General features: G+C 38.3%; 3 protein-coding genes across 4 annotated transcripts; 1 reads left to right on the top strand and 2 right to left on the bottom strand.

Moving 5' to 3' along the window:
- The first annotated feature begins 7,154 nt into the window (after positions 1-7,154).
- LOC117405735 (cyclin-dependent kinase-like 5) lies at positions 7,155-101,703 on the top strand. Of its 2 annotated transcripts, XM_034009078.3 has the most exons (19): positions 7,155-7,289; positions 28,570-28,799; positions 32,800-32,834; positions 74,485-74,530; positions 75,456-75,592; positions 76,311-76,431; positions 77,197-77,256; positions 79,190-79,280; positions 80,505-80,694; positions 83,158-83,238; positions 85,033-85,199; positions 85,389-86,451; positions 88,477-88,578; positions 89,661-89,766; positions 90,453-90,576; positions 91,707-91,812; positions 93,169-93,291; positions 95,546-95,734; positions 95,972-101,703. In XM_034009078.3, the coding sequence occupies exons 2-19, from the start codon at positions 28,736-28,738 to the stop codon at positions 96,326-96,328; spliced, it is 3,162 nt and encodes a 1,053-aa protein (XP_033864969.1). In that variant the 5' UTR covers positions 7,155-7,289; positions 28,570-28,735; the 3' UTR covers positions 96,329-101,703. The 2 variants fall into 2 exon arrangements, with proteins under 2 accessions (XP_033864969.1, XP_033864970.1); XM_034009079.3 differs by lacking the exon at positions 93,169-93,291.
- Positions 43,551-49,322, bottom strand: LOC131737930 (zinc finger and SCAN domain-containing protein 29-like). Its single transcript, XM_059030100.1, has 2 exons — positions 47,638-49,322; positions 43,551-43,873 (listed from the first exon to the last, which is right to left on the bottom strand). The coding sequence occupies exons 1-2, from the start codon at positions 48,623-48,625 to the stop codon at positions 43,863-43,865; spliced, it is 999 nt and encodes a 332-aa protein (XP_058886083.1). The 5' UTR covers positions 48,626-49,322; the 3' UTR covers positions 43,551-43,862.
- Positions 101,704-103,907: 2,204 nt separating the features above from the next.
- On the bottom strand, positions 103,908-112,212 carry LOC117405131 (retinoschisin-like). The gene is made up of 6 exons (XM_034007945.3): positions 112,094-112,212; positions 111,638-111,663; positions 111,236-111,344; positions 109,038-109,179; positions 105,207-105,402; positions 103,908-104,702 (listed from the first exon to the last, which is right to left on the bottom strand). Exons 1-6 carry the CDS (start codon positions 112,143-112,145, stop codon positions 104,550-104,552), a joined length of 678 nt encoding a protein of 225 aa, XP_033863836.3. The 5' UTR covers positions 112,146-112,212; the 3' UTR covers positions 103,908-104,549.
- Positions 112,213-112,963: the final 751 nt, after the last annotated feature.

The following is a 112,963-nucleotide window of genomic DNA, read 5'->3' as shown; positions in this document are numbered from 1 at the left end:
AAGTGCTTGATGCAACCCAGGTGGATTCCCTGGTGTTTTAAAATGATCATATCAAATCCATAAAACTGGCCTGTTTACCTCCTGTACCTGTCACACAGTGCAAGAAGAGCTGCGTGGCACAGGACGTGTTATTTGGAGCTCAAACTGGAAGTGAAATGTTTCTGGAAAGCAATACAGCTTCAATGAGCGGTGTACTCAATGAGCGCTGTACTCAGTGAGTGGTGTACTCAGTGAGCGGTGTACTCAGTGAGCGGTGTACTCAGTCCTGCACCTTTACAATTAAAGAATGTCTATATGAAATGAAGTTTGAGAACGGGTTTTGATGAGATCTGTAGCAAAGTCTGCCCAATTACATTTTAAAAGGAAATAAAAAATTAGCATTCAATATGCTTTCTATATTGAATAATAAGCCACACTTATTATAAGTGGCCTAAATTACACTGTCCGTAAAAATACTACACAACTCTGTGTGTTACCAGCTTTAAAATTGTATATTTTGTAATCGCACACAACACAACTACAGTATACATGTCTAATTACAGGTTGACCAACGACACTTGAGTTGGTTGGTAATCCACAAGAAAGGGGGAGCTTGACAAGTATTTCGTTTTGGCTAAGACGAGACCTCACTGGTGGTCCAAATTGTGCACTCTGTTCGTTGTGGTGTGTTGTCAGGAATTATTTCTGGCTTCCCCTGTTCATCAGCAAAAACATTTTTTTGTGTTTTGTTTTGGAAATTTGAACAGATGAAGTAGTGAAGACTGCAATAATATTAAAGACAGCATGGGTCTGGTGTTAATTAGTGTAATAGCCTTAATAATGTATCTAAAGTACCTGTGCTTGAATGTTTCCATCATGATGTTGGTTTCATGCGTGGGTAGGGGTTTGTGGGAAAATCCCGAAATGCAAGGTTGTTTTTGTTAATAAATAAATAAATAAACAACCATTGTTTTTTTTTAAACAATGTCATATTCTCTGGACACCTTTGTCAGCGTGATGTTCAGTCCCAACACGTTTCTTCCTGATTAGATATTTTAATAAATGAAAACCCTATTCAAAAGGTGAAACCACAAAAGAGAAGGAGACACATAATAGGACATTAAACAAGGTAAAAAATGTAATTCAGTATTTATCTACGATCATCCATTACTATCAAACACTCTATAGAGTTACTTCTAAATTTAGAAATACTAAAATAAACTTAAGAAGTAATGTCATTACTTATGAAGTTTATTTTAGTATTTGTAAAAGAAAATATAGGTGGTATAATGTATCCCTTTAATATTTTTTAGCATGGAGCAGTTCATGTCCCACAGACTACAAAGGCAAAAATGATTAACTAGGTTCCATTTATAAGGAGATCATCTTTTTACATGGGTCATTGTAAATTCTAAATAAAATCATTAAAAAGTGGAATATTCTCCAAGAAAAGCTGAATATATACATAGTGTCCTAAATATATAACAATTAACAATGCAGTTAGAATACAGTTCATGTAAATGAACCCTCACCATATCTAATCCTGCCACAGCCATCACTAGATGGCGTCTGTACACTGTCACCCTATAATGTCTAGCAAAAACATGCATCAGCTTGACTGAGCTATTGATGGCTAGGATTATTTTGAGGGGGTACAAAAGCACCCAGTCTGTGCTTTACTCATAGTCTTAAAGGAGTGGTGATATTAGCTACAATGTCCACAATGTCCACATCCTGTAGCAACCAAATGTAGTAGTGTGAACTCCAGTGTGTCAGTGTGTCATTGTGCCATGTGGCAGCTCGAACAGGCAGTACTCAAAGAAGGCTTCTATCAGCTGTTTGCCATTATGCAGACAACTGGCATGTCTAAGGAGCTTCTTTGTTAATGAAACTTCCACAGGTCAAGGGTTAATTGCAAGTGTTGTTTCATGTTAGCTAAGTAATTCATTTGACATTAATATTACATTAATTTTTGTAATGTAACATGCAAATTAATTATAATTAAGCAACATCTACAATTAAAAGCACACTAATGGTGAATGTAAAATAAACAGTAAGTAGCTTCAAAGAACAGTTTTACTGTCCTCAAACCCTGCATGGTGTTTGAAATCATTCTGACTGGTTCTTATTGAAATGACTAAAATATTGTGTTTTTTATTTTTATTTAAGTCCCTGTTAAGATTCGTTAACCTTAAAGTCCAGGAGCTGCTTGTCAGGTCTAGATGCCTACCACAGATGTGTAGGCTAGATCAACAGATGATCCAAATTTTATCCAAAGTGGCGGAATATTTTATTTGAAGTTACTTACTCTTAAAACAGCCACTATCAGGCCCATATAAGTTATTACAATACCTGTAAGATGTATCGTACCTTGTTGTGCTGTTTCCTGTCTTCCTGGATCACTTGAAAAAACTTTCAGTACTTTTTTAGTATTATGAACTGCTTCTGGCAACTCCGATCTATCCCGAAGCTTGGTGGCATGTTTAAATTTTTGGTTGCAGTCCTGAAATTAGTATCTTCATTCTTTCCATTGAGGTATGAGCAGGTGCACCACAATACAGCACATGCAACTTTTATTCTCATTCAAGGGTTCCCCCAAGCTAACAACATTTCGTTTTTATTTTTTACAAATGTGTAGTTGTTGTTATTATTATTATTATTATTATTATTATTATTATTATTATTATTATTATTATTATTAGGGCTACAACATTATAATAACTGTCAATTTGAATAGTGTGTAGACTAGACGTTATCTTTTATAGTTTATTTTGATTATATTTATCCTTTTATTTTCGATAATTTGAAGATGTTTATAACAAACATGATTCAATGAACTTATATCGTTACTAGTCATTTTAGAAAAAAAAGCTCTACCGATTGTTCTCCTCCAATGACGTGGCAGTATTTGAATGACAGGTGACTGCTGATGCTTTAAGCAGATACATCTTGATTCCTGCAGTCTTTTAAAAATACGTTGGTGTTCATTTTCAGTAGCACTTAAAGAAACATTACACTCATCAGTGCTGGTTTGGTTCCTAACTGTTTCTGAACCACAGACATCAGTAGGAACAACATGGCTTGTCAATCCATTTCACACACCTACCACTATGAGTGTGAAGAAGTTCCTCCTACTCCCAGTCTTCACTCTACATTTAAAAAGTTTCCCCTTAACCTTTCTATTTCTAAGCTAAGTAACAGCTAAATAATTCTCTGAACGCTATCCAAAGGGTCAATGTTCTTATTTTCGCATGGAGACCAACACTGCTCACAACATTGGAAGTGTGGTCTCACTAAGGCATTATGGATCCTCATCACAACCATCCTTGATTTATACTCTCCACTGTTTTTACTATATAACCAAGCATTATGCTAAGCCTTTCTATTGCTTCCCCACATTGCTTTGAAGCTGACATCCACTGAAATGTCAAGGTCTTCCTGATGGGGCAGGCATATGTTTATGATCTGATTCTGCGTACCAGTGCAAAGCACAAAACCCTCTTCCCACATGTCAAAGCTTATCACATTACATTAACTCTCAGTTATTGTTTGCTTTAGAAGAGAAGAGAGGCTGAAAAAAATAATGTGCGCACCTTAATAATGCAGACATAAATGTGTTTGTTGATTTTGAATTACTTACAGTTATAAAATATAACACAGATTCCTCAATTAAATGTTGTATTATGTGTTCTTTCTTATACTATAATGTGTATCTTGGAAGGTTCTACATCTTAAAGGGGGTTGAATTAAAACCAGGATTAAGTTGTCCAGTTTTACTGGCTAGTCATTTATGCCTTTATAGTCCTAGGAAAAGGCACTGTTTTAGACAGTATATGTAATACTGCAACAGTACAGCAATGAAATAATATGTTTTCTTAAAATGGAGTCGCTAGTTCAGAGACTGCTGTCAGAGCAGTTGTGGTAATCCCATTATGACACATCCACCCACCAATGGAAATGATGCTCAGCTGTCTCTAACAATGTGTGTCTTTCTCGTTCTATTTTTTGTTGAATTCCTGTCAGAAAAACAGGCCTTCATTTTACAGCAGTCTGAATCATTTGCTTTCAGCACACTTCTGTAACAAAGACATGCAGTACAGCATATTTGCTCATTTGATAAAATTAATTGTGGGTCAGAGGAGTATATAACAGGCTCATATACAGCAGAATTCATATGGCATTGCAATTTTAAACCTCTACGATTGTCTCAGCCAATCAGGTGCCAAATGCAATGGTCATAATTCCACAGGTACTGCAGAATATTCCTGCTGTTACCATGCATGTGTTTTAACACTCTGGTGTAATTTCAACATGCTGTGTTGTGCGATGCACTGCCGTTAGGGATTCCGGGATTCATTTAGAAGCTAAGAAAGTGAAACACCATCCTCACTGTTCTGCTCACAGTGTCCTTCATTTCCTGGGTTGTTACCCCCCCCCCCAAAACGAGAGAAGTAATCTATATAAATTGACTTGTTACTTACCTCTCTTCTTGTTCAATCCTCCACCGCCACTGATCACCATCTTTATTTAATTACCACATAGGGTCTAACATCTCGTTCAACCCACCAGGCGATGGACCATCAAATCAGGTAGGTGTGAGGCTAAATGTATATTCTTGTACTATACTCCATTATGATAATGGAAATCCATTATGCTTGGAAATTCTGGCCTGTCATTGGTTAAAACCTCATCACAGGAGCAAAAATAAATTGAACTATTGCCCTAAAATCCTTACACCACCAGACAATAGTCTCCCTCTGACATGTGATTGGTTCACATCACTGTCAGTGCCGCCTCTTTTCAGAGGAACGCCCTTTACCTCGACTCCTCACAACAAGAGAAAGTGGCTGAATGTGAAAAAACTGCTGAACAGCGATTCTGTGACTTAACAGAAAATGAATTACAAAACATACTTCAACAGAAAGATGCTCCAAACACTAAAATGGTGATTAAAACATCACTGTGATTGTAAACAAATATGACGGTGGGGATTATGCAGTAGTCAGCAAGCCAGTTAACTACACAGTCAGTGTGGACATTTCCTTCAATGTAAAGTCTGTATGACTGTGGTGTGTTGACTAACCTGACATCTAACAACGTAGATGAGGTAATCTCCAGCGACAAAGTAATTCAGTGTCCATTGTGGCACATAGGAAGTAGTGGTACAATGTGGCAGCTGACACAACGTTTTATTGCAAAACTGGTAGGATTATTTGGAGAGTTTAGATAGCATAATTGTGTAACATATAAAGATGTGTTATGTACCCCTTTTTTATGTATTTCTTTAAAAATGAGTATTACAGTTTTTAATAAAAAATACATACATAAAACAATTGTTTTTTGTTATACTGTTGAATTTTTTTTAGACTCCATTTTAACTTTGACTCAGATGAATACCATGACAAGTTCACTGTATGGGTTACAGTATTTTGCCTTGACCCACAAGTAATAATGGTCTTGTAAGGGTAAATACTTAGACTTTTATATTTAATTAGCATATGTTGTATTGGTTTTATTTCGAAATACCTAATTCAATGTCATTATAAAATAGAATTATGTCTTTAAAAGAATGTGTTTGGTTAATACCAGGATATACCATAAACAACAACCAGGGGGCAGCAAAGCTACAAAGACAGAATGTCTGATTAATTGGTATTATATTGTCACCATTTTATCAGCACACGACATAATACAATATATGAGTCTACTATGTGTGGCTAATTGTAAAGCTATTGTCTAAACCACATGAAATATTTATTTTAAAGTTGTACAACTCCCGGAAAACATAAAATAAAGTTGTAAATAATGATTATTATTGTTATATTTATTATTACTGCCTCTTTATTCCCCATGTTAACTGGATCAATTCCTTATACTCAGTGTTCCAGACTGAAACTGTTACTGTTCTAGAATGCTCTCTTCAATGCAGTATCTACATTTCCTTGGTGAATTCGTAACGGATACTCACAGTCTAGCCAACCAACAGGGTTTGAACTGGAACTGGGAATCTCTTTCCTTTCCACTCTGTAGACAATCTGGATAATTAAATATCTGCCTTTTTTTCTTTTCTTATTTTGTATAGTTATAGCCTTCTTAAATATTAAATCAATAATTTGCGATGAGAAAGAACTAGTGGAAGAAACGTCACTTTGATTTAAAAAGGCTTCAGACCAATCCATAGTCTCCGCAGCTGTCTACATGTGTATTCACACCCGCATTTGCATTAATCATGCATCCTCTGAAAATGTAAGGTAATGTAGTGATTTTAAAACACATATATCTGTCCTGTCACCACCGGACCAGCAGGGGTCTTTTTAGTTAGTCAGTTTAGCTGGGGTTAAATGAATGGCTGTGTATTTATTTGGCTGCGTATCTAAAATTCGAAACATCATTCAAGGCAAATAATTAGCTTAGTATAATTAGTCATTTACACTTTTACTGTATTTTACAATCATGATTCAACGAAGATAACTAGAGCAAGCCATAGAACAGGAATGAGGAAAAGAAGGTGATCATCATCCAAGTCCAAACCAATTCAAATGTCAAAGCGTAGGGCCAATTGCTTTATTATCATGGCCATCTGCTTGCTTCTGCTCTAGTGGATGCATCACACAGATCAACTACCTATTCTTGTTCAAATCCTTTCAAATTAATTGCAAATGAGTGTGACAAAATGAACTAATCAAAGCTAAATTGATTTGTAAGGTAGTACTTTGACTGTTGCAGAAGCCATTTGGTATTTTAAATATTAATATGCAGGCCTGCGTGATATCAAAATGATGGCACCATCATAACTACAGAAAATAGCTATTCAAAATCTGTTGGAATTCGTGCAAGCTTCAACTAATTGTGAGTAATACATGTAACCAAACTGTAATATAAAACAGCAACAACAGACCACAATAAAAATCTTTGCCGCCCCCACCACCACTGCTCCCTTTTCATAGCAGGGCTTGGTGACACCAGCCAGCTCGTGCTTGCTTTCAGCGAGCAGTCTGCTGTCACTGTCAGTCTGTTGCTGAATTCCAATCCTCAACCGAACCCCTGCACGGGAACCACTCCTCTCTGACACGCCGACCTGTACAACTTACCTCTGATTGGGTTACATATCCCGGGGCGTGGTGTGACGTTACAAGATTTGGTTTCTGATTGGTTCATAGACTGACACTCTCTGGAGGGTATTGCAGTTGCTAGTAGCAGCTGTAGGTTGTCTTGTGAAGTGGGTTGGTTGCTGTGTTGGTGCTGTTGCAATGAAAACACCAGCAGTTGATGGAGAGACGGGAGCCAGTTCATTAATTACTAAGATTTCAGTGAGTATAATAAGTTGTCATCTTTTTAGATGTGCTAAGATCGTGTTATATCGCACAGTTGTGTTATTGGTATCATAAATACACGAACGACCATACGCAGATTTTTTAGGAGCCAGATCTACCATCAACATTTTTCTCCAGCGATTTCGTTTTCAGCTATGCTAATATATGCAGTTCACTGCCTGTTTGCGGTTTGGAATGACGGCACATACATGATTGTGTATATAGAGCTGCAAACATGTGTACTTTCAGTGATAAATGGGGTCTTACTAAGAAATAATACCAGTAACACCAGCACAGCATGATTCACCCCATACTGGTCTGTATGTAAATTATATTTTGATAAGAGAGTTGCACATTGACATTCCGATTCAGACTGAGTTTTCAGTGGTTTGCTTCTGGCGTTGATTTTAAATCTCTCTCTCTCTCTCTCTCTCTCTCTCTCTCTCTCTCTCTCTCTCTCTCTCTATATAGATAGATAGATAGATAGATAGATAGATAGATAGATAGATAGATAGATAGATAGATAGATAGATAGATAGATAGATAGATAGATAGATATATATAGATAGATAGATAGATAGATAGATAGATAGATAGATAGATAGATAGATATATAATGGTACTCAAAAAAGAGAGCATTTTATGCCATTTATGTCAGAATTAGAAATATGACTGATTAATTCATCTTTGGTAACCATTGTTTTTTTTAGCGTTAGCTACTTTAGATAATGAGATGCTGCATATGTTCGTGCCAGCCACCCACCATTTAGCAGATCTATCTTGTTTCAGTAGACAAACTATTATGAAAGTATGTAACGTTTTCATTTCAAGTTTAAAGGTTAGCTTTCTGTCTGCGTTGATTGCTAATTATATATATATAACAGTATCCTTATGACAATGGGAATGTTAATCGAACACCAAACCTTGAGTCAGCGTATCATATGTTAATCACCTAATTTACAACGGTTTTCTTTTGTAAAAAAGGTTTTAACAGTAAAACAAGTATTACTGTTAGTTAAAAAAAATGATAAAATAAATAAATACAAAAACCCCAAACTACATTAAAAACTTCACTGGCACTATTTAAGTATTGTTTATTGTTTGATAAGTACTATGCACCTTTTATTTCCAAACAGGTTTCTGTGCATTAATTATCATAATGATATTGAAACTGCAGTTCTAGCAAGTACAGTAGTACAATAACTAGTGAAAAGGCTTGTTTGCATAGCAGTATTTCAAAGTTATTTATTCCAGCCCACTGGACTGGACAGTACTTTTTCCCCCCTGTCACAATATGGCAAATTTGTATTTCTTGTGGTGTACCCATATGACTTTAAAAGTAGTTTTGAAATAAGCCTCATATGCAAAATGGAATGTAAATTGCACAGTAATTAAATAAGAAAAAATGTACAAAATGTATTCATAGTTTTGCGCAGTCACACCAACATACAAAACATTCTATATAATACAACTATTTGTTTAATTTTTGTAAGTGATATGTCTGAGTTATTTTTTGTTAATTAATATTTGAGTATACATTACTGGCAATCAAAGCAGAATCATGTAATAAGCTGGCTTAATTTTTTATAGTTATAAATACTTGACTGGAAAGAGCCATCCATCACAATATTTTATCATATGGGACCGTTGCAGAGACATCAGAAGTTGCTTCCAAGAAGTTTAGGGTCAAACCTCCAACAATCTTACAGATACAGGTGTCATTATTATGCTTGTTACTGTCATTGCTTGATAAGCTCAATCATTTTAACACAGATTTATTCTAGTATTACTACAACACAAATATTTTCTAACGGGGAGTACACAGTGGTCTCTTGATAATCTACAATGATTTTATTTTATTTTTTGCTTGTTTGCGCTGTAATAAGTGAATTATGTCTTTGGGCCAAGGATGGCTCCAGAGAAGTTATTTTGTAATGCAAAGCAGGGTCTCCTCTATTTCAAAGTAGATTCTGTGTCTAGACAGAGGCTTCACAAAGGAACTGGGAACCAGTACCTCATTTAGAATAATACAACCACTGAGGGGGATTTATATCTCTGGGTGTACTTGTAAAGCTCCGATTATGATGCCTGTGGTAGTCTAGCTGACAGACTGCGATTGGCTGATTCGGCAGTTGTGTGTACTGCTCTGGTTGCTTTTGTCAGTGCAAAGTATTGATTGGCTGGTTTTGGTGGATAATGAAATACATTTAGACCAATTGTGCCTTCGTTTAGTTTGCTGTCCAATAGACTGCACTTTCATTAAGGCAAGTTAAAATGACAAAACAAAAATGGTAGTCCTGCACAGATTGATTTTAAGTTTGATTCACAGTTGATGCTGTGACGTTCCAGCAGGCATCTACTGTCTGATGGAAGCATGCTAGAGCTGGAAGCTGATTTGCTGATGATGCTGAATAATTTTCTAAAAGGGAGTAGTTTTGTGGTATTAAGATCATCCAAGATCAGTTGAATAGATCCCATGGTCTGTGATTGGTTAGGCTAATAAAAGGCTTTCAGAACGAGTTGACCTTGTTCGATGAAACCTTGCATGCTTCATATTGTAAGTGTACAGTGGCTGGTTACTGTGGCCTATTTTTTCATGTTACTACTATAACACCTGATTGGATGAGATGTTATTGAGGGTTATGTCTTACTGGTCTGGTTTTGATTAAACAATTGTCGATATTGATTCTAGGGATGTAAGTTGTGGACAGCTAGCTACTTTTTTGTGAACTGTAATGCATTATTTGGGGATGCATTGCTCTAGTACTATTTATTAAGAGTCAGGGCTTGAATTTCAGCGTGGGATTGCGGGAATCGCGCGTTTTCCAAGTTGCTCTCGCATTTCTGCAACTTTCAGTGCGGGAAAATCCTGCAGAGATATTTTAAGACGCCAAGCTACTGTATTTTTCACCCAATTTAGAACGCCTGAAACGCTACAGCAATCTATAAGGAAGTGGGTGTCAGTGACGAAAGCACTATGAGCCACATTCTGAGTAGTTCTGGTTAAAATAAATAAATAAATAAAAGTAGTGCTGGATATTTTAAGTACCGCAAGACTTTATTCTCTCGTACGTGATTCTCGGCCGATATCTTTAAGAATTATAGAAACTCAGTACACTGCAGTACGTAAACAGTTTTGAAAAGAAAAAAGACGACATTAAGTCTATCTAGGTGTTGTTCTGCAAGCGGTGACTTTTGCTTTGACTCTCAAAACTCAGCCCCATTCATTTTGGGGCGCCAGGGCACCGAAGGTTACGCACATATTACTCAGGCACCGTAGAAGCCACCTACCAGACTCTGGGCTTTCCAAAGACATATTCAGCGTGTGTGTGCGGTACTCCTAGCCGGAACTACGATCGCCTGAAGTTAAGCCTCATCATGTGACAGAGTTCACAGCTTAGGTTTTGTTTTGAGCCTATTGCTTCGTAGTAGCTAGACAGAAAGGGGCGGTATCATTGGAAAGCTTAGAAGCTCAGCTTCCCCCCCATGTTAATTTCATATTGAGGTTCAATGGTGTTATTTTTTTTTTTTTTTTTTTGAGCCATCTATGATTACAATATATATAGTAGTGACCAAACATGATTATTTTGGAATTTTTTTTTTTTTTTTTTAATATCGATATATTCTCATCTCTACCACATTATAGCATGCCTGATGCATGCAGTACAAACTATCCAGTAGTTAAACCAACATAACATAGGCCTCTGCCCTAACTGCCTGTATCTCTGATATAAAAAAATTGGATGTCGCAAAGAAATTTTCACCTTAATTGTGACAAGACTGAGGTAATGCTGTTAGGTACTCTCCGCCAGCTAGGTAAAACCAATGCTTTAAATCTGTCTGTTGATGGAACCATGCTTGAGTTCAGGTCTAAGATAAAAAATTTGTGTGTGATTTTTTTTTTTATACATTCTCATCTCTACCACATATATAGTATGCCTGATCCTGTTGCAGCTTACATAATATGAAAGAACATTTTGCAGCCTTTCATTTGATATGTTACATGCATGCAGTACAAACTATCCAGTAGTTAAACATACATAAATGAAAACAGTGAAAAACAGGCGGAAATCGGGCTGAGTGTAAAGAGTTAAAAAAAATAATAATAAGTGGAGCGCTGGTTAAAAAGAAAAGCACCTTTTTTTCTGCTGCATGCAAAAACTTCACGTCAGGCAATGGCAAAAGCAATGGAGAGTGCTCTGTCTCCGTGATGAACAGCTGCAGCTTATTTTAAAGCAACACCAGAGTGAATGATGATGCTGTAAAATACATATCGTTTTTTTATATAAAAAAGTGCCTTTTCTTTTGCCATTCCCCCCCTAAAATTTTTGAATCCCCCCCCCCCATTGGCTGCAACATAGGGGGGGGAAATCCCCCCAGCACACAAAAATGAAATTCAAGCCCTGAGTGATAGTCTGTGTCAGAGGGAACAGTGTTGGAGGAACGTTAATGGAGCAGAGAAGAATCTTTGCTTTTTTTAGTGCTGAAGGTAACCTCAGCAAATAATCTAATTATAAAAACAACAACAAAACTGCAGCTAATCCAACAAGAATACATTAAAATGTTTACTCTTGTGTTTTTTTCTTTTTCTTTTATGTGTGTAGGCGTTATTCTAACAGCAAAAAGATGATGGATTTTTTTTTTTTTTTTACGGCAGCAGTCCCCTTTAAAAAAATAAAATAAAATAAATCTACTAAGGGCAAAATATGGTTAGCTGAAATGAGATCCTCACATACTGTACAGGTCATCACTCTTCTGAGCCTAACCATGTGTTGCTGGTCATTCTCCATTCATTTCAGAATCATTATTGCATTAATGCTATGTCAAAAACTTGAGGTACTGTAGTTGCACAAATCTATACTTTCCTGAATTCTATATTTATAACATTTTATGAATAAATATATGTATACAAATATAACAACTTTGTTTATGATATATTTTGCCAAAAATATAACACAATAAACTATGCAGGAGGAGACAGATACAGCATTATATAAAAACATACAGAATCACCTATCAAAAATAAGAAATAAAAAAAGTAAATGAACCAATACCAATAGTTCAACACTTTACAAAACTAAACATAAAATGAATGACCTAAAATGTCTAGTTTTAGAAGAAACAAAATGTGATATAATATAAAAGAATAAAGGTGGATAAATAGCATGGTGCCTGAAGGTTTAAATAGAAAGGAATAGTAGATTGTTACATCATTAACTATGTAGTAAATAAGACTGGGACGGTGCCTGATTTTTCACTTTCGATATGTCGTTCTCCAAAAATGCTGATGCATCGATTCATCAATGTTATGAATAAAACTGAGCTGTAGATTTCTGTGTAACATTGCTAATAACGCTTTAAAAACTATTATGCATATTGATTACATCAGTTTATGCATATACAGTAGTAATTAAATATATTAAATTATTATTTTTTTACCTTATTCGTGTTGATTTGTACCAGTTGGGGGGACAAAGCAAAATCCCACCAAATGGAGTCGTTTAAATCCATAGCCAGTCAGAGTAACAAACAATCAAGAGAAAAAAATAATAATTAAAAAAAAGTTATCACTGTCCACTCTGCAGCTCAATGCAAAAAAATGATTGCAGATTCCAAATTTAATAAAAAAAATAAAAGCTTTCCTTTGCTTAAACCCTTTACACAAAAACGATGCACAGGCTTGACTATCAATACTTGTCAAACGATACTCATCCTTCGTAGTAAATGACATCAGAAACACATTAATATGGGGCGCACTAAGTAAGTGAGCATCTCGGAGCAGCTCAGTGAAAGAACCCACTTAACGGCATGCTCAGTTCCTCTCCCTCTGAGCAGCTCAGAGCGCTGCAGAGCAGATTTCATCTGTGATCGGAGTGAGTGGAACAATTCTCGCTCTGAACTGCTCAGCTGCTTAACGCACCCATTGTAGATTTAAATAGAAATAAACAAGTATAGTTACCATGGCATCAAAAGTACGTCCACTGTTTGTTTTCAAACATACTTTCCCTTGACAAAGGTTTGTTAAACATGGGTCAGTCCAAGTCAGGTCAGTCACCCTCGAAACCGAAGGTTCATGGATTTGATGTTGTTTGGCAGGGATATTGATGCCATAGAGATATAAGATTTCCCCAAACTTCACGTCTCTAGGTAAAACGGTTTTTATGTGAGAGGTCACCGATTTATGTGACACGAAATGGCTCCCAGATCAGACCAAAGACATAAAAGTACCAATAACTTTTTTTATTGTTAATGCTACAGTAAAAAGTAAACAGTTGCTTTCTTTGTGCTCTATCCAAATATGGCATATTTTTAATATTTAATGTCAAACAGAATTTTGCCCTTTGACCTTGAATTGCGGAGCTTTGACCTCAATTTGCCTGTCAGCCCCAACATGGATGACCAAAATCAAGTTTGGACACCATCCACTACATTGTGTCATTGTAGTTTAATTTGTTTAGTTTTGGTAGGGTGTAAATTCTTTGGGTCACAACACTTTTTTGGAGACTGACGTAATAACTGGTGAGAAACTTTTTCTGGTGGCCAACTTCGGTTCCAGCAAACCCCTTACTCGTAGTTCAATCAGCTGCTGTTCACTTGGTAGAAGTTCATACAGCTGTCCACTGCTACTTGACTCACAAGTATCTTCAGTGAAACTCCCTATGGAGCAAGTCATCTGGAAAGAAGAGAAGACAATCGGCAGTGCATAGCTATGAATTCTTGAATTCTTGAGTCTGCATCACATTATATGCTCCATTACATGTGAGTATAATTATATTTTATACAGGTTTTCCATCCCAATAGTCAACACATGATACAGTATCAGCACACTGCACTGTTGGTAGGCATCAGAGGTGTCCTATATATGTTTCTACAGACTGACTGAACCCTCTCCCTCTCTAAGTTGTTTTTCCTTTCCAGTCATTCCTAAATTTATCACCCATGAAACTACAATGACACAATATAATGAGTGATCCCATCAAGATCCCAGGCTGATTTTTGGTACAAACAGTACAAAAATAAATACTGGTACTTTTATACGAAACAAAATGCATACCGTCGGTCTGAATTAATTCAGCTGCAAACTTCTACCTTCTGACATGTCTTCAATTAGCCTAGTCTTTGCTTTGCACAGTATGATTCGGCAGCTGGACAATTTTTGTGTGTGTCCTCCTCTCCTAGCATTATCTTCAACGATGTCCACACATCAGCTTCTCGACAGTTGTGTGGGCTGCTTTGTTTTTGCAATATGGAGAGAGTCTTAAGAACATTTGTTTATTTTTTTATAGGGAAATTGAGCAACCTTACCACCACAGCGATTCTAACCAAATGGCACGCAGTCAAAGTAGCAAGATTTTTTGATGATGTTTCTGATAGGCTTCCTAATAATGTGACACCTCGTATTTGTAGTTGAATCCATTGCATAAAGAGTGGGGCATTGTTAAACACATTCTTTATAAAAAAGTGAAATTTAACTTTAAACACTTCAAATAAAACAAACGTGGAAATTGCGTTGTAAAGTGAAGGGGGAAAAAAACTCACTGTTTTGGTTCTCGTTTATTACATTCCACAGAAAGTCGCAACACAAAATTTACAATCTATATAAAAATCACTACACAACATTTTCAGGAATTTGGGTACTTTTAAGCGAGGCATTTCAGAATGCCATGCTTGCCTTTTTTCTGTCCCATGAGATTCTGTCTCGCTCTAAAGCAGCACAACGTGTTTTTGTCCCAGATGGCTTTCCATAGAGATCACTATGAGTGCACGCACATTATTTGGTTTGTTTACTTTTTGCTGCCTAAAACTTTTTTAAATAGAGGCTTAACCACTTCAACTCCAGATGTAAAAATGAAACCCCTTCCCAGGTACCACATTTTGAAAATAATAATAATAATGTTTTCAAACCTGTAATTGTTATAACATGTTAACATATCATGAATAAAACACAAATACATTTCCTAAATTGTGTTTTTCATTAACCCTTTATGCTCCTGTGTACTACATACCCATGTTCAATATAGAGAAATACAGTTTTTTTTTTTTTTTTTTTTTAACAATGAAAACAAAAACTCTACTAACAACAATAATAATCAGTAAACAGTAATTATCAAATAAAAATCAAACAACATCAAAACGTGTGCCATTATCGACTTGCTCTGTGCCACTTATTGAAATGTTCAATACAACAGAACCCGGGGTTGCCTTCGCAAACACTGCACATTTTTCTTCTCATTTTCGTAGCAGACCCTGCACCTTTTTTGCGGTCTCTGCTTCCCTTGTGTTGGAGGGATAGTCACAAATGTGTGTACAGGGCTACTTTCCGCAGGCAGCCACAGACACTTGCTTTATTGCCTTGTACCCAGTACTGTGTTTTCACTGTATTTTGTCACAGCACTGCTATTTCAAACCAAACAGCTTCCCGTTTGCAGCTGGCTTACCTGTAAAGTAGCTGCATGCTCTTTTGTTTGTACAGTTTGTACTGTTCTTGGCTCCACATCCTCTTCATCATCACTATCGCTGGTATCGAAATCCTCCGAAACCAACTTTACTCCCGTTATCGCTCTCCATGTACGTTGCCATGTTTAGCTTTCGCTAAAAACTATATAAACTACAACTAAACAAGTAAAACTAATAATAAAACAAAAAAATAATATCTGTCTTCTAAATGCCCACAGGTAGATTGGAATCGCTACATGACACGCAATTGGATACAAATGTCACCTGACCCTCCCCCAACTTTCATTGCACATTCCACAGTACTAGCACTGCCTTAGAGAATGAAACCTAAAATGCTAGACTGAGAAACCGGTCATAGAATAGAATGGGAAACTTGATGTATGCACGTACGGCATGGTACTGTAAGTGGGTTTTCATTTGACGTACGTGCATACTCATGGTGTTGAAGTGGGAGGCTTAAGAGCTGCTGTGTTGATCTTGTGTTTAAATATATATATATCACACAGCTCTTTTTCATATGCCATTTTTTGAAACTTGCGCAAATTCTGGTCAGACAGTAAATAAGTGCAAGGTATTTTTGTCATTTGTAGCGAATACGAACATCTGATTTTTGTATCTGAATGCATGTCAAAAAATAGTTTGAATATTCGGATATTTGTCCCAGCACTTATACAAATACATTTGTATATACTATACCCTGTTCAGAAACCCACAGTTTGGGAACCGCTGGTCACTTCTTTGGGAGACTGGTATTACTGTTTCTTCATGCGACTATCAATGTCAATAGTGATTCTAGTGTGTCTTATAAAATGCAAATCTAAAGTATACGTTTTATCCATATTTTATTTACGATACGATAAGGCTTGGGCTACATCATGAGTAGTATCGCACAAAAACACAGTTTAAAAGATATTAATAATGCAGGAATGAGTAGTTAAATTGATAATGCAGCTTTGCCCCTTGAACACATTTATATTGTAAAAAGTATTAGAGCAAAAATCCCTCCCCCCCTTAACCCCCTGTAATCCCACCCGCCTACAGTATGCTATTGGTTTCACTGTGCTGTGCCAGATGTACTTGGGTGTTAGACATGAATAAGAGAGCCGTGTGGGGTTCGCAGAGGTGCTTTCAAATCTGGGTTTTAAAAAGGCACCAGGATGTGTAGACTGAAACAGTAAATGACACAAAGCAAAGACACGTGATATTTGAGAGCATCTGTCTAACTTGAGATATTGTTGCTGCAAGCTGCAAAATACGGGATCATTCTTCAAGTACACTGTTCATGACCTCTCATTACTGCATTGATGTGCCATATTTTGTTTGATAAAAATGAACTAGCAAAAAGCATGTCCTTTTCTATGTAGCATTTTGTACTGCTCTAAAACAGCCATTTCACTTGTAGAAGGTGTTATTGTTGCATAATTTGTGAGTCAACAGATACAGTACCATGTTCATAGTTATTTAGGTCAATGTGTATTTCTGTATGTTGAAGGTTTTTTTTTTGTTGGTTTTTTTTTTTTTTTTTTTTAAATATCTTGCAACCTACATTCTGACATTTACTGTACTGCCTTCATGAAAATGTGACTTTAGTGTGAACTGTTGAATACAAAAAAGGACAAGCAGCACTTTTAGCTTTATTTTTGTTATTATTTTAGTTTCTCACCTGAGACAAGGTGTTTTCTAATTTACAGTAGAAGATGAAATTGCTTTAGTTTAAAGGACATATTACTGTATGGTGCTCCAGATGCTTTTATCTCGAAGTCAAATATTTTGTACCCTCATTCCAACCTATTTTATCTGATTTCCAATCACTTGATTTATTTTAAATGACTTTTAATCTGTGGAGGGATTTTTTAAAAGGGTTTAATTACCAGGAAGATTGATTTGGATACTTAAGAGGCTGCTGGTGACTGTGTTGCTCACTTGCAGATGGACTTACAGACACAGCTAATTGTTGTTCATGATCACTATTTCATAAACTGGCAAGAAATGCAAATTATGGTAATACTGTATTTGCAATAAATCATGTCTTGTCTTTTAAACAAATGTATTGTTGATAGTAAAGAAAATACATTTTAATGTCAAATGCTGCCAATATTGCTAGTCTTTTATTCATCCCTTTTCCCTCATTGGTATAACTTAACCATTGTAATCATTAAATTAAGATAAGAAGCTACTTGTTTCTTTTGTTCTAGCACTGATTATGTATAATTAATTGCATTTTATATTTATTATTCTCTTGAATGTTCCAATTGATTCCTTTCATAGTATTGCTAATAGTGACCATTGTTGATAATAAGCTGTGGTTGCCATTGGTAAATGAAACCTTGGAATTTCCCCTTAGTTATTGACTGACTGCATGACCTTGTGTTAGTTACTTGACCCCCTCTGATGTGATAATGGAAGCAGGACCCCACAGGAAAAGGACATATTGCATCTCAGTGAGCTGGGATTCCTACTGTAGGTGCTGTTTCTTTGCTGCCAGACAGGCCTGACCCAGTTCTGTGCAATTTGAAAATATACCCTGCCCTGCATTTGTGCACCAGACTCTATAATAGAGGGGACAAGTGAATCCGGTTTCACTGTAGGAAAATTGAGGTTGCGATAAAAGCTACTAAATCATTCTGACAGGAAGTTTCTGAATTGAGGACAAGGACGTTTCTGAATTGAGGACAAGATATTTTCTGTATTGTCTCTCATACACACACATTTATACTACTCCACATTGATAACGATAAAAAGATTTACAGAGAAAAAGAGATTAAACTCAGTTGCGTAAGTATTCAACCCCTTTGCTACTGCAGCCCTAAATCAGCACAGGTGCATATGATTTGTTTGAAAGGTCACAAAATTAGTGAAATGGTTTCAGCCTGTGTGTACTCAAAATAGTTTAACTTGTAGATAATTTCCCTCAGGTATATAAAGACTTTCAAGCTGCAACTCACACATTCGAAACAAGTCAGGGATAAAGTGGTAGACAGGCACAGAGCAGGAGAAGGGTACAAGAAAATTTCAAAGGTGCTGATTAGCCCTCTCAGCACAGTGAAGTCCATCATTAAGAAGTGGAAGAGGCATCATACCACCTGACACTACCCAGATCAGGTCCCCCTCCCAAACTGAGCAGCCGGGCAAGCAGGAAACTGGATCGGGATGTCACTCTGAAGCAAACAATGACCTTGAGAGATCTGTGTCTGAGATGGGAGTCAGTGTTCACACATCAACAAAAAAATGAACACCTAATAGGTAGATAATTATTACTTTATCAAAATTCTGACTACGAAAAAAATAAACAAACAGGAGCAAATAGCTAGCTATAACTTTACCATGATTCAAGTAACGTCTTCCTTGTTTTATCAGTACGAATAATACTTCAAAATTGTACAGCATTTAAAAACGCAGTGAAAAGGCAGGGTGCGAGCATACATATTTATCAACAAACCAGTTAGTATAACACGTTGCATGAATCTTTTAAAATGTAGCGGGACCATGCTGGAATTAGCTTTCATTTTCAAAACAGCTCGGTTGTGGTTGTAACCTTATAATTTATAAAGTCGTACAATGCAGGATTCAGCGATATTGTGGCACATGTTACTTTCTTTTTTAATTGCTGTCTTTATAGGTGTGTGACTTGTTAGTTACCGAAATCACAGTCAACAACTGAAGACATAAGAGGATAATTTCATACCACTTAATTTTGCACCGATGAAACAGAACCTGGTTAACCGTACTGATGGCATATCAAATGCCTACATGAGAGGTATGGTTGCATTTTTGGAGAACTTAAGGAGAAAACAAAATACATTTCGACAAGGAATTGCATTAGTTCCATTACTTAGTTGAGCACATGTGGTTTCAGTAATATTTTCTGATTTAAATATAGGCCTACGTGATAGTTTGGGTTATTCAGTCTATTTAAAACAGTAGGTAGGTGTTTATTTTTTACATTATTTTTATATATACAGTGCACTCCGTTTGTAAGAATTGCTGATATAAGAATCAACCGCATATAGTGATCAAAACCACTGGGACAAAATCATTCCTATACCAACCAATGTAAAATACTCTGCTTGTAAGAATCAAACAATCTGTTTATAAAAATCATTTTGGGGCAAGCTGGCTGCATGCAATACGATACAGCATCAAGTGCAATGACGTTTACAGCCAATAAAGCTGCAGTGGCAGTCCTGACAGTAAAATACTGTACTGTAATGTCATTTTAATTCAAAGGCCATTACATGTAGCACCGCACGGCAGTTAAACTAGACACCCTCACGAGACGATCGCTTCTCAAGTATACTGTAGTAAAATAATATTCTGCAGCCTTGAGTAAACATAATCGTGATCATATAACAAGTTGCTTACCCATGAGGACTTGTTTTGAGGTATTGTCCTCAGTGATTGAGCACCATTGACATTTGTACACTGTATTTAAACTGCTGATGCGCGGAGGGACGCTTTTGTTAATTGTAATCATATCGGTCCACTTTTAAGAATCAACCGCTTATAAGAATCAAATGAAATGCACCTTTCTTGACTGCCAAGCCAGACTGGGCCGAGTATGTCCCAAAACAACAAGAGTTCTGGGGGGATGCCATCAAGTCCTGGTGTTTTGCCTTTTTTAGCACTCTCCAGTGCTGTTTCTTAACTCCTCTAGCGAGTTGGGTTTGCCTAATTCTGCTAACTCTACACCAGATAGTTTTGGAAGGGGCAAGTTTTGCAAAAAATGAGTGCATGCGACCTCATCTAGCGCAGAGTTAGAGTTATACAAATCAGGAACAAAAGAACGGAAAGTTGCACTAACCTTTCTCGGGTCAATAATTAGTCCCTTTGAGGATCAACGAATAGTTTCAATGGGATGCATATTTCCTCCGATTATCAGAGAATACTCAGATAATGACAGTAATTATTTTGTCAGAAAAGGGAAAAAGTTTGGGTCAAAAACAGAGGGGGCATATGCACTAATAAAAGCTACTTTTGTCCCCTGTATGTCGTACAGATGTAAGCCAGTTTTCCCGACTTGTCATTACTGACCTTTTCTATATTCAAATGGAGACTGCGTCTGATGAGAATAATAACTCCCTTTGCCTTCTAACCATTATTAGATGTAGCAGTGATTTTATAAAATGTATTTTGTAATCTGAGAGCATCTGCTGCATGCAAATGTGATTCTTGTAAAAATCCCAAATCCACATTTTTTCTGCATAAAAAAAATCTAGACCTTTATAAGTATAACCTTTACATTCGTCAAAAAGAAGCGGTTGGGGTAGGAGCTCTAGTTCTCTTTGACCATTGCGTGTGTAGGTCACGTGATCTCCTCATTGCTGCTTTTCTAATGACACTCTTTGATTAGACTCTTATTTTTTTGTTTTTACATGGTTGAAGTGTTATGTAGTTTTAAATGAATAAGTACAGTACCCCCCCTGGTAAATTGAAATAAGATTAGCTTAAAAACATGTGTTCTGGAAAAGGTAGCTCTGGGGTTAATAGGAAAGGTATTGATGTTTGTAACAAAATGGAAAAAGTAATTAATGATGTTACTTACAGTAGGGTTGTTACTGGATGTGATCTGTTGATAGAAATTGTCGGAAGTTCCCTTGGCTTCACTGGTGGTTTCTGAAAATAGTTTCTGATAGTCGTGAGATTCTTCAGTCTGGTGTGATTGGAGTGTCTGTGAGAAAGCTGTGCTGACAGAAGGGTAAGCGAAGTAGACAGAGAGGAGAGAGATAAGGCAAGGGAAAGAGGCCATATAAACTACAGGAGACAAATGAGAATGAGAGCAGGGAAAACTACAGTAAAGAGGAAAGCCAGAGAGGGAGAGGGAGGAATGGAGTGTGTGGCCAAGCAGCAGAGAGGTGTGAAATTGGTCTTCTTGTGCATTTAACCGCAACCACATTGTGTCCTTTCACTCTTCACTGCAGCATGTACTATAGCTTCATCACGCCTTAACCTACAAACATTTTTGCCATACTTGTCAGTCAAGGTAAAGACAATTTTTTTTTTTTTTAATGTACAGTGTGTTGTATGTGCTGTACATTACTGCAGCATTGGAACCAAACGGGGGGAACGTTACAGTATCAGAAATAGGCAATTCAAGCATAAAAGGGGTTCAGCCAACTCAGGAGTAAAAGTGAATGTTATCCACCATTTCTGGCGGAGCATTATTTATTTATTTATTTTTTTAATTAGTCTTTGCCAATGAATTTTGTATTTTTTTTTTACCCCATTTTTCTCCCCAGTTTAGAATTGCCAATTGTGTTATTATTAATCACGGTTCACCGCTGAAACCCCCCCGGTGACTTGGGAAACGGCGGCTGACACATGCGTCCTCCGAAACGTGTCCCTGCCAAGCTGTCTTTTTTTTGCACTGCGGATCCGCAGCGAAGCCATCAGATCTGAATAGCTCCGCTGCAGGCGCTCTAACAGCCACAGGGGTTGCTGGTGTGCTGTGAACCGTGGATTGCCCTGCCGACCTAAGCCCTCCCTACCCGGGCGGTGCTCGGCCAATTGTGCGCCGCCCCCTGTGAACTCCCGGTCACGGTCGGCAGTGACATAGCCTGGATTCAAACCTGTGATCTCCAGGCTATAGGGCGCATCCTGCACTCCACGCGAAGAGCTTTTACTGCATGTGCCATTTGGGAGCCCCTGGCAGAACATAATTAGTACTACAGGGATTTATTCACCTGGAAGACATGATGGTCATCTAAAAAAGGCAGAACAAAGCAGAGAAAAGAAGTTCAAATTAAAATACACGATTGGAACCTTCAATGCTATTGATCTGTCTTCTGCATAAATTCATTGTCATGGAAGCTAATAAGCATCGCTGCTGGATAAGACTTTCAGATTCTGGCAGGCTCCAAGACAGGCTTCTGAATACCCACAAAGCTGTGCTATACCCCAAGAGCTGTCCAAAAAACCCTTGGCGCTGTTGGCTAACGACTAATTCATGTTCTCAAAGTAGATAAAAGGGGTGCTGCTGTAAGAAGTACACATTTATTTGGCTGTAGAATTTAAGACTTGCTGTGTCTTCTGTTGAACCGTGCCATGTAATGATAATAGTGAAAAGCCAGAAGCGTGTCAGTACAGTACTATATGCTGGGTGAGAATGGCTCTGATTTCACCTCCGAGGGAGAAGATGAAACGTTTTGCTCACCGCATGGGGAGTGCCTCATATAAAGGTCTTTGAATCTAGATTTGTGAGCCTGATAATAACTTATATGTAAACAATATCTTATCTCATACTTGAGGTTGTTTTAAAGTTTAGCCTATATTCTGCATGTTTTTTCTTTTTAATTATTTTTTTAAATTTATATCACCACAGGTTGTTTGGTCTATGACTGGTTTTTGGCAGAGGAGAATTAAAACAGATTCGATGGTTTAACCTTATACAGTACCTCCAAGTGGAACATAATCATCATAGCAGTTGTTGAATGAAATTGTTGCGGCAATGTTTCAAAACTAGTAATAAACAGCTTGGGTACACTTTTGATTGTTGCTTGATAAATCTGGCCCAATGTTTTTGAACATTTTTGTCTCGTTTGTGTGGGAATTTTCTTCAGTGTGTTTTATAAGACTGTCACTGTGGATCATAGTTGGAAAGATTCATATCAACATGACATAAACTGTAAAACATAATGTATAGTGTTACAAGAATTGTGTATTTCTTTTCTGCCATACCCTCTTGATTTAAAAATAAAAAAACAAAGCAAAAACTACTTTATTTTAACAGTTTCCCAGAAGGCACACATTCTCTTAAGTTGTCCTTTCTAATTTCCTAACTAATTTTTCCCCTATTTTTTGCAAAGCTGACTGATTCTGGCTGCTCAAATTGTGTAAAATATGAACTAATAATATGTATGCGATTTCTAATGAAAATAGCGTCTGCTAAGAAATAAATAATAATAATAATAATTCATAATTGTTTGTGTATATATGTATATAATTACAAGTAATATACAATATAGATATAATTAAACACCGGCAATATCAAGCTTCTATATAAGCATGGCATACAGTAGCTACATTGAATATTATTATTTATTTATTAGCAGACACCCTTACCCAGGGTGACTTACAGTTGTATACAAAAAATACATATCAAGAATTACAGTACAATTAAGAGCAAGATACAAAATACAATGACTTCAGTCCTAATAAGAGTAAATACAAAACACAGTACGATTTGATATCGGGGCAGTTCAAGAGCAGATAACTGTGTTGGTAGTTACGTCAGGGTTAGATACGAGTGCAATATTTTTCATATTCAAGTGTTTCTTGTCACTTATACTTTTGTGACTGTAAATGGGCAAAGTGAGATTCTTCTGTTGTGGCATATTGTCGTCTCATCATGAAGTTTGAATATATTTAAAAGGAGCCTTTTAGTGCCCACAGCGATAATGTTGTAGCAATGTGTAATGTACAAAAAACATGTCTGGGCAATCTCTTTGGGTAATTGCAATCTTGTGAGGTCTGGGAAGTAATCCAGCATAAAGAAGCCGGTTTTTAAATGGTGATGGGGAACAGAAATGCAAATAAAATGTTATGAACTACTTGGAATTGGAATTAATAAATTAAATGATTTACATTACTAATAATACATGCGACAAAATATGAAACAGTCAAGCTTAAATGTTTCAGGAGGAAAATCAGGGGTAGTCATTGTGTTTGAAACAACTAATTCAGAGGGTTTGATAAGGGACTGATTTACAAAAACAAGAGGCATGTATAAATAGCTGGAGAGAGCTGCTGGCAGATTGACTCTCCATTCCCTCAGCTTTACACCAATCTTCTGACTGTGAAAACAATATATTTCACAGCCAGGAAGCTTACTTTGAATGCCCTGTACTTAAAGAGCTCATTTTTGTTAAGGTCCTCATTCAAACAATGGGGACTCTGATACTGTGATTTTTGTCTGCCCGTCCCTCTGTCACACTATAACGGGGGAACACGATAACTGCCTTAATTTGGCATCAATCTTCACCAAACTTTTGACATACACTCCTAGCCTCCTATAAATGTTTCATATTTCATTTGGCTATAATTCGATAAACTTTTGGGCTAAAACTTTCTGTGTCATCTAGTGAAAATGAACCATCTGAACAGTTATTATTATTATTATTATTATTATTATTATTATTTATTTCTTAGCAGACGCCCTTATCCAGGGCGACTTACAATTGTTACAAGATATCACATTATACATTATTTCACATTATACAGATATCACATTATTTTACATACAAATACCCATTTATACAGTTGGGTTTTTACTGGAGCAATATAGGTAAAGTACCTTGCTCAAGGGTACAACAGCAGTGTCCCCCACTGGGGATTGAACCCACAACCCTCCGGTCAAGAGTCCAGCGCCCTAACCACTACTCCACACTGCTGCCCATGTACACATGTCAAAGCTTCTGAAAGTGAACGTTTTTTTTCAGTTTTTACAAATATGATTTGATTTGATTTCCATTACACGAGAGTAGATGTTAAAACTTCATGCTGATTTGAACTCGGCTCTCGCCAAGATAAGCACCAACTAAGACGTAGCTTTACAGTAAACTAATGTGATCCATATGTGTCTCCATCCATTTACGTTTCCTTCCATATGATGATGTAGATATCCTTCTGTCTGGTGTTAATGGCTGAAGTGTAATGCTGGCTCCAGGGATCAGCTTATTTTGCCTCCCTGGCGCATCAGCACACACAACGGCTGCCATGCTGGCTCCGGGGATCAACCAAAGTGCGGCCTCCCCAGCGCATCAGCATGACAACCGTCTGGATTGAGCTAAGTAGGGTACATCTCTGGGGTTTTCAAGCGGGCACCTTCCATCCTCAGTGTTTCGTCGACTAGCCCATGACACCTCAAGAGGGCTCGACGGTGATTCTGGCGTCCCAGCATCACCCCCCTCCGTCCCCCACTCAACTCAGCCCAGCTTACTTACCTGTACATCAGCGTTTCTTTCTTTCTATTGTGCTTGAGATCCCCAGCCAGAATCTTTCCGTCTCAACCACAGCCAGTTGCTGCTCCTCTCTGCTGCTTCAGATAAGTTCTTCACTGTGCGACTCAACTCTTGGCCACTGAATCCGACGTCTCTGAGAAACCGGGTTGTAGAGTGTGCCACAAATCCTCGACAACCCACTTCCACTGGGTAAACCCGAACTCTCCATCCTCGCTGTTCCGCTTCAGTGGCTAGTTGAGCATACCGCAGTCTCTTCCTCTCATACGCCTCATCTACAGCATCCTCCCATGGCACTGTTAACTCTACCAGGTGAACAAGGCGTGCTGATCCAGACCACAAGACAATATCTGGTCGAAGGTTAGTGGTGGCAATCTCAGGTGGAAAAATAAGCCGTTGACCAACATCTGCCAGCATTTTCCAGTCTCCAGCAGCTTCCAGTTGTCCTGGGCGAGGATTGGTTTTAACACCTTTTCTTGGTGGTTGCTCTCCTGGGCAGAGGAATGTTGTCTTTTGTGTGTAATGTTTTGATGGAACCGGTGACAACTTATTGGTCATGTTACGCTTGTCTTCCAATGCTAAGGCCAAACATCGCAGCACCTGGTCATGGCGCCAAGTAAACCGTCCTTGGCTAAGAGCCACCTTACATCCTTACATTGTAGCTGTCGTACTACTGTGTACATTTTTAGAGAGTGATAGCGCTGCAGTGGCTGGACATTCAATATACAGTTCATTGAGAAAAACAGTCAGAGGTGAAGTTGTGTCTGATATTCGTGAGATATTGTATTTACTGTGATTATAATGTGTTTATCATTCTTTTGAAAGCATAAATAAAAATGTATAGCAGCCCTAACCGTAGCTCCAACCCTCACCGTACAGTAGCTCCTATTCTAACCCTAGCTCTGACCATAACTCCGAATGGAGTTCTCTCTGTTTATTTTCTTGGCCAAGCTTGCTGGCCATCTTACCAGAGCGAAGCTGAGGACTGAACAGTGTACAGTTGGTTGCTGTCTGTGATTAGTACATCTGACAATTATGAGTGCGTTAGGTTTCAAACCCAGCACTGGACTGTGTGCTGCTATACAGGCGATCCTCGACTTACGACGCTTCGATTTACGACGCACAGCACTTATGACTCTTTTGCATTATTATCCTGCTTCGACTTTACGATAGCGACACGGCATTTACAACATGGTGAGACACGAGCCACGCGTCATGTGCGCATGCTTGGTGTCCGAACCGCAGTACCTGTCGTGGTCGCCCTGACTCAGTCTAGCGGGTTTTTTGAATGCATGTAACTGGTGTTTTTTAGAATTTATTTGTCCTTAACAATGTCTGATAAGAGCAATGGACTAAGCTGTGAACTCTATCACATGATGAGGGGCTTGGGGGTAGTTCCAGCTAGGAGTACCTCATACACACACTGAATACGTCATAGGAAAGCCCCGAGTCTGTACTTTTAAACAAGCCAGGTAGGTGCTTGAGTAATTTGCGTGTAACCACTGGGCTGAGTGTAAAGAGTTATAAATATTTGCATCAGTAAAATATAACGGGTCACTTTTGTAAAAATGTATTATCTGGCCAAAGACTGAGGAACGTAACCCCAATTTTTAACATTGTTCCTAAGGGAAAATGTGCTTCGACTTACAGCGCGACTTTCCTGTACTTCCTGGTACTGGCATCTTTGGGGAGCTGCATATGCAAACATGGGAAATAATTAATATGTCAGGGGCTTCCATTTTCTAGGCTTTGTATCATAGCTTCCTCAACCCCCTTTACGGTACTCAGGGTTTCATTTGCAGTCAGAGCTGTCAAGGCCACAACATTTTGAGAATTCTGAGGTTCAGGGTGAGGTTGTTGGAGTTCCAATTAAATGTGTGACAAGCCTGGAGTATGTGTAAGACCACGCCTAAAGAATAGGTGGGTGGTGTGAACAGAGACACAAGCCTTGACAGTAAGGAGTAAGAAATGTTACAATTACACTTCTTTCTGTATACTTTAGTTTTTAGTCCATCTTCACTAGCACTCGGGGTGTTCTTTGGTGATCATTTTTCATTTTTCTTTGTTTTCATTTTGAAAATATATCAATATTAAGTCCTTAATATGAGCTCAGTAGGTAAGACTTGTCCAAATAATGTTAAGCATGGGCCACACCCTCATTGATTTCTTTCTGATCTTTTCAGGTCAGCCTACAAATGGGTAGGTCGTTCAGATTTTTACTAAGAAGGGTGAGCAAATGTATGAGATTTTGTTTCTGCAGATACCAAGTTTTCTGCTGAAATAGGCTAGGTGATGCAGTGGTGTAATTCACTTTCTATCATCTTATGCCTTTCACATTTAGAGGCCCAACTGGCTGTCCCTTTGCATAACTGCCAATCTCTGCTGAATAGCAGGGGGTTTAAAGTCAGGACCGAGGTGTGCAACGTATCTGACTATGGTCAGTGCAAGTGTGTCTCGTGTTTCATGAGGACCATGAAAAAGAAAAAGAATGTTTCATAGAGGTGGAATGTACTGGTTTGATCAACTAACTTTGTAGGATGTTTCAATTACACATAGATACAGTAATTTGCACCAAAGACTAATAATAAGAAGATATCATACTTCCTTTACTCATCCATCACTTCAAATTGCAGGGGAAGCTAATGAAGGCAGTGGTATAAGCCATAACATGTGTCCAAATGATTTATTACAGTTAACTCCTGTCATTATTTAACTCCTAGGAGAAAAATACCTGTTACCAAACAGTCAGGCAATATATTTAAACATAAACATTCTCCTATCAACTATCAATCCCAATAACGGTTAACATGCTTAGTAGTTTCTAACAGTGATACCTTTTAAATAGTTTTTTTGATGTTTCCCTGCAGGTGGTATCCTTTCTGACCTGGTGTCTGAGATAAGTATGAGGAGGTTCCAGGCGGTCAGAGGGGTTTGCTGTACCGGAGAAATCATCCCTGGTTTCTGCACGCTGCCTGTTAACACCCTTCACTGAGCAGTGCTTTGTGGGCCATATCACAGGAGGAATTTGTCTTCATGAAGATTCCTGACATTGGTAATGTGATGAATAAATTTGAGGTCCTTGGGATTGTAGGTGAAGGTAAGTTAAGACTTCTGTAAATAATTGTCTAAAAACAAACACAAACTAAGACAGCATTCTTTATCCAAGGAATTTTTTTTTTCTTCTGTCTAGCAAAACTGAGAGCCCAACGAATGGTGTTTGTGGAAAGTTATTGGGACATTACATTATTATTAGATATTTGCTACCCTTGCATAATCCAAAATGCTATTAAGCTATTGTTGTACAAAAAAAGCCCTTTCTAAAAATAGCTAACATTCAAGTCAGTCCCAAATGTCCTGCCCCATTTTTTAAGGGCTTGGTCATTTTTTATTTTTTGTTACAACAGTTTCCTAAATGAAATTACTAAAAAGGGATATTGAATATCCCTTTATGATTCTTCATATTGCCAATTTGTAACCATAAAATAGGACCCAGGTATGTTTCTATATTTTTCACAAATATTAATATTAATACGCTAAAGAAACATATATATTTATATCTATATCTGTCTTCTCTCTAAGGAATATATTACTTCATCATAAAACACTGCGCACACTGTTATTTATATTGGGAACCTTAGAATGGAAAGCTTTGTATCACCACACCCTACTGTACGTTGGTGCCAAGCACATTTTTCTAACCAAAATTGTCTTATTCTTTCATTCTTGTGGATCCTCTTCTGCCTACACTTACAGCTGGGCGGGGTTGAGGCACTCTCAGGTTAAGGGATTGTCCCCTGTTGCCACCCATGTTGAAGAACAAGACCATCATTTATGCACTTGTTTAGTATATAGTAGACCAGACAGTCTCTTCAGTCTCTCTACTAAGTGATATTGCTTGTTCTTTGAATAAATTATGCTGTAGGCAAAAATAAATTACTGTCATGTCTTGCTGAGTTAAGTTTTATTGCACTTCAGTGCTGAAGGAATTATTGTGAGTTTTGTTAAAGATCATTTAAGCATTTAAGAAAACTAGACAGTACCTCATGTTCAAAAGAAATCGAGTACTTCTAAAATTGAACATAGAGCTGGGTGCTTGCAGACTGTTGGCAAAAACATCAAGTAACTACAATACTCTGTCCCTTAATCAATAAAAACAATACATTAAAATCTAAAGCAGTGATTTGCAAAATAGTGGACAACATCCCTTATAAAAGTTTACCATAGTAAAAGCATAGCAAAGTGTAATAAAGCACAGTGAAAGCATGGTAAAGCATAGGTAAGCATTGTACAGTGCAGAGAGGTATATTAAGTCTCTGTAAGTTGCCTTGGATAATTATTCAATTATTCCTCAAATATTCATGATTGTTTTGGTAACATGTTATTTTCTCTTTAATAAACGATACACCAACGTTGAATTAACGTTAGTGCAGTGAGGCCATTTCTTCATTGACCTTAATCTGAGTTTTTATACAGATAATGGACCGGATACTTTAACCACAGCCGCTAATGTAATTTAATAGGAAATGAGACTTGAAATTGTGTAAAGCATTGCAGATGGAAAGCAAGTAGGAACTTGGTATCAAGGTTGCAATATGTCTCATTGTCTCGCATGATTGCAGCCAAGCGTATGATTGTGTTAATACTGAGTGGTAAATGAATTATAGTAAACACCAATGATTCCTTATTCAGATGCTTCCTTCACTGGAAAGCAGCTAGACACAAACACTGACACTACAAATGATTTTGTCTGTCTGTATGTCAGCCTACAGTTTTATTTATATCTAGAGAACCGTTTATCCAATTTTGTTGAAACTTGCTAAGGACATTGTTGCTGTCAAGATATTGTGTGCTTACGATTCTGCGATATCGAAGCATCGGTCTGTCAGTCTCACTTTTTTAATGTCATTATGCATGGTGTAGATCTACTTTTTCAGGGTACTTACAGCTATACTATATTTTTGATATATGATATATGGGTAAGTAATAGCCAAAGAGAGTATGGATGTAGCACATCAGTATCATCTACTATATATTTTGTTTTCCAAGAAGCAAATGTTGACACAGGGATACTATGAGTTGGGTTTACATGAAGGCTTACTGTATTACCATCTAAACATTTTTTTTAAGGAGACATTCTCGTCAGCTCTTTTGTCAGCCTTTACTTGTTTATTTACGCATTCTTGGATGTTTATTTTTAATTGTGATATTTAATGGGATTTCTGTAAAGGATTGCCTTGGATTAGCAAACTGTTTTAATAAGGATTATTCCCTGGGTTTATGTGCTGTGGATCCCTCATTCACTTTGTAGTTATATCTTCAAAAGCAGTCCCAGGTACATGTTTAAACATTTCCATAATTCAAATATAAAAATGCTATTTCTGACCTTTTTAAAGCATAGTAGTTCATCTGAAAGATGACATGCTTAAACTATATTTGTTTTATACAAATATATACACCTTCCTCCAAAAAGTTTAAGGATAGATAAACACAGAACCCCCCCCCAATCCCCATTCAGACCCCTTTTCTTATTAAATTGCACTCCCATAGGGAACTTGTGCTTTTTAAAGCTGTGGACCTTGGGAACTCCATACCTGAATGAATTGGGAATTAAAATTCTTTCCAAACTTTCTAAACAAACTTGAAGCTCTGTATTGTGGCCTATGCAATTGTTTAACATCTGTGAAGTTGTGTTTATTATCCGTGACTTCAAGCACAAATGTAAAGTAAAACTATATGAAATTGAACTAGACAGACATTAAGTATAGAAAGTAGGCTGCTTACTACACATGTTTCTGCAAGTTGTGATGTTTGTCAAAAGGGCAAATTACATCATCATTGGAAATTGCATATAATCCTATAATCTACATTCGAATTAATCACTAAACTGTGAACGGGCATGATTGCGGTGTGTCAGATAATGACAACCAAAATAGCCTAGATCGAACACAAATTAAGAAAAGAAACACCCAAGAAATCAACGGTTATTATCTGCTGTAATACAAAAGCCTGTCCAGTGTCTTTGAAGTGCAGATTAATAGCAAATATTTAGCATACGTGTAAGAGCTCTTAGGACTTTAAACTCATTTATTTCATGGTTTTATTTTATCCAAGAAGGCACTGTTAATGGTTTTAAGGGTATCAAATAGGTCAAAAGAGTTTCAAATAGGCTCCATGCCATGTTCTTGAGCAACATGTGTTTTGTAGTTTTTGAAAGTTTAACAGTGTTGCTATTTGTAAAACAATCTATCTGTGTTGATTTATACATTTAGCTTTCATTCACAGAAATGTCACACTATTTAGAGCACTCATGCTTTTAAACTGTAGCTTTCATACAACTCAAGATGAAGACAACATAGTGCCAGAATCTGATGGCATCTCAGCTATGTGAGGAGTGCTGTAGGTACCGCAGTAACAACAAGGGTTTGGAACTCCAAATCCTGTTCTGATGCTTGCCATTGTTTATAGGCTGTTAAACATAGCTTGACTCACACTGGAAGACGCACAGTAAGCCTGAGCATGGGTCAAAACAGTTAGAGATGCTAGAATGTCCTTTAAACTAAGATCAAATTACTTTAATACTTATTGCAGTCTAGTTCTCAAAAGTGGGAACAAATATATTACACATTCAAGCTACACTAGAGACTTGGTGTACAGTTACAAGACCAGTCAAGTCCCACTGTAATGCTAGTTATGTGCATATTTTGGTTCAAGTTTAACCAGTTGTATAACAATGCTGAGTAGCAGAAAGCAAGAGAGAGCTTTTTTTTTTTTTTTTTTTTTTTTTGTTAAAACTGTTGGCGCCTTGGTAAAATGTGGTTAAGTGGACTAGCCTTGATTCTCATTTCAGCCACTGATTAACTATTTTAGTCAGCTCTACCAAACTTGGATAATATGGTATATGGTAATATGGTATAGTGTAAGTTGACTAAGTTATGTACACAGAGGAGTTTTGACATACTATATACAATGTCATCCAGTCACTCACAGGTCCTTAAAGAAGAGTAATTAAAAACAAAACAAAATGACACATATTTTGCCTGGTTTATGCACTTCTCTGCTACTCGCAGTGATTGATCACATTTTGTTTTCTTTTTCAGGAGCCTATGGGGTGGTTTTAAAGTGTAGACACAAGGTAAGTAATGCATTTTTACAATTCTTCTCTTCACATGGACTCCACTTTTTTAAATGCAGTTGAAATGTTGAAAAGGTAGCTGACATCTAACAGGACCCAGGGCTAAATGATTGCTAAGTGCAGACAGATTCATCTTTGCCTTGCTAGTCAGAACTTGCTTATTAGAGGTAAAACCATGTGAACTTATTGCAAATGATATACCGAGGTGATTAGTGTAGCAGTGATGCACACCCACATCTAGGATAAGAAGTAGATCTTACAGAATGTGCTTCATTGGATGGCTGTCGATATACTATATGGAACACATGCCAGGTGTCAATATTACTGTAGTAGTGATTTCGCTGGCAAGTGGCATCTTGCATTGTTCACGCTTGACTGGTGGTTGTGGGAGTGATGGTGCTAAATTGAGACTTAAAATTGTGTATCCAATTGATATTAAACATGGCATGTCCGTTCCTGAAGGCTCATGGTGACTGGTGTGAGTTCTGGGGATGCATGTTACCAATAATACTTTTCACCCCTTAAAATATAAGCACAATCTTATTACTGTAACTTTGTCAGTGGTTGTTACGTTTGTTTGTCTGTATTTTTTCTTAATGAGATAACTCTAATACTGTAATTAAACTGTCACTGTGATCTCTGCTTCAAACTATTGATAAATCTCCTCAGGAGAGACTCATTTTTGCAGTGTTGTCTAAACACTCTCGTTACACCAACTTTGAGCTTTGTACATTTGCAATATCACAGATTTGAAAAAAATAGTGTGCCCTGTGCATTGACCAGCAGGTCAGTTATTAGTTTAGGTGCAGAAAAGGCCCCTAAATAAATTAATTTTCTTTCCTCTTTAACACTAGTAACAGTATCACTGTCTGCCCTCTACAGTGTTGAAGATCGTTTGTTAACTGAGACAAATGTGTGAGTAACATTGTGCACAATAGGAGCCAAGTTAAATTGTTGTACGTAGTAGACCATAAAGTCACAATGTCTTGAATCAAAAATGTTCACAGATGCACATCCGTAACTGCTTTGCAGCAGATGTTTCTTGTGTTGCTGTTCAAATTATAGGCAGTTCCCTTTTCTGAAGTAATGATGGTCATTTGAAAGTGGCCATTGTAGCTCAGCGATTTTTATTCTGAGGCTGCAGTAAATGGAATCTGGCAACTTACCATCTTGGTCACCATCATCCACAAAGCAATTTCAATAGATCATAGTGCACATGTATTTATCACAGTCTATGTTCTCATCCAATCCATCAGTGCATCCCTTTCATATTTAATTGAAAATGGCTCTGTAGCTCTCCAGGCAGTATTGCATGTGATGTTATGTAAGTTTTTCCATAATTCCGCATGTTCTAGATTCCATGTTTGCAGTGGACGAAGCTATTGTGACAACGTTTTTCTGGAGTATTCCACATGTTTTTACAACATGATGGTATTGTATCCTAGGACAGAAAAACACAGAATCAATGCTGATTTACTGTGTTTTGCAGCTGTTATCAATCTCCAAAGTAAGGTGTAGAAAGCAACATTCCACAACTTGGTGATAACAGGTCAAACAAAGTGAACATTAATCAGCCTTATTGATGACTGTTAAAAGAGCCACGTGTGTAGGGAGCTTGTGCAGGCTACCAAGAGATGATTTGATTTGATTTGATTAGATTATTATTATTTTTTTTTTAACATTTTCTGACTTTGCATTTAGGAATCGTTACATCTAAAGTGCATGTAACATGAAATATGCCAGTAGTCTTTTTTAAAACATTTTTATATGAATTGAATTGCATCTTAAAACTGCCTCCTTGCTTCTGGGCCACACTTTGCCGTATAGATTTTGTTTGACATCCTAATAAGCTTTATACCAAGTATAGGACTTACCAAGTAGCACTAAAGGGATCATGTTAAAATAGGAACAGAACAAAAGTTATGCATTTCTATTTGAGAGTAAGGCATTCCTATTCAATTCCTAATGAAAACACCTGAAATAAATTGCCCCAATTTAATACATGTTACCCTGAGTAAGCAGTTGCTCTTCCTTGCTTGTTATTATGCCCATACAGCAGCTAGTTTCTTGAATTTTAATACTTATTTTTTCTTCTATGCTTTCAGAAATGAAAAACTATTCAATTGTGAAATGCTGCAGGTTTATAGCAAACCTTTTGACAGATTTGATCTAGCTGATCCATTAGGGATTCTGTGTAATTCATGTTTAAGACAAAGTGTTAGGTGTTCAAAAGCAGTAACAGACACATTTATACTTTTAACACCTCAAAATTACCATTGTGGTAACTGGTGTCCAAGCTGTCAGATACACTTTACCTCATTGCAGCTTTAGAACAACTACATATAGGTTTCATCTTCCATGTTATGCAGCGTAACTGCAGTAAACTGCCAATGAATCGTTAATTTTCTGTTGACATTAATAGTGGCTTATAAACAGGAGCAGAGTAGTGGTACGAAAGCATTGCTAGAGTACCCTTTCGTCCAGTGTTTTGTTTGTCATTCAGTTCAGTCGGGTTTGTTAAACTAATGGGAAAAAAAAAATCCTGATTTTCAATCACACAGACACTTGTTCTCCCTGCTTAGGAGGAAAAGAATTGTTAGTACTGTAATAGTAGACCATCATTCAGTTAGCCAGCACACATTTATTGTTGAAAACGTCTCTTTTTACGGCCTCAGAAACTGTTGTTATTGTTAAAAATGACCTCTGCATTGTTTGAGGTATCTGCTGCTTCATTCAGTTTAAATAATTTTCCCCCAATTTCTTTTGTGTTTGCTTAGGACCTGGTCAGGTGAGAGAAACTGTAATTCCTTTATCCATACGTATAGGAAATATTGTAATGAATGTCCTAATTGTTCTGTTACTTTAGAATGAAGTAACACAAGTTTATTTCTGGTCCTACATTGCAGCTATGAGCTGTGATAAAGTTCACATCTACAGCACTTGTTTGGACATGACATAAAGGGGCTGATGTAAGGATAGGCGTAGTGCAAACAATTGCGGCTGCAAAATCCAAATTGCCTAGCGGCCAGGGAATTACTTTGCAGTCATGATAATGATGATCGCAATGAGCGGCGCCTGTGCATCTGGCTATTTAGCAGCCACACTTACAGCCCAGAGGTGAGGTGAGTTAGGAGTACAGAGCAGTAGGCACTGTATGAGATTTGTGGAGCACGAAAATCAAACCAAACAAAAAAACATGTCAGTAAGACGAAAGGCACCAAAGTCCTTTTGGCGTACGGAAAAGAGAGGTTTTCTAAGTAGGAGCTGAGAGTCCTTACAGCCGAGGTCACTCAGGATGAAATTGAGCTATTTGGAAAAGTCTCAGCCAACATCAGTTATGCTGCCAAAGAGGCCATAAGGTCCTCTATAGTGGAGAAAGTAAATGCTGTCGGTGTTACCAGGAGGACAGTTAACAAGTGATGAAAAGGTACAGAGTGAGATGATTACGCCTTACCAACGCATCCTCCGGCATCCCAAACAAAGTGACCCCAGGTTTGAATATGTAGGGTCTTCTCCGTCTTGCCCTTCTTCTCTGAAGGTTTTCCTGCCTATCCTCAACAAGAGCCAAGCGTCGCCGCATCAGGAAGTGTACCACAGCAGCCACCCTGAGGCCAATGACAGGTCTCTGCAGGTGTGTGGTTTTATACAGCTCTTAATTACTCGCTTCTACAATGGTTTGCACCTTGTAAGAGGAGAAAGTTTTTGGAGGGTCAGCAATTTCAAGGCAAAATCCTTACATCTCATTATAATGTTTGCGCCCACTTAGTATTCCAGCTACCCGCTAAATTCTATGCTCTTTTCTTCATTTGAATACATTTCAATGTCATTTAAATAGATTAATGATGGCAAAGTGCGAATTTGATGGCGGGTGCAGAATGGCAGATTCTTTACATACGCCGCATTTTGGTTTGCTCGTGGAAAACGCCGATTTTGGCCGCAATATGGGTGTTTTGCAGCCGCTATTCACGCTGCATGTATCCTTACATCAACCCCAAAGTCCTGTAATAGTGGGATTTTTAAGAAACACTATTTTCTGTACGATTCTCTATTGTCGTTGTTGTTGCTGCTGCTGAGATCATTACTTGCTATGCTTACTGTACTATTCCAGCAGCAATGACTTCTAAAATGACTTTGATTGTTGGTAGGTGACCTGAGGAAGCATGTTAGTGTTGCATTGTGCCCTGAAGCCCATAGGTGACACACTGTGAACTGAAGCCTGTGCAAATCTAATGCGCTTCCCCATCTCACTTCCCTACATTCAGGCTTGAAGAATTAGTATATTGGATGTACTGGATAATAAATGAAATATAAGGATAACGTAGATGATAAAGTATCCCTGTATGGTGCCTATGGGGTGTTGACACAATGTCATTTTGTTGTTTATTTTAGTTAGTTTAGTAACACTTTCCCTTTCAAATCAGAATTCAGAATACCTGCTCATGCCTGTTACAACTTTGCACCTGAAAGATTGCAGGGATTCCCTGACTGCTGGATTGTGATGAGTGTATTGTTGAGTCACACAACCAGTTTCCTCGGATGTGCCAAAAAAGATCCTGCCTTTGTTCATTTGCTGTGAGGCAGACTGGGAAATGAAAGACTTACCAGTATAAGTAAAATGGACAGTCAGCAATTTGAGCCATTAATGGTACTGTGTCTGTCACTGAAGCGCTGGATTCAATTTTGACTGAGATTTTATCGGTGTACCTTGTGTCCTTTACTTCACCTGTGTGCTTCACTGCAGATAGCATTGTAGCTCTGGTCCTGTAATGATGGTCACTTCTGATATGAAACATGTTGACAACCTCATATTTTGTTTAGTGCCAGAACTGTTATTTTTTAATGAATGTGTCCCCTCAACCATTTTGTATGTGGATTTGTTACCGAAATAGGTGGCTTTAGCTAGCAAAAGGACCATCATGTTTGAGTAATATTTGATATATGGTAGTTTGTTCACCCCAGTAGGCTGCCAGGTTTACATTTTTTTTTGTAAACTTGTAAACTCCCTGCAATAAACTAAACTGCACCATTTAAACAATGGTTTAAACTTTGAGGCAGTTTACACACATGCCAATCTCTGATTGTTCATTTGGCAGTCCAGTCAGATGCATTGTGGACTCTGTAGTTTCTTAATAAACACTTGTATACCAGTGCGGACACACAGGTATGTAAAGAAAGTTAATCTACAGCCATCTGCTTGAAAAAAGCTAGGCAGTTTAATAGTGAACCAGAATGCCATTCAGTCAGTATGAGATTGCAATGTAATACAAAAATACATCAGGGGATACAGATGATACATGTTAGTTTATAGTTTATGGGTTTTCTAAACGTATATTACTAGTAAACTAAACAGAGGCATTTACATGTTAAAGGTAGCAGCCTTAGACCCCAGTAGGAGAATGTTTAATTGAGTAGAAGTGGCACGAGGATTGAGACTTATTTATCATGAATTCATTCAGTAGATTTGAACAAATGCCTGTGATGGCAAGATCATAATGAAACATTGGCTGGTTTGCTAAAAAACTGTTATCATTTACAGAGAAAATAAGCTATTTACTTCTCTAGTACTACAAAATTAAACTGTCTATTAACATTCAAATGGTGTTTCAAAATGACAGCTGGTAGGTGCAGTACAGTCAGTTACTGTATGTTACCTAATTAGTTAATCACCAAGCATATCCCAGAGAGAATTATTTGCTTATCTATGGCAATTACAGCCAAGTAGCAACTTAATTTAGTTGGCCTATTGCATTTATAACTTAGCTAGTATAACATACATAAAAAAACATTGTTTTATATATATATATTGAATATATCTTTTCACCAGTGCTGTGTAGTTCCTCTCAGTTTCAAAAGCTAGTAGGCCATTGCTGTTTTTAAAAAAATGTGTTCAGTTTTTATGCAGCTTAATTAACATGTTTGTCAAGTTTAGTCAATAGAATGAGGTTTGAGTGTGACTTGTGAAAATAAAGAAAAAAATTACCATGCGGTTATTAAATAAATCTAAGTAAATTACAAGTTGTATCAACAGCTCTCTCAGATAAACAAGGCACTGTTCACGAATGAGTCATCAGAGCACTGCACAATACATTAATTATGATATATGTCCATAACTGTCTTATATAAATCGAAGAATCAAAAGGTTTAAAATGAGTGTCATGTGTCCATTTACTCAGGGAGTCAGGAGCCTAACAAGTTAACTATACAAGGGCTTACATAGTAAATGCCTTGTAAAACAAAAATGCTGTACAGTAACATATAGATTTTTAAAATTTCTTTAACCAGAACAGCTATGCTTTCTATTTGAAGTAAGTTAATAAACTGTAGTGTTTAGTAACCCTGGGTTCTGAACAAGCCTGACTGGTTGAGCAATTGAAAATAGCTGCATATCTTGGTCTATTTTAAACTATTCATGGGTATGTTTTTATGATACGCTGTTGTGGATACTGTGAATATACGTCATGATACTACTGATGGTCTGTAAAGTGTTATTTATATCCTTGACAGGCATACTGTACCTTGTTGCTGTTGTGAAATGAGGACATTTCTTCTTGAAGTTATGTGGAGTCCAGGTTCAACATTCCTGACATTCTATGAGCCTCTGAACGAGCATTTCCACAAACTGAAGTAGCAAACCTGACATTTGATACATTTAATCTTAAATATATTTAATTAAAAACAAAGAAAAAAAAAAGAAGTAGTATACTCGTACACAAAATGTAAAAATCAAGCAACATTGCATTGTTCTAGGACAGGGGAGGTCGAACCCAGGCCCTGACTTCACAGCTCGGCTGCATCTGGCAATCAACCTTAATTGCACAGCCACTGCCAAATTGTATCAGAAGTTATTGTCATGAATGATATGTGCTGTATATGAAACACGAGCAAACAACCAACAGGTTCAGGAGGTGAGAGTGTTGGCATTTATTAGTGGGTAAAATTAGCATTTATTTAATAAAGACAAATTTCCCTTATTATTCGCCATGTGTACAAACGAATGCACTTAAGCCTTTTGCCGGTAATTTGGACTAAAGGGTACTAGAGGCTGCAGCAAATGTATGGCATTTTTACATGGCTCTTCACTAAGCTTACAGTCAAACTGTTGAAAGAAAAAGCCTAAAATAACAATACAAAAAAAAATAATCTGACTTATCAGACTAATATACTCTGTATGCTGTTGGGAATTGTTTCAAGTAGTTTGTAATGTAATTGTACTGCACTCAGACCCCCCTTTTTTTTTTCTTCTTCAAATTGTTAGGGATATATCCAAAATGTGAAGGGACCAGAATAAAAAGAAGATCAATGTTGTAGTCTGGAGTCAGGATATAGCAAGTACTGTAGTATAATTTGAAGATCCAGTATGAAATGACAAACCCTGGCAAATTTAAGTGTATCTTGGTAACTTGTGAGGCTGACATATTTTGGTCCGTTCACACAGTTAAGAAACTAATAATTGCAACATGAGCTGCGAAAATAAATATTGGGTTTCTTTAGAAGCACAGCTTTGCAAAAAAAAAAAAAAGTCCACGCTGGAAAACAGTATTTAATAAATGTGCTGATTAGACATGACACCGGGTCACATATTAAATGGAGCACTTAACATTCTTCATATTACTGCATTTTTATTAAACCATTGTTTTGATGTGTTAATGTGACCATTACAAGCATTAAGTATCAATATTAAAAAGATTAGATGCAGATTCTTAGATATGATGCAAAATTTATTAGCTCAGATTCTTAGGAGTATTAGGAACTAGGTCATGATGATCTATATATTGATGTGGTTTGGCTTGAGATTTTAATATGTTAAAAGACGTTAACACCAGCCTTTAAGCACAGAAAACAGGACCAGAGGACACATTTGGAAAGTCAGTGGGACAGACTTAGTACAGAGGGCAAGAGACACTTTCTTTACACAGAATTGATTGGACTTGCCCGGATTTTCTTAGAACGTGATTGGTCAGCCAGATTTCGTCTTTCGTTTGAACCTCTTGTATTGATAGTGGGTGATAGTGACGGGCAGTTCGATTCTTTTTAGTGACTCGATTCATTTGATTCAATTCAGTTTGGTGAATCGATTCATTTCTTTCATTTGATTCACTGATTCAGTGACACAAAACCAATCAAAGTAGACCGCATTAAGATTGTTTACGCAGGTTTATTTGAACCGGAAAGAACGAGTCGATCACGAACTGCACATCACAAAAGCTAGGGAGAATCTATATTTGGTTGACTGGGTTCATAAACATTAAATTAAATATAGTTTGACAAAAAATAATATATATTTAAAATCCTGGCGAAAACATAATAGTTTGAACCATTCGCATTGTTTAGCCATCAGTATCAATCTAATTTAATTTAATCTTTTAAAAAAATAAATAATAATAGTCAATTGCATTTCTTACGTGTTATTTATTCAGCACATAGCAAAACGCTGTTTGCCCAATTTGATTGACAGATCCATCCCTCCTTACCATACACCGTCTGGATCATAGATACAGGGTCAGAACAACAAGTGAGATGCCTGAGGAGGATGGAAACAGTGGAGCATGTGTAGAAGAGCTGGAGCTAGAGAACAAAACGTGCACTTCATGCAAAAACTGTCAGGTGTTGCTAGTTGATTCTATCCCGGTACAATTTATTGACTGATGCCTATCATGTAATTGGTTTGAGCTACAAATTCCTCCTGACTTTGTCAGTAACTCAAGTAGCATGTGAAAGGCTTTTCTCCACTCTGAAGTTTGTCAAGAATAGACTGAGAAGCACTATGTCCCAAGACCACTTGGAAAGGTTCATGCTAATGTCTACAGAGAAAGAGATACTAATGGCCCTAGACAGTGATGAAGTTATTGACAGGATTGCGCAGAAGAGTGCACTGCTGCGACGTCTGCTGGACAGGACAGTCTAGGACAGTCTTGTTTACTGTGGATTTGGATGAAGTAGTTGACTGTATTTTGAGATATAATTAGGGGTTCTGTAACCCTATTGTTATTGTGGGTTGTATTGGCGCTGAGTGCTGCTAATGGTTTCTAGAATTGCTAAATATAAGCCGATGTGTTTAGAATTTACAGGTTTTTTTTATTTTTTATTAGGCCTATTGAGAGACCGCAATCTGTGTGAGGTCGGTGATGGTTTATAGAATTGATAAATAAGATATGTGTTTATACTTTACAGTTTACTATTAGGCCTACTGAGGTTGGTATTGGTGTTCAGAGAATGGTTTCTTTCTACTTGATAAATGGGCTACCCATGTTTGTTATTTGCTTACAGTAAATACCAATACTAAATAATAGCCTACCAACTGTCGGCAATATTGTGTTTAAAATGGACAAATTGGTGAAAGAATTTAGCTCTGATACAATGTTGCATTCACTGACCGCAAAGCGGTGGCAGACAGAGACAAAGATTAATGAATAGAAAAATATTTCGTAGACGGAAAAATCTATGATATTTTTAATAGGATAGCCTATTACACTATGTAACACAATTTTTGTTCCTGGGTAGTAAGTGTTATTTCCTAATTGCTTATGCCTCAAAAGTATAGAAAATGGCTATTATTCCCCACAAACTTTGCTTTTGTGACCAGGACAGTGATATTTTGAAATGTACCTATTTCCAATGAGAAAATGGGCGAATTTGTGTCTTTTCGTTCACATAGTCATGAAAAAAACAACATATGAATCCAAATTAACATGTATTTATACTAAAGTAATACAAAAATGACTACAAAAGATTTAGAAGTGAGTAGTTTTTCGAGATTTACGATTATACTGTAAATCACTTTCACGAATCAGCCCCCAAATGTAGTCTCCCATCATGTTCTCGTTATACTGTCCTTGGTAGCGGCGTTCAAAGTCCAGTATATCCTGGTGGAAGCGCTCGCCTTGCTCCTCCGAGTACGCTCCCATGTTCTCCTTGAATTTATCAAGATGAGAATCAAGGATATGGACTTTGAGGGACATCCTACAGCCCATTGTGCCGTAGTTCTTCACAAGAGTCTCAACCAGCTCCACATAGTTTTCGGCCTTGTGATTGCCCAGGAAGCCCCGAACCACTGCGACAAAGCTGTTCCAAGCCGCTTTCTCCTTACTAGTGAGCTTCTTGGGGAATTCATTGCACTCCAGGATCTTCTTTATCTGTGGTCCGACGAAGACACCGGCTTTGACCTTTGCCTCAGACAGCTTAGGGAATAAGTCTTGAAGGTACTTGAAGGCTGCCGACTCCTTATCTAGAGCTCTGACAAATGGTTTCATGAGGGCCAATTTGATGTGCAGTGGTGGCATCAGCACCTTCCGGGGGTCCCAGCCGTAATCATACTTCAAGGCGTCCAGCAAGGTCTTGATGCTGTTGTAATCCTCTTTGAGGTGCACCGAGTGAGCCAGGGGAAGAGACGGGTACTTGTTACCATTATGGAGCAGCACGGCTTTGAGGCTCCTGGATGAGCTGTCAGTGAAGGACAGTATAACGAGAACATGATGGGAGACTACATTTGGGGGCTGATTCGTGAAAGTGATTTACAGTATAATCGTAAATCTCAAAAAACTACTCACTTCTAAATCTTTTGTAGTCATTTTTGTATTACTTTAGTATAAATACATGTTAATTTGGATTCATATGTTGTTTTTTTCTGACTATGTGAACGAAAAGACACAAATTCGCCCGTTTTCTCATTGGAAATAGGTACATTTCAAAATATCACTGTCCTGGTGTGAACAGGATGTGAGTGGTGATAATAAAGGCAATGTCCAGACCAGAGTTCTCCCAAAAACGTCTGTGTTTTTAATGTCAATAATTGCAATAAATAATAATAATAAACCCCCCCCCCCTTTTCCCAGCGATGGTATCGGGGGGAACACGGCAGGGTTACAGTCCTTAATAACAAAAGAATGACACTCCTGAACCACAATCCTCCGTGCACGAAACTGTGCTCTTTCTTCCGGGGTCGTGGTGAGTGCTGGTGCTGTGCTGTGTTGTGCTGTGAGGGACGTGCTCCGGGTCTAATGCTGGCTCCGCGGCTGCAGCTCCCGACTCTCACTCCTCCTCTGATAACGACACAAAAAAACAATAACAAACACACAGGCTCCGGCTGAATATCGTCATCAGCGCAAGGGGCGTACTAACGTAGCTGCTTCCCCTTTTGTACCCAGAACCTCATCCCTGCAAGCAACCCGTTGCCATGGTTTCTCCACTAGGGGCTCGCCCCGCAGCTGATTGCAATGGAATCCTTCCAGGTACATGCAACTACGCGCTCCCCCTAATATGGTCACCTTCCGGTTTCTTCCTACCGTCAAGGCAGTCCATCTAGGAGGAAGCATACGATCCACCTTACCAAGCGCCTTCTTTGGTCGGGAGGGAGATTTACAGTTTGAATTCTTTCTCTCTCTGTCACACATCTCACCCCTCAGAGTGATGCCGAAGGCACACTCGGCCAATTCTAAGTTCCCCAATGGGCCCCCCTCCCTTGAAAAAAAATCTGCATTTTGATGCTCCTTACCCGCACGATGTTTCACTGTATAGTGGAAGGGTTGCAGCGCCAGATACCACCGAGTTATCCGAGCGTTATTGTCCTTCATCGTATGCAACCACCTTAAAGGAGCATGATCAGTGACAAGAGTGAAAGAACGCCCCAGCAAGTAATAACGAAGGGCATGAGTGGCCCATTTGATGGCCAAACACTCCTTCTCAATGACGGAGTAGTTAATCTCCCGTGGAGCCAATTTTTTGCTCATGTAAATAATCGGGTGTTCTACCCCGTCAACTTGCTGGGACAGGACCGCCCCCAGACCAATCTGGGAGGCATCGGTCTGGAGGATGAACTCCTTACTGAAATCTGGTGAAATAAGTGCTGGGGCCTGGCATAGTCTCCTCTTAATCGTGTCAAAGGCCCCCTGACACTCCCCTGTCCACTTAACTATTTTTGGAGCCGTCTTTTTGGTGAGCTCTACCAAGGGGTTAACTATGGTGGCATACTCGGGGATAAAGCGGCGATAATAGCCTGCTAACCCCAATAGTGATCTCACCTGCGGTTTGGTTCTCGGGATCGCCGTCTCCACTAGAGCCTGGACTTTAGAAGCGATCGGCTTTACCCGCCCATTACCCATAAGGAAGCCAAGATACTGGGTTTCTTGTTTGCCGAATGCACACTTGCCCAGGTTAGCCGTCAGCCCCGCCTCCCTCAGAGACTGTAGGACGGCCGAAAGTCTAATAATATGCTCTCTCCAGGTAGAGCTGAAAATCACCACGTCATCAATGTATGCAGCGGCATACTGCTGATGGGGCGCTAGGACCTGGTCCATCAGTCTCTGAAAGGTGGCCGGGGCTCCATGCAACCCAAAGGGCATGGTCTGGAAATGGAACAAGCCACCCGGGGTAGAGAAAGCAGTTTTCTCTTGCGAACTCTGGGTTAGTGGAATTTGCCAGTATCCCTTCGTCAGATCCAAAGTCGAAATCAACCGCGCTCCTCCCAGTCGGTCGAGGAGCTCGTCTACCCGAGGCATGGGATATGCATCAAACTTGGAGATGGCATTAACCTTTCTGAAATCCACGCAGAACCGAGTGGAGCCGTCCTTCTTAGGCACCATCACTATCGGGCTGCTCCACTCGCTCCGGGAAGGCTCAATGACTCCAAGCTCGAGCATATCCCTCACCTCCCGGCCAACGGCACCCCTGCGACTCTCCGGGATTCGATACGGTCTCTCTCGAACCCTGACACCTGCGGGAGTAATAATAGCATGTTCAATCATATTAGTTCTGCCAGGCAAGTCAGAAAAAACATCACCAAATTGTTTCACTAACCCACGGAGTTCACACTTCTGATCAGGAAGTAACTGTTCCCCCATCGGAATGTTAACTGTAGCTGGTGTACTGACAGAGGGACCAAAATCCTCTTCTATACTGTCATTGGCTATAAACAGGGCCTCCCTTTCATTGTAGGGTTTTAATAAATTAATATGGTAAATTTCAGTTTTGTTCCGGCGATCGGGTTGTCTGATTTCGTAGTTTACATTACCAATTGCCCGCATCACCTCATATGGTCCCTGCCACTTAGCGTATAGTTTAGACTCCGAAGTGGGAAGTAGCAGCAGTACCTTATCTCCTGGCCGAAAAGTCCGAATCCGTGCTTGTTTATTGTACTGCTGCTCTTGCCGATGCTGAGCCTGTTTTAAGTTCTCGTGTGCCAAATGACCAACCAATTGCAGGCGATCTCTCAACATAATTACATATTTCACTATGTTTTTAGCATCTTTATTTTGCTCCTCCCATCCTTCCTTTACAAGATCAAGGACCCCTCGTGGCTGTCTCCCGTACAGCAGCTCAAAGGGAGAAAACCCGGTCGAGCTCTGAGGCACCTCTCTCACTGCAAACATCAGGTAGGGAAGGAGTTTAGCCCAATGTTTTTGCTCCTGGTTGACAAACCGCCTCAGCATCTGCTTCAATGTCTGATTAAAACGTTCCACCAAACCATCCGATTGCGGGTGATAAACGGAGGTCCGAATGGATCGAATTTGTAATAATTTATACAGTTCCTTTAAACACCGTGACATAAAATTAGTTCCGTGATCAGTCAGAATTTCTTTGGGGATCCCTACTCTCGCTATGATCTGCACTAACTCTTTTGCAATCGCTAATGCACTAGTGGACCTCAATGGTACTGCCTCTGGATATCTGGTCGCGTAGTCCACCACTACTAAAATATGCGTATATCCACAGTCAGACTGGCTCAATGGGCCCACTATGTCCATTGCAATGCGTTCAAAGGGGATATTGATCAGGGGCAGTGGAACCAATGGGGCCGGGCGAACCCGCCCCGGCGCTACCTGTTGGCACTCTCTACAGGTTGCCACATACCGCTTCACCTCACTGTACACTCCCGCCCAGTAAAATCGAGCCAATATTCGTTCCTGAGTCTTTTCGCTACCTAAGTGGCCCGAACAAGGGACATCATGAGCCAACCGCATGATCTCATGTCGAAAAGACTGAGGAACGAGTAACTGTGTTACAGTCTGCCCTGTGCTCGGGGCTCGGGATACTCTATACAGCAAATGCCCAAGCACAATGTGGTGAGGGTATGTGAGCGGCCGATTGCCATCTACTTCCTTCCCCTCGATAGACCGAACCTGCCCCCAGAGGTTAGCCAGCGTAGGATCATTTTTTTGCTCGTACGCTAGATCAACATCTCGGTCCCAGACTTTCGGTATATCGAGCGGGGATATGGTAGCCTCAGCACTAGGGGTCTCAGTAACTCGGCCCGGTCGGTCACACTGGATCCCAATTCCCTTTCCCTGGCGTTTATCAGACGTGGAGGAGTCTCCTACCAAACCCCAACCTCGTGTCATTGATGCGCCCTCCCATTTTTCCACCCTTCTCTCTCGTTTAGTTTTTTTTGGGCGGAACCGAGAGGGGAACAGATCAGCATGCAGCGGAAAAATATCTCCAATAGTTTCCCCCGCTGCTCCTATGGTCTTACCGGAGACTGGCTCTACCTTTTGGTTTATAATTGTTTCGAAACATGGCCAGTCTCGACCTAAAATAACAGGGTATGGCAACCTTTTTGCCACCGCCACAATTACACGGCGGGTGTGACTACCAATGGTCACATCTAATTTAGTGAGGGGGTAGTCCTTGTTATCTCCATGGATACAGGAGATGACCACTAACCCACGTGACCACCAAGGTACCCCTTCTAAGAGAGTTTCCGAAATCAAGGTCTGACCACACCCAGAGTCCACTAATGCGTGGGTGCTCACATTACCAACCCGCACATCAACAATACAAGGTCCCTCCCAATCATTACCCCTGGACTTACCTGTCGCCGGTACCAAATAATGCGAAGCCGCACCACACTCCATTGCTGAGGGGCAATTCCGGGCAAGGTGGCCGACCCCATGGCACCGGTAACATTCCAGAGGGAGAGGCGCCCACGGAGCCTGATTGTCCCGCTGCCGACCTGACAGCGGGGAGGGGGCCCCTGTTCTACCCCAGCTGGGGGTTGACCTCGGCCTCCAGTGTTGTGGAGCGAGGCCACCCGTTGGGGAACGTGAGGGTGCTGGTCCAGACGTGAAGGGTGTGTGTGGGTGAAGGGGCCCAGGCCTTGGGCCCGCCATCCTGGGTCTGATGAAGGTCGGCGTGGGATGTATCGGGGTGGGCAGCGGTGTGGGCATAGAGTCCTCGTACCCCTCAGCCAACCTGACTGCGGCGTCCAGCGTGGTGGGCCGGTGCCGGCTGACCCAATTACTGGCTTCTGGCCCCAGCAACTGTATAAATTGTTCAATGGTGACAATCTCAGCCACCTCCTCTGCTGTGCGTTCACCAGGGCAGAGCCACCGGGTCACCTGGTCCACCAACTGCTGGGCCATTACTCGGGGTCGGACTCCTTCGGGGCGTTGGTACTCCCGGAACCGGCGGCGGTGCGTCTCCTCCGTGATGTCCAGTCGCTGAAGGATGGCTTTCTTTACCACATCATAATCCATGGCTTGTTCATGGGTTAAAGCGTGGTAGGCTGCCTGGGCTTCCCCGATCAGATTGGGTCCCAGCTGGGTAGCCCACCACTCCCGAGGCCATAGGGCTGCTGTCGCCTGCCTTTCAAAGGATGTTAAATAGGCCTCGGGATCATCCTCCAGCGACATCTTCACCACTTTAGGTTTCGGAGGCGCTACTGCTGGTTCGGCCACCAGTTCCCTCCTCTGGTTGGCCGCGAGGAACATGGCATTCATCCTCTCCATCACCGCTGCCAAGGTCTCTTCATGCCTCCGTGCCTGAGCCTCCATCATGGTGTTCAGTGCTGCAGGGTCCATTGTAAAATCCCGTTTCTGACACCACTTGTGAACAGGATGTGAGTGGTGATAATAAAGGCAATGTCCAGACCAGAGTTCTCCCAAAAACGTCTGTGTTTTTAATGTCAATAATTGCAATAAATAATAATAATAAACCCCCCCCCCCTTTTCCCAGCGATGGTATCGGGGGGAACACGGCAGGGTTACAGTCCTTAATAACAAAAGAATGACACTCCTGAACCACAATCCTCCGTGCACGAAACTGTGCTCTTTCTTCCGGGGTCGTGGTGAGTGCTGGTGCTGTGCTGTGTTGTGCTGTGAGGGACGTGCTCCGGGTCTAATGCTGGCTCCGCGGCTGCAGCTCCCGACTCTCACTCCTCCTCTGATAACGACACAAAAAAACAATAACAAACACACAGGCTCCGGCTGAATATCGTCATCAGCGCAAGGGGCGTACTAACGTAGCTGCTTCCCCTTTTGTACCCAGAACCTCATCCCTGCAAGCAACCCGTTGCCATGGTTTCTCCACTAGGGGCTCGCCCCGCAGCTGATTGCAATGGAATCCTTCCAGGTACATGCAACTACGCGCTCCCCCTAATATGGTCACCTTCCGGTTTCTTCCTACCGTCAAGGCAGTCCATCTAGGAGGAAGCATACGATCCACCTTACCAAGCGCCTTCTTTGGTCGGGAGGGAGATTTACAGTTTGAATTCTTTCTCTCTCTGTCACACCTGGTCACAAAAGCAAAGTTTGTGGGGAATAATAGCCATTTTCTATACTTTTGAGGCATAAGCAATTAGGAAATAACACTTACTACCCAGGAACAAAAAAAAAAAAAAAAATTGTTACACAGTGTTATTTGTGACTTCTAGATCATGAAGCCATGGTATGGCAGCTGTCATAGCCTATACTTTGCCATACCTAAATCGCCCCTAATATGTTTGAAAACCTGGTAGTAGCTATAGCCTACAATGTAGAAATAAGTTTTACCCTAACAATTTAAAACTCTATTTTTTTTACCGATACTTCTTCATTACGACGCGCTGCGTGCGCTGACTTCATTATTATTTCGGTATGTTGATTTTGACATAAATGTGGGCCGGTGGACCCGAACTTCCCGGGCCGATTTTTGGTCCCAGTCCGCCCGTGGTATTGGATCAGCGATGCTGTTGGTAAGGGACTGTAATTTTGCTACAAAGAAAAAAGCTAACCGTCTCTGCACAATAGATATAAAGGAACCTGTCTTTGGATCAGATTTACTGTGCTTCATCTGTAGTTCAGTTGTCGCTATTATTTTCCCCAAAAGGGAATACCAGCTTGTTTATATCCTTTTAGGAAACACTGGCACAAAACTTGCATTGGAGCTAAAGCATTGTAAATATGGTCCAACATGAACTGTAAACTATCCCGGACCCATTCCCAACATTCTTACAGTAGGTCTTAGACAGGCCTTTGAGAATAATAGATAGATGAACCAGTCTGCTATTGTGTCTTGTGATCTGTATGGCTCAGCAGTCTTTCTCTGTCCATGGTTCATTGAGCCTGGTTTGTTGATGGCTCAGTGGGTTTGGGTTTGTCTCGCTTCATGGCTCATTGCACTTGCCTTCTTCATGGATCAGTAAACTGAGGTCTCTGAGTGTTACCCATAAGGGGGATTATTGTTAATATGACAGGATTATATTATTATTATTATTTATTTCTTAGCAGACACCCTTATCCAGGGCGACTTACAATTGTTACAAGATATCACATTATTTTTTACATACAATTACCCATTTATACAGTTGGGTTTTTACTGAAGCAATCTACCAGGGATTGAACCCACGACGCTCCAGTCAAGAGTCCAGAGCCCTAACCACTACTCCACACTGCTGCCCTATATATATATATATATATATATATATATATATATATATATATATATATATATTAAATATACAATTGTATTTTATTTTTTTCATTACTTTTGGAAACAGTTTTTTAATGTCTAATAATGTTTTAGTCTAATGTTCATTAGTGATGTCAGTCATCTTAATTAATAAAATGAGCTCTATTTCATTAGAGCGGAAAAGCCTGTCTGCTGTGTTTTTTATAGCTTGTCTTTGGCAAGCTGAGTGATATAGCGACTGATAAAGCTGTAGGGGCAAATGGAAAAGTTAAACAAGTATTCTTGGACTTTTTTATATTAGGAGTGAAGATGTGTTACAGTGTTGCACGTTGCTTTGTTGGAAAGTGTCATAGTTCACAAGAGATCCCACTTCTACAAAATGAATTACACAGTTGAAGAAAGATGCCAAACTAGAAATACTTTTGACAGTAAAATTGAGAACATAAGGACATAAGAATGGGAAATTGGAAGATATGATAGTTGAAGTTCAATGGAACAGATTTAAAGTTATAATGCAAGACATGCAGGACAAGGATATGCCTAAAATGAAAAAGGCCAGGTTTAACCAGTAGTCACCAAGATGGTTAAACAGATCAATAGAAAATAAACTCAGCAAAAAAAATAAGGCTGTTTATGACTTGCAGGAAAGAAGAAAGAGCAACAATTGGGAAGAATATAGGAATATGCTTAAACAAGTAAAAATGGATGTCAGGAAGGCCAAAAGAGATCTAGAACGAAATATTGCCAGGGATGCAAAACATAATCCTAAAAAATTCTTCCAATATTATAAAAGTAAAACAACTGAAAACTGGAAGCTTGCAAATGCCGTGCCATTTAAGAGGGGATAAGACAGACCCAGGTAATTGCAGACCTATTAGTTTATCTTCTGTAAACATGAGGACTATTTATACAGCAACAATATTATAGGGATTAGCCAGCATTTAGAAGAGGGAGGTCATGCTTAACTAACCATATGTGACTTTTTTGAGTATGTTACAGCTAATGTAGATGATGGCAAAGCTTACAATATGATTTACCTTGATTTTCAAAGTCCCACATGAAAGACTTATAAGTACATTAAAATCAGCAGGAATATAGGGGAGGACATGTAATTGGATACAGAATTGGTTAAAAAAAACTGAAAGCAGAGAGAAATTGTGAGAGGTGTAAAATCTGATTGGGGGAGATATACTTATTGGGGTGCCACAAGGGTCTGTACTTAGACCCTTACTGTACCAAGATACACATTGCAAGAATGTTATTATTATTATTTATTTCTTAGCAGACTCCCTTATTCAGGGCGACTTACAATTGTTACAAGATATCACATTATTTTTTACATTCAATTACCCATTTATACAGTTGGGTTTTTACTGGAGCAATCTAAGTAAAGTACCTTGCTCAAGGGTACAGCAGCAGTGTCCCCACTGGGGATTGAACCCACGACCCTCCGGTCAAGAGTCCAGAGCCCTAACCACTACTCCACACTGCTGCCACATTGCTGTTACATTTGCTGGTGACACCAGACTTGGGGGAGTGGTGGACTGAAATCACAGCCCAGCTAATTCAAGGGGAAACTTGTGACAAATTAATTTTAATGTAAAGTATTGCGTATTGGGCATGATAATTCAGGTTATACATTTTAATTGAGCTGAACTGATACGGGACAAGGACTTTGAAAAGGATGATGGGGTTACAGTGGAGTCATCATTAAAAGTATCTCGCCAGTGGGTTGAGGCAATTAAAAAGACAAATAGAATGTTATGCTATATTGCAAAACCATTGTATACAAGTCTAGAGAGGTTATGCTAAGAGTATACAGTGCCCTAGTTAGACCCCACCTAAAATACTGTGTGCAGTTCTGGTCACCTCACTACGAAAAAGACATTGTTGCACTCGAGAAGGTATAGAGAAGGGCAACTAGGCTGTCCCCAGGACTTAATGACATAAGCTAGGAGAAATGGTTTAAAGAATTAATGCTCTTCAGTCGACAAAAATAATGGAAAAGTTGGGTGGGGGGAGAGACTTGAATAAGGTCTATAAAATCATAAATGGTATAGATAAAGTTAACCCAAGACACTACTTCAAATTTAGCACAGAGAGTAGAACTAGAGGGCATAAATTGAAGCTGAGTAAAAGTAAGTTTAGAATAGAAGGTAGGAAGCACTTTTTTTACAATACGCTCTAGAACAGTTGTGCTATATCTTAACTGATGAAGGACTACAAAAATACACTGGGGTAGAAGTTACAGTATACAGTAGTAACATGTTCCTGTATGTTTCTACCAGAGGCAGTCTAGGACTCAGGAGATCCCGTCCTGGAATGGAGTTTCAGGATTGTAAGTGGAAAATAATTGGGAAGACTGGTAATGAATGTAACAGTTTAAGAAATAGGCCACTGAGATCTCTGTGTCAAGACATCTTATTAAATCTGAACAAGATCACCCTCCAATACAGACATGAAAATGGCTTGGTGTATGCCTCTCGTATTTCCAGAGCGGAATGTCCCTTGAGTTTGTAATTTTCCTTGTTCTCTGGGGTTGCGTATTGATTTCTGAAACACAATGAGCTGCACCCTGTCTGGTAGCTCAGGCTCATTTAAACAGCTCTGAAATATAGATGTTGTTTTGTTCCCTGCCTGTTTGTTCTACTCGGTCTACACGGGACAACGCTATGTTTCAACATTTGCACTCATGTTTTATTAACAAGTTGACAAGAGTCAGCAAAACCGCTGTGCTACACTACATACAGGTTTTAATGACAAAACCACAATTGTTTGGGCATCAGCATCTCTTTTTAAAATAATTAAGCAGACACATGTATTTTACTGAATCATTACATTGCATGAAACCAAAGGGAATCCCCTCTACTCTAGGTTGCTTACTAAGTTCTGCGGTGGATATAAGGTTTCTGAAACCTTTCTAAAATATTTTCACCTCCTTGCCTCTGTCGTTAAGTGAAAATAGATTTAGGGTTTGTGGATTCAACCTGACAAAGTTTTTAGATCAATCAACTACTAAGAACCAGGTGAGCACGTGGCAGGATAGTGTCAGAGACTCGGAGGCTGGAAAACTGCAGTGAAAGAGCTGTTGCGCACGTTTATAATACACAACAGACAAACAAACAAAGGCACAGGGGCCAAAATAAAAGATTTAAACAGAAACACTACAAAACAAACTCTGCTGTTCAGGCTGGGCAATGGCCTTTACTAAATAGTCTCTAAACACAGTTTCATAAACTCACCTTACACTCCAAACACCTTCTACATGGTTCTTCCTTTTTATACAGGTGGTCATTCCCCAAGTAGCACTCAATTACCTGATTAGGGAATGTCCACCTGCCACCTGTGTATTCAGTCAGGGAGTGTTTTAACTCCCCACTCACACACACACATACTATTTATTGTAGGGTTAGGCTGACTTAGTATATTTCTGCATTTAATGCTGTTGTTTTTCCCTCTACTCCCCTACCAAACCATTGGCAGGCTTAAGACTGATATTAAAAAAGTTAAACTTATTTGCAGTACAGGTTTCTGTTTGCCTGCATGCTGTTGATTTTTTTTTTGGATATTAGTTTGGATTGAATTGAAACAGGTTAATTGCAGCTACAGTACAGTGGACACACTCAGGAGAGGTGTTTCCTCCATTTGTGGCTGATGATACATAAACCTGGAGCGATGGAGAAAAGGGTTCCGCCAGGGTACAGTCGGTGTTGTGTGCATGCAGAAGAGGAGCTGTGTCACTCCCACGTGCCTTGAATGTGAAGCTTGGTATTCATGTGTGGGGGATGCTGAAGGCAAATACATTTAGTATTATTTTAAAGCTTTTTCAAGGGCTTTCCACAAAAAAACAATGAATTGACATTTAGCCATTGACGCAAGGGGTTGAGCAACCCCCATTAATCCACTTTAGCTAGAATATCCTCACAATTTTAACCTATTTCTACATTTATACACCAATAGCCATAGGAATGCTCTGTTCTGGGTTATCAACAATTGTGTAAGATTGTTTGTGTGGTAATGGTACAGTATGTGTCATTTTACTATATACAGCTGTGAATGCTGATACCGTTGTTAATAATTCAATCCAATAAAAAAAATCTTTGCAAGCTGTTTTGGCATATGTCTACATACTTAAAGCAGATATTCTATTGTCTAGCAGAACCAGGCTTATGTAATGTTTGTTTTAGAAAAACAGTTTTGCTTGCATTTTCCTGCCTGATTGTCCAGTTGTACAGTTTGAACTCTGTGCCTCCTTCGAGTATTTACAATTTGATTTGAGTGTTTTTTTTTTGGGTTGCTTTAACTAGCAGAGATTAGGATTGTGAAGTATTCACTCACTCATTTGGAATGTATTGGCATTAGCTGAGCAGTGTAGTATACTGTGTTATATACTGTAAGAAATAAACTGTCTTATCTGATCTTCAGACTGCTGATCCACTATAATTTCAAGTTACTGTGTTTTTTTCTTTTCTATCCTTGACTTCACAACATCTAATAATTCAGGACTTCCCAAGAAGCTAAAATCGTTGGGTGTACAGCGTAGGAGTAAGATGCCGATGAGCACTGCAAATGTAGTAGCGTCGTTCTTTAAATGAGCAAAATCACAAATGAAATAGTCAGTATCTCGGATATTTTAACTGCTGTATTTACTGGTGATTTTTGTTTTGTTTTACTTGTCCTCCATGTTTCTTTTCCAAATTACATTCAGGCACAAGACAATAAGTAGGCATTGTTAACATCGGCAGAACCAGTGCATCGCTCTGTGTGTGCACAAGCACAGCGTCATGTTCAGCACAAATATATTTATGCTGGTATTCTGGTTCAAACACAAATGCATAGATGACTCCAGTGTCCCGTGTCAAAACAGATTTGAGAATGAGCCATTGAAATGCTTTGAATAGCTAAGACTGCATCCCCTCCTTTTGGTGTCCTTGTAGCCCTTACTATTATCCACCTATTAACTTGCTATCTAATTACAATGTATGCATTCTTATAAGTTCAAGATCAATAAGGTGTTTTAAATTATACAAATGTGCAGTATCTTGTGCCCAGAACAAAGGTAAAATTGCAGAGCTGTGCCGTGCGAGTGTGTCAGCGGAAATTAGTCTCATTAAAGGTCCTCTTTGAGTCTCTCTGCTGGCATGTCTTTTAGCCATGATGTTTAGAATTGGATGCCTTGGTAGCATTTCAGTGGAGGAGGAGGGAGAGGTGCAGTATTTTGCAGATGTCACATCTGATGATATTTGCAGATTCAAGGCCCTGCAGTTGACCAGATGGGAAATTATTGTGCAGCTACAGTATGCTAATTACAGTAAGAGAATCGAGCCGTCCAAAATGATTTTCAACATAATCAGGTTTGCCATAAAATAAAACTGAAAGGTCTGTGTGCGTAATAAAACCAAAAGCCTTGACCCCCTCTCTGATAGCTGCTTTGAAAGCTTTTTGCTGGATATTGAAAACAATGCATCTCGGACTACAAGCTTACCAGGTGCTTTCTGGATTTTGTCACTGCCATGCTCTGACTTTGATCCACTAGCAGACCAGGTTTAGTACCATATTGCTACTATTTAAATGAAAAAGACTCTCTTAGAATGAATGTCAACAACAACTAAAAACCCTTTACTCTTCAGTGGTATGGCATTTTTCTGGTTTATTATAACACATAGTTGGCAACATTTCAGTATTTGAAGAGGAGACTTTGGGGAGTAATCAGTAAGGAGCCATGAGCCAGATTTTTCTGTTTTTCAAAAGGCTGCCTCGCTTGTTTCAGAATACCAGTACAAACTGAATCTCAAAATAAAAGCCTGTTGATCACTAACTTTAGGAATGAGGTAGGTGGAAATTACTATATGGTTTTTGTATTTACAAGCATGTACCATTTAAGCTAGTCCTATCAGAGACTGTATTTTACATATTGGAATAGTTTCTATAATTACTTTTTAGAATATCATTCATGATAGTGCACCAGATCAGTATGATTCAAAAGATGGTTCTGTGCGGTAAACGGCTGCAGTGCAGTGAAAAACATATTATATTACACAAGCACAGCTTTGCAATTATTGCTTCCAGTTTTTAAAAGCTCTGTTTAATTGTTTGCAGAAGGATTTGTTTTAATGATGGGATTACATTATCGTGTTTTGGTTTTTTCTTAAAGGATGATGATTAAAACAAGTCTAAATGTAAATGTACCGGAAATGCAGCTTTTCAGCTTTAAGTTGTGAAGCCCCTTTTCTATAACTTAAATCCATACAACCTGATTGTTTAACAACAGCTGAAATTGTCAGACAGTAGAATGTTGATAATATGTTACAGTATTTACTTCAATCTGTGGAATGTGAGTTGTAAAAAGGGAACACAAAGTCTGCAATCACTGTTAGCATAGGCATGTTGCATAAACATTTCAACGTTTTTTTTATCAGCTCTTTTTGCTATTTGCGACATCCAATCGGTTTTTGGCAAAACGGAAATTAAAATTTAAAATAAAAAATACCAAAGTGCGTTTGTGCAGCCAAGGGAATGGGACGTACCATTATTACACTTTTATTTTTTTTAAACTGTGACAAATAAGCTCAATACATTGTTATTGTATCACTCATACCAATGTATTTTATAATTCGAGACAATGTGGAATGAATACAATAATGTAATGAGAGATATTACACTTTTTAATTTATTATTTTCCTGGTACCCTCATTGTCGCTGCGATCGGTTGTAAGTGGCAAATCGTGTGCAAATTCCGTTTGAGCTTGTGGCTTTTCAATTATTTAATCAACGTGTTGGCTTCGAAGTGAATGAGACATTTGGCAGCATTTTAAAAGCTAGAACGCAGGCCTGCTGCCAGTCCCCTAAAAACATACACAAACTTCTCGTTTATTAGAGCTTGCTACTTTCATATGACTGTATGGATGAGGCTCTTGCACTTTAATTCAATCAATATTGAATGCAGCAAGTAATCAGACCAACGAAATAAATTTCAATATGGACAGTAAACAAAGCTACCTTGATAAAATAAACTGACTTGCTGCCAGAAACATCAAATCTAATGCAGCTTCCAGATAGTTGTCTGCCGTGTCACTTTCACTTGTTTTGCAGCTTTTCCCACTTTGCTGCTTAGTTCAGTTTCACAATGGTTCGGGGGGGGACCTCAACTAACATTTTATTTTCCTTCAATATGCATTTGGCTGTTTTAGTCAGTTTAGCATCATTATTCAATTTCTTATTCGGTCTACACAGAGTAATTTAACAGACGCAACTTTGTTTTAACTCAAAACCTTCCAGCTTCAGCTTGTTACTTCTTGGGATGCATTTTTTAACACAAGGTTTAGGTTAGGGTATGCAGGTGTTTGCGTATGACTGCTTGCAGCACCAGCACCTTTCATCAACAAACCGTTTTAGAAACCTGGAAGGAAAACAGCCCTAGACATGTGAACAACCAGACCAGAGTATGAAGCTGCAGTCTGAATCAGTAAGGTAAGTCTTACTGTATAATAACTTTTTATTTTTTTATTGCCATATTCAAATTAAGTGATGTTAATATGAAGCGTCTGCATGCAGTCAAGTGTGCGATGACCTCCCAAAAATGCAGCTGGCTTAGTGCTAAGACAGCCAACGCTTTTTTATTTTACAAAAAAAATAAAAAAAAGTTTTGGTTTTCAGTTGGGTTTTATCTTTTGTCAGCATCATCCTTTTGCAAATGTCAGTTTTGTTTCGGTTTTGGGAAAATCACAAACGTTGCATGCCTATTCTGAATATATAATGAATGGGTGAATATCTTATGATTACTTAGTTTTATCAGTGTTCTGCAACTATGCCATCCAAAAAAAAACAGCCTCCAAAGACACCAGTTCAGACATTTCCTAATACTGAATTATTTTTTCATTTATGTTGGTATCCGATGTATCAACAAAATCAACAAAATGTCAAGAGTATCAGCAAATTACTGACACGGTCCTGTACAGTATATGTTTTTGGACGCTAGCAGTTCATTGACAATTGTGTAGTATGCAGTCAGAGCTTATCGGAGCTATAGTTAGGCAATGAACACACTCCACCTGCACATGTAATCTAGGCTTGTTAATGTAAAGGTTAGAGACTACTGGGGGACTACATGTGCTCTCACAAACATATTGCATGGAAATTAATTGCTGCCCTAGACCCTCTAACATTTTTCAAATCTAGTTAAGCCTTGGTTGGCATAGGCAACTATCAACTAATGCAAACAAAGTCTTAAAACCCTGTGATTTAATAAAAAAAAAAATGTGTTCAAGGGCTAAACATTAGCTTTCCTCTAAATAAACAGTCTGGCAATCAGAAATAATACAATCTAAAGCACTGTATATACATATGAATCATTAACTTACAACAATATTGAGCAAGAACTATACGTCATAACCTTCCCCATCCTAATGTGTGCAGCGTAATTCAAAAGCAGTCTTGCTGTTCACTCATTGTACTGCCAGAATGTCTTTACATTTGTTTTCTGGTTGAAACAGTCAATCCTTTTTAGCCAATGTGCAACTTTAGTATCCAGCAATAGAAAATAAAGCCCTAACTGTTTTTCTGAGCAATTATTCCTTAATCTGAGCAATTATTAACACTGTGCTATAAAACAAAGGTTTGATATGTCAATTAATTAATGGGACTATAACTATTTCAAGTAATTTTATTGCACACAACATTATCCCCTTTACCTATATAACCATCTCTTCTTGTCTGCTTGTGGTTCTTAGAATCAGAATTGGTGAGTATTTTGCTATACCTAATGCTAAACACAGCTCTAAAACCTCTATAATGATGAAGGTTTGCAGATTGTTACTTCTGCTCTTTTCAATGACCACCTAACACTTCTGAATGCAAAGTACTAGCAGACCTCTTGTCCTTGCAGGGATTTGAACACACCCAATGGTTCCAGATGAGGTTCCCCTTCAGAGGAAACATTTTACACTTATGTAATTCAGGGGAGTGGGAACTAGGGGTCCCAGGGGTGCGGTAGCATTAAGTACAGTGGTGCTGTGCACCTGCTGGTGCAATGATAAAACCTGCTAGTTTGGTGAATTTTATGAGCTGTGTGGGTAATGCACTGTGTCTTTTTACATGGCTTTTGAACACAAAAGATAATCAGCACTGATTGTCACAACAGGGGTGGGATATTTTATAAATCGCACGGTTGCAATCTCATGAGAATCGCTTAGTAGCTGGAACACATTAGATGTTTGTATAGAGTAGAACGGTTATTGAAAATGCCCCCCCCCCAAAAAAAAAAAAAATTCTTCAGCGGCACCACCTGCTAAAATCAGATCAGCCAAATGCCTCTAACTGGGGTGCTGCTGCTTTGTGGAGCAATACTAAAAACACACATACACAGTGACGTTCTGGATGAGCTAGATGCCCATTCCCTCGTGAACAAATTAATCAGCATGACACCGGAGAGCAAGGCAACCTTTTGGAGCCTTCTGACTGTCCTTGTCAACAACGACTACTGTAAATAAAATGCAACTGTTCAACCTGTTTTTACAAGTAAACATTTCTAAATTGCAGTACTTAAATGGATTATAGCATTATACGCTACTTTCTCGATTTGTTTGCTCTAAACGTTTTGTGGTAAGCATGTTGTAAACATTGGTTGCAAAAACTGTGGCTAAACTTTTTTTGTTTTCCTTAAGTAGATAAACAGGTGTTGATGCTGGCTTTGTTTTATTAACATGTTTAACATAATAGCAACTGAATGCATAGCTGTATCATACAGGGGTTACAGTTTGGTTCAATGGCTCTCGGCACACCCACTATAAAAATTGTTGCAGCGCCACTGATGTCATTCACTTGTTGCACTGTTTCACAGTAAATCAGTAAACAGGGTCATGTTCATTCTGCGAGTGAGATATGCTTAAGATAGTAGGTAAGGAATTCCAAATTTGTGCAGCCAAACAAGTAAATGCTTTAGCTACTCAATTGTTGCCAAAGGTCATTTGTAAGATATGCAATCACTGCTGAGGTCAAAACAGTCACTTAATGATTACAAAGTGGCTTGAGAGAATACAATCACTTTTCTACCTACCCAACACTATTATGTTTTTGGCTTAACAGCATTGTTTACTAAAACCAAAACTAAAAGTTGATTATAAACACGAGGGTAGGTTGTGTGGCCCTTTGTGTTTTAAAGGTTGAGTAAGTCAACAATATTTCATCTTTTCAGTACCTTCTCTATAGTGTTTTCAGCATTATTTTTGTTAAATAGCGATGACATTTAGTTTGTTTGCTTGAGTGTTTTTCTGTAATAAGAAAATAAAAAAATACACAGAACTAGTGTGGTTTCTGTTATGGAAAATAAATGTGTGTGTTTGTTCATCAGCCATTTTCAATTCCTGCACCTCAAGATGGCTTTGGGGTTAATCCAAATCTTGAATTTTGCCAAGAAAATTTTTTTTTTTTTTTATTAAGCTGGGGATATTCTTCAACTTTTCCGAGGACAGATATGACTCTATAATATAAAAAAATAGACGGATTACTGAAATATGGGACCCAAACAAGTAACCTAGTTTACAGATTCCGTAAAATGGAAATCCAGTGCTTGTATGTAAAAGTTATCATCCAGGAATTCAAATCTCCATTGAAACTGAGCTCATGTGGGATACCCATGAGGAAAAAAGGCTCCACTTTGTTATACTGTTGTAATGTACTGTACTGATTCTGTAATTCAAATGCATCCATTCTTACAAAGCTTAGTAGTTTAGCATTTAGTTATCCGTGCAATAAAGCATGAAAAGATGTGAACAGTAATTTTACAGTACTCTACACATTTTTATATGGACACGTATATCTTTATTTGGTTTTTGGCATGCAGTGAACAGCTTCATGGAAAGAAGTACTGTGCTTTATTTGTTTTATTCTTTTAACCATTTAACATTCAAGTAAGATTTAAAGTCTTTTCAAAGACTACATTTTTCCATGAAGATAAGAACAGCTTGAAAAAGGTTGTAAGTGCTCCTAGAAGTAGCTAAAATTGTACTGAAAAAAAATATAGGAGATAATAAACAATTGTATAACCACCATGTAAGCACTGTGAGGATAGTGGATTCAGGACAGCCAGTCTATAAGCCACAATGATGTACAAAACATTGCAGACTGATACAGGGGAGCCAGTAGTAGATGAAAATCTGTAAGTGTAGCATGTGAGAAGAGGGCTTGGCACTGCAGGCGCTTATTGGTTTTGGAGTTGATCGACCCAGTGGAAAGGTCAGGACAGGATTCTGCTGTTCCGCATTTCAACAGTAATATTACACATACAGCCGAATACACAGTTGTTCTGCATGAAGAAGTTTCTACTTGCTCGCATGGTACAAGGCTGTGCTGTTCACACTACAGACATATTGTAGTTGACATAAAATGGGAACCTCAATAGAAGGGGTATACAGTGTTTTTGTTCACAGATCTATTTTAATTATATTTCATTAGGTTTCAGCTACTGTAAAGTAAATACAAAAAGTAACACAAAACATAGTGCTTTACTATTGTGTAAAACAATGCATTTTCTAAAACTGAATTCTATATGTAGATTGTTTTGTAAATAAATAATTGCTTATGATAAACGGAGAGTGAAAATTAATTCATAGAAATTGCTTAACAGTCTTCGAACCATACATTTTATGACAAGTGGCTTGTAACATTTTAACAGGAATCCAAGCTTTTAAAGTAGTGACTGGTATCCAGCAATAATCCTCTCAGTTTATTAATGCCCCTCGTTTTGCCTGGGGATGCAATCATTATCAGTTTCATTGAGTTTTATAAAGGCAGAATCTTTAGGAAATTAATATTACACTTGGCCTTCTCAACTATCCATTTATGGAATTTTAAAATGTTAGTGTTTTATTATTCTTTTTTTACCTTAATGAAAAGAATATAAAAATCAACTAGGTTGAAAAATGCAGTACTGCAAGTGTCACGAAATAGACAAGACGATACATGCTTCTTTCTATTTCTGATTGTGTGCAAGGCTGGCAGTGTGATGATATTCCTGCTTGTACCATTGTCCTGTACTGGTGTTAATAGAAGATTTTGCATACAGGTCTGTTGTATGGATGAGCATACACCTCTAATTCTGTCTTGCTAATTTGAATGCATTTTCACAATATCTTTGCTGTCAAAAAGTATGTTACATTTGATTATGATGACGCATGTAGAACACAAACAATACTTCTCAACACTATTACAGCTGACTGTACAATTGAAAGCATTGTTACAAAAATGAACCATGTGTCCTATGCACATGAAGGCTCCTTTTGTTTGATCAAAAGTCATTGCAGGGTATCGGCTTTTAATATGCATGTTTCTTTAATGTTTTCCAATGAAGCCATCCCAAACCTTTGACACTACAATAACTGTATAGTTATTTGTTGGTACAGGTTGAACAGAAGCTTGAATAATTGTACTGCTCTACTTTGTTTTCCCTAGAGAGTCGATCCTTGGGTATACACCAAATAGTCAAGTAAACTAATAGCAGAATTAAATCGAGCCAATTCCCAAATCATAAAACTGCAATCTTCTGTCTTCTCTACACTCTTCTGGAACAGTCATTAAGGAACTAAAGTCATGTTGCTAAGGGTTGCAAAGATTGAATACCAGTCAGAGTGCAATTTTTGCCAGGAGCTAGAGAGTGACTGTGCAGGTGATTGGTGAATGATCTGTCATTAACTATCCTAAAGAAATGTATCTTGGATAGATAGATAGATAGATAGTTAATTCAAACTCTGTGTATTTTTGCTGTGCCATGCTATGCATTTTGAAATGTGAAGTAACTCATGAAATAATGCAACACAGTAAAGTAATTCTTTGTTCTGTAAGAGTTAATCAGTTATTTTGCAGTGTTTACAACGTAGTGAGTATTATTATGTTACTTTTTTCCCTTTTCTCATATTGGCCTTCAAAACAATGGTACCTATAACACCACCCTGACACTTTAACTTGGCCAACTTGACTTAGGTTATTTTAATTTTACCACAGTCTAAGATGGAGTTTTTAAAGTTATGGACAAGCTTTTGGTATTGTACATCTAGTTTATACAGTCCTATACATGTTCAGGGTTTTGCCTAATTCACCTTAGAGGGTTAGAAACTCACGCTTGGCCGAGGCGAATTAAATCTGATGAGGACTAGTTGATGTCTGTGTCTCAGTAGTCCTCTGGGCGAGTACTTAAAACAAATGTACACATATAAGGAGGCTGTATGGTCCAGTGGTTAAAGAAACAGGCTTGTAACCAAGAGGTCTCCGGTTCAAATTCCACCTCAGCCACTGACTCATTGTGTGACCCTGAGCAAGTCACTTAACCTCCTTTGTGCTCCCTCTTTCGGGTGAGATGTAGTTGTAAGTGACTCTGCAGCTGATGCATAGTTCACACACCCTTGTCTCTGTAAGTCGCCTTGGATAAAGGCGTCTGCTAAATAAACAAATAATAATAATAACACGATTAGTCTTGCATTAAAAAAATGCAGGGAAGTCAATTTTCTAACAGGGTGTAGCAGTGGTGAATAAGCATTCACAAATAATGCTTACAAAACTGTCACTCGGAACTGAAACCTCCCTTCATCTCCTCTGCAATGCCAACCCCACTTAATGACCTTTTACGTTTGTTTTCTCCCTCTGCACGGGATGCAAAGTTTATCGTTTGAATTTACTGAAACGCGTTGCATCTTTTGAAGTAAGTGTAAAGTAATTTACAAAAATGTGGAGATTTATACTGGGTTACAACCCTGACTGAAGATGTCATTAGCAAAAAACTAATAAACAAACAATTACCATAGTGAACATTATTGTAGTATGTTGCTCCGAACATAGTAACACAATATATTTGTAATAAAGTTGAGTTCTTATCTATAAACAGTAACACGTTTAAAGCATGGGACTCACTGTATGTAGCTTGGTGTTGTTTACATTATCGTCAGCATATTTTAAGTGATTGGAAGCTAAAATTACTTTTTTAAAACACACTTTTCTTATACCAATACAGTGTATAATCAGTTTGTTTGAAATCCAGGCTTTAAATCACTGAGAATAGGTGCACAGGCGGTGATTCTGCAAGTGCTCAGGGGCTCAAGCACCAATGGGGGAAAATAAGGTCCCGCACAGTGCAAATAAATCACCTGTTCTGTCAAATTATAGTGAGGATGCTTCACAAGCAGAACTGTTATTGCAGTGTTTAAAAATATAAAATCCATTTTTACAAAGTCTCCCAGCGTTCTTGAGAATATCTGCGTTTCCCTCGTTTTTTCTTTTGTATTTGTTATGCTCTCATTAGAATCTAAACATAGTAGATACAGCGTCCGTCAGTTCTGGCAGATTCTACTGTACCTGCTGAAGAGGTTTCCTCCCACTGCTAATTTAAAAAAAAAAAAAAAAAAATAGAAAAAAAAAGCCACCACAATTTCAAAAGAAAGCTAACAATTTCATCCTGAGGGCTACAGTGAAACCTACTGTCTTTAAATTGGGACTTTAGTGAAGACCGCATGTGTATGTGAGTACATTAATTATTGTAGATAGTAATTCATAGCCAGCCAGCAATTTTGTAAATAGCAACACATGTAATGTACAATAAAATAAACATTTTATTTGTGTCATCTGTGTGAATTCCAGGTGGCGCTTCTTGGTCGGCAAGGTGACACAGCTGAGAGAATGTTTTCCTCTGTCATCCCGTGTGGTGCTGTCAGTGTTAGTTTCTCAGCACACAGTACAGTTAGTCGCTCAGTAACGAGGTGCAAACAGGTAATTGATCGAAGGTGCGTTGTTAAAAAAAATAAAAATCTACATTTATAACAGTGTTTATTTTTTAGCAAAATAAAATCTAAGCCTATTTTTAGGGACCCCAACTGTTATTGTTGATTCCAACTTGGGCACTTCACATAAGGACTAGCACGTTTACATCAGGAATAGCAAGTTTAAAAAGGTACTAGTCCTTTGGACTAGTAGCACAACACTGTTAGTTTCTAACCCTGCCTTAGTGTGAACTGTACAGTAAAGTGTACAATGCATTGGTCTTACGTCTGTTGTAACTCAACAGTAACCTACCTCTTGGAAATGTGAGCTGAAATGAACACCTCGTAGATTTGTTGTGGCCAGTGATAGGTTTGAAAAAAGTGGGTTAGGCATTAAATGAGTACAGAACACACAAACACAATGCAATAACTGTGACACTTAATCTTCTATGAAACATTTGGTGAATTTATACTGCAAATATGAAGTAATGGGGCCAAGTACAGAGAGGCCTGAATGTGCTTCAGTTTTATGTGGGTCATCTTAAGAATCAGCTCCATAGCAGAGTTTTAGCAGAGCTCTCTGGACTGTAAGTGGTTCAAACATTGCCTCACTGAAGAGTTTTTAGTTCATTGTATTCCCAGATGATTGAATTAAATTTTTGTGCCATCCCAAGAAACCTGCTTGGGGACAGATCCTCTTATAACTGACCTCTGCTGACTTGAAATGGCTCTTGAAGTGTGAAATTCAGAGCATTTTTAAAAGGTATAGTACTTTTTACTACCACTATAAAACATCCTTCTAACTCCAGGTGAAAAACTTTAATAACTTAAAGTAGGCTGAGTAGGCCTATACCATGAAGAATGGTTTGGTTCTTTGGTTCTGGTCCTGTTACAAACTGTGTGACATTCTGTAAACATTGAGAAAAGTCCAGAATTTGTTATTGCATTAGAGGTGACAACATGATAGATTTTATCACTTGGTGAACAAATACTGTACTGTTTAATATGGATTTGAGGTCTAAAACATGTGTCACTGGCTTTAATTTACTGGTCTACTGGAGTTGTACAGTCTGGGCACAGGGGGAAAAAAAAGTATCTAGAAAAAAACCTGGTTGCAGAAGCATCTCGCTTTAGAATACCACTTTATTTAGAAAACCCATCTGTCTCAGGGACATTTTAGTTCCTATTGGCATTTTGCTTCAGTAGGTTGGCTGTTGGAATTTTGAGCCCTGGGAAATATGCTCATTCAACATTTATATTAACATTTCTTTTTTTAAATCAGACAGAATCTGTCTGCATAAATAAGCTGTTTTGTAGCATTAATCTGTATGACATATTCAGAGCAATCGAGCAAGACGAGTTCTCAAATGTGGCATTTTTTTATGAGGCAGAGATATCAAATTAGAAACAATGTTAGGGAATGTTTCTACAGTAAGCATCCTCGAGAAGGCATTTTTTTTTTTTTTTTTTTTTTAGCAGACGCCTTTATCCAAGGCGATTTACAGAGACTAGGGTGTGTGAACTATGCATCAGCTGCAGAGTCACTTACAATTACATCTCACCCGAAAGACGGAGCACAAGGAGGTTAAGTGACTTGCTCAGGGTCACACAATGAGTCAGTGGCTGAGGTGGGATTTGAACTGGGGTCCTCCTGGTTACAAGCCCTTTTCTTTAACCACTGGACCACACAGCCTCCTATTTATGTTACAGTACTACGAGTGGGCATAGGCAGACTGGATGCAGTACCCATTTCTCTTAAGGATTTCTCATAGATATTTGGAGATACCTCAGAGAATACCTTTATGACATTAGTACATGCAGGTCACAGTGCTAACCTCATGGAGGTAAAAAGCACCCTGTCCTGTACTACCAATGAGAAGTATCTGGCAGGCTCCATAGCAATTATGAAAAGTCTTCAATGAAATCAATTTGGGTTGGTTAGGACAGACATTAGGTAAAATGACAGTAGTACCTTGGAATATGGTCAACAATGCCTGCTTTCTGATTAAGCAAGATGTGATGTTCAAGATTCAATAAGAAGACCTCCTACTTTAGTTGCCCAAAGGTTTTACTTGTATTGTAACGCTTGAAATGTTTTTGCCTACGATTGTAAGTCGCCCTGGATAAGGGCGTCTGCTAAGAAATAAATAATAATAATAATAATAATAATAATAATAATCTAACCGCTAGACAAGTAACGGTTTCCATTCAATTGTGTGTTAGCTACAGTGCCGTAATCGATACACGGTAATAGTACTAACCAGTCGATCACAGCATGGGATCTTAATTTTCTTTTTGGGGTAATATACTGAATTGATTGTATTGTAGCAACATGATCTTCTAAGTGACGACATCCTTTCATTTCATTTCTTTTGCGTTTTAAATAGTTACATTTTGAAAGAAGAAAGGGGTGAGGGTATGTTTGTGGAGGGGAGTTTAGAAGCCATAGTACGATATTGCCTACAGTATGCTGCTGGATGTGACTGGAAACAGTGATTGGAGTAGATGAAAGGATGGTGTGGCTTTTTCCATGTACTGACAAAGTTGCTGAGATTCGCTTAATGTTTTCTGTCCGCTTTCACTAGGACATGGTTGGTTGCATTCAGGGGAGTGTTGAACATTGCAAATGTCAGGATACTATCCATCATCTAAGACTTTAGACTTTGCAAGCACTGCATCATAACATATCTCATTGAAAAAAAAAAAAATCTATCAAGGAGCCAGTAAAGGCAGCCTGTGATGGTTCTTTTGAGCCTTCAGTCGCTATGCATCAGTAAACAGTTATGATCCTCTGTGAGGGATACATTTCCTGGCCACTCTAACGCCATTATACCAGAAATCATTACTAAAAGCACATACTTTTGTTTAAAACAAATTACATTTATATATAAAACGTGTGCTGTAAATGTAAATTGCATTTTATACTTTTACCTTTATTATTTTATCAAATGCAACATTGGAAACACTACAGTACTGTAACTTTGTTCAGTTAGTTAACAAATAAAAATACATCTTTTGAATGCAATATTAGTGCTGATGTAACAAACAAATACAGATGGAGTTGGAAAACGTGTGTGCCGGGTATATGTAGTAATTTTATAATAGAATCACTCTGTTACAGTGCTGACAGGGCTAAATGAGAGTGTGCGGATTCATTAAAAAGGAAGATAAACGGATGCTGACTGTTCATCGCACATAATGTTAATGTTTGTCAAAGCGTGAAAATGTCTTCCTGGCAAATAATTGTGTTTTATTTCTTTTGCATAAAAGGTGTCATATTACATTCTTGGAAAAAATGGTTTCACACTCTTTCGCGGTATTTAGGCCATGTCTTTTCATGGTATAGTGAGTCCTGAAAGCTTTACACAACTATAAAACCTCATTCCTCCACAATTTCAAACATTAAAACTTTTAAGAAATTAATTAAACTCTTTCATCAGTGCCTCCTGTATGAGATAAAGTGTATTTGTCTAATTTGTTGTAAAATAATTTAAAACCTTATTCTGGGCTGCATTCAGAATTGAGGCAAATTAACCAGTGAGGAGCATTTCAATTCTGCAAGCTGTAAGTGGGTGTGATGTCTGAAACTTCTGATGAAGGCTTTAGATAAAATGTGTGTCCTCCTAACCTAGTTTCTTACACGCTTTTACCTAACATTTTAGTAGGACGGGAACACACAGCCTTTTGCCTTCCTGTCAGCCTTTCTGCCTTCTTATCTTTTCTTCTTATCAAGCTTTAGCTAACAGTAGTTCAGGCTCCTTTTCAAAAGGGCTGCTTCTCTCGTCTCTTTTGAAGACACAATTTTCTTTACTGTTGTTTGCTGTCAGCTGTCTTTTTGTCAGCTGCTGCAGGAAATGAGAACATGGCATCTTGCCATTGAAATCTGCTATTGATATCTTTCCCTCAACAATCCCCAGTCCCCTATTTACCGTTACACAGCTACAATAGAATCAGCAGGAGATCTCCCTTGTGGATCTGAGTATTGGGAATTAATTGGATTCCTAATTGTGTTCACCTATCTACAGTAATCTTACCAAATGTGTGTAGGGGTGGGGGGAGCAACAGGAAATTACACTGCAGCTAGTTATACTTTTTTTTTTTTTTTCCCCCGCAAGCAATCTTCTTTGGGACACCAGTCACAGCATCACACAGAGATATGTACAGAACAAGTTCAATATGCTCCTCAATTTGCACCTAGGATTCTATTTATACATGTCTGCGGACACGGTGATAAAACCAAAAAGCTGTTAGGTTGGCTTTCTGAGCTTAATCCAACGATACCGTTTTTACATTTTTAACTCTTGCATCTCTGAAATCAAAGATTTGCACTGAAGAGTAAACCCTTCTACATGCTTTCTATCTGAAAGATAGCATTAAAATATGTCATGCCAGCAGCATCCCACATAACTGGTTCCTCTTCTGTTATAATGGTGTATGTATGTATGTATGTATGTATGTGTGTATGTGTGTGGTTGAGTTTCACTTATCAGCACTGGGGTTGACCTTTGTGTGGGTGGTTACAGGGTGTGAGGGAGGTAGGGAGAAGCATAAGAGTAAGTGAAAGCTGCAGCACTCTGTACACCTCTTATTAACATGTGCTGTCCCAATAAGGACTTTGGACCCCACTTACAGTATAGTGTGTCAGCAGTGAATATACAAGCCCTTACAGTTTTTCATCATTAAGGACCAAGATCCATCACACTAGCAGTTGAGATTGAGAAGAAATATTAAGCTGAATGAATTCCTAGTTCTCATTGTCAATTCTCAACTCCTTTACATCCTCCAGTCGACTACAAAGGATTCTTAACATTTGATCAGGTTGGATAAATGAGTCAAGGTGGATTAAGCTTCTATAAAGCAACCCTCCTTCCCACGAGAAAAAACAAGGTTGCACATTGATTAAAAATACTGGGGGGGGGGGGGGGGGCGAGCCGTATATTTTTACCTATATGTGTCACACTCTTAGAGTTATAAACGCTTATCCAATTATGGTGAAACTGAAAGTTTTGTAAGGTGTTAGCACAGAGGGAAAGGCAATCAAGAATGGAAGAAAGAGAAAGGGAGACAAGTCAGAAAACATCAGAAACATGCTGAGCAGGATCTTGGTGACACTGACAGATTTGTAGGTGCAAATCAGCAGACGTGCAAGTCAGTTAGACAGAAGCTGTCACAAATCTTGAGAGCTTGCTGATATTGATTAAGTTTAGCACCGGTGTGCTGTAAGAGAACGCTGATGTTGAAAGCCAGGACATGTGTGCACCATCATTAATGTTGTGTGTTTGGTTCTGGACAGACCGTGGTTGGTGGTTAAAAGATTATAGGTGTAATGATATCTTTGACACATACCCGGTGTCATGTGGGTCGGCTATGTGATTTCACGCTGCTTTTTGAAGAAGCAGGGTCGACCTGGGTGACAGAATTAAATGTGTGTACGCAGTGCCCCAGAAGCAACTTGTTACAGACACTTCCATCCAGGCTTCTCTGGATTGAACCGTCGGCCCAAATGCTGATTAAAGCAAATGTTTCTTCATCCCTGCTGCAATCTGGCTCATGGCGTGTCTCAATCAACAGAAATATGGCTAAAAAGAAATGTTTCATGCAGAAGTGAAACCTTCCTGCAGGCGTGGCTGTTTGTGACATCGTCCGCTTACAAACCCCCATCATTCATTTTATCTTGCTCGACTCGGGTTAAAGCCTGTTGACCCAAATCCTGAAGTGGGTCGCTGCTGTCCCAGGTACGACCCAGGTACGTGGTTTCACACTATGCAAGATTGTGACCCAGGTAGCTAGAACCCGGGCCAGGACCCGGGTAGGCGCGCCAGTGTGAAAGAGGCTTTAGAGTTGTCCAGCTTGCACCATAAAGTTGTGACAAACACCCTCTACTGGTAAATGGTGGTAATGCCTCAACATCTCAGCTCAGTTGCTGGAGTTTTTCTCTTTCAGCTCCTTCAACAATACATTTTACTAGAATATTAAACTTGTAGGAATGCATTGCCCCCTGCTGGGATGCATATCTCTGGTGGCGCCTGCATGTACATATCGTATTACATATGTAATGAAACTTGGTTAGGATAAGTAATTGAAAGTTTCAGAGGTTGACGATGCATATCTGTCTTACATACTGCTACACACTTACATTTTTACATATGCATCAGGAGGATGTCATGGTTATGTATAGTACATTTTCATGATGATGTAATTTTGACCCACATGAAATTGCTTTAACACACAGAATGTGCCTGGAGAGTGGTTATATTGTCCTTTGATCCCCCTCTTAGTGGGTAGCCACTTTTACTTTATTACACAGCCATATTACCTCACAGTCGATGCATTTGAACATCAAACTCACCAACACCTGCTTTTTAGTGGTTTTACTTCTAACCACAAAGACAGATAGGGGCCTTGAGTACGTGATACAGTTCTACAATACCGTTGTGCATTCTGTTTGTTCTTTTAACCCTCTCCTTCCCTTTGGCAATCAATCCTCCATCTTCATTAGTAATGCAGTAATGACTATTCACTCAGGTGTAACAGAAAAGACCTGTTAGAAACTTGTTTTGTACATAAGTAAAAACTGCTGTGTTGGCCTCACTACATCACATTTTGACCTAGGTTTTACTAAAACTTCAAAGAACACGGAAAAAGATTCTAGAAGTTTTAAGAGCACTTGTTTCAAAACCTGTGATGCCTACTGTACATGACTGCTGTAGGAGAGGATTGGTAATAGGAAACTGAAAAGCTGTTATTTTGAAAATATTTAAAAAAAAAAAAAGTTATTGCAGAATCAAAAAAACTATAAATATCTTGGAAAGAATGATCCACAACTGGGTCAGAGGGGTTCTATCATAGCCCCTGTCATCCATTCTGACTCATAGGACCAGTAATTAGCAAGTCTGATTACATTTCAAAACAAAGGTGGGGGAAGTACAATTGCAGCTTGTAAATATTAATGGCTGAACAAGAGCGGCTGAGAAGATTACAGCAGAATAGACTTGACAGATCAGAGTAAATATTCTCCCATGCCTCAAATCCCATAATGAATTACTGAACGTACGGGAAACAGATGTCATTCTTTCAGCTTTCCTTGGGTTACCGCCTTAAGGGATTTCTAATTACAGGGCTGGATTAGAACCAGAATTGGCTAAAATTAAACTGAGGCTGTAGATATAGCTACATGTTTAATGCACATGCTTTTTTGTCTTGGATTTATTTGAAAAACATCCTAATAACTGGCGAAATATGGACAAATTGTGCTTAGGTTTGACGTACGTCATGGGAGGGTCAAGAATTGCTTGTGTGGGTGACTTGTCTTCACCTGTTGTCAGAGGTTGTGCTACCATATACTATATTCTTCCTGTGCTAATAATAGCTTTAAAATAGTTACATACGTTACATACAGTGTGTGTATTTGCTTTACCAATATCTATATCTAAGATCTAATGATAGCGAGAATGGTACATTTTACCACAATGATTTGTATCTTAATATTAGCCAAGGTTTGTTTATTATTCTGCATTTTTTGGAGTCCATAAATATTGCATACATTAAGTATTATAAAAAAAAATCCCCACTAGCGACGTTTACCTGCACTATTTTCTTACAAGTATGATATACAGAAAAGGTTATAATATATACAGTATATCCGGTATTGAAAAACGGCTATAAATGGCTATAAATTTCAGTATCGAGAAATGGCATCTTTGTTGCTTACACAATAATTTCCATATCGTGGCCTGCTAAATGCACATTGTATTGTTAACCCTTTGCAGCCAAGCGTTTTTGACATGGATGTCACCCCACAGCCGAGCATTTTCTGGCTGATTTTGCCACACTGTCTTTAAAGTACTATAGAAAAATGGTTTTTTTTATAGTATTTCTTTTATTATATTCTACCTTCAGGAGTTATATTTCCAACAACAGAACCTTTTTAAATAAATTATGTTACCTTGGGTACTCTGAGGCTAAACTAAAGGGATTTGTTTCACAACATTTAATTATTATACTTAACCAGCATCACCACACAGTAAAATAGTAAACTGCAATGAAATGTCAACAGGTTGCATAACAATACAAGCATTAATGAATGAATTAAATATGTAAAAATGAGCTTGTATGTAGAAAAAAAAAGTTTCACCCCCTACTTCCTGATCATTCAGCAAACACATCAACATAGCTATTATACATATCTAGATGTATAAAGGAAAAAGATAAAAAATATGTATTTTAAAAAAAATAAAAAATCCCCCAGTTTTTTGACATTTTGATTATTAGACAAATACAGTTATTATGTTCACAGATTATACCAAATATAAGATATAATAAATAGAAAAAAAAAATACAAAAAGTAAAATACAGATATCACTGTACATGGGATGTTACTGTTTATGCATGCATATACGTTCAAGTAGTTCTAGAATATCACAAATTATTGTATTAGATGTTTTCGTTGTTCTTTTAACTAGAAAATACAGAAAGTTTTTGTTGGACCAAAAAAAAAACTGTGGGTCAGTGAGAGAGTGACAGCTGCAACACCAATCAAAGCCTCTATCTTCAAAGCAAACACCTGTCAATCAAGCTGTGTATATAAACAGAGACAAGACTGGCAGGTTGGCAAAGGGCTTGACTGTCTCTGTATGAAGTTTGGTGCAATTTAATCGTGGAGTACCTTAGTTGCACAGCTACCCAAAGATCACTAGATCACCTTGATTTAGACAATTGCAAGACTAACAGTTAGGTAGTAGGGCCTGCTCTGGTTATTAAGGCAATGTGAATAAAATGTAATAAGTATATAAGTATGTCTGAAAAGAGGTTTAAAACAGTACAGCATGTTCTTTTAAATAATAGAATAACATGGCTTTTAGTATTGTTGAAATGCATGTTAAAATCTAGCCTGCGCTATAGTAAGCAGACGTTATGCTACGTGCAGTCAGAATATTTTTCAGCTTGTCCATGGATATGGATAATGTAAAGTATGGTACAGACAGTAGCAATATTGGAACTTGATTTATTCTATTAAGCATGAAGTGCACAGAGCTATTAAAACATACTTCAGGAAAAACATTATTTAAAATTGGTAAACCCGTGAGGATGTTGAATATTATTTTTCTGCATGCTAATCAATCAAGGGTAATCATGGTATGGTCGAGTGTAATGGCCTGTAACATCAGAATTCAGACCTCACAGGAGACCACATGATTAATTCACTCTGTAACAGTCGACGTCCCTAATTATCTGTTCTATTTGTGTTACAGGAGACCAATGAAATTGTGGCCATCAAAAAGTTCAAGGACAGTGAAGGTAAGGGGCTCTTCAAACGAAAACAGCAACCAGACATTAAGCTTGCGCCATCTGGTGGCAGCTAAATAAAACGCACACCTACATCAGAAAACAATATACATTTTTTAATTTAATTTAAGATTTACAATGGTAAAGCTACTGGAAACATGTAGACTCTTTTTTTTTTTTTAAATAAATGCCTTTATTGGTAGCCAAGTATTGGGGTTTAAAGTTATGGACAACAACAATTTCAATATTTAGAGTGCCTTCGAGGCATCCAGAAGTGCTGCACTTCAGTGATAAAGGAGAGCTGAGCATGCATAAAGGAAGGACAAACTCTAAATGTGATTTGACCATTTCTCCTTTAGAAAGTTCTGCATCAACAAAATAAATGCTGTTCATGTAAAACTGTGTGCCAGCAATGGACTTCCAGTTACTCCTATGTAGTGTTTTCTTAATACAGCCTAGCCACGTCTCTGAGTCATTCACAATCACTCAGCATCCGCTGGCAGGCAGCCACCACTGGACTGCAAAGGCACCAGCACACAGCAGGTCCATTCATGTCATGGAAAAAACTTTCTTTGATTTTCGACTAGAAAAATGTCTTTACTTCTAATCTAATTTGTCAAAGAATGTTACTGTTTACTGTACAACTACATTCAGTACCATGTTTTATAGGTATGTATGAAGTATTAATAAGGAGACCATCCAGACATTTACAGTCTTTTTCAGGGCAGTTACTGTGTACTGAACAAGAACATAGAAACAAAAGGGGCAGATGTACAATGTCATTTCAGGTCTATTATCACCCTGTAATGAACCTGGAGTTGTCTACAAAGGTCCTGAAGTATAAGATGACACATGGTCAGAGAATAGAAAGTATTACATTTACCTGGCGGTTCTGTTGCCAGTGATCACAGTTTGCTGGTTTGAAATGTGTCAATAGAAAATGAAGAAGTTAAAGAAACAACGCTGCGGGAGCTTCAGATGCTTCGGACCCTGAAGCAGGAGAACATCGTGGAGCTCAAGGAAGCCTTTCGCAGACGAGGGAAGCTGTACCTGGTCTTCGAGTACGTGGAAAAGGTGAGCGCAGCAGGGTGGTAACAATGCATTATATACAGTATGTCATAAATATAGCTGAAGGATGTTAGAAAGAAAGTGGGGTCTGTTCAGTTGAGCTAAGAGCTAAATACTGTCACCGTTTTAAATATTGAAAATAGGAACACGCCTGCTGTTTTACTTACTTTTATTGACAGAAATAATCTAAAAGCCCTGTCATAGATGCTGTTTTTCACAAAATCCCAGTTATTTAAATTATTTAAATGGTTGTAGTAATTAAAGCCACCATCTTTTAGATCAGTTGCATAGACCGCTGTATGTGGAATGCTTTCCTTAAATCAACTTTTGCATCTGCTTGGCAACAAGTGCGATTCACCCGGGCATTGTGTCTTTGGATTTGAAGATTACAAAATGAGATTCGGTAAAATATTATAAATATTGATCACTTATTTGATATTAATAATTGATCACGTTCTTGCTTATCCACACAAATAATTGCGTCATACACAATTGGTAAAAAATGACACATAACAACAAACATTCATTGTAATTCAGTACGAATTCAAAATGATGATGCAACATAAAATGCAGTGAATTCTTTTAAAACTGTTTTCCCATCCTGCCAGTCAACCAGGGTAGCTTTGACACCATGAAATGTAATATTTTTAAATGATTGTGGATGTGTGTCATATGCACTGTGTTATGCATATTATTAAGGTCTCTATCTTTTATATTTATTTAGAACATGCTGGAATTGCTAGAAGAATTGCCAAACGGGGCCCCACCTGAGAAAGTTAGAAACTACATCTATCAGTTAATTAAAGCAATCCACTGGTGTCACAAGAATGATATTGTCCACCGAGGTAAGTGAGATAACGGAAGCTGCTATCAAGTTCAGTGGCTTCAAGAAGAGATATAGGGATTGGGCGATGTGATTTCACTTAACTTGTTTTACAAAAAAAGCACTCTTGGACTTTAGGTTTAAAATCAACTGTGCTTCTGGAAAGTTTTAAAGAAAGAAAGAAAAAAGAGGTTTATTATCCGTAGTTAAAATATATCAAGCATATGAAATCGTTTGTGAAAATTGTTTCGACAGTGATCATGCTTGAAATTGTTTTCTGTGTTTTTGATGCCTTCAAAATTCAAAAACCTTTTATCTATCGGACAGTGCAAGAAGCACCGTCTTCAGCTTGGAGGCTGTGTGGTCCAGTGGTTAAAGAAAAGGGCTTGTAACCAGGAGGTCCCTGGTTCAAATCCCGGCTCACTCACTGACTCATTGTGTGACTCTGAGCAAGTCACTTAACCTCCTTGTGCTCCGTCTTTCGGGTGAGACGTTGTTGTAAGTGACTCTGCAGCTGATGCATAGTTCACACACCCTAGTCTCTGTAAGTCACCTTGGATAAAGGCGTCTGCTAAATAAACAAATAATAATAACACATACATGAATACAGTTGCCATGCACCTCAAGCACATGTTCGGTTTGAACCTTCCTTTCATAATAAGGTTGTTGCTGGTAACAAGGACCATGTGTTTTCATTACAAAGCACGCTAATATCATCCACCCACTGTTATTACTGTTCTTATTGCTGGTATGTCTCCTTTTATTGTATGTTTTTGTTTTGCCTCAGATATCAAACCGGAAAATCTTTTAATCAGCCACGATGACGTACTGAAGCTGTGCGATTTTGGTAAGAAACGAAAGCTAAATGCCTTTTTACTTTAAAGATGAAGAAGTGAGTTAAAATTCTGTCTGCCACTCTCTAATAAAGTGTTCCGTGTAGCTGTGTGTCCACCCCTGATACTCCACTAAGCACTCAGCTAAATGTTTGTTAAACTTTGTTGTAATTTAACTGAACTTACTGTATGTTGTACTGTATATGGGTGTTTGAAGCATGTACTGTAGGGGGCACATGTCAATAATTTATGCAGAGATGAGGATAAACATACTGTAGGCAGCTTTCATTGCTTCTCATTTGAGTGTTGTCGTCATTGGAAATAAACATTTTTTATTTATGTATTTATTTATTTGCTTCAGTAGTGCTTTTTAATAAGGGCCTGCTATAGCCAGTTGTCAAGAATTCTGTTACTGTGCATAAATAAATATGATACCTGTTGATTAAAGTAGTAAGGTGTTGTGTGTTAAGGTCAAATTATTTATTAGATGAAATACAAAGTCATTCTGAAAATATATGCTTTAGTTGTAAGTGGTCACTCTTGCATATTAGAAAAGGTTCTGGGTGGTTGTACGGTAGAAATCCACTTAAAATGCTGGTATCCAAAACCATACTGAGACCATTGTAGCTTGTGTTGACAGGCTGTATATGAGTTATGAAGGCAGATTTCCAAAAGACAAATGAAAACAAATCAATAGTGGAAAAACTAGTAACTACGGTATGTATGATGTCCTTTAACCGAGAGAGGGATTCAGTCAAGTTATAATTGTATGAATCTGGTTCTAATATAACTGTTTTTGTCTAAAATATATGCTACCTGATGGATATTCCCAACCACTGAACCTACAGAAGATGATTTACAGTCCTATTTCTCAAGACTGAATATCATACAACTTCTATAAATGGAATAATCCAAATGCATGCCAGATTTCTGTTTAAAATATTGGGATGATTTTAAACCCTCTAATTTCCATGGGGTTATCTGTTCTGTTGCAGAACAGCAACATTACATAACTAGCCTAGAAGCTATAGGGCATTAGCATATTTTTAGGCCTAATATATTGCAAGATAAACTTTCCAATATTGATCTGGGCATTAATATATGAACTGTTTTTCTAGCAGCTTACTCCAAAAATGAATGGGTTTAAATAATACATATGCCTATGAAGGATAATGAATTGCTGTTTAGGGATGTTTGGTGATAATAGTCTTTGTAAATACTGTCGGGTCATTCCGGTACACTGACAGGGTTTACTTGACTTCTTACCTCAATGACTTACATTTGTGAGATCTTTTTTTTATTATTATTTTCTTTGAAAGCCCTTAAAACATGCTTTAAGGACACATTTTCTCAATGATATATTTAAACCAAAAATGTAGTAAATGCATCCCTGAAATTTAGTCAAATTTGAGAGACAGGTTTACCTTATCAGAGAGCATGCTGAGAATGTGATCTGGTGACAATGAACACATGATTCCTAAAATGTAATTACCATCAACTCCAGTCCATCTCAATGTTCTTTTTTTTTCTTTTTAACCTGTGGATATTAAGAAAATGTGTTATTATTTTATATTAATTATTCCTTATTGTGTTAATCCATTTATCTACCCTTGAATAACTTCAGTACCCCTTTCTCTCTGCTCCCCTCTCTGTTCCTGATTCTCTTTCTTCACTTGAAGTCTCTAAGGCACCACACTAAATCCTGGACAGACGAGTTCAGTATGTACATTCTCACATAGAGGAGAGCACGGATCTGTAGTATAGCTTTATGTGTTTTCAGTTTACTGTTTATTATATTTGAACTTCAATACTGTATCTCTGCATTCTGGAGTGACAGTAAACCTTTAGGAATATGCATATTGCTGCATCACTGAGTCAGTGTTCTTTTCCATGTGAGTCATGTGAACTACATAACTGTAATAGTACATTGTTAATGTCTTCCTGCAGGGTTTGCTCGCAACCTGTCCGAAGGCAGCAATGCTAACTACACAGAGTATGTGGCTACCAGGTGGTATCGTTCTCCAGAGCTGCTGTTAGGGTGAGTGAACTGAAGCTGCCTTAGGCAATAGAGTGTCAGCATCTGTGGTGTTCAAAGGTGTGAGCAGAGACTGGCAATACATTATCGACAGCGAGATAGATAGCCATAGTGGGATCCGTCTCTAATAGGTTTAGCAATGCCTTGGAAATTAGAACACATAAAAAAATGATGAGGAGCTCGAAGCTTTTAGCAGGACCACGTTTTCAGTGATAAGCTTAGCTGCCTGGAAATGTGACCAGTTTTCTTATAGGTTTTACTTCCCTGGCTCACCTGTTCAGCACACAGCTGCTTTCTTCCCACAGATTGATAATCCCACATTTTTGACATTTAAGACTTGCAACCTTGGGCATAAGAGAAATAGTTAACTATTTCCTGCCTTGTTGACAACTTGTTACAACCTCAGATTGTAAACTATAAGTCAACCCTCTTCTGGGCAGATGGTAGAAGGTAAACCTCCCATGTAAAAAATACTAGAGTACCATCCAAAAACATTATAGTTTCTTATAGCATTCTACTGTACATGGTATAGTACTTTATAGGAAACTATAGTGTTTTTGGATAGCGCTGCATTTTTTAAATATACGTTTCCTCCATGTATTGTATCTGCAGTTCAAAAATGTTATTTTTTCAGTTGCAGGGTATTTATCATGCAGCTAAACTGCAGTCTAACGACACTCAACTATTGTGTTGACCAATTGACATCAGTTTGAGTATTAACCAATTTTTAGCCAGTGACAGGAAAAAATTGGTTTGATTTTAAGGTTAGGTTTATGAGTTAAGTAGTGCGCACTTTTGTGTAAATGGGCAGTTAATCACATGACTGATTTTATGTTTCAAATGTTATCCATATTTTATAACACATCGCCTTAATTTCCATATTGTAAGTTTTCAGTTTCAGTTACAAAGGGTAAGACAGATGTGTCAGAATTCGATAGGGGCTGATAGTAGACACTTGCTTGGATACTGCTGTTTCACAAGGGTCAAAAAGTGAGCCATTTGGAGAATAGACTTTTCTGCAGGTTTCTACCCCTTGTCCTCTAAATAAATTAGGCAGTAGTCGTTTGTCTGCAGTCCCCCCAGAACAACACCATGACGACTTGTTATGTGGAATCTGCTGTCCATGACAGCCCTGCATATGAAGGACAATGGTATGGCAGAGGCTCCTCTTTTTTTGTATGTAAACTGTATACACAGTAGTGTAATTGGGTTTACATTTCTTTTCAGAGCTCCCTATGGGAAAGCTGTGGACATGTGGTCTGTGGGTTGTATTCTTGGGGAACTCAGTGATGGGCAGCCACTGTTTCCTGGTGAGAGTGAAATCGATCAGCTCTACACCATTCAGAAAGTCCTGGGGCCACTGCCCCCTGAGCAAATGAAGCTCTTCTACAGCAACCCTCGCTTTCACGGACTGCGGGTAGGGTTCCCATTTATTACAATCTTTTTTTTCCTGATAGTTGAATAGAGACATATTCCCTTGGTCCTTAATTGTGCTGCAATGTAGACGTCATAAACCTCTCAGCAATGTTTAAATACTTGGAGTGTTCGTAAAGACCGTTTGCTTTTTGTGTACTATATTTCATAAATTGATCTTCAGAAATGCTTTTATTCAATGTGTATTGCAGATATGTACAGATTAGCTTAATTAGACATGTCCTAAAGCCATAGGCTTAGGTGTGACTAATTAAGCTATTTGAGATTCCCAAAATAACTTGAACTGTTATGCAAAGTCTTTTCTGTTGCTCTTAATATTATTATTTTTTGGCTGAGAGTTACGAGGTTTCGCATGATATTAATACATTATAATCTTATAGCAAATACTTGTGATACATTTGCAAAACTGATTCCTGATTCTATGATCGTAGCAAAGTCAATGGTTGAACCAGGAAAACCAAGCAATTTTTCCTTCTTTTTTTTTTTTTTCAGTTGACCTTCTGTAGATTAAACTAACGCCTACTGCAGATTACTCTATTGTATTATTAGGTCATTTACCAGGTCAAGGGGAAATATATGTTCTTTGAAATATTAGGTCAAAAGAAACATCCAATTGTTATAATTTCAGTATCACTATAAATAAATATAGGTACATTATTGTGTTTACCAAAATATTATCCAACCTTATTGAATAATTACACTTTTTTAAATTCAACTAGAATCATGTGTTCCCGATATCTGGAGCCATTACCTTAGACGGAGACAGCTGACAGGCAGGACCGACTTCAGTTTAATGCATTTCTTTGAAAATGAATAGGAACTAAGTTTGTACCTACTGTTATATTTATAAAGAAAGGATCAGGTCGAAGTTCAAAGGTCTCCCACACTTGTATGTCACTTAGTGTGATTGTGACCTTCTTGACTTTCTTAGTTTGTGAGATGAACGGGTGGAAAACATCATTATTAGGGTACTGAGACTATGTTATATTGCCACTTGCTTTGCATGGCTGCAAATAATAACGCATGAGTTAAGATTTGTAAAAAGGACCCCCAGCCATCGATAAGCCACAACAGGTATTAAAACAGCACTGTTCGTTCTAGGACACTTGCCATCCAAGTAGTGACCAAGCCACACTTGTTGTTGTGTGTGTTTTGGTTTTTTTTGTCGTCGCCAATGGTTTTTACCCTGGTTTTCTCCCCAATTTCGAATGACCAATTATTATTTTTATCCCGGTTCCCCACTGCAACCACTCAGCGAGTTGTGAAATGGAACATTAGAACACGCTACAAAAAAAGATAATGAACCAGTTGGAAGCCAATTGAAGAGTGTTTTCAGGACAGAGAGCTGAAATTAGGACAGAGAAAGAATGTACAGTTTTGTTCTGTGTTTGGGTTTTGAATTTGTTTTAAAGATGAAAAACCAAGAGAAATCCAACCATTAAAAGCGGCGCTACAAATAATGTAAAGGAGGTTATGAAAACTAAGCAAGTTGTCAGTGGTGTAGGTTTAGCTTTGCATCAGGATTATGTTGCCTTGACTGGAAGATCTGACTGATTTGAGCTGACAAATAGGATTGACTAACCTTGGGGTTGAGGTCAAGCTGGTGTCAGGCCAAAAGAAGATTAGTCTTTGCTTACAGTACAGTCATGCAGAGATCTTGGGTAGCATATGGTTTGCATTCAGAACACTGATGCTGAATCTCAGTGTACAGAAACCTATTTTATGTTACAATTTACATTATTGTTCAGTTTTAAGGGTTTCAATATCCATAGGTCTGCCAGCTTCCTTGAATTGTATAAAGTTTCTTCTAGAGAGAAACATACTACTCTCTAAATTACATTTTTTGAATGCTGCAAAAAGTAAAAAAATAACCGGAGTAAAACACTTAGTAGTTTGGAAATACATCTATAACTTTAAACACTCAGCCAGGGGATATACAGAACATTGTGCAGATGTTTTTTTGTATTTAATATCTGGTATGTGTAAAGAAAGAAATGACCTGCAATCTAACCAGCAGTACAGGTATGAATTGCTATTGTACAGTTGCTGGATCTGATATTTACTGCCATAGACCAGATATCTGATTCCAGATCTCTCTGCCTTAGTCTGATCTTGGTAGGTGTTATTTAAACACTCACCATACAGCGTCAAGTCATCTGTCTGTTTTAAGCTTTTTGGACTGTTTTCTTAACAGAATACAGTGCATTGGGACTTTTAAACCATTTTAAAGAGTAAGTAGCCATTCACAGTGGTTCTTAATATTTTATCTGCTCCAGCCTGTGCTACATATATCTAAAGTATGACCGGCAGCTAGATCTGAAGAGCATCTTAAGAATGCTTAAAGTACTCTTTAATAAATGGGGACACCTGTACAATACCGATTATCTAACACAGTATCCTCTGTTGTAGATATTTTCTAACTTCCTTTCATTTCAACTCTACTCAGTTCCCTGCAGTAAACCACCCCCAGACACTGGAGAGAAGATACCTTGGGATAATCAGTGGTGTCATGCTTGATCTTATGAAGGTAGGCCCAAAAAACCCTGGTCTGATATGTAAATCAATCTAATAATAACAAGTGTTAAGAAATGTGTTCTTACAGACTGTGTTTGAAGCTTGCATGCATTTCTCCAAAGATGCTCACCAGGCAGAGGCAAAGAAGCAAAGCATCTCGATGATGTATGGCAAGGAATCTAGGGGCCATACTGCACCTCTGTATTTCTTCTGAAGTTGTAACAAATGTTATAATTAATACTGTTGGTTGGTTGTCTATGTTTGAACCAAGGACCTTGGAATCCACTTTTTTTTCTCATAAGTCTGATCTGTGGATCACAAAAGTGCAAGTAGTGGGGAGCACTGGAGAGCAAGATAACCAAGTGCATACTTTGATATGACAGTATCAAGAATAATGTATGGGGCTCAATGGTGGACTTAAAGTAGTGTTACGTATTTAAAGATACATTACATTAAATTGAAGGAGGAAAATGTGCAAGGGACTCCTGCTGAGGCACAAGCGATTTGAATATGCAGTTTTTCAGAGGACTTTAGAACCTGTAACGTACTTACTGAACACAGTCAACAACATATTAAAGCTGATGATTGTTCTTTTCTGTTTGGAGCTTACCAATCTTGTTATGGAGCGCTGCAACAGCAGCTTCAAGGGTGAGATTTCATAGCATCAGGAGTGAGGTTGCTGTTGTTGTGACTTAGCCAAAGTGTCGCTGAGGACTTTCTCAGAGTACGATGTGAAAGATGCCTAATCTGTAGTCAGTCGGAGATTGATTTGGCAGCTTTCTTGATTTACAAGAAATAACAGCCTAGTGTGTTGGATGTTAATTATGTGGACTGCTTTCTTGCGTCATTGAAAGTTGTAATCATGGGATGACTCATGTGTTGTCACGCAAAAACCCAACATTTTTCACATTATGAGGATGTTAGAATGGATGAACTGAAAGAATGCAAAAAAAAAAAAAAAAAAAATCACAGCATTTTTTTTAGCAAGGTGTTTAACATTCAGGTGCTTACACAGCCACAGCAGACCAGCTCGTATACAATTGTTCCTTTCTTGTAGAGAACATTCCTTGTTTATTCACACTTTATTCATTTTCTGCTTCAGAGAATCAGACCTGTGATCTGCCTTGATCCTTTTTGACAGTTTTAGATAACATTTGTTTTAATTTGTGTTGCAAACATAAATGTTGACTGCAGTAGAGCTTTGGCAACATTTTTAACCATATATGAAACTTAAATACATGCCTTCGTGTCCCCTGAAATCGATTACATGCCTTCGTGTCCCCTCAAATCGATTACATGCCTTCGTGTCCCCTCAAAATGATTACAGTATCTTCTGCCACTCCTAAAACTAGTACATCATCTCCACAACTGTTCAAAAGCACTGAATTGAGAAGTAAAATTATAGCTAGCATGTATTGTCACATGTATTTGGTTAATCAGTTTAAGATGTTACTTTACATTAAAGTAAAGGTCCTGAACCTAACATTTTCAGCTGCTAATGGAACAGCACTAATTGGGGTATATTTTCAGCATTTTCCTCAGTTTGTAATTACATTTTCTGAAAGGAGAAAAAAATAACATTAGTGTAAAATGAAATACAAACATCTTACAGTAAGAGAGCTTGAATTATATTACTCCTTTGTTTGGGTGTTTTCATTCTTGTATAAAGCCCACTGTCCCAATACTCACTGATCTGCGTTCTTTGTTAGGGTGTGAATTTTATACTGTAACACTCTCAAATCAAAATTCTCTATTACTGTGTGTTGTACATATAACATTTGTGACTGTGTGTTCTTTCCTCTTAAAGAACTTGCTGAAGCTAAACCCATCAGAGAGATACTTGACAGAACAGTGCTTAAACCACCTTGCCTTCCAAACCCAGCGCCTTTTGGATCGTGCTGGAAGTTCGTCACCTGCACGCTCCTCCAAGAAGAAGACCTATCACGGGGAGAACTCCTCCTCCTCCTCCAACAGGTGAACAGATATCTTCTTACAGCATGGGTCTTAAGAGATGTCTTTCCATGGTTTGCCACATGTAGTAAAATTAACCTTATAGGACCCTCAGACTTATAATAGAACTACCATTCAATTTAAAAGACAATGCTTACCCTTAATAAACTGGCAAGTGCTCATTTTTTATTTTTAAATGTTTTTCATTCACAGAAACCATGGAGGCAAAAGCGGGGGCTCGCAGGCACACCACAGATCGAACAGCAAGGATACACATAGCCTACCACGGAGTGAGGACCACCACCAAACCAACGACATCTATCTCAACGGGAACCTGGCCCCCACTGCCGCTATCAGCCCCACACAGCACCCCAAGAACTACCAGCAGCATTCCCTCAACCGCTCCATCTCCAGTAACAAGGACCTGGCCAACAACAACTTGCCTCACCTCCTTAGCCCCAAGGATGCCAAGGGCAAGACAGAATTTGATTTTAATATTGGCCCAAAAGCCCCCGACGGCCCCGGCCCTGGCCCTGGCACCAAGTACCTAAAGTCCAGCTCCCGCTCCAAGCAGAACCGACATTCATTAAAAGAAGGCAAGACTGGAACCCTCCAGTCGGGGGAGAAGTACAACCGCCACAGCTACATGGAGACCATGCATGGCTCTATGCCTCCTCCTTCAAAGAACATGCCATCCTACCTGACCCTCTCCAAGAGCCACGGGGCCCTCACAGACTCCAAGTCAGTGGGGAACCTCAGTGAAGCTCGGATGCATCTGGAGGATCCCAGCTCGCGCTACTTCCCCTCCAGCTGCATGGACCTCAACTCTCCCAGCAGCCCATCAGCGCCCCGGCACAGCGACAACCGGCCAGCAGTCAGCCCCTCCGTGAGGAGCAACCGCATGGAGAGCGGCACTCTGGACTCCCGGCGGCCACCCACTCGGCATGCAAAGAACCTGGAGGAAATCAAGTCGCCCGACCACATAGATGGCGGTGGAGGGCATTCTCACTCTCTTTCGGCCCCCCATGAGTCCTTCCCCTATGGCCTGGGCTACACTAGCCCCTTCTCCTCCCAGCAGCGGCCACACAGGCACTCCATGTATGTGCGGCGGGAGCGTCCCCGGGGTCAGGGCAATGACACAGGCCTCACAGTCGTCCAGGGAATGCCGACCCGAGCCAGCAGCCTGCAGCTTCTCTCCCCGCAGCTGCAGCACAGGACACTAAACATGCTCTCTTCGGGATCCTCGCGGGAGGACTGCACCGATGACAAGAGCAGGGTTAGTCTGATCACAGCTTAGAATTTCATCAGCACCTTCTCCCGCTCAATCCAGTACCAAGTAATAACACCAGAAACCGGAGGTTTAACTGGATCAGCTTCTTATTTGCAACAGCGTAAATTGAGAATACTGCAATGGGAGGTCTTTACTGTAAAACTCAGTTATTCAGATATTAAATTTGATTTGTTTCTGTTTTTACTTCCAGTTTTGGTGGGGATGTTGGCAACATAAGTGTTTGGTCAGCTGCTTATTTGTTTTGTTGGTTTAATTCTTCTGAACCCAATTCATACTGAAAAGGCATTCCGTAGTATATTAATTGTGACTTTTAATGAATAATAAAAGTAAACATTTTTATAAATATCTAAGCAGGAAAAAAAAAATTCTACTTTGCTGCCAGCTTCAAAGTCTCAAATCTGATTCTGATTTGTTTCTGACCTTTTTTTTTTTAACACAAAATTGTCATTTAAATATAATTAGTTTTTTCCCCCCATTTTAAGCTTTCACCAGATAAGCTTTTCTCATTTTGCTCTTCAAATAATAGAAGGACTACTAAGCCTTAAACTGATGTATTATTTCCTGTGATTTAGATTGGTAGATTGGCTTTCAAAAGTTGACCATTGGGAACAGGAGGGTTTATTGGTTTAGGGGAAGTCTTTTATTACTTGACTCAGTCAGCTTTGGCTCCTGTTATATGAAATTGGTTCAGTCCCAGGTGGGCTTTCAGTTCAATGGGCAGCCAAGCCCCAGAAGAAATCCCTGATTGATGAAACATAGCCATGACACTATAACTCCTTTTAAGTGTAGCAGGGGGTAACACTGGTAACGTGGTAAATGGAAGGAGGAGCTGAGCCTGCTCTTTTTGCACACCTGAGGTTTTCCGTGTTGCAAACACTAATATTTGTATAGCTTTATTAAAACAAACCAAAACACTTAAAGTTATGTATTGTCAGGAAAGTCCAGGTGACAAAAGTTTGTATTAAAGTTAAAATGTAAATGAACTTGCTCCTACTGAGGTTATGTTTTTGAAAGCTAGATAGAATTTCCATGTAATCACTGTTGTACAGGACTGGCCTAGAGTTGCTTGGGGTATGTACACTGCTGTTGAAATAGAAGGATGGCCATATTGAACATTTGTTGTGACTGCTTACCAGACATTTTCTGTTTGCTGACTTTTTTGTGTTCACATTTTGTCTTTTCTAGTTAATTAACCATGTGATATGCAAATTAGGACTTCAAAAGCGCTCCCTATAGGCATTTTTTATATTGAGTTTGCCATGGCTTGTTCTGTGTTTACCAAATTTCATCTAGATCAGCCACAGCATATGTGGATATACCCTAAAGGACTTCATGCCTCAACATACTGTATCTGTTTGTGAATTCTGATGCCTACAGAATGCACAATATACTCTCCAAAAATGATAAAGCGTATTTGAATACTAAAAGCAAATGTAAAATTGAAGAGAATGACTTGAAGACTAAACATTTGTCAAATAATTGTGTACATTTCTTTTAGTATTACTGCATGTTTGTATAATAGAGATGTTTTAAGCAAGTACTTAATCAAAAATCACTGAAACCCTAACCCAGTAAAACCAGGTGAGTGTGAGTTTCTGGAGGGGACATGTCTTCATGAAGGATGCATTGGAATACAGGCTTACAAGAACAAATAGAGCCTATGTGTTATACCTGCTCTGAGATCAGATTCCAAGGGGCATTGAAAAACATATAGCCTATGTGTTATACCTGCTTTGAGATAAGATTCCAAGGGGCATTGAAAAACAAACCATCAACCTTAAAAAACATTACTGAGAAACTGTAGGAATCCTATTCATATTCCAATTTTTCTAGTTTTTTATTTTTTATTTTTTTATACACATTGCACTGGATTATATTCTTAGCAAAACTGACAAAGACCCTGTTCCAAGTACAGTATCTGAACCCTGTCCATGTATTTTTAAAGCATTTGTACCACTGCGTAGAACATATTGCTTTCATTGAAATGCATTGTGTCCATTTTATCAACAGAGTGACCAGTCCCCAACAGAAGGGAACCTCTCGCGACCCCCGATTAAAGATTCTTCACGGGACAACACAGCATCATTTCACTCACAGCGGCAAAAAGCTGAGGTCCGAAGCACTTTAAATGTAGCACTAGGGGGCGTGTCAGATTATCTTGTTAGTGTTGTCGTTCCCCCAGAGTCTATCACAAAGCAGCATTGTTCTATTTTCTATAACACAAAAAAATTAAACAAGAATCTCTTTTTGATCTTGATCAGTTGTACTCGCTTACCAAACAAGTGAACTCTGAGTAGAACCTGGAAGTGCATAAGAGGGCTTGAGAGCTTAATTGAGTTTAAATTGCAAAGTACAGTCTGGGATATAGGGGGTAGGTAGCTGCTTCAAATATGCAACCTTACAAAATACAGTCTTCCAGAAAAAACATGCAAGTGAGTACCACTGATCTTAAATACATGTGGATATAAGCAGAACGGATGCATGAATTACACATGCAGTTCAAATGCATACTGTAACTGATTAAATAATATTAATAATGACTTCCTGGAGGGTTCCACATCAAATCCTGTCAAGATCATAACATTAATTTATTCTAACAGACCGATGTTGATGATGACACTGAATTTATTTAGCTTAGGAATTAGGTGTCTTGAGTAAGTGATTGGTTTATTTATAGGACTGATACTTATGAAACATGTTTTTTTTTGGTTGTTTTTTACATAGAAGCCAGTCAATATTTAAAAAACATCACACAACTTGCTCTCTGTTGAAGGTGTCAACGGCTAAAAAACATTAGACTGTGCATGCCAGGAATAGCTGAAATATTAACAATATACTGCAGTCTGAATACATGTAATAAAAAATAAAACAAAAAAAAACAAACATTGGACTAATGACTATCGGTGAAAAAAACAATTACTTAAAAGTGTCTTCAAAAACTCAAGAAAGCTAAATAGAATGTATGTGTAACATTAGTAAGTGTGGAGAAGCTGGGTTTATTTGCTAGTAGTGAAAACGCAACCATGATTTTATTACATTCCCTCAGTGAATATGTTTTTTTGAATTTGATTAAAACACATCTTGGGTTCAGATAGTCAGAGATAGAAGTTCTGCAATAACAATATGAGAAATCCATCAGCATGTATTTGCAGCAGACCCCACTGTTCTTTAATAACCCTTGCCTTGTTATGTAGGGGGGAGTATACCATGATCCATACCCAGAAGATGGGGCGTCCTCAAAGGAAAACAGGCTGATGTATACGGACTCCATTCCCAGAAGAGTAGGGAGCTTTTACAGAGGTATACTCATTCAGATGGCATTGCAGCCTATTGTAATCAATACTGTTTCCTTTTAAACTCTGTATTTACCTTGTGATCTTATTGTGCCCCTTATTTTCCGTAGAATCCTTAAAAGACAATTAACACTAATGTGGAAAGTGGTAAAAAAAAAAAAAAATTAGGACATCTATATAAGGATCGGTAAAATTAAAACATCTTCAAAGCATATACATTTATGTGTTCACTTGATGGACCATGAGATCCACTAGGCCTACATAAGCTGTCTGCAACTATTCAGCAACAATTCTGAGAAAGCAGAAGGATCTCACGATAGTGGGTGTCCGTGCAACCAGCAAAAAGCACAGCTCCAGTTGCAGATGGGTTATGATGGGTCAGAGTGTGCAATATATTGTGATAAGAAACAGATGGAAATATTGTGGTAAGTTACAGTGGCCACAATCACAAAATCCTTCACAGTGAAGCTTGCTGAGCCTGTGTGATTGTGTGTGTGTGTGTGTGTGTGTGCACAGTTTCTTACAAGTGCCGCAGAGGTGTACTATTTTTAGGAAGTTTGTGTTAATTTCATGCTAATCCTGAGAAGAAGGAGACTTACTAATTATGTGATACACTGCTGAATTGGCATATTAATGAGAGAACTGACTGCTGATTAGCATATTAAAAAGGCAGCTGTGATATTTCTCTTCCAGTTCCATCACCCAGGCCAGAGGGAACATTCCATGACAACTCAGTTCAGAGCAAGGCTTCTGCAGTCCCAGTGGAAAGCAACTTAATGTCTAATCACTCAAAGAGACAAACTGCCTTTGATCCATGGTGAGTCTTGTGCCTCGTTTCCATTGCTGGCCACAACAGCCCTGGCTGGCCGCGGACGGTTTTTCTGGCCTGCTTTGCTTTATCGTACTTGATGTGGCCAGACTGCTGACAAAGAAACTACGTCATCACTTAGCAGGGAGGCATGTGCTTGTATAGGAAGCTGATGGGAACAGCTTTACAATGGCTACCGTTGAACAAGCTTGTGGTGGCAAGCTACTTACACATATTTATCAGCACAGGTTATGGCATTTGTTAACACTGCATTATTGTTTTACGTTTAGCAGCGTTCATTTTGTAGGTTTCAAATGTTAAAGCGAATACAAACTCAAAGCAAAATAAATAAAATAATAAACTTACCACACAGACTTTATGGTAGGGTATTAAATCATCGTCGCTATCTTCCAATGCAGATTCACTTTCAATCCATCTTCTTTTTGGTTTGGAAAACTGGGTCTTGAGAATGCTGTCTACGACAGTGTATATATTACAGCTTCTCAGCTAAATGCATGTCAAAGGGTATGGGATGCAGTTGTGTTATCCGAATACTGTAGGGACAACTCAAAACCATCAAACGCCTGGGAAAATATGGAAAAATATACTGGTAGGCATCCACATCTCGGGTTTAAAGAGTCGGCATCGGGGTTCTGAAAAATATAGCGTTACCCCCTGTGTTGCTACAATTGTTTAAATAACGTACCTGTAATTTTTCTTTTCATTGTTAACATCCGGACGACTTTTTGCACTTAGTCTGTTTCAAAGCTCTTTTCAAGATGTCTGCATATTGTTAATGTAGAACTTCTAGAATTGTATGACAACGCTGGATACAATTCTGAAATGGTCTTGCTTTATTCTACTGTGAAATGTTCACAACCCAGGCTACTCTTTAATTTCCTAATGTGTAGGTCATTGATGCCCATCGTCCTAGTTATTGCCAATTGTGTTCAGCAATCAGATTAAAAATGACTTGATCTGTGCCGCCAATTCCAACCAGCAACACTGGGGTGATATTCTTCATATACTATTGTCCATTCACCGAGACACCCAGCCAAGGTGATCACTTTAAATGTGTGACTTCTAGCAGCCTAATGCGAACAAACGCTTGCACTGTATTTTTGTATTTCTCGTTTCAGGAAAAATTCAGAGGATATTACCATCAGTTCTGCAGAGCCATTAAAGGAGAAAGAAAAGCAGGGATTCTTCAAAGCAATAAAAAAGAAAAAGAAGAAATCACAAACGGTATTTGAGAAGTTTGGACTAGAATGAAATGGCAATAAGGAGACACTGCTTTTAATATTTCCTGTCAGAAATATCTGCCATTACAGTAGAATACTGCTTTGGTTAGCATTACTCTTAGGGAAAAGCAGTCAACAAAAATAATACATACATATTGTAGAGCTGTTGTATATTTTATTTGAATAAAAAGCTGTTTTTGAGTCTTAAAGAGATAATATTTGACTTGGTATATATAATCAGAGCAGGAAAGCGAGAATTGTATCCAGCATTCTCAACAGTAGTTCCATTTATACTGTAGTTGATATAAAGTATATGTTTTAACTGTTACCACACTGAAGTCAACAATTTTGTGTTGATGATTTAGAATTATACAAGGCAAATGCACTGTACTGTATGATCTTGATGTCTTCAAAGGTCAAGTCATTCAAATAATCATTTTATACATTAAAGGTAACTTCTTTTAAGTATGAATCCTCCGCCCAGCACCGGCATTCTCGTGTGAATGTGAATGGCTTTGTGTGCTGGCCGGCTCCACTGTAACTGAACTGAAGTGAAAGCCTTGCTTTTGGATTGAGAACATTGGGTATCAATCACTAAAGGTGTAGAGCATCTTGTAAACTCCAGTTCCAACATCTACTTGCCCATTCACTGTGGCTCATTGCAATAGGTTTGATGTGGTCTGCTATGATTGTAAAGCTGGAACCATGCTTTTATCAAATGAAATCGGATGAAAATACAGCCCCACCATTTGTTTTAATAACCTTGCTGGGCTTGCTCAGGCATCAAGTTAAACCCACTGTAAAACTTGGAATGGCCTTAATTGCTATGCAGTGAGCAGTGTTTTCTATGTCTGTACAGTGATGAGTTACATCACTATTTAACACTGAAATATATTTCCTTGTGGTCTGTTTGCGACTGTACATTGTTCCAGTTTACCCTTCAGTGCACCACAATAGCTTGTCCCTTCCCTTTTAAAACCTGCAGCTTCTTATTTAGCCTCTGTTGATATGTTCACCACTGGCTTGTAAGGTAACAGCCCTCTTAAATATGTCAGCTACAATTCCCCCTCATGTATATAGCTCTGTGGTTTGGAGCCACCTTAAAATGACTATTTTGCTGGAAACAGGAGAGGTTTACAGGATCGTTTTGATAAAGAGTCCTGTATTTTATACAAAGTCTACAATTCTCCACGTCTTCATTCCTTAAAATGATTTTTAGTGTGTATGAAATATGATTTAGTTTACCCGTATCTCACTCTGTTCTTGTGTATGTGCTTAGCATATTGTAGGTGCAGTACATAGGAATGTGCAATGTAGTCGTGTTCTATCCCACTAGAGTATTTTACATCTTATATTGCAGACAGAAAACAACGATGGAAAGAATCCCAGCATCAAGAAATGTCTATTCCCTCTTTTTAATTCAAAGAATAATATAAAGCATAGCTCTTCCATGAAAGCTCTTCCTGTAGTCACTTCGCCTATGGTATTTTATTTAAATACTGCACCCTAACACTCCAGTAACACTTTGATTGCCAGTGCATGCTAATTATTATTATTATTATTATTATTATTATTATTATTATTATTATTATTATTATTATTATTTTATTTTATTTTATTTTATTTTATTTTTACTTGCTTTAGGAAACCGTGACCAGATCTATAAAATTGATTTAATGTAGTTGATTTGAGGGTCTGGGCTTGGGTGTTTAGGTTTAAGGTACAAACTTACAAACTCTGGATGTCCACAAAGACATTTTGTGGTCTGAATCTCTTATACTTCTATCTCTCTATCACTTTTACTTTCTGTTTTTTATTTTTGTTGTGCTTTTTGGTTTTTTTTTGCAGTATGCATTCCACTGAGACCAGATCTCATTTCCAAGGGATTCCCATTCAGTAAATAGAAGCAATTCTAATCAGATATCCGTGTAAAACAAAACAGCAGTCCCTTACTGTTACTGTGTTTAGCGTGGTGTACATTAAAGAGGTCTTGGAGGTCTTGGCTGGAGTAAATAACATGATGTACCTTACCTCTTTGCCAGCTGTGTCTGGTTCCTTCTTTTTGTTAACCAGGCAGATTAGTTAGTGCAGCTAGATAAATAGCTACAATATGAGCTGCTTGGTTGAAATCCCAACTCAGCCACTAACTTAGGTGTAGCTGCCTGTAAGGTGGTTTGCTTTTTTCTGGCACATTCACACCCAATTGTAAAACTAGTAGAAAGCAGAATGCCACAGGATAATAGTCTTGAGTTGGACTGTATTGGATAAAAAATTTTAAACAATATATAGCCAATGTCGTCTCTTATAGTTACATAAAGTGTGCTATAAAAACAGATAAATGTGCCATCTTTTTACATTTCCCTTTTCCATCCTTCACTTCATTTTTTAGTTATATCTTGAAGACCGCTGATCCAATTTTGATTAATCTTGGCATGGCCATTCCATATGATAAGTCCTTGAGGGTACTGAGGTCATGGTGATTTACTTTTACAAGAGATTTCTCAGGCTAATGAAGGCATTCCATTCTACAGTGCTGACACCTGTTTGGCTGAACTTGGCTGAAAGCTACAGTATATCTTGTGAATATCTAGTATTTTTTTTCTCACAAATACCTACTTCTCTTCATTGTTTCTGTCCCTGGTAAAATAGCTTCTTTTTAGACTACCTCGGTTATATCAGTTTTTATTACACCAAAAGTCCCATTTGGCTATAATAACATATGCTTTGCTGTTTTATGAAACTGGTTCACGGTCTCCTAATGTAGCTTTCTGAACAACATGGAATGTCAGTAACAACTGAATTGGGGGCCTCCTGGTATGCTTGATAATGTTTTTTTCCCCCTTTACAGCTTCTCAGCTAACTGCATGTCAAAGGGTATGGGATGCAGATGCGAAATGAGACAAGCAATGCATGGTATCTCGATCATGTGTGCCAAGCCTGGTGCTTGCAAGCTACAATTGCACAGTATTGCAAAAAAGTGTTCCAAAACCTTTTTAGACTTCCAGTCTGGTGGGGGACAACAAATGGTGGGGATTTCTGCCATGTCTTTAAATGTGTTATTGTATCAATTTCTACAGTTACACTCACTATAAATGCAATTTGTTAAACTGGTTAAAATTAGGTAAGTTAAGTGTTTCTGTCCTCCTTGGCTGTAATTACACATTGCCACAATAGAGTCCATAGTCTTTACAACCATTTGAGAGTGCCTAAGGACATTAATTTGATTTGAATAATTGGGATTCAATCTATTATAAAACACCTACAGTATGTTTGATCAGAAAGTCAGTTGTAATGCAACAGTTATAAAGTTTGTACGAATGCGTTGAAGACACCTTCTTATGCGTCAGTGGTAATACATCTTTGAACTTTGCTTTTGTCAAACCTCTAATGATGGGATGGTAGATCCAGGTCTTGTGTGAATATACTGTAAATATACTGAACAATTTATTCATGCAGCAAATCATGTAAGCTACTGTAAAATGCATGTCACCATTTTTACTTAGTCTTGTTCAAGTCCCAGTATATTTCCAGTTTAGAACACCTACTGGCTGGCGTTGCTCCAGGTTCGCGAAGTTTTTAGTGACTCAACAATTCCAGTATGGGACTGTTCCACAAAACTGGGTTGTCTGAACAGGTTTTGGAATAAATTGCTTTTGCCTAAAGGGTTATTGTAATTTCACTGTAGTCCCTACTGAAAGCAACACATGTTTGTGTTGTCACTCTCTCCTCCACCCCAGGTACCCGGCAGTGATGGTCAAGATCACCTGGCAATACAGAAGGCCATCCGATCTACTCATCAAAGCAGCAGACACAGAAGCAGGGATCGGGACCTAGACCGAGACAGGGAGAGGGACAGGGACAGGGACAGGGACAGGGACAGGGACAGGGACTGGCATCCTGATAAGATGACAGAAGTCCATTCTCAGGTAATCGTTCACCCATTTGATAATGTGTTAATTTCATATTAATTTCATATCAAGAACCTCTTTAACACAGCTAATGAATTTGAGAAAAGAATGGACTAAAAGACTGAAAGAAAGAAAGAAAGAAAGAAAGAAAGAAAGAAAGAAAGAAAACACCTCCTTGTAGAAGATATTACTCCAGCCCTTTGTAGGTTCCTGAGTTTGATCTCTTTTTCTTTTCCTTCCTTTCTTCCCTTTTAGAGCCAGCCATTGAGGTCCCTCCGAAAGCTCCTCCACCTCTCTTCCTCCACCAACCACTCGGTCCCTTCTGAACTGCGCTTCCAGCCCCTTCCAAACCAGCCATCTAAAGGGGGTTTTAGTGAAAGCCGTGGGCACCCCAGCAGTGGCTCCTCACAATCCAAGAACAGGCAGACCTTCCAGCTGCCAGGACAGATGGAGCCCGGCTGGCATGTGCCGGCTGTGAATCGCAAAAGCGGCGACGGGACCCCCTATCCTGACCAAATGCCTCCACAAGGCAGCCAGAATGGGCACAGCTTTAGCCGATCGTCTCGTTCCCGGATGCCAAACCTCAACGACCTGAAGGAAACAGCCCTGTAGTATCATCCCCACCACTCCCCTTTTAGGGCTAGACACATTCACTATGCAAAACCACTCTGTGCCCAGTCTTGTTTTATAGAACTACCAAGTTTAGAGGTGTCTAAGTGGACAGCAGTCTGATCAATCAGGGCAATGCTAACATATGCTTTGACCTGATAAAGTAAATGGTTCTCTTCCCACTGGTTCATCACTTAAAGGCATATAGACTCTCAGGTGAGACTTATTACTGGTTGTATAACTCCTGTAATTAGTCTTGATTAGTTCAGAGCAGATTAAGAGAGAGTCTGATTGCTGAGATTGCTGGCAGTGGCATCATTAAGTGACAAATCAAATCAGCTTGTTTTAAGCAAAGCAGGACTAGGTGCAGGGCGAGTGAATCTTTCTAGCTCTGTCCCTTTAATATTGTGTTTGTTGATTAGGAGACAAAACTAAAGTCAGGCTTCTGAAGCAGGTGTACCCTTTCCTCAAGGGTGAAGATCTATATGTATGTCTTAATTTTTTTAAGCTTCCATATTTAATAGAATTTGTAATATTATGTATGATGTTCTAATTATTACTTTCTTGTTAAATTATAAATAGGTTACGGTTTAAAAAAGTAACAATAATTATAAAAATAAGGCCATTTTAAAACATTGTGGATAAAAGAGTGCAACAGCTTTAGTTTATACACAAAGAAACCCAGTAACAAGTTATATATTTCATCAGGCGTGTTTATTCTAAATATTAACCTAGGTTTTCAGAACAAGTATTGTAATGACCATATAAAGTATGCCATGCCTTTTTATAACCTTAACACAGTGACTTGGAGGCCTGTTTTCTGTCACAGAAGCAGGCCTACATTCTGGTGGGTGCTAATAACTGCAGTTATATACTATAATATTTATTTCATAGGTCTTTTATTAGGAGCTGTGGGGTTAGTAGACTGGCAATGGGTGATCAAAGAGGGTCTATTATAATGGTCTTAAAGACAGGCAGATCTTAAATCCACCACAAATATAGAAACCTGCTCTATTGCTGACCTCATTATACTTGTGTTTAGTGATGTTTCATCCTTGTTGAAACACCAGCAGGATTGAAACAGTTAAATAGGCAGTTTTAAGATCCACCACTATTTAGATCACCAGCCCCAATTTATCTACACAGACAAAGAATTGAATAAGCTAATCTTTTTACTATAGTAGTTCACAGCATTACACAGAGCAGGACCTGATAATCAGGGGGTCTCTGAATGCTTAGGCACACACAACCTAATAGTGCAACCTTGCCTTAAGCAAAACGTATTTATTTGTGGCTTGCTGGGCCACCAAGGTCACACTGTTACCAGCGTACTGTGTCATTTTCTGGGACAACAGATTATGAATAGGTTGTGAAGACTTCATAAGCGATTGCTTAACGACAAGATCAGATCGGTACCATGCATTGTTAACCCTGTACATTAATGATCAGTTATAATAACTAATACACCTTGAAATGTGTTGAAAAGAAAGCTGCATTGTACGCTTGTTAATATGAACAGGCTACAGCAATAGTGTTATATAAAGGAGGTAAGGTATTATAATAAGCTTGATAATTACTTTTCACAACACAAAGCTTTCCACTAGTATTGTGTAATCAGATATTGTGATATTTGAATACCATGTTATAGACGTATCTTAATGGTTCCTTACACTGACGTGTAAACAGTACATTTGCTTGAAAGGACATTAAACATTTTGATTTTATAAAGACTAGCAGCTGTGCATTTTACAGCTAATTTCCCCCAAAGTTTATACATATTTTGTTTAAATCATGTATGACCAATCTTTACTCAGCAGTCTGTGACAGAAAACAACCACAATCGGTGCTTTGGTTGCTAGAACAAGTGATAACTGGTCGAACTGTATTTTATGAAAAACAAACCTAGCTCAGTAAAGTCTTTATCAATTTCCTTGAAGATGCACTTTAAATACAGGCTTCATAGAGTCAGAATACCAACTTTATTTCTCTTCTCTTTGTATTAAGTGATATATACACATGATTTAGTTTCTGCCTGACCTGTATGGCAGACACAGACTTTTGTAATGTATGTATTGTGTTCAGATGTGTTAACTAAAAGTGTGTGTGTGTGCGCGTGTGTGTGTATGTATCTGCTGTTATATTTTACAGAGGTTCATGTCTTTTCTAATTGTCACATTGAACAACATAGTGTATTATATTAATACCAATGTGTGATCATTTCTTTGGTAAGTATTTATAAAACTTTATAGACAAACTTTAGTGAAAGCTCCAAAAAAACAAAAAGGGTCACTTTTATCCATTTTCTTTGAAGGCACTTTGATTTAAAAAATTATAAAAATGCGTTTTATCTGTGTCTGCCTGTGCCAGAAAGAATCATAAATAAAAACTGGGATTTCTTTATTTTGTATTTTTTTTTTTATATATAGTTTTCAGGGATAGCCAAAAAGATAACTAAAGGTTTATTAAGTTTTTTCTTCTTTTTTTTTTTTTTTTTTTTTAAAGCTGCATCAGAGTATTAGAAGAAGCTAATGAGTTGATTGTTGGCTTTTTAACTTAATACAGAGCCTTGTCATTAGTAAATATAAGGGTTTCTATAACTTTGCTGGCTTATGTAAAGTTGTCACAAATGTCAATCTTCTTACAGATCATTTTACAGTTGCTGCTTTCCAATATTGAAAAAGTAGTAAGAAGAATTTTTTTGTTTTTAATTGAGTAGAATACATTGCCATATGATGCGGTATCTGAAAAGAGAAGGGCAGATCACATCGAACACTGTCAAAAAATGTTACTTTTTAAATGGACAAAAAAACCCAAGAACTACGGCTGAGATCTTTTTAACAGTTCAGCCACATTTTGCTGATAGAACTTCCAAAAATGTCTTTGAGACACAAATATGTTAAGGATAATTGGAACTGTGTAAAGTGGTTATGTAAACAGAATTGTTGTTGGGATTTCAAATGGCCTGGTGGTCAGGAAATTACACTGTATGGGGACAACTTAAAAGAGAGCTTGGCGTAGTCCTGAAGGGGTTAACGATCCTCGTGAAACCCTCACGTACAGTAGGGGACAGTGTGCTCGTTAAAATGGTCTGCAAAACAGGACCCAGGGCAGTGAAAACCCAGCTTAAGAATCTGACCTGCATGCGGGAGAATTCATTCTTCACACATTGACGGCCCTGTTCACAAAACTCCAGAGTTTTTAAAGTCTGCTCTAGACTTGCTGGTTTAAATCACTCCCTGCTGGCAGACCTGGGGTCCATTACATTGTAATTGTGTCATTTGTGATTCATTGCAATTACAATGTAATTAGAGTTGAACCTTGGCACACCTGCGGAATTGCATTTGTAATTCTAATTATCATTACCATAGAATTGATTAATTACACACCTTTACAAACTTAATCATTCACAGTTCCATGTTGTGTTTTACATTGAGCAAACATTATTCTTGTATTTTCAACTACTTTTAGTGACCCCATTTGTTTGAGAAAATGTTATACAGTATGTTTCTGTATTTGTACCTGTGATTACTGCTTGGTAGAATAAACAGAGTAAACATGTTAATTTGTGGAGCTATTTATGTTACTTTTTAGTGTAATTGGAATTATAATTCAAATTACTGCAGGATAATTGTAACTAATTGTAATTGAACAAAATGGCATTGTAACAGTAATTGCAATTTCAGCAAACGATCATGTTGTAATTGTGATTATAATTAGAACTGACCCCAGGTCTGCCTGCTGGTTTAGTTTGGTTAGTATTAATCTTGGTCTGCGTAATGTTACTTTAAGGTAAGGTAGTCTTATTTTAGGTAAGTTTTGTTCTAATCAGGGTCTGTGAAACAAGCCCTCAAAGTGCTTTTAATTTTTCGCAAGGTAAACATTTTGTTCTAAAGTTTTTAACATCGACCCCAGGGATCATAATTAAGGTCATTAGTGCAAATCCCACTTTTTAATTTTTTTTTTTTTTACTTTGATTTCTGTTGTAGACTTTAAGGGTGTTTGTTTTTCATTATTATTTTTAAACTTTATCCTTTACTACAGCTGATAATGAAGTAGGATTCCTAGCTTGCAAAAATATGTTACAATCTACAAAAGTGTGGATTAAATATTATTTTCAGTAAATTAGATTGTACCTGATTGACATATATGGAATGAGGTTGAGTCACACCCTTTTTGTAGTATTTGTTGAGCTCATCCCATTTAATTTGACACACTACCGTATTTGTTGCAATATAACGTGCACCCTTTTACAAATATTAGTGTGTTATATACCGTTTGTGTGCTTATACCATGTCGGTATGCATTATATTTGGGTAATAGTATTCTATATACAGTAGTCTCTGGCTAAGAGAACACCCCTCAGGAAGCAAACAAAGTGTTCTTATAGTCGAAGTGTTCTCGAAGACGGAGTTAGGCACCAGACACAATATGAATCGATAAATACATATGTATTACTTGTCATGACGCACGTGCATCAACATATGAAATTAACAGAATAAGTAAGAAAAGAAATAGGCAAGTGTATGTTAATAAACTATAATAATAAAGTAACAGATAAACTAACTGTCAAACTAAATTAACATTAATTTAGTTTGACAGTAATTAGTTAGCAAGTTAAAAAAACAGTACTGTATGTGAACGAATCGCTAGTGGTGCCAAAAAGGTGTTTTTTAAGCGAAGTTCCTGTAACTAGGCAGAGCATTTCCAATGGGAAAATTCAGTTTCACCACAAGGGTGTTCTCTTAGCTGAAGTGTTCTCTGAGGAGGTGTTCCTGTACGCGGAGACTACTGCAGTATAATATGGTGTTTGTGATAGGGTAGTATACAGGAGGTGCACATTAGACAAGGTAACCCATGAATGCTCAGTCAAGCGCATTATATGTGTTTCAAAAATTACTGTTTGAAGTTCTTACTGTTTTTAACTTTATTTTCACAACTGCGAATATGCACTAAAAAGGTAGAGATCCAGGAGAATCCAGAGGTTGTAGTGTTCCAAGTCAAGTGCTTGTGAGGTCTCCCGTTTCTCTGTAGCGCTGAATGTAATGTGGCAGCCACACTGCTGGTTCATCAAAACCTGACTGTGTGTTCCAGAACTGATACAAAGCAGAACACCTTTGTAGAGTGTTTATAAAGTCCATGTGTATCATGTGGTTTTCTTTTTATTCTTTTTTTCTTTTCCCTTATTTGTACAGTGTACCTGGCATGTTTTCACTTCTTGGCTTATGTACATTTATATTGTCACTGTATAGAATAATAATAATCACCATGTTTATATAACCAGTGGTTGGCATGGAAATTGTTAATTTTTACTAACACAATGTATTTTTGAATGGACATTGCAAAACGTGTCTTTATTAAACGCAGGTTTTGCACTATAAGGTTGCAGCTGTATTCAGCCTTTTCTTTTTAATTCATCTGAATAGAGTTTGTTTCTCACTGCAGGTCTAAAATAGTTTCTCTGATTCACACGGAACTAAGACAGCCAGGTTACCTCTCTATAACCTCCCTATAGCTTATAACTTACTGAGATGACAAAAATTAACTTCCGAAAGAAAACGATACACTAAAACTGTGCTTTTCAACCTTTTCTTCTCAAATACCAGTGTTTCCAGCAGGGACCACCAGGTGTACCAGTAACTATGTGCAATCTTAAACTGCTATTGTAAAACTGAGGCCTAATCCATTACAATCAGGTTTGTTGTGTCTGTACTCACTTGTTTGTTGCCTCATTCTGCTGAATGGTTAATCTATGCAGCTGATGACTGCAATGAACTCAGCATGTTTACATTTTTAATATTTTGCAAGTGCTGTGTCTGGAATTGGTGACCTCACATTAATTGTGTACAGTAATATGGGAAACAGCATGCTGCGGCTCCCATGCTAAGTGTTAGTGATGTCCTGATCTGACAGCATGTAACACAGACAGCTGTTATGATTTACATAATGTTTATTCTTCAGTAAAAACAAGTTTAATTTGCAGTGAGTTCGTTCTGCTATATTTACGATATCCACAGCAAGCACATTGTCATATAGTTTCATTAGCACAATCTGAGAGCTAAATTTAGTAAATGGCATTTTTTGTTTGTTTGTTTTGTTTACTGCAGTCAAGTAAGCTGCAGTACACTTTCTAATTACAATCCCAAGTATTTCTGTGTGTTCTGCGTTCACTTTTTTTAAATGGTTAATTTGAGAAATAAACTTTGTTTTACCTACAACAGCTGACCCTGCTTTAGTACAAAACTCAACACCAGATAGGCTACTGTTTTACATAATGGTAACTGCTCTTAAATTACTGTGCCTGCTTCTTTGGCTGAAGAGATATTATCAGCTCATCATCCAACTATGGAATCTTGTGCAATTAAATCATACTTAAAATACTGACGGTAAACAATGTAACTAAATCTAATATACCGGTATTCAAGACGCAACAGACGAAAAAAATCAATTCGTGTTGACTCGATTTTATTTAGGCACTCAACGATTTGACTGTCGAAAGATAACATTGTTTTTTTGGAGTTCACAAAGATAACTTTTTTCAGCTTGATACGATAACCTTTTCACTTCCTTGTTTGTTTAATTCTTACGCTTTTTGCTGCATTACAGCCCTTCATTATTTTCTTTATTTTAAGTGTCCAGGGCATTTTGTTAATGGCACATGTGCACTACACAAACCTTACGTGTATTTAGGCTTCCATGCCAGAACGGCTGGGAAGCCAATTGTTATTGTTAGGATTTTTCTTCTTATTCTTCCATCAACTTCAAACTGCTCCTGTTCGCACGTGGTGTAACCAATCAACAGGAAACTTGGCAGGTATCATCCCGTGTAGATTACAGTTCAGATGCAAAAAAAAATGCACTTCTGCGTGAAGCGAGATCGCGGTCTGACGCATTTTTTTGGAAAAACCTTTCAAAATATTCTGCGGTACTGGTGAAGTTACTTATTTCAAACGGCAAATATCAAGAACTAAACCCGCTTCTTCCAGTAATTGCTTAAGTGTTTGGTACTGTACTGGGGCATGGAAGACGTAAAACTGCCTGGAAGATATAGTTGTATTTGTTGCTGTTCTTGTTCTACATTTCTTATATGCAACTGTTCATTTTAAGCTACTTTTTTACACAATGGTACGCACACACGTTTGGTCACCATCACAGCTTTTGCAAGAAACTGGGATTCCCGTATTCTGCTGGTGTTAATATAACTCTCTGCACTTACAAGCATTTGTATTCAATCAAATTTTTACCGTCCTTCTCGCACTTCAGTCATGTCGCATTTGTAAATATTGGTACTTGTTTTTAAAGGGAGATGCAGCATTTTTGTGCCTAACCGCTAAAAACCAGTTATCAAAATGCTTTTTTGTTGTTGCATTTCTTAACTCGGTTACACAGTAAAATAACATGTCTCAGTTGTACAAGAAAGACAGGAATGCAGACTGCATCGACTATTAGTACAAAAAGTGCCCCCTGCTGTACCACAGTAGAAACTGCAACTTTAAACCCTTGTATTACAATATTTGTCAAAGCATGCCACTTTACAACAGTATACCATTATTGTAATGATATAATCTAGAAAAATACACTTCAGTACAGTGAAAACGGACATTTTTATTTTATTTGCATTTTCCAGAATCTAATAAGAGTACAACGTTAATAGTGGTGGATCTTAATAGCAACTCTGTTGGTTCCCTTTAAAGATGCAAACTTTGGTTTACAATGAATGAAATGAAGTTCAAGTCAAGTACAAGAGTAGTTCAATGTTTATTTAACCATTGTGACTTTTTTTAAGTACACAGGATCACTCTTTACATCAGATAACCTGAAGATCTGGCCTTGCTGATGATCAGAAAAAAACACTTCAACGCACACTGGATAACAGTGGCTACGTGAAGGCCCTTCTATTTCATACACAGTACACAATACAGTAAACCAAACCAATTACACCAATTATAGTTTGCATAATGATCGCCTTTTAATCTTCTACCTGCTAGCTTTCCCTTACTAAAGTGGAAGACAAATAAAAAATTTTGAACATAAGACAAAACTGTAATTGTATTTTTTATTTTATTTTTTTTGGTCTTGAAAATAACATATTTAGACCTGTAGAGTAAGTAAGCATGGACTTGTTTGAAGTGTTCGAGTATAAAACTTGTTTTTTTAGATCATTAGGATGCTTTTGTTTGTTTTTGTGTGAACTCACACAGGTGTACTCCAGGCCTGCGGTTCAGGCTCAGACGCACTTGTTCATACACTCCAGCAGCTCCATTCTCACTGCGATGCGTGTGTGCCAGCCTAGCGGCAGCAACCTGATGTACCGGGAGACGATAGGGGGGCGAAGGAGGTTCTGTACTGAAGAAGTCCTGTCAGAGTTCCCATAGAACACCTATTGAAACCAAACAGGGCTAAAACTATCAGTTAACATCCTGTATAACTTTTATAGATGTACAGCCCTCCCATTCTTTAATGCTGCAGTAGGAAATCATAGTTCTTGTCTTACAAACTGTTCCTTGGTATAAAGGAAGCACTGTATTACAACTTATTAATTAAATACATCTATAAATAGAATGAAATCATTTAGTAAATCCTTGCTTTTGTGTGTATGTTGGTCCAATATTTTATAACATAAAAAATGCAAACATTCTGGTAAATGTGCATTGGATAGGAATCAATATTTCCTCAGCAATGACAGTAAAAGAGAAAGGCTTCTTCACCATCACTTCATGCGTCAGGGGATCAAGTGAAGGCACAAGCTGCTAAACACGTGGGTGTGTCTTTTCATCTAGGAATACTTGATGTCCTTGAAGTGAATGGCAATGCATCACGGGTAGAACCTGTCTCTGTGTGTGTGTGTGTGTGTGTGAGAGTGTTTCCAGGTCCCATCACTCACCCTGTTGTTTCCAGTCTGATCTTTGTAATAGACCCAGTTGAGGTTCTCGTCAGTGCGGTACTGGACGCTGTACTTGGTTATCCACTCGTCGGCATCGCAGCGACCCTGGCTGATAATGCCTGATATCACCTTCACCTCCTTCAGGTCAATCTGCAGCCACTGGTTACTGTCCTGGAACTTGGACAGCCAAGCGCACCTGGAACATACACCACAAACTACAACTCATTCTGATATGAAGGGTCTCCAGCTAAAATCATGTGTGTGGATCTGGTATCATTTTGATACAAAGACATTTCGTGATGGCTGAATCACGTCAATGTCAGCGTCTGCTATATAGTCCAGAAATTATTACTTTCTTTGCATCTTTATAACCAACCCTGTGTGTAAGATGTAATAATCATGTGACATTTCCGTCTGATACAAAGACATTTCCCGATGGCAGAATAATCATTGGCTGATTATTACGCAAGACCATTGTTCTACTAGCCTGAGATGACTGCTGTGTTTGCATCTTTATTTCACATTACATTAACCAAACCGTTCTTGGTCTGTTTCTCATACCACACACACACACACTTCATCAGCTCCCCAGCTAAACAATTGTAAGTTCCCAGAACGTTCCAAGAACATTTGTTTTAAGTTACAGGAACGTTAGGAAAGAACATTCCCACAACGTTTTTCAGGAAAGTTTTCCAGACGTTTTTGGAACGTTAGTTGTAGGTTGTGGTAAAGTTAGGTGAACGTTCCAGTCCTTAGAAAGTTATTTTGATTAGAATTACTAAATATCCATACATTTTCAAAACATTATATTATCAGATATTACACAAATAATGTGTACCCAGTTATCACATGAAATTAAGAACATGAATTCCCGTTTTGCATCTTTAAATGTAGGAAAATTAACCTGCATCGCCATCTAGTGAGTTTGGAAGAAAATAGCAGTTTCATCTCAAGAGGCTGTGAATGAGAATTCAACTTTGTTATCTTTGCAGGCTGGTTTTGCTGTCACCTATTAATGATTGCTGTTAAACTTGCTTTCCTTACAGTATGCCGTTACAATTTAGTCTGAACATAACTTGTGTTAAGATATGATGCGCACTAGCAACATTATCACTGGACCCTTTTTGTTATGTTTAATTAGATTGTGCTTGAGAAAATCTGTATATCCCGAATTAATGTTAAGAAAAAACAATAAACAAAAAACAGACAGTTGATTAAAATGCAGGTCAAGGAAAACTAAACTACTATACAACTACTTGGGACCAAGGGGTGCTTGTAAAATGGATCATTGCTGTAGAATTATGTGTCATTGATCAAAATATATAATTTACCTTAGGGTTGGGCAACAATATGAAAATGGTATATTAATATCGATAATATCAAAGTCTTGCAACACACAGAAAAATATACCTACAATTTGGTAGAAGAGAGATTCTGGACCACATTTTGTAAACTGCAGAATTTAACATGATGGAAATATGGAATGTCAATTATGGAAAAACATATCATTTTAATATATGGTAGAAAAGTATGATCCTTATATTTTTCATATATAGAAATGGCCCATTTTTTATATATATTTAAAATATATGGGATATATTAAAAAATATATTCGTCTGTAATCCATATATTTATTTTATATGTTGAAAATATATGGTGCACCTTATATTTTCATTAGTCTGTAATCCATATAAAATAAATATATGAATATATGACTAAAATATATTTTGAATATATCCCATATATTTTAAATATATAAAAAGGGGGCCAATTTCTATATATGAGAAGCATAAGGATCATACTTTTCTACTATATATTAAAAATAGATATTTGTTCCATAAGGGGTGGTTTTCCAAAATCTGTGTTGTACTCAAACCACTGCTTCATGGTGACATTCTGCACACCACTCCACACAAAGGCGTGACATAATTTGTGAATTGCAGAATGTGGTTCGGAAACGTAATGCCGGCAGATGTCGATGTGCCTTCTTCCCCTCTAGTGACCGACTTTGTCAAGCTCCTGGACTGTCACCGTTCCCACTCACACCCGTGGACACACCCTGGATCTGCTCATCACCAGGGGTCTTGATATCTCCAATCTCTCAGTCTTGGATCTCTCTCTCTCTCTCTCTCTCTCTCTCTCTCTCTCTCTCTCTCTCTCTCTCTCTCTCTCTCTCTCTCTCTCTCTCTCTCTCTCTCTCTCTCTCTCTCTCTCTCTCTGACCATTTCTTAATCACTGCCAATATTAATCTTCCTGCACATTCAGCTACTACTGATAGTGTTATTTTCTTCCGTCCCAAAGATCTGCTAAATCCTATAATACTCTCAGAATGTGTCTCTTCTTCCCCTCTGACTGGTACTCTCCCATCTTCGGTCGATGCTGCGGTGTCTCTCTACAAAGCCACCCTTACTCAGATCAGAGACACAGTTGCCCCACTTATAACCAAAATAGTGAAGAAACATCACGACTGTCCATGGTATACCCTCGAACTTCAACTGCTTAAGTCTGCCTGCCGCAAGCTTGAGCGCAAGTGGAGGTCGTCTGGACTAACGGTTCACAGAGAGATCTGGACCGACCATCTCGGTAGCTACAGGCGTGCGCTCACCGCTGCCAGGGTGAAGTACTCTGAAATCATACCCATGGGACATGGTAAACCAAATATTCTCTTCAAAACCATTGATAAATCCAGCTCCCATTCATCCTCCTCTCTTACCTGTCATGATTTCTCCTTTTTCTTTCGGAACAAAATCGACATTTATTCTACGCTCTCCTGCCACAAACCCAGTATAGTACTTGACCACCTTTTTCTTCTCTCCTCTCTCCATTACTGATGTCTCCAGCCTACTGTTGAAATCAATCCTGCCACGTGCCCCTTGGACCTCTGGCCAACATATCTCGTCCGTCTCTGTGCTTCTCCTTGCTCCTTCCATTATGCACTCTCTCAACCTATCCCAGGTTTCAGGCCTGGTTTCTGCTGCCCTCAAGACTGCCCGAGTAATGCCAGTGCTCGAAAACCCTCCCTTGACATGGCTGTCTTATCTAACATCCGTCCCATATCCAATCTTCCTTTTCTCTCCAAAACTATTGAAAGGGCTGTAGCCAGTCATCTGATGAAACATCTCACAGCTAACAATCTGCTTGAATCTCTGCAGTCTGGCTTCTGGCCGCATCACAGTACTGAAACTGCTCTGCTCCGGATTATGAAGGATCTCCTGCTCAATGCTGATGCTGCTGCTCCCTCTGTCCTTGTCCTCCTTGACCTAACTGCTGCTTTTGATACCATAGATCACAGCATTCTTCTTGACCGCCTTCAGAAGTATGCTGGGATCTCTGGAACCTGTCTCTTCTGGCTGTCCTCTTACCTATCTGGACGCATGCAGTCTGTTTACTATGATGGAAGCAGTTCTGACGCAAACCCAGTCACTTGCGGTGTCTTTAGTGCATGTAGCTCCCACAGTTGCTCACTTCAAATCAACTCTCAAGACCCACTTGTTCTCTCTTGCTTTCAATGCTCTTTAAGCCTGATATCTGCTATTAGCTGTTGTCTAAATTGCTATTTCAGGTTTTTCACTCCATCTTATTCATATGATTCCGTATGACACACGCATCCACAATGTTTAGAATTCACATCTTAGCCTTGTATTTAATGTAATATGACTTTATTTAATGTATTTGCATTATTTTTTTACTGTTTGTATTTAATGTACTATGCCCTGTATTTCACTGTATTTAATGTATATGCATTGTTCCTCACTGTCTTGTAAAGCACTTTGTGATGGTGGTCCACCATGAAAGGCGCTATATAAAATAAAGATTGATTGATTGACTCACCCGAAGCCCTGTCCGTTGAGTCTCGCCTTGTTGGAGGTCCAGGAGGAATACCACCCGGTGTACTGCTCCTCACTGGCGCAGCTGATCTGGTCTGGGGTGACAGCTCCAGATTCAAAGCCCAGCGGTCTGTGATATGGGCACTCTAGAGAAAAAGACATGGTTGGGTGATCAATTCAATCCTACCCTTAAAGCAGTCACTAGTGGTACATTTTTGAAATACTTAAAGAAACTTTAATTCAATGACAAACGTTTTCAACAAGTATTTCTTTATGTATTCAATGTTCAACATTTACAGATCTATACTGAAGACATTAAGAAACACTTAATTGAAACATTTGTAATTGAATGCACTTATTAAAGTTTACTGTGGTGAAACACAGTATAGCCAATGCTGCGTAAAAGCATGATAGGGCAAAGACAAACATGTTAAATAACATCAATATAGTAAAAAAGAAAAAGGTAAAATACATTTAAGGATAGTGGAAAGCAAAGCAAAACTATCTGAACCATTTCACTGTAAGGAAAAACAGATGGCCACAAGTTAAGGAAATAAAACCCCATCCACACTTGCTGCTTATTCCCTCAAAACATATTACAGTTCATTAGAGTGAGTTTGATTAGGTTATTGGGCTCTTGGGTACTAGGAAGCAGTCTCAACTTTTCGTGTAGGTATGTGCATCTGCAAACAACATGTCCAACAGAAGGGGTCCAGTAATAACATTGCTGTAGCTAATTAGATGTAGTGAATTTGAACTACAACACAGGAAGTGATTAGATTCAAGGAAAACCAACAACTTTTCATCCAAAGCCAAAACCTTACTTGACATAGTTTTATCTTGAACTGTGATTAACCGCAGCCAGTTGTATGCCGTTTAGCTGTGCTATAACTACAGTTATGGCCAAATATTTGCGCCACCCTTCAAAATTAACTAATTTAGCTTCGTAAAGTCGAAAGAAACCTGCTGAATAATGTTACGATAACATATTGAATTACATACCGCTTTGTACTATACTTAACGAAAAACTGACACAAATTTAAAAAAGTTCAAAGCTAAAATGGAATACTGTACTACTATTATGGCTTCAGGTAGACTTTTGCGATATCATTTTGTAGTTTCTTTAATTACATGTTGTTAAATAAAAGATTGTAATCATTTTTTTTTTTAAATTGTGTCTCAATCTTAAAAACCTTTGGCCATAGCTGTTCATTGTAACCCTATTTACAAAACTTTAAGGGCTCTTTTGTGAAAATGTTTATAAACATAAGGTTAAACAGTACTTTGACAAATGAGTGTAACTATCTCTGAAACAGCTGAAATGGGTTGCAAAAAATTAATCCAAGGTGTGCTCTGGGTTGTACCCAGCTACCTATGCAAATGTAGTAGCTGTGTTGGCTACTGCTAGAACATATACATATCCACTTTAAAACAAAAATAAAAAGACATCACCTCATAACACAACAAGCAACAGTAAGAAATTAGTTTCTGTTAGCACAGTGTCCCATAACCCTTCAACCCCTTCACAACACAGAATAGATTAATTACACTTGACAAGTGGATTCTGTTCCAAACATGACAAGGAGAAGCACAAGCTTAAGTAAAGTCAGCCATCTGTGTAGTAAAAGATCATCCTCATCACGAGCTAGTAATCTACGACTAGCCCACTCCTCTGCAGGGGGACTATTAGGCTTGGTCTCAGCCAATGCTTCCACGTACAGTAGGTCAAATATAATGTCACTTGACCTGGTGGCACTGAAGCATGATGCATCATATGACAGACAACAGCACATGATTCACAAGAGCAAACAAATCCCAAACAGACCCAGGTTTTAATTAAATCACAATTATGACGCCACCTTAACCATTATTCAGAACAGTCATACACGAAACACAGCTTTTGTCAAAAATATTAACGATAATAAAACATGGGGACAACCACCACCAGTTTACCAGTCCCCCTTTTATAATGAAGCTAATTCATATACAATCATTGCAGAGTGAATGAATTAAGACAGTCTGAATAAGTTCTCTCCATGGTAATTCAAAATGTAAGAACTATTTTATCTTAAGGAATAGATGAGATTTGTTCTTATACTGATAGAACATTATACTAGTACAATGAGTTATTTTAAAACAAGTCTGGTCCACCAGACACGTGGAAATGTGTTTATCTGAAAGTGCACAGACTGGAGACCTCACCTGGCATGCATTCCATCATTGTGGTTCTGCTCGACCAGATCGAGTTGGGCTCCCCTTGACAATCACATTTGCAGGCTTTGCCTTTCCACTGCTCCAACACCTCATCCTGCTAAGGTAGATATATGGCAGATGGCATGGTTACACATTGCACCATAACCAACTCTTTTGCATACTGCCATTACCCTTTTTAAGAGTTACTTGTCGATATTCTTAAAGCAATTACTATGGATCCCAAGTGGTTACATTTAGAAATACATTGAAGACATTGAAAAAAAAAACGTCCAGAAAATACTTGTTATCGAATTGATTAAGTTCCTTTTAGTACTTTTGTTGTAATTAATATATAAAAAGAAAACACTAAAACCCCAAATTCATTATCAACGGGATTAGTGAGACACTTACCTCTTGAGCATACGCATTTAATAGTGCTGTTCACAGAGGCCAGCGTGTATTGTAGAAATGAGAAACACAAGACACATTACTGTACATTAGACCTACATCCATACTCAAAATACAACATCTTCACAGCAAAGTAATTAGGATTTTATTGTAACTGAAAAACTAAAGATGTAAGTAAACGGATACCCACAAACCAAAGTGAACTAACCACCACAGACGTTATTTTAAACAGAAATAAAATATAATTCAGGAACAAATTTAACATCTTAACACTTTCTAGTTTGTTGGAGACCAAATCCAAATGTAGTCTTGGTATCTAGTTTTTTGTCAAAATGTCAGCACATGACATTTTTTTACTTTTGTATACATTCTTATAAAAGCCATAACATCAGTCCTGTGCATGTTTGAGTACCCAGTCCTAATGCTGTAGTGGCACAGCAAGGAGAGGCTGAAACGTACCTTGACATAAGAAGAGAAGGGGCAGCAGAAGGGTTTCCACCTTGATCTTCATCTTTCCTTTTGTTTTTGGAATGGACACAGAGTAAATGACAAGCCTTGCAATGGCAACTGGATTACCATAATCCGCGCGTCACTAATGGCATTATCTTATTTCCTTTCCTGTTAGTGGCCAGTTATTACAATGTGATACCAAGTACTTTCTCCTAGTGAGAATCAAAGCTAAAAAAAAAAACCTAAACATTACCAAATACTTTGTCATACAAACAATAATGTAATTCTAAGAGGTAACTGTGTTTCTTGAATGCATTTATCCCAGCAGTCTGTGTACTGAATTTGTTTAATATGGAATTCCCCATGCTGTATAGGTATATTTTAATGATAAAAAGAGCGGTCAGATCTTAATACCTTAAGCTGCTTGCAGCTAATGAAATAATTCCACAGATTGTACCTTTTGTGCACTTCCATTGTCTATGCAGCTTTTAAAGAAACACATGTTACAGCAAACCTGTATTTTCATTTGATAAAAATTCGATCTGCTCCAATCAAATCGCTCGGTTTGCATGCCTTACTCAACACTGGATCAGGGTCAAAAAACAAACCAGCGAGAATAACCTTTCCCGTCATTAACTAAATTCCAACATTTACACCTTACAGCATGTACACTACCTGTAAAACAGTATAAGTAATGTGCAATCATTATAAGTTAATGTCAATCATATGGTTACAGCACGCAGATTGTGTATTATTTAGGTTGTGATGATAGGGTATTAGTTCCCAGAAGTAGAATCACTCAAAAGATCAATCTCTTTAGTCTGTATTTAGTTAAACTTTCACAATTATCTAACAGGTCTGCTTTTTCTCATGTGGGTT

This window comes from Acipenser ruthenus, chromosome 9 (assembly GCF_902713425.1).
Source record: "Acipenser ruthenus chromosome 9, fAciRut3.2 maternal haplotype, whole genome shotgun sequence".
NCBI classification, from domain to species: Eukaryota; Metazoa; Chordata; class Actinopteri; order Acipenseriformes; family Acipenseridae; genus Acipenser; species Acipenser ruthenus.
This window is presented reverse-complemented; position numbering and strand designations above follow the sequence as displayed.

Coding starts and splice junctions, on each gene's coding strand:
- LOC117405735 (XM_034009078.3), top strand. CDS start 28,736: ATGAAGATTCCTGACATTGGTAATGTGATGAATAAATTTGAGGTCCTT. Junction 76,432..77,196: donor GAATGATATTGTCCACCGAG/GTAAGTGAGATA, acceptor GTTTTGCCTCAG/ATATCAAACCGGAAAATCTT. Junction 86,452..88,476: donor GCACCGATGACAAGAGCAGG/GTTAGTCTGATC, acceptor TTTTATCAACAG/AGTGACCAGTCCCCAACAGA.
- LOC131737930 (XM_059030100.1), bottom strand. CDS start 48,625: ATGGACCCTGCAGCACTGAACACCATGATGGAGGCTCAGGCACGGAGG.
- LOC117405131 (XM_034007945.3), bottom strand. CDS start 112,145: ATGAAGATCAAGGTGGAAACCCTTCTGCTGCCCCTTCTCTTCTTATGT. Junction 111,345..111,637: donor TAAATGCGTATGCTCAAGAG/GTAAGTGTCTCA, acceptor TATCTACCTTAG/CAGGATGAGGTGTTGGAGCA. Junction 105,403..109,037: donor CTCAACGGACAGGGCTTCGG/GTGAGTCAATCA, acceptor TGTATGTTCCAG/GTGCGCTTGGCTGTCCAAGT.